Raw genomic sequence first — 127,858 nt, 5'->3', positions numbered from 1 at the left:
GTCCAAAGATGTGCAGGTTAGGTGGATTGGCCATGCTAAATTGTCCCTTAATTGTCCAAAGGTTAGATGGGATTACAGGGTTACGGGGATTGGTGGGGCAGGGGGCCTAAGGTTGGGCGCTCTTTTGGAGGTTTGGTTGACTGGTTCAGATGGTCTGAATGGTCTCCTTCTGCATGGTAGGGATTCTGTGAATTCTATGGAATGGGTAGATTATCTCCACTCTCCTGGCCAGTATTAATCTCCCAATCCACATCACACACAAATGAAACAAGTTCTCTCATCGTTATTCAGCGCCGTCCCATTTGCGGGAGTTTAATGTGTGCCATTTGGCTGCTTTGTTTCCAACAACAGTGACTACAGTTCAAAAGTATTTGATTGGCTGTTAAAGAGCTTTGCAATGTCTTGTGGTTGTGAAAAGTGCTCTTTACACGGCCAAGTTTTTCCTTTTGTTAACATAAGGCCTTCCGGCTCTAAAATCACGTAGCTCCTTATTAGATTAATTTGCTGATGCATCAGTGTTCAAGGTTATAGAACCAGGGCAACAGGGATCACTGCTGCAAATGTTTCTGGAAGGCCCACTGGAATTACTCAAAAAAAATGCCTTAAGTAAATTTTCCTCACTTGTCGTACATTATGGATTTGATTGATCAATGGCGCCATCTGCTGGTAAATCAACATTTAAAAATATTCAGCTGTGGCATCAGCAGTAATTTTGATACCTCTTTGCTCCAAGAAGATTTTCTTGGTGCGGAGAGTTTTGATGCTGGGCTATGGTATAATAGGCATCCTGAAACCTGACTGGACCAGATCCAGAGTTGAACAGAGCACTGCTGTTGCTGGTTGACTTCCAACGCAGAGAGAGCTATCCCGGTAGTAACGTGACTTCTCACCTTTTTTAAAATAAATTTTTAGTGGGATGTTGGCTTCACTGGCACGGCTAGCATTTGTTGCCCATCCCTAATTGCCGTTGAGAAGGTGGTGGTGAGCTGCCTTCTTTAACTGCTGCAGTCTAAAGTGAACTTTATTGTCACAAGTAGGCTTACATTAACATTGCAATTAAGTTCCTGTGAAAAGCCCCTAGTCGCCACATTCCGACACCTGTTCAGGTACACAGAGGGAGAATTCAGAATGTCCAAATTACCTAACAGTACATCTTACGGGATTTGTGGGAGGAAACCAGAGCACCTGTGAGGAAACACACGCAGACACGGGGAGAACGTGCAGACTCCACACAGACATGACCCAAGCCAGGAATTGAACCTGGGACCCTAAGCTGTGAAGCAACAGTGCTACCCACTGTGCTACCGTGCTGCCCTTATGTGATATAGGTGCACCACAGTACTGTCAGGGAGGGAGCCCAGGATTTTGCCCCAACGACAATGAAGGAATGGGAAATATTTCCAAGCCAGGGTTGCTGAGTGACTTGGAGGGCAACTCCCAGGTATCCACTGCTCTTGCTTTCTGGATGGTAGTGGTTGGGGGTTGGAAGGTGCTGCCTTAGGAGCCTTGGTGAGTTCCTGCAGTACATCTTGTAGATGGTACACACGGCTGCAACTGGTCATCGGGAGTGGAGGGATTGAATGTTTGTGAAGGGGGAGCAATCAAACGGGCTGCATTGTCCTGGATGGCGTCGAGCTTATTGAGTGTTGCTGGAGCTGCACTAATCCAGGCAAGTGGGGAGTATTCCATTACACTCCTGACTTGTGCCTTGTAGATTGGTGGACAGGCTTTGGGGAGTGAGGTGGTGAGTTACTCTCCGCACGATTCCTAGCCTCTGACCTATGGGCTGATTTAGCTCAGTGGGCTAGACAGCTGGTTTGTGATGTAAGGCCAGCAGTGCGGGTTCAATTCCCATACCTGCGGAGAATTCTGAATTCTTCCCTCTGTGTAACCGAACAGGTGCTGGAATGTAGTGACAAGGGACTTTTCACAGTAACTTCACTGCAGTGTTTTTTTTTTAATTTAGAGTACCCAATTCATTTTTATTTTTTTCCAATTAAGGGCAATTTTGCATGGTCAATCCACCTAGCTTGCACATCTTTGGGCTGTGGGAGCAAAACCCATGCAGACACAGGGAGAATGTGCAAACTCCACACAGACAGTGACCCAGAATCGAACCTGGGACCTCGGTGCCATGAGGCCACAGTGCTAACCCATTGCGCCCCCATATTGCAATGTAAGTCTACTTGTGACAATAAAATATTTATTTATTGATTTATTGTTGTAGTCACATTATTTATATGCCTAGTCTAGTTCACTTTCTGGCTAATAACCCCCTGGATGTTGATTTTGGGGGATTCAGTGATAGTAATGCCATTGAATGTCAAGGGGCGATGGTTTTGAATGTCAAGGGGCAATGACCATCTCTCTTATTGGAGATGGTCATTGCCTGGCACTTGTCTGGTGCAAATGTTACTTGCCACTTGTTAAGCCCAAGCCTGGATATTGTCCAGGTCTTGCTGCATTGGATATGCTTCAGTGTCTAATGAGTCGCGAATGGTACTAAACATTGTGTAGTCATCAGGGAACAGCACCACATCGGACCTTATGTTGGAAAGAAGGTCATTGATGAAGCAGTTGAAGATGATTGAGCCTCGGATACTACCCTGAGGAACTCCTGATGTGGAGATGCCGGTGCTGAACTGGACTGGGTACATTAAGAAGTTTGACAGTACAGGTTAAAGTCCAACAGGTTTATTTGGAATCATGAGCTTTTGTGACAGGAGGGAAATCTTGCTCATGCAGCAAGTGATTAGGTCTGGAGTGCTCTGCCTGAGAGTGTGGTGGAGGCAGGCTCAACTGAACCAATTAAAAGGGAATTAAACAGTTTTTTGAAAAGGAAGAATGTGTGGGGTGATGGGATAAGGCATGGAGAATGAAACTCGGTGAGTTGCTCAGAGAGATGGTGCAGCCACGATGGACCAAATGGCCTCCTTTTGTGCAATTGAATTATCTGATACTTACAAGGGTTTTTAACCATGAAGAAAATCTGGACAGGTCTTGCACAGCAAATGTTTTATCTAAGTGGGACTTTTCATTGAAGAACAGTGGCACAGTGGTTAGCACTGCTGCCTCACAGTGCCAGGGACCTGGGTTAAATTTTGGCCTTGTGTGTCTGTCTGTGTGGAGTTTGCAAGTCCTCCGTGTCTGCGTGGGTTTCCTCTGGGTGCTCCGGTTTCCTCCCACAGTCCAAAGATATGCAGGTTACGTCGATTGGCCATGCTAAATTGTCCCTTCGTGCCCAGGGATATGCAGATTAGGTTGCGGGAATAGGGCGGAATGGATGGGGGAGTGAGCCAAGGTAGGGTGCTCTTTCGGAGGGTCGGTGCACTCGAAGGACCGAATGGGCCTCCTTCTGCACCGCCGGGCTTCTATGGGTTGACATGAAGGGTTATTTGCCCCTTCTCAACATGTTTCTAGAATACGGTGCCAGCACTGAAGGTGTAATTTGTAAGGTAATGATATGAAGGTAATTACTGAAGGCAAGCATGCAATATGTGGGTACAACAGGCGGTAAAGAAGGCAAATGGTATGTTGGCCTTCATAGCGAGAGGATTAGAGTACAGGAGCAGGGATGTCTTGCTGCAATTATGCAGGGCCTTGGTGAGGTAATACCTGGAATCCTACGTGCAGTTTTGGTTTCCTTATCTGAGGAAGGATGTTCTTGCTCTAGAGGTAGTGGAGCAAAGGTTTACCAGACTGATTCCTGGGACTAATATACGAGGAGAGATTGAATCGGTTAGGATTGTATTCGCTGGTGTTCGGAAAAATGAGGGGGGATCTCATAGAAACCTATAAAATTCCAACAGAGTAGACAGGATAGATTCAGGAAGGGTGTTTCCGATGGTGGGTGTGTCCAGAAGCAGGGGTCACAGTCTGAGGATACGCGGTGGACAATTTAGGACAGAGATGAGGAGAAATGTCTTCACCCAGAAAATGTTGGCCTGTGGAACTTGTTACCACAGGAAGTAGTTGAGTCCAAAACATTGCATGTTTTCAAGAAGCAGTTAGACACAGCACTTAAGGTGAGGGGGGGAAATTATGTGGGGGGGAAAGAGAGATTAGGCTGTTGAGTTGGAAGATCAGCCATGATCATAATGAATGGTGGAGCAGGTTCGAGAGGCCAAATGGCCTCCTCCTGTTCCTATTTTCTATGAAGCAGCAATTGAGAAAATTCCCATGTTTGCAAAGCCAAAATGCTACACGGGGGGCAGGTAAAAATCACCATAGTCCCACATGACCATCAGGGGCAAGGTTGAGAAGCCAGCGACTTCATGATTAACCTCAGTTGGTACGGAAATTGAGCCCACATTTCTGTCTTTGCTCTGCATCACAAACTAGCTATCTAGCAAGCTAAACCAGCCCCCATCAGGGGCAATCACCAATTAGACTAGTGCTCAAGATGGTGAGTGTTGAACATTAAATCCACCAGAGAATCCTTCCTTTTTAACAATACCACTCGCATAAAGGATCATTACAATTCTTTCACAAATACCTGAACCGTGCCATTCACATTTCTCAACCCCAAATGCATTCTCCCAACAACCTTATTTCTGTAAGTGATGGCTAACTTGTTCTGTGAGAATTTGGACTGAAGTGGAAAATAAGTTCCAGCCAACAACATATTTTAAAAGAGACCTTAAATGGTGCAGGACACAGTGAGCATATATTTGCATATTGGGGCACAGCTGCAATGGAATAAATATGTCGCTGAAATTATAGCAAATCCTCCAGGTTTCTGGCGACACTGGAGCAGAAACCCTGGAGACTGGGATGGCACTCATGAATTTAGGTTCTGAAAAATTGTTCTTGATTTTCAGTGGTAAATGCTGCAGACAACAGATAAAATGGAGGACAGATTCAAAGTCTAGCAAATACAAACTTTATTGAGCTTGGAGACCATTCTTGAAGTGAACGCATCCATTTTTAAATGGCGATCATTGATGTGCGGTTCAAAATTCACCTAGAAAGCAATAGACTCTGAAATCAAATTCTGTTTGTGCTCACCATTAAACATTACATCTTCAGTATCCTGTTTTGTTTGCTGTGAGATGCTAACAGGAAAGTCAGGTGTTGGAAAAGTTCTGGCCAGCAAACGTTTGAACCGTTTAAAGTGAAAGTTTTGACAAGATATTGAAATTCTGGGAGATTTGCTCCATTATTGACCTGTCAATGAAACCAATTTAGTTGCAGGTGCTAAATCTAGAACAAAGAAAAGTACAGCACAGGATCTGGCCCTTTGGCCCTCCAAACCTGTGCCGATCATGACGCCCTAACTAAAAACAACCTTCTGCCCTTACTCGGTCCGTATCCCTCTATTTCCTCCCTATTCATGTACCCATCCAGATGTCTCTTAAATGTTGCTAATGCGCCTGCTTCCACCACATCCTCTGGCAGCGCATTCCAGGCACCCACAACTCTCAGCCTGAAAAACTTACCTCGCACATCTCCCTTAAATTTGCCCCATCTCACCTTGACCTGTGTCCACTTGTAATTGACACTTACACTCTTGTAAAAAGCCTCTGACTGTCCACTCTCTCTATACCTCTCATAATTCTGTAGACCTCTATCAAGTCTCCCCTCAGCCTCCGTCCTTCCACTTAAATCCTAGTTTATTCAACCTCTCCTCATAGCCAACACCCTGGAGACCAGGCAACATCCTGATGAACCTTCTTTGCACTCTCTCCAAAGCTTCCACGTCCTTCTGATAATGTGGTGACCAGAACTGCACGCAATACTCCAAATGCGGCCTAACCTAGGTTTTATACAGCTGCAACATGATTTCCCCACTCCTGTATTCAATGCCCCAGCTAATGAAGGTAAGCATGCCATATGCCTTCTTAATCATCTTGATGCTGTTGGTGTTGCCACTTTTAGGGAACTGTGGACCTACACACCGAGATCCTTCTGTATGCTAATGTTCCAAAGGATTCTGCCATTTACTATATAATTTGTACCTAGATGTGATCCTCCAAAATGCATCAACTCCCATTTGTCCGGATTAAGCTCAATCTGCCATTTCTGTGCCCAAGTCTCCAATCTATCTAAATCCTGTTGTATCCTCTGACAATTCTCGGCAGTATCAACTCCGCCAATCTTCATGTCATCCGCAAACTTATTAATCAGACCACCCACATTTACCTCCAGATCATTTATATATACTACAAACAACAGAGGTCTCAGCACTGATCTCTGTGTAGCGCCACCAGCTACAGTTTTCCATTCTGACAAAACACCCTTCCACTGCTACCCTGTCTTCTCTAACCAAGCCAGTTCTGTATCTATCTAGCCAGCTCGCCCCAAATCCCATGTGATTTTAGTTTTTGTACCAGTCTGCCTTGACAAACGCCTTACTAAAGTCTATACAAACTATATCCACAGCCCTTCCTTCATCAATTTTTTTGTCACCTCTTCAAAAAACACAATCATGTTGGTGAGACATGACCTACCCAATACAAAACCATGCTGCCTGTCACTAACTAGTCTATTGTCTTCCAAATGTGCATACATCCTGTCCCTCAGTATCTTTTCCAAAAGCTTCCCGCCACTGATGTCAGCTCACTGGCCTATAATTTGCTGGATTATCCCTGCTTCCTTTCTTAAACAAGGGAACAACATTGGCTAGTCACCAGTCCTCTGGAACTTTGCCCGTGGTCAGAGGATGTGAAGATATCTGTTAAGGCCCCACCTATTTCTCCCCTTGCCTCCCGCAGTAATCTAGGATAGATCCCATATGGCCCCGGAGACTTGCCTACCTTAATGCAATTTAGGGTACTCAACACTTCCTCCTTTGATATATTGATGTTTTCAAGCGCGTTCACACACCTATTCCAGACCTCAACATCCATCATGTCCTTCTCCCTGGTGAATACCAATATAAAGTACTCATTAAGGATTTCACCCACTCCCTGTGGTTCCACATATAACTTCCCTCCATTGTCCTTGAGTGGGCCTACTCTTTCTCTTGTTCCCTCTTGCTCCTAATATATGCATAAAAAGCCTTGGGATTCTCCTTGACCATGTTTGCTAAAGCTATTTCATGGCCCCTTTTAACAGTCCTAATTCCACCTTTAAGTTCATTCCTACGTTCACTGTATTCCTCAAGAAATTCATCAGTTTTTAGATGCTAAGATGCTTCCTTTTTCCTTTTGACTAAATTACAATTTCCATTGCCATCCATTGTTCCCGAAGCATGCCATTTCTATCCTTCATTTTTGCAGGAAGATGCCTGTCCTGAACTTCAACCAACTGGCCTTTAAAAGCCTCCCACATGTCAGATGTGGATTTGCCCTCAAATAGCTGCTCACAATCCACATTCCCCAGTTCCTGTCTCATTTGATTGTAATTGGCCCTCACCCAATTCAGCACCCTCACCACTTGTCCTTTTCCATGACTATCCAAAGTCTTATGGTATTATGGTCGCTAAATTCAAAATGCTCCCCCATTGAAACATCAATCACCTGCCCTGGCTCATGCCCCAAAACCAAGTCTAATATGACCCCCTCCCTGATTGGATTATCAACATACTGTATCAAAAACCCTCCTGGACGCATCTAACAAATTGCTCTCCATCCGAGCCCCTGGCTGTAAGGGATTCCCAGTCAATATGGGGGAAGTTTAAAAAATTTTTTTTTTTAGTGTACTCAATTCATTTTTTTCCAATTAAGGGGCAATTTAGTGTGTTCAATCCACCTAATTTGCACATCTTTTGGATTGTGGGGGCGAAACCCATACAAACACGGGGAGAATGTGCAAACTCCACATGGACAATGACCCAGAGCCGATATCGAACCTGGGACCTTGGCGCCGTGAGGCAGCAGGGCTAACCCACTGCACCACCGTGCTGCCCTAATATGGGGTAAGTTAAAATCACCCATCACAACTACCCTGTTTTTTTTTGCACCTTTTCAGACCCTGACTACACAACTGCTCCTCTGTCTCCTGCGGGCTGTTGGGAGGTCTGTAGTACACTCCCAACATTGTGATTTCACCCTTCCTATTCCTGAGCTCCACCCATAATGCCTCACTACAAGATCCCTCCAATGTGTCCTCCCTCAACACAGCTGTGATCTGCTCCTTAGTCAGCAATGCAACTCCCCCACCTCTATTGATCCCCTTCTGTTCCGTCTAAAACAACGATATCCCGGATTGTTCAGCTGCCAGTCCTATCCCTCCTTTAACAATGTCTCTGTGATTACAATTACATCATAGTTCCATGCGGTGATCCAGGCTCTCAGTTCATCTGTTTTACCTGTTACACTTCTTGCATTGATGCATACGCACTGCAGACCTGCAGTCCCACTCAGCTCTGCGGCTTCCCTCTGCCTGCTCTTACTCTGTGCTATGTTTATCTCAGTCTCCTTTCTTTCCCCAGTCTCTACACTTACTGGTCTGCTGTTCTGGTTCCCACCCTGACATGCTGGTTTAAACCCACCCGAACAGCACTGGCAAAACTCCCACCCAAGAGATCTAATTCACCAATCCTCAATTATCTGACTCGTGACTGCTGATAACAGGGAAATCCAATATGTACTGTAGTTTCTTCTTTAAAATGCATAATTGTTAAGAGCAATCACCTGCCCAACTAAGTGACAATTAAGGAACTAATTCCACTGTCATCATTCTGGGCAGATAAGTGAGAAGCCCATTTTTATCACCATCTCAGGAACATAGGAGTAGGCCATTTGGTCTGTGGAGCCTGCTCCACCATTCAACTAATCATGCCTGATCACCTACCTCCATGCCATCCCCCCTCTCCCCCTCCCACACACACACACTATCTTCATAACCTCTGATGTCATTAGTATCCAGAAATCTATCCATTTCCGTCTTGAATATGTTGTGACTGAGCTTCCACAGCCCTCTGGGGTGGAGAATTCCAAAGATTCACTACTCTCTGAGTGAAGAAATACCATCTCATCTCCGTCCTAAACGGCCTGAACTTTACTCTGAGACTGGGCACTCTGGTTCTAGACTCACCGGCCAGAGGATACATCCTTCCTACATCGACCCTGTAAGAATTGTATAAGTTTCAGTGAGATCACGCCTCTCATTCTCCTTATCTCTAGAGAATGCAGACCCAGTTTCAACCTCTCTTCATAGGACAGTCCCTCCGTCCCAGTGATTAACTGGTGAACTTTAATTACACTCCCTCTATGGCAAGTTTATCCTTTCTTAGACAAGGAGACCAAAGCTGTAAGCAATACTTCACTTATTCACATTATATTCCAACTGCCATGTTACTGCCCATTCACTTAGCCTATCCAGATCCCCTTGAAGCCTCCTTGTATCCTCCTCACAACTTACATTCCCACCTATTGCTTTTTCTCAGGTGAAAAAGCAGGAAGGGTTTATCCTCTTTCTGTGCGCACCCCCATCGATGATGGTACTCCCTTTTTGTGCATCCCCCACCCAACCCTCCCAAGGGCGCCACTCCCACCTGCCCCAAAAGTCAGAAACTCACCTCACTCCAGTGCAAATGCTGTCTTCTTCACGGGACAACTGAGTACTGGTGCCTCTGGGCTTCAAGAGATGCTAGCTAATCTGAGGGCTGGACTTCCTTCCACTGAGGAACAGAAGTCCAAATCTCAGCTTGTTGCGGCCACCGGCTGATATGGTTTAGCTCATTTGGCTCGGCAGCTGGCTCGTCCTGCAGGGCAAGGCCTGCAGCATGGGCTCAATTCCTGCACTGGCTGAGGTTATTTATGAAGATCCCGCCTTCTCAACCTTGCCCCTCAGGTTAAATCACCACCAGTCAACTCTCCCCACAAAGGAGAAAGCAGCCTATGTTCATCTGGGAGTATGGTGACTTTACCTATATCTAATATGAATATAGGGTGCCTTCTCGCTCCACAGATGCTGCCAGACCTGCTGAGATAGTCCAGTATTTTCTGTTTTTGGATCACTATAGGGTGACCTTTTTCGACCAATATAGGGTGACCTTTATTTTTTAAAGTCAGTTGGCTTGTGACTGAAAATTCATCCCAAATTAACAGTTTCCGATAGAAGTCCACTGTTGGTAATCTAGCCCACCTATTTACTGTATTCCCCTAATATATTTCTTGCTGTTTTAAATTGAGAGTACCCAATTCATTTTTTCCAATTAAGGGACAATTTAGCATGGCCAATCCAACTAGCTTGCACATCTTTGGGTTGTGGGGGTGAAACCCACGCAAACACGGGGAGAAGTGCAAACTCCTCACGGACAGTGACCCAGAGCCAGGATCGAACCTGGGACCTCGGCGCCATGAGGCAGCAGCGCTAACCACTGTGCCATCGAGCTGCCCTCCCTTGTGCATTTCTAAATAACGTTGAATTTGGTGACCAGAATCTGTCTACTTCTTAAAACTCAACTACGTTTATTGGTCTGCCACTCAGGCCAGTAATGTTGCTGCACTTGGCAACAATTTCAACAAAAAATAATGTGCTCCTGCCTTTCCCGCTGCTGTCCTTGTTATGTACAAATACATCCACTTGTGGATAATTCTGTACATGACAGAGAGAAACTTCTTAGGATCCAATTTGTACAACCCTTTCATAATGCAATAATGGTGGCATTTTATTCAAGGAGCACATTTTCACCCCCAAAGGTTGATTACAGTGTGACTTACATCAAAACATGCATATATAAACTGAGTCATCAAGTTTTAAATAATGGAAACGTGATTATCGTGTACTGACAAAATTAAGTCAAATTCAGCAGGTGACAGGGAAGTGGCGGATAGGATTAGAAGAAATATTGAATTAAAATTAACATTATTCCAAACCAATACTACATTCGTACAGTACAGGCACTGAATATATATAGATTTCATGATTTAAGTACTTAATTGAGAATCTGAAGCATGTAACGAGTAAGACGACATTGACATGTTTCGGTCGAACACATACACAGGGTTGAACTTAGTCGAATCTCCGAGCTGTCTTGATTACTCTGGACGTGCCGGTGGTAACTGGTTCCGAAACTAGGTGGATTGCAGAAGGGATTTTCCAAACTCAGTACAACCATTAACCCTTCTTGCTTGTAGCGTTTCAATCTTGGTGACATGAAGGGCATTGACAAACAATTGGTACTTGCGGCCCAAGGTCGATCGCAGTGCACGTTTCCAAGTTCTTTTTCTCTGAGCATTGCGTGCTATGTCTGAGGCCAGACTGCCACAGAGGCACAGCACGTTCAACCAAGGGACAGACGTGGTTAGTGCAAATCAACAGCAGATCATGGACAGGGAGCCTGAAAGGGTGGAGGGATCTGAGAATTAACATCCGTCTTCATGCTTTTTTTCTTGGCTATCCCATTTAAGTCAGCTCTAACGTGTACAGCCAAGATTTAAGGCTTTTACCTGTGTCAGGATGGAATTGGCCAACTTTATGTCAAGGAGCATCATGCTCAGGTTTACCAAAGTCTACGCACATGGCATTCCGTTTAGTAGCATTTAGCTGTATACCGTATTTATCATCCTTCATTGAGAGCATTGAGTTTCCTAAACCTCACTGACTGCACCCTTTGATCTCAACACTCACACCATGCATGTATTTCTAATACTTCAGGCCAGAGAGACAGCACCACTAACAAGGATTAGGAAAATAATTGACCCAGCTGAGTGCCCCAAGGCAAACCTGCTCATTGACTACTTTCAGATAGAAAGACAAGAGTGTCTGACAGAGAACGATCACTGTGAAGTCAGCAATCCACTGGACAAGAATCTCAGATCCACTTAACTTCATCAGCTTGGCTGCATGACTAACCGTATCAAACATCTTTTAAAACAACTGCCGTAATAATGGTGGAGATTGTTCCCTGCTTATCGGCGATTTTACAAAGGAAGTTCACAACATCTACCAGACAGTGGGTTGGATTGGAATTGTTTATTGTCACGTGTACCAAGATACAGTGAAAAGTATTTTTCTGCGAGCAGCTCAAACAGATCATTTAGTACATGAAAAGAAAAGAAAATGAAAATCCATAAAAGGGCAACACAAGATCCACAATGTAAATACTTAGACACCGGCATTGGGTGAAGCATACAGGAGTGTAGTATTAATCAGGTATAAGAGGGTCATTTAGGAGTCTGGTAACAGCGGGGAAGCTGTTTTGGAATCTGTTTGTGCGTGTTCTCAGACTTTTGTATCTCCTGCCTGATGGAAGAAGTTGGAAGAGTGAGTCAGTCGGATGGGAGGGGTCGTTGATTATGCTGCCCGCTTTCCCCAGGCAGCGGGAGGTGTAGATAGAGTCAGTGGATGGGAGGCAGGTTTGTGTGATGGACTAGACGGTGTTCACGCCTCTCTGAAGTTTCTTGTGGTCTTGGGCCGAGCAGTTGCCATACCAGGCTGTGATGCAGCCCGATAGGATGCTTTCTATGGTGCATCTGTAAAAGTTGGTAAGAGTTAATGTGGTCATGCCGAATCTCCTTAGTTTCCTGAGGAAGTATAGGCACTGTTGTGCTTTCTTGGTGGTCGCGTCAACATGGGTGGACCAGGACAGAATTTTGGTGATGGACACTCCTAGGAATTTGAAGCTGCTAACCATCTCCACCTCGGCCCCGTTGATGCTGACAGGGGTGTGTACAGTACTTTGCTTCCTGAAGTCACTGACCAGCTCTTTAGTTTTGCTGGCATTGAGAGAGATTGTTGTCGCTGCACCACTCCACTAGGTTCTCTATCTCCTTCCTGTATTCTGACTCGTCGTTATTCGAGATCCAACCCACTATGGTCGTATCATCAGCAAACTTGTAGATGGAGTTGGAACCAAATTTTGCCACGCAATCATGTGTGTATAGGCAGTGCAGTATGCAGCCTTGTGGGACCCCGTTACTGAGGACTTGTAGAGGAGAGGAGGTGCTGCTGTTTATTCTTACTGATTATGGTCTGTGGGTCAGAAAGTCAAGGTTCCAGTTGTAGAGTGAGGAGCCAAGTCCTAGGTTTTGGAGCTTTACTGTGTCCATCTTCCACTGCGGTTACCGAACTGATGACAGTCAGATAGAGGAATGGTGTCAGATTGTAACCACAGTCAAGAACTGCTGCGCAATCTTAGAAAGGTAGCATAGTGGTTAGCACTGTGGCTTCAGAGCCAGGGTCCCAGGTTCGATTCCCTGCTGGGTCACTGTCTGTGCGGAGTCTGCACATCCTCCCTGTGTGTGCGTGGGTTTCCTCCGGGTGCTCCGGTTTCCTCCCAGTCAAAAGACGTGCAGGTTAGGTGGATTTGCAATGATAAATTGCCCTTAGTGCCCAAAAAAAAAGATTAGATGGGATTATTGGATTAGGGGGATAGGTTGGAAGTGAGGGTTTAAGTGGGTTGGTGCAGACTCAATGGGCCAAATGGCCTCCTTCTGCACTGTATGTTCTAGGTGGTACAATATCACGGATTGCCGTTTCAGCACTGAACAATTGCTTGCTTCCACTGACATTGAACTATACCCTTGGCAAAGGAAGCATTTGAGACATTGCATAACGGCACATTAAACTGATAGGCGAAGACGTGGAGATATATGGCTGGAACTGCGGCTGGACTAGCTAACTTCTCAGGTTAACTCAAGAGTTTTCAGAAGACTTCCCACAGTTAGATAACAGGACGATTTCTCATTGGTGAAATTGTCAGTAGTTGGGAAAAGTCCAGTCTCTATCTGTGCAGGATTTATGAATGATGTTGGCAGTGGAGAGCGGTTTCGACTTAAGGCAGGTTTGACCTTCTTCAACTGCATAACCTGGTCAAGACAGCAGATTTTGAATTTGAAATGGCGTGTTGGATATTCTTACGGTTCTCCTTCCACTCCTGGCAATCCCTGGTGTGAAAAAGACTTTGGTGTTTATGGCTGAAAGACTTCATTTCGGGGTAATCCAAGCTTGGCTGCTTTAGTGAATTTGAACACACGAGTATGAGATCAATATTTACAGCAGAGGTGTAAAATGCAACATGCTCGGAGTTCTTCTAGTGACGTTTAAGGGGCATCTTGACAAATACATGAATAGGATGGGAAGAGAGGGATACTGACCCCGGAAGTGTAGAAGATTTTAGTTTAGATGGCCAGCATGGTTGGTGCAGGCTTGGAGGGCTGAAGGGCCTGTTCCTGTGCTGTACTTTTCTTTGTTATTTGGGCCGAGAGTCTCCCTTGATCAGGCACTAAGTACCTTTGACAGGGTGTGCCTGGCGGCATGGGAAAGCTATGCCTCCTGCATGTTATCCTGAACCACCACTAAACTCCACTCGGCTCAGAGATAATTGGTGTCAATTGGCTCAATAATGAGCCTAATTGACAGCCCACCGTGAGGAGGCAAATTACTCTCAAATGGGCTCATTCCCACCTTCAATTTAGTTGTAAGTGGTTTTCCACTGGAGGAAGACTGGCGTAGGCATCTCCCAAAATTAAATTTTTTTTTTCATCTAATACACAACAAAGATAACAAGTACAATATAAATCCCCCAACCAGCAGTCCCTTCAACATAGAAACCCAAACATCATGCCCACATTCCAAATACAACACAACAAAAAAAAGTCTGTGGCAATTCCATACACAATAAACAATATACTCCCCCCCCCCCCCCCCCCCCCCCTCAGTGTTCGATGGCATCCAATTCTTGAAAGTGTAAGATAAACAATGCCCATGAATTGTAGAACCCTTCCATCCTTTCCCTCAGCTCAAACCTCACCTTCACGAGTGTTAAAAATTCCAGCAGATCCAGCCAGGGCACAGGGCAGAGAAGCTGACCTCCACCCCAGCAGGACCTGCCTTCGGGCAATCAGCGAGGCGAAGGCAAAGACATCTTTCCCCACACCCGCCTGCAGCCCGGGCTGGTCACACACCCAAAAAATGACTTCTTGGGGCCCTGGTTCGAAACCCGCATGCACCCCCCCTCCTCCCCCCCCGAGATGATCTCACAAAACCTCCCTCCATTACCCCTCCAGCTTCGGGCAGGACCAAAACATGTGAAGATGGTTTGCGGGGCTCCTCACACAGCGCTCACATACACCCTCCACCCCCTCAAAGAGTCGGCTCATCCTCGCCCTTGTGAGGTGCGCCCTATACACCCCTTCAACTGTATCAGCCCCAACCTTGCGCACGAGGAGGCGTTTACCCTCACACCACAGACCGTCTTCAATAACCTCCCCCAACTCTTCCTCCCGCTTAGCTTTAAATCGCTCCAAGGATACCTTGTCCTGCCCCAGAATTCAGGCCTCTCCCAAAATTAAGTGGGCCTGACCAGCATGTTTCCAGTCACAATAAGCTGTATGAAATCAAGCCTATGTCTCATCAGGGCCAAAAAAGAGATTTCAAATGATTTTTCTGGATTCATACATCAACCTATGCTATGCATCCTAACAATCCAGGTTTGCTTTAACAAACAGCCAGGGGAATTTGTGCAAATAGCTTTTAATGTCCAAAATCTGTCTTTATATCTGTCCTTATAATCCACATCAATTTTGCCTCTGCTAAATTTCAACCGTACAACTGAATGCATGGATTGTATCTGTTTCACTGCCCATTGATCAACCTGTAAGGATCCTTTTGAAAATGTGTGCATTGATTATTATTATATTCATCATTTGTTATTACTGCCATTTCAAGACGGTTTTAAAAATTTGACACTAATTCCTTTCTAAAATAATTTAGAAGATCCCATACTGAACCTTGTGGAACTCCACCAGTAACTAGCTGGCACCTAAACAACTGGGCATGCACCACTATTTATTGTTGCCTGCCAACCACTTGCCAATCTATTTTAACAATCCTATAATCTAAATTATGGGCTTAGACTATTATGTCTATGTCAAATATGATGCTAAAATCTATGTAGGTACCATCCAATGTCTCTCCCTTACTGCATAGATGATGTATGCACATTTGGGAAATATTTCCTGCTTTTTTTAATAAGAGTCCATGCGATAACAAATATTAAAAGCTTTATTAAAATCCTAAATATTTCTGGTTGATTTCCTCATGATGATATGACAGGATATCAAAAGGAGCAAGTGAGGGAGAGGGGTACAGTCAGTAATACCCTTGTTAAGATAACAAAAACAGTTAGCATGATTGCAGATAGGTCATCATCTTACCCATGCTGCTCAGGAAAATGTTGAGTCTTATAATTGAAAACATCACTTTGACAGGAGTATACTCCACAAGAAATATGTGCAATAAAGCAGTCTGTTACCATGTGTCCAACTTAGGAGGAGCTCAAGTTATTCTATATTTTTATTTTGATTTGTAAGTGGACAGATCCGATTGAGTGTCATTTTAGTGCATCAATTGCCATTGTGCAGCTAGACTGCAGAGTAAAAACAAAGCTCACAATGATTTCATACCAAACAGATGCTGTAATTTTTCCAAAGAGGTTTTCCACATAAACACGGAAAAATGAATGTGCTCCAGCAAAATAAATCTGAAATTCTTGGTTCACACCGCTCCATAAACGGGTTACTCATCATCCTTGCTGCCAGTTTTACTCAACTGGGGGAGGAAAGAAAGAATAAAATAAATGTCATATTATTCTAATCCTAAATTAGGAAATGAAGCTAGAATATTATACGGCTTAATGCATCCGCTTCCAAAACTGCTTATAATATGTAACTCGATCTCCAGATGATAAGAATCTGAATTCACTTCACTTATATCTTTCTTACAAATATAACAGAACGATTCAAGAAAGCAGCTGACAGGAAATATAGGCTAGTTCGGCTAACATCTGTCATTGGGAAAGTTCTAAACTCCATAACTCAGGAGGTAGAGACAGGATGTTTAGAAATTCAAAATATAATTAGGCGTTAATGATGCTTTAAATTTATCAGAGTTCTTTGAGGGTGTAACAAATAGGCTAGATAAAGGGGAACCTGTAGATGTGGTGTCCTTGATATCCAAAAGGCATTTGATAAGGTGCCACATCAAAGGTTACTGCACAAGTTAAGAGCTCGTGGTGTCGGGGAGATATATTAGCAAGCTCAGAGGATTGGCTAACGAACAGGAAACAGAGTCGAGATTTTAAAAAAAATATTTCATGCGTCTTTGACTTCGCTGGCTAGGCCAGCATTGATTGTACATCCCTAGCTGCCCTCAAGAAGGTTATGGTGAGTCGCCTTCTTGAACCATTGCAGTACGTGCGATGTAGGTTCACACACGGTGCAATTAGGGAGGGAGTTCCAGGACTGTGACTCCGCGACAGTGAAGGAAGAAATAGTGATATCGTCCCAAGTCAGGATGGTGTGTGATTTGGAAGTGAACTTGGAGGTGATGGTGTTCGCATGCATCTGCTGTCCTTGTTCATTTAGGTGGTAGAGGTCACTTGTTTGGCAGGTGCTGTCGAAGGGATCAATGAGTCATTTTGTGGTTAGCAAACTATAGCTAGTGGAGTGCCCCATGGATCAGTACTGGGGCTTATTATGCTCCACATTAATGACTTGGATGAAGGAAAGACTTGTAGCCAAATTTGCTGACAGTACAAGAAAGGTACAAGATAGGTAAGAAAGCAAGCTGCTTTCCAAGAATCTGCAGAGATAGGTTAAGTGAATGGGCAAAGAAAATGGCAGATGGAGTATAATACAGGAATATGAGCTTAACCACTTGACCGGAAGAGTAGAATGGCAGAATATTATTTAAATGGAGAAAGACTGCAAAAATGTTATGGGGGATAGAAATTGAATTAAGGCCACAAGCAGATGGCGGCAAGGTGGTGTAGTGGTTAGCACTGTTGTTTCACGGCACTGAGGACCTGTGTTCGATTCCAACCCCGGGTCACTGTCCGTGTGGAGTTTGCACATTCTCCCCGTGTCTGCGTGGGTATCACCCCCACAACCCAAAGATGTGCAGGGTAGGTGGATTGGCCACGTTAAATTGCCCCTTAATTGTAAAATAAAAGGAATTGGGTACTCCAAAATTATATAGTAAAAATGTAGAAAAGAAAAACAGCTATGACTTTTTTCACATGGCGGGGCTGAATGGGCCACTCATGCTCACATTTCCTATCAGTGATACAATAAGCCATTGGACTTGCTATAAACAACCTTCTTTTCATAAACCTTTCAATTTGTAATTATTGTTGACCCTGAACTTCCTTCTTGCAGTTTCAGACTGCCATTTAAAAAAGAAAATCAGCAATGCCTTATTTTGCATTCCCCAAAATCAGTGGCTCTAATTCGAATACATAAAATGAAGCTCCATGGAATGAGTTAAGATAAAAGTAGAGAGAAGTTGGAGCATGGTACTAGACATTATTGTGAAAGGTGAAGTTACTGAGAATAAGGAGTCACTCGTCAAAAGTTATTAGTTGGGGGGGGGAATTTTGTTTTGAAAAAAAGGTCATTGCGGGACTTGGGAACAATATAGAAAAGAAATTTGGGGAGGGTGTAATTGAAAATGTGGAAAGATGTGTCATTTGAAACATGGAAATCTGGCAATATCTGGTCTGAGAGAAACATGAGAGGATACAGGGAATGATCCCATGAAGGGTTAATAGCAGCTGCAAAGAGCAGGATTATAAAATGCAGATTCCTTCTCCCAAACAGGTTTAGCAAACAAACAGGATTTTTGTATGAAGCTAAAAACAATGGCTCACACCTTCACTGAAATTAACTATCTTTGTAAGCATCTGGAAAAGCATGGATGAGGGTTTCAGTTGAGTTAGGTGATAAATGTAAACCTTTCAAGTTGTAACCAAGTGGAGTTTTAGCATACAGCTAAAAGCAATGATTCACACCTTCATTGAAGTAAAATCAGCAGAAAGAAAAGAATGACTAGGGGGGCAAATATATAGATGTGAGATTCTGCTAACACCAGGTAAATTAAAGAAAACTGGAGACAACCTGTCTACAAGAACACAAATTAGACCCAAATCAAAGTCAAAATTATGAGCTGGGGACACAATTCGATAATAAAACTATAGAAATGACAGGAACCAAACCAAAATTCACACCCCTATTGAAATCAAAGCATTTTGAACATCACAAAGGAAACAACGTAATCAGAGATCTATGAGCTGAGGTCATGTCAAAATGAATACTTAGTCGTGTTAGAAAAATTTAGATTAAAGGTACCTTTTACAATCCAAGTGAAATAAAAGTTACTTTACAATAAAGTCATAAAACTTAATAACTGTTAGAAAGATATATAAACCCTGAGAAGGAGAGAAGCAGAGAAGGAATCAGAGTCCGCTCACAGTCAGCTCGGTCATGGGAAAGGGACAGAGCAAAGCAGCCGAGCTAAAACAGCTAATATATCCAAGGAAGACCAGAATTTAAAGAGGAGGCAGAGTCAGCTCAGAGATAGCTCTCACTGCTCGGTACATGGGAAAGATAGAGCATAGCAACCGAGCAGAACAGTGAATACATCTAAAGAAGACCAGATTTTAAAAAAAAAGATTGATTGTCAAGGTGGGCCTGAAGGTCCCTTCAACCAACCAGGAGGGTCAAGAAGCAAGATCTTTTAACGTTTCTGTAAAGACAGTGATTGCATCTTTTAAAACAAAAAATATAATAATAAAATAACTTAAAAGTTTTAACCTGAAACAGTGGTTATTCCAAAGTCTACTTTACTTACTTAGCAATGCGGGACCCAGGATCAATGCTACTAAGTGGTAAGTAGATGAAATCTTCTGTGAAGGTATGGGTTATACCGGGGGATAACTTGAAAATATAGTTTGACCTGAATAGCACCCATAGAAGCCTGCATCAGACGGTCAGGAAGTGAGAATCCCTGTTCACCATTTAGATTGTTGGTCCTTTTTGGTATGGGGGGGCTTCTAAGAATAGTGGTGAGTTTTCAACAACAAGAGGCAAGTGACCAAAAGTGAAATTATGGTGAGGCGAGAAGGAATTAGCACGTTGATGGGGTGAGGTGCACATCTGATGGATTCCATTCCAAATAATATACAAACTGACAACTTAGCCAGCCTTCACTGCAAGTCAAATTTTAATGGATAGAACATCACTCATTCAGAGTCAACTGAGTACATCGAACGGTTAGCTCAATTGGCGAAATCTGCCCTGCACTCTGCGGGTGCGGGAAAACGTTTTGGAATTTTTAAAAGATTACTTACATGCTGTATGCGCCAGAACAAAGTCATCCATCGAGCATCGGCAGATTGTATTTGAGAGAAGGTGAAAATAACTTGTTAGCAACCAAAATGCTTCAAATCAATTTACAAATCCAACACTTTAGCTTTTTAGGGCAAGATGGCTTCCTTTAAATCTTTCAAAAATAATTACAACTGCGATCAGATCTGATGACGTTTCTGTGCACTAAAATACAGTCAGGCTCTTACCAGGTATTATGCACCTCAAATCTTTGAGCTTCACAAAAACAATATCTAAGTTTTACCTTGATGACATCCACCCAATTCCATCCCCGTGGCAATTCGCCTCGATTATCTGGTGGAGAAATCAAAAAAGTCTTTAGCACAAGATTCAAAGAGAGTATTTGCTTCTTTCACACCACTCTCTCCAAGGGTTATTGACCCTGGATTCCATTCAACTCTTGGCTCTGATTCATGTGTGAACCTTCAGCAGTGAGCGCCAGTTCAGCTACTTGACTTTGGAAGCATCAATACCAAGGCCAACTGTGGCTTCACCCAACATCTCTCGTCAGCAGGGATTAACAATGAGTGAAGACCAGGGCCCAGTTCGCCTTCCCAAACACAGCCGGGCCAATTTAATACTGCAATGGATAAGAAGTATTTCCCAGAGATCCAAATCTTTAAGCCATGTCAAGCTATTGACAAGGATGTTTCATACCTTGGTATAGTGAACCTTTTCTGTCTCTGTGGGAACTGTGAGAGAGGTTATTTAAAAGGAAACTAGAGCAAGAGGGAAATTAAGTAGCAACAAGCTGCTCAAGAAGATATGACGGCTTTGCTACTGAACCAATCATCCGAAGACATGAGTTAAATCTAACCATGGCAGGTGAGGAATTCAAATACCATTATTAAAATAAATCAAGAACTAAAACAAACGTGACCACGAAGCTACAGAAATATGGTTAAACCCATCTGCTCCATACTGCCCTTGTCACAAGATAATGATTGTGAGGAGAAAAACTACATTAGATAACCAGAATACCATATACCAATACATCTTCGCCACACATGTTTGCATTGCCAAGGAAGCGGAAAAGGATACACAGCCCAAAGCTTCATACATTTGGATGCACACAACAGTTACTAAGTCTTCAAAGCAATATTCCAAACCTGTCTTATCAGCCAATTTCTTCTTTTGGGATTTTGACAGCTGTTCTTTTTTCTCCTTTTTCTTAGCCACAGAAGATATTACAGTATTTTCAGTCAGTGATACGGTCTGTAAGAAACCCCCCCAAAAAAATACATTGGCATAAATTCAATATTACACTCATCACTTTTAACCTCTTCTATAACAAGAACATATAGCTACAAGATTAGTTCCTTCACACTAGAAACAAAGAATTATTTTATCTCTGGAAACAGCTGACTGAACACCAATCATTCAATTAAATGATCCATGCAAGGTCCTGTGGAGTAAAATGAGCAGAGGCATTCTTTTCCTGCTCAACATTCATCCCTCAACCAACACACCTTCAAACTTCTCATAATTTGCATCAATGCTGTTTATGGGACTTTGCTGCATTCAAATTGGGCGCTGTTTCCTAAATTACAACAGTGACCCTCCACCTCAAAAGGATGTCACTGGCAAGGAAGCGATTTGGGACATTCCCAGGTCACGAATGGCAGTCTCTGAATGTTTTTCATGTTAAAATGGGAGCTATCGCTTCTTGGCGTTTTGGCTGAGATCAAGTGTAGTGAGGTCAGGTGTAGTGCCTGGATCTGGTGCATCTCTCTTGTGGGGACCATGAATTGGATTCAATTTGAATTGGATTTTGGAGCAGGCAAGGAACTGGATTAGGGGTTTGACCCTGTCCACACTCTGAGCTCTGGCTTTGTAACTGTGGTAAAGTAATAAAAAAATAAAATGGGAGCTAACTTGGTTTCAATCTGCACCTAGAAGAGGAGACCAACAAAAGATGACATTCAAGATCCAAAAAGGTTTAAAACCCATGGAGGTATTTCAAAACAAATTAAATTTCAATATCTATTCAACCATGAACATGGGTGCAAAGTTACCTTGTATTGCAGTTGCATTGTCACAATTTAAATGATTCGATCCAAAATGCAGCATTTCAGGCAAAATAGAACACTGCTAGCAATTAGGCATCTCTTTAAAGTTAAAGCATTCTTTGATATCAGACTTACCATTGTACTAACTACTGGCTGGTGGTTTTCCATGAGCTGCTCGTGATTCTCTTTAGCCCATTCAAACAGTGTGTACACCATGGCAGTCCCCAGGTTTACTTCAACCTGTTCTTGCAGCTTGGCGATTATATTCTGCTTGATTGATGAAGAACTGAAGAGCACACAAAACGTACACCAAAAAATATATCATCAGATGGTTTAGCAAACTGAGGAACTGGGAATGGTTAAAATTTAAGTTGTCAGCTTTACTGAAAAATACATGATACCCGTTCTTTACCAGCTAATTTGAACGTTCCAACCTAAAGTATTAGGTGGAACATGGATCATTAACAATAGAATCATTAAAGACAAAGCAGTCTTTAAGTCTGGATTGGGGAGGGGAAAAACAGATTTTAAATCAAAACTTCATGGCTACGCCACAACGGACATGAGGTAAAAGTGTGGGAATTATGTTATTTTCAAAATTATTTATTTGTTAGCTGTCCTAACTTAGTTTGCATCAGCTTCTTTGTTTCGGCTTTCTTTCATAGGTCGGCTCTGAGACACTTTTCTGGGATAGCCATCAAAAATATCTCCACAAAGTCTGGCGTTACAGAATAGTTACAGCACAGGAGATGGCCCTTCAGTCCATCTTGTCTGTGCCAGCTCTCCATAGGAGCACCTTACCCATCGCCACTCCTCTGTCCTCTCCTCATAGCCATGCACATTCTTTCTGATCAGATCACAAATCAGTTCCCTCTCAACTGGTCCTGACACTTCCCATGATTTAGGCACCTTCACACCCAGGTCACTCTGATCTTGCACGCCCTTAGGGGGCATAGCCTCAAAATAAGGGGAAGTAGATTTAGGACTGAGCTTAGGAGGAATTTCTTCACCCAACCGGTTGTGCATCTATGAATTTCCCTGTCCAGTGAAGCAGTTGAAGCTCCTTCATTAAATGTTTTCAAGATAAAGATAGATCGTTTTTTGATGAATAAAGGGTGGGAAAGTGGAGCTGAGTCCACAAAAGATCAGCCATGATCTCATTGAATGGCGGAGCATGCTCGAAGGGCCAGATGGCCTACTCCTTGTTCTTAGAATTACCCATGATTTTATATTGCCCCTCTGCATTATTCCTACCAAAATGAATCGCTTCAAAGTTCTCTGCATTAAATTTAATCTGCCACCTGGCTGTCCATTCCAGCAACATGTCTATGTCCTCTTGAAGTTTTACACTATCCACCGCACAGCTCACCATTACTTCTAAGTTTGTATCAGGTGCAAATTATGAAATTGTTCCCTTTACACCAAGGTCTAGGACTAGGTCATTAATATATATATATCAGGATGAGTAAGGGTCCCAACACTGATCTCTGGGGGAAACTCCATGACAAACATTCCTCCAGCCCAAAAAATATTAATTAACCAAGACTGTATTGTCAATTTCATATCCTGTTCTTATCCAGGTAGCTCCTGTCCTTTTTATTCAACGAGCTACAATTTTGACCACACGTCTATTGTGCGAATACCTTCTGGATGTTCATGTACACCACACCAACAGCATTACCCTCATCAGCCACCTCTGTTGCCTTAGTAAAAAACTTCCAAAAGTTAGTTAAACATGATTTGCCTTACTAATGTGAATTTAGACAGAACCAAACTGAAGTTCTCTTATCAAAAGATGTGCTTAATGCAATTTTTCCAAGTACAGAGCACTTGTGTACAAAGATTACAGTTTGAATTTAATTTACAAATCAATTAGCGATCTATTTAAAATTGCAAGGAGGACAAAAAATAATCTGACATTTTCTGCCAAATAGGATTGGAACTCTTACATGCTATTGTTGAAGAATGCGTTCAACGATATGTTTGGGGGCAATTCTGGATACATTTCAGGCCATGAAATTTCTAGCAGGAAGGCTTTTGGGTTGCCAAGGTTACCTACCTAAAATAAAGTAGAAAAGCAACAAAAATGGAAAGAACGTCAAAAGCGGTACTGGCAGAGAAGGGAAGACATTTGAAATACAACATTTAGAAATTCGAAGACAGCATACTGCCGACTATTGAATACATTGTTGAATGTTTGAAGGCGGTATATCGAATCCTCTCTCTGGTCATTTATTTTGCAACTGTGATTACGCCAAGTCAAAAGAAGCTTCCCCCTTTAAGGAAACAATGGCAGGGGGAGGGTGGACTTTCAACTTTGTCGCCCAAATGGCAACGCGGTGGAGCAGATTGACCCCAGTATATGAGTATAATTGCTTCACCAGGTTTGCTGCTCTGGTGACAATTTTCAAATTTATCCCCAGTGTGTTTCAAACAGTTGTGCAAACTTCCCGTGGCAAGTTTTGAAAAAACAAATGCATGTTTTGAGAAGCAATCAAAACTGCAATAAACCTGCACTCAAAAATATCCAGGAGGAAGATAATGCCGCTGCCCCCAACAATCACAACCTGGCATCAAGATCACACCGATGACAAGTACATTGTGCCTTTTGGTTTTCTATAATTCGGATCACATGTGGATGCTACAGGGAAACGCTGTTGCTGAAGTGAGTTAATCCCGAATGCACCTGCATCTCTCACATACAATCCAAAGGTATAATACCCTGAAGTGCAAAAATGTTAACATCCTCATCACTGTAATGTTCCATGTTCTAATGCAAACTTCCACTAACCAATTGCATTTGTACCAAATGTACTGTAACTCACCCTATATTGAAAAGATGCTGGGCAAAGTTCCTTAAAACATTCATCTCCTTCATAAATGGAGCGAAGAGCTTCAAGCTCCATCTGAGAAACAAACCAGAACCAGTTGTAATGTGATTAAGGTAGAGAGGAAAGCCCGTTATTTTTTAAATGTAATCTCTTGGCACACATGATTACATACACACATTAGATGATGCAGATTAAGTTAGATTTGTGTTGAAAGAATGCCAGCACAAGCAAGATTACAAGTTTTGATGAAAGGTCAATGACCTGGAACATTAATTGTTCCTCCCGAAACAGTTACTGCCCAGCCCGATGGGTATTTCTAGCATTTTTCTGTTTTTATTACTGATTGTCAGCAAGTATCGTATTTTGTTTGTATCACAAAGTTTCCTGCATATGCAGGAACAATATCATCAAAAAGCAGCTGAAGGCACTGGATACTTTAAAAAAAGGTTTGGGCCCCGACAACCTTCCGGCAATAGTATTGAAGATTTGTGCTCCAGAACAGGTTTCACCCCTAGCCAAGCTGTTCCAGTACAGCTACAATACTGGTGTCAACCCAATGTGGAAAGATTGCTCAGGAATGTCCTCTACACAAAGGCAAGCTAAATCCAACCCAGCCAATTACCGCCCCATCAATCTACTCTCAACCATCAAAGTGATGGCAGGTATCATTGACAGCGCTATCAAGCAGCACTTGTTTAGCAATATCCTGCTCACTGATGCTCAGTTTGGCTTCCACCAGGATCACTCAGCTCCTAACCATATTACAGCCTTGGTCCAAACATAGATAAAAGAGGTGAACTCCGGAGGCGAGGTGAGAGTGACTGCCCTTGACATCAAGGCAGTATTTAACTGAGTGTAGCATCAAGAAGTGCTAGCAAACCTGAAGTCAATGGGAATCATGGAAGATTTCTCACTGGTTGGAGGGATATCTAACAACAAAAGGAAGATGGTTGTGGTTGGAAGTCAATCATTTCAGCCCTGGGACATCGTTACAGGAGTTCCTCAGGGTAGTGTCCTAGACACAACCATCTTCAGCTGCTTCATCAATGACTTTCCGTCCACCATGAGGACTGAAGTGGGGATGGTCGCTGATGACTGCACAATGTTCAGCACCATTCCTGGCTCCTCAGGTACTGAAGCAAGAACTGGATAACATTCTGGCTTGGACGGAGAAGTGATGAGTTACATTCATGCCACAAAACTGCTAGGTAATGACCATCTCCATCAAGAGAGATTCCAACCTCCTCGGCTTAATATTCCATGGCATTACCATCGCTGAATCCCCACTATGAACACCCTGGGTTACCACTGGCCAGAACTGAATCGGACCAGCCATATAAATACCATGGCTAATACAGCAGGTCAGAGGCTGTGAATTCTGTAACTCACCTCCTGACTGCACAAAACCTGTCAACCACACACAAGGCACAAGTCAGGAGTGTGATGGAAAACTTTCCACTTGCCTGGATGAGTGCAGCACCAACACTCAACAGGTTCAACACCATCCAGGACAAAGCAGCCCACTTTATTGCCACCCCATCCACCACCATAAACATTCACTCCCTCCACCTCTGAAACACAATTACAGCATTGTGTACCACTACAAGATGCACTGCAGCAGTATCAGCAATCTATTTCCATTCAAAGGATTATATTCACAGATTTACTCTGGGAATTCAATGGGGCAAATTCATTGCATTACCCCAACTCCAGAGCAGCGCTTGTACTGAGACCACGGTAAGAGTTATCAGGACAAATCCCAGCCTGAAAACCCTCCCAGCCCAATCCTCCCCCCTATCCCACACTGTCAGATTGGTCAATACTACTCCTGCTCTTCATGGTGAGGAATAAGAAAGTCTCAGTGTTCACGCTCCTGGCTGATGCCCAGCAGCAGCTTCATCAGTTCCAGGAGATGTTTGCCCAGGTGTGGAATGCTGCCTCCGTTAGGAGCCCCCTATAAGAGCCGCGGGGGGGGCAGAGTCGTCCCCGCCCCCCAGGAGGAGCAGCCCCGCTGGCCGTCCTCGACCCACAGGTTCCTGCCTCCGGCCCGGCTCACCGTCTGCTCCTCGTTGGCCGTCATCGCAGCTACCCCCCGGACGGTCGGGTGAGGGGGGGGATAATTCACGCTGCCAGCCTTAACACCGAGCGACCTCCATCCAAGCCCCGCACTCCAATCCCGGGGCACAGAGCAACCTCCCCGCTGCCGTTAAACCTTGCCTGCCCACGCCGGCACCTCCCCGCCCCCCGCTCAACTCCGACCCTTCACTCAATGACCTCCCACGCCATTGGTCAGGACGCTCAGCCAATCAAAGTATCTTCAGTTACGTGTAGGCGTGCGCAGGGGAGCTGATGATGTCACTAGGACCGCCCTTTGCCTGGGACCTGCAAGCGCGCGCCGTGACGCCATCACCCACCAAAGAACTGCGCGTTGACATCCCAACACCCACATCATGCGTGGTGATGTCATTTCCCCGCCCACCTCAGCAGCGCGGGAAGTTTGAAAGCTCCGGGTTTTGAGTTTCTGCTCTCTTCTCAGTTACAGGCTTTATATTTGAAAATGTTTCAGAGGTCATTATTTTTGTTACGGGTTGCTGTTGCGAATTTATCATCAGAACGTTTATTTTAATGTTATCAATGAGAGCTTTCTCCCTCCCCCACCCCCCGCAATAGATACTTTACTCATAAAATTTGTAAAAGTACATAACAAAACATTTCGACTTGGAAATTACATAAAGTGCAATAAATTTATCTTGTCTCCAGGCACCATGTTTAACTCTGAAATAAAAACAAATTTCTGGGAGAACTCAGCAGGCCTGGCAGCACCTGTGGGAGAAAAACAAGAATTAACGTTTTGAGTCCATATGACTTCTCCAAGAGCTATGTCTCACCCTTCAGGTGCTTAAAGGCATTTTCATTACACTTGATGTCCACGATGCACATTGCCTGTCAGGCACACAGCCGATGAATTTCCATGGCTCTGGGTCTCCTTTATTGTGGCTCTGAATCTATCTCCATCCACCTCTGCTTCACCCAATTACCTCTTCTGCAATTGTATAATAATCTTTATTATTGTCACAAGTAGGCTTACATTAACACGGCAATGAAGTTACTGTGAAAAGCCCCTAGTCACGACATTCCAGCGCCTGTTCGGGTACACAGAGGGAGAATTCAGAACGTACAAATTACCTAACAACACATCTTTCTGAATTTATGGGAGGAAACCAGAGAAGCCAGAAGAAACCCACGCAGACACAGGGAGAACTTTTGATTTGATTTATTATTGTCACATGTATTACTATACAGTGAAAAGTATTGTTTCTTGCATGCTGTACAAACAATGCATACCATACTTAGGAAAGGAAGGAGAGACTGCAGACTCCAAGCCAGGAATTGAACCTGGGACCCTGGAGCTGTGAAGCAACAGTGCTAATCACTGTGCTACCGTGCCGTCCAGTATCTGTTCCTCTGCCTCGAGTAATAGGTGTATTTTAGCCATGTTCTGTATATACTTTCACCAAATATACACAGATGAGGTTTGCTGCTATCTAATCGCAGACTATGTACTGTTGGATTCCAGGCTTCACCTGCTGCAATGTACAGGGAAATGATCAGGTGGTGGGGTGAGCTGGGATGCTCTTACAGAGAGCCAGCACAGGCAGCATACCGAATTCCGTTTCTGTGCTGTAACCATTCTGTTATTTACAAACGGAGCTCCATATCTGATTGCAATTCATTTTTCAGATACCTCGGTGTGGGCTGCACCATTTTCAAGCAGGTTGAAGAGTCACATGGAGGCCTACATAATTTTATGCAAATTTCACCAATAAGGCTGTGAACAAGATACAAAAAGAAGTCATGGTAATCTGCATGCAGCGAATGTCAAGCAGCAAGAAGCAGATGCGATCACTGCAATCTCTGATAGCAAGGGCTACTCTCCAGCCGTCATTGATTATATAATGGCCAAGCCAGCTGTTATTTCTGTCTGCAGCACCGGTTATCCTCTGGTCACGTTGGTGTTACGCAGAAGCATTTGTATGTCTTTGGAGATACCTGTCCCTGACAGCCCTTCGTGATCTTGCCAGCCACGTGTTAAACCAGACATGGCTGCTGGGTTGTGATTACCAAAGCTCAGCCACAGGCTCTCGGCTGCCATGAGATGGAGTGTAGTTTTGCTGGAAGTCAAACATCAGCTAATTTCTGTCATGGTGAAGAGTAAAACAGATTTCCTTGCAAGACTTAAACTGTCTCCGTCAAAGAATAGATGGCTGGTGAGAAGCAGATTTGGAACTTCTTGTTGAAGCTGCTGGGTGAAGTGATGCAGACTCTGGGTGAATCAGGCTCCACCATCCCTACAGTCTTTGGCGGTTTCATGCACAGCATTGTGGGGTCATGAGGACATGACGCCGCTATCGATTGTAATAGCACAGAAGGAGGCCATTTTGCATGTCCATTTTATTGTAGTCGACCGCAGGGCTAAGTTCTAGTTTATTAAAGCCTAACTTTTGTATAGCAACTCGTCTCTCGTGCAATTGATGGCTCATCAATTTAATAAGCTAGATTTTTGAAGTTGGAGTTCCGGATCAAGCCTGAATGCCTCCGCATCAGCCCGCAAACTCCGAACTCTGCAGAACTTTTTCAACATTGGCTGGCATGTCTCGAAGGATACCTGGAGTCTGCAACCAGCCCCCCCATCATGGCACAGAAGCATCACATCCTCCACTCCAGCGTGGGTATAGCAGCCTACGCGATAATCAAGGAGGAGAAAGATCACGATGCCGCCATGCTAAAGCTGAATGGACAATTCCTTAAACCAGTCAACAGAGTATTCGCCCGACATCTGCTGGCCACCAGACAACAGCTCCCCGGTGAGTCATTGTAGCCACCTAAGATGGACACTGGGCTAACAAAATGGAGAAAACAGTTTAGCCAGGACAAGCAGTCTGCAAAGGCTAATTAGCATTCTGCACGTAGCAAAACTAGTTTATGGCCAGGTGGAAGATCTCAACCAAAGGTGTAAATAGCAAAACGCTTTGCATAGTAATGAGGCAATCCAGATCTGGGCACACACAATAGCAACATTTGGTTTTGAATGGATACTTTAAGTGGACGCCCAGACGAAACGGCACCAGAAGTATCCATCACAAAAGACCCTAGAGACCGCCCCACCCATCGAGAAGAGACCCTCAGATTGGGGGATTTGTGAGACATCGATTGGGAAATGATCCAATCGATACATGGCAGGTAAAGACCGCCCCGAAAAGGCACGGACATTGGGGGCCCCTATAAAGATAGACCCCGCACATGGTTCTGTCTGTTTTGCTCCGGCTCTGCTTTGACTTCGACCCCGATCTGCTGTTGTATCCTGACTCCGACTCCAGCCGTTGATCCTGTCTTCCATCACCAGCCGTTGAGCACCAGCCATCGTTCAGTAAGTCCCAAAACGACGCTCGCTACGTGAACCCAGCATTACTTATACAGTATTCGACTAGTAAAGAACAGAAGGTGCAGCCCAGAAAGGAACAAAGGCCTTGTCCCCTGACCTTGCTGGTTCCCACTTAGATAAGTATTTAGTCATTTAATAGTAGAAATAGGTATTAGTCTTTAGCGTGTGCATGCGTATTTATTATATTTGTATAATAAATATTGATCGTTGGAACTTACTAATCGATGTATAGTTTTATTACTTTGAACCTGACCTTGAGATACTTGTGAGGTGTCTATATACGGCACCTGGCGACTCCGAGCTGAAATTACACACACAGAGCTGTAGCAGTGTTAAGCACACGGCCTTTAAACGGAGGTGTGTTAATACACTCCAATAAACGCGTAATACACTCAAGTAAAACGTGCAACAGTCATTAAACCAATTTTACCAGGCCCTCGCCATCCTGGGGAGGAACTGCTCCTGCCTCGCAGTTTCAGCTACGGAGCACATGGAACTGCTGATCAGAGACGCTTACGTTGCTGGGATGCAGTCCCCCGCTATCCGCCAGCGGATGCTGGAGAAAGACGACCTCAGCTTAACTGAGGCACGGACTCTCTCCACCTCCCTGGAGGTCGCCGATCTAAACGCCCGCGCCTATGTCCCCAGCCGCGCTGCACCATCCTGGGCCTCCTGGCAAGCTTCCACACCGCCATCCGCCGCTCCCGACCTCCCTCAGGCCTGCGCTGGGGGACGCCCCGACAAGTCCACTGGGCCCCGCTGCTACTTTTGCGGGTTCGCGAAACACCCTCGCCCGCGCTGCCCAGCCCGCTCCGCCCTCTGTAAGAGCTGTGGGAAGAAGGGCCACTTCTCCACTGTCTGCCAGGCCATAACGGTCGCTGCGGTTCCGCGCAGCGACCAGGGATCCCCACCTCTGGGCCCTTGCTGGCCCCTCCTGGACGCCGCGGAACAATCTCCCCCCCGCCCCTGTGCGCCCGGCCTGCGCGCCTCTCTCTCTCCTCTGGGCCCTTCCGGGCCCCTCCAGCGCACCGCGCTACTCTCCACTTGCCACCCCCGGGCCCCCGCGCCTGGCCTGAGCGCCTCTGCCCCCGCTCCCAGCCGCTCCGATCGGCCTGCCGGCACCGCTAACCCCTCCCCCAGCAACCATGAGCGCCCCACGGGCGCCGCCATCTTGGGGAGGCAGGAGGTTTACCCTCCTCACAGACCAACGGTCAGTAGCCTTCATGTTTGATAATGCACAAAGGGGCAAGATTAAGAATGACAAGATCTTACGGTGGCGGATCGAGTTGTCCACGTACAACTATGAGATCTTGTATCGTCCTGGGAAGCTCAATGAGCCTCCTGATGCCCTGTCCCGCGGTACCTGCGCCAGCGCGCAGATAGACCGCCTCCGCTCCCTCCACGCGGACCTCTGCCATCCAGGGGTGACCCATCTCTACCATTTCATTAAGGCCCGCAACCTGCCTTTCTCCATCGCGGAAGTCAGGACAGTAACCCGTGACTGCCACATCTGCGCAGAGTGCAAACCGCACTTCTACCGCCCCAAGCGCGCACACCTGATCAAAGCATCCCGCCCCTTCGAACGTCTCAGCATTGACTTCAAGGGGCCCCTTCCCTCTAACAACCGCAACATTTACTTCCTGGCGGTAATTGACGAATTCACCCGCTTCCCCTTTGCCATTCCCTGCCCCGACATGACCACATCGACCGTCATTAAGGCCCTCCTCTCCATCTTCTCCCTGTTCGGCTACCCCGCGCACATTCACAGCGATCGGGGATCCTCCTTTATGAGCGACGAGCTGCGTCAATTCCTGCTCAACAAGGGCATTGCCTCTAGCAGGACGACCAGCTATAACCCCCGGGGTAACGGACAGGTCGAGCAGGAGAATGGTACCATCTGGAAGACCATACTACTGGCCCTCCGGTCCAGAGATCTCCCTATTTCCCGATGGCAAGAGGTTATCCCCGATGCCCTACATTCTATCCGCTCACTCCTCTGTCTCGCAACAAATCAGGCACCTAATGAACGTCTTCTTGTCTTCCCAAGGAAGTCGTCCTCCGGATCCCCTCACCCGACGTGGCTGGCCGCCCCCGGACCCATCTTGCTCCGGAAGCATGTGCGGCTGCACAAGTCCGACCCGTTGGTGGAACAAGTCCAGTTACTCCACGCTAACCCGCAGTATGCGTATGTGGAGTACCCCGAAGGTCGGCAGGACGCGGTCTCCCTCTGGGACCTGGCACCCGCCGGCGTGCGGCCTTCCCCCCCTTCACCACAGACCTCCCCCCCTGTTTTTTTCCCCCCAGCGCCCCACCCAGGTCACCCCTTCCCCATCCATGGCGTCTCCACAGCCAGCTCGGGTGACGGAGACTATTCAAGGACCATTGCTCCCGGACTCCAGGACATCAGTGCAACCACCACCATCGGCTGAACCGACGTCACCTACTCCACTGCGGCGGTCTGCCAGAATGTCACGGGCCACGAAAAGACTGATCGAATCGATTTAAATTTCAACAGCTCCATGGACTTTGTTGGGACTTTGTGTAATATTGCTAATTGTCTGGGCCAGTGGGAAGCCAAAAATGTAATAAAAGGAAGAGAAAATGTTTGTTCTCCCGGCTGCTACTCATACCACAAGTTCTCGCCCCCCCCCCCCCCCCGGCTCTCGTTGATACCCCCCCCCCCGGCTTCTTTCTCCGCAAGGGGTGAATGTGGTGGTATGATTTGCATAGCTGTCTGCAATTGGTGCAGAACACCGGCTTACCATTGGCCCTGGTCGGTCATGTGCCTCTCGACCGATTGGTTGAGACCAGTCATGTGACAGCTCTCCGATTGGTCGAGAGGCTGAGTTAACCACGCCTCCATACCGAGGTATAAATAGTCAGAACGCCCGTCGGTCATCCATTTTATTGTAGTCGACCGTAGGGCTAAGTTCTAGCTTATTAAAGCCTAACTTTTGTATAGCAACTCGTCTCTCGTGCAATTGATGTCTCATCAATGAGGCTACAGGGATGGATGAGAAGGAGGGAGAAGTGGACTGTGCTGAGTACGCAGACTGTGGTTGGAGGCTGTGGAGAACTTTATTTATGTTTATCTACTGAAATTGATTATTTTTCAAATATATTTTAAGTAGCATTTGTAATTGATTTGAATTGAATGAAAACCTTTTATTGGCGCCCCTGCCTCCTTTCCTGCATAGAACATAAATATCTACAACACTTTTTGAGTTTAGTATGCTTGCACATGAAAGGCATAAATGTTGAGTAGTTTGTGTTTCCTCAGTTATTGTTCAGCATTTGTAAAATCACCTTTTCATAGGTAGTTCAAATCTGCATTAATAGAGTTGCCAATTTTTGACAAATCTAAAACCAAATGGGTTGAATGTGTTTCTTGAAGTTTGGCAAAGATGGAAGGAATGCTACTTTAACAGGTGCTGGAATGTGGCGACTAGGGGCTTTTCACAGTAACTTCATTTGAAGCCTACTTGTGACAATAAGCAATTTTCATTTCATTCCATGTTGCAATTTCTGTAGCTTTACCACATTCCGTTCTAACAGAGACAAAGGACTCAAAACATTAACTGTTTCTCTCCTAATAGAAACTGCTGGACTCGCTGAGTTCTTCCAGCATCCTCTGTTCTTGTTTCAGATTCCAGCATCTGCAGTATTTAGGTTATTTCCATGGAAGGAATGTTTGGCAGCTGTGTACAATAGACTTGTTCTCTGAAGGGGGGGTTCAGCAATGATACCTCATAAAACTGAATAGTTAGCATGCCGCCAGAGTAGTTTTACATAAGTTACTTTATTAAGGATTGAGATTATAGGACTGAGTAATCATTATTAACCATTAAACATGTATTTTTAGGACATTGCAGTAATAAGTAATCAAAAGGGATTTAGGATAGCTAACTTGTCTGGAAGGACATCACTTCTGATATCTTGTCTTTGTGAAACAATGCAGGATGCGGGTTTTGCTGGTCCTGCTTATCTCACACAATGAATGCACAGCTGTCAGGATGAGGTTCTATCATGCACTACTTGCAATTCCATTGGGTGAAGTTTAAACATTGCTGGCAATTCTATTGGATAAGTTTAAACGTAGCAGCTTCAGGGATTGGATCGCGTCCAGCTGGGGAGGGCTACTGATTTTTGAAAATTGTACAAGTACTATATTCTGGCCTTTGTTCAACAGAACAGATCTTAGCCAGATATCCAGGTCTGTTCTCTGTGTATACGTAACAAGCTTGATTAAATAGCCATCTTGTCCAGGTTGTCGATGTGTTTCTTCCTCTCTGTACTGAGTTGAGCCACAGGGAATAACCCCACGTGAATCTGACTCAATACTCAAGTCTCGAAACCGCTCCGACAAGAATTAACAATGATGTACAATATGATATAAGACTTCCCGAATACATGGTGGGCTACGAAAGGAAGAAGTATTGTTTAATCGGAATACTTGTTCCTCTTTGGCTTTAATGTTTTGACTTTATCAGTTCTGTTCATTCATTTTACACTTACGAAGAGGAGAATCTGTGCTGAGCAAAATAATTTTTTTTCACCTGTTTTCACCACTTGTGACTGTTGAGTACTCATTGATTCCATGCAGGGTCCAGAGGAGGTTCACAAGATTGATCCCAGAATGAACGACTTGTCATCTGAGGAGTGGTTGAGGACTCATTGGAGTTTAGAAGGGAGGGGGGGTGGGGGGGAATCTCATCGAAACTTACAGAATACTGACAGGCCTAGACAGAGTGAACATGGAGAGGATGTTTCCACTATTTGGTGAAACTAGAGCCCGACAGACAATCCTTTAAGACAGATATGAGGCATTTCTTCAGCCATAGGGTGGTGAATATGTGGAACTCATTGCTGCAGATGCCTGTGGATTCCAAGTCACGGAGTGTCTTTAAGACAGAGATAGATACATTCTTGATTAATAAGGGTATTGGGAGATGACAGGAGAATGGGGATGAGAAACATATCAGCCATGATTAAATGGCAGAGCAGACATGATGGGCCAAATGGCCTAAGTCTGCTCCTATGTCTTATCAACAATCAAACAAATCCAATCCAATCCAATGAATCACAGATCACTTTGACACTATGAAATTATGGTCAATAGAAAACTGATCAAGACTATCCAAGTTCTGTTTTTTTAGGATTTGCAGGCCTCACTTAATTTTTAAAAAACTCTTCCCTTTAGTCTTGAGAATAAATAATTAGGATTCTTTGAAGCAGACAAGATATTAGTTGGTATTGTTAATGTAAATGACAACCTACACCACATGGTCTGCAGTGGTTCACCGGACTCACCCCCATCTCTTGGGCATAGTATCCAAGATCACCATTGCAGACGTCAGAGCAGCCTTCTCAAAAGGTCAACCCACGGAAAGCCACTGGCCCAGATGGGGTACCTGGACAGGCACTCAGGTCTTGCGCGGATCAGCTGGCAGGGGTATTCGCAGACATCTTCAACCTCTCTTTACAAAATCTGATGTCCCTATCTGCTTCAAGAAGACGACCATCATCCCTGTACCAAAAAAAAGCCAAGCAACTTGCCTTAACGACTATCATCCAGTGGTTCTGACATCCATCGTCATGAAGTGCTTCAAAAGGTTAGTCATGGCACAAATGAACTTCAGCCTCCCGGATGGCCTTGATCCACTACAGTTCGCCTACCGCTGCAACAGGTCCATAGCAGACGCCATCTCCATGGCCCTGCACTCTACCCTGGAACACCTAGATAACAAAGCCACCTGTGTCAGACTCCTATTTATCGACTACAGCTCAACCTTCAACACCATCATTCCTACGAAACTCATCTCCAAACTCCGTGGCCTTGGCCTCAGCTCCTCCCTCTGTGACTGGATCCTGAACTTTCTAACCCACAGGCCACAATCAGTAAGGATAGGCAACAAAACCTCCTCCATGATCATCCTCAACACCGGTCCCCACAAGGCTGTGTCCTCAGCCTCCTACTATACTCCTTACACACCTATGATTGTGTGGCTAAATTGCTATCCAACTCGATTTTCAAATTTGCTGATGACACCACCCTAGTGGGTCAGATCTCAAACAATGACGAGACAGAGTACAGGAATGAGATAGAGAATCTGGTGAACTGGTACAACGACAATAATCTCTCCATCAAATGTCAACAAAACGAAGGAGATTGTCATCGACTTCAGGAAGCATTTGGAGAACATGCCCCTGTCTACATCAATGAGAACAAAGTAGAAAGGGTCAAGAGCTTCAAGTTTTTAGGTGTCCAGATCACCAACATCCTGTCCTGATACCCCCATGCCTACACTATAGTTAAGAAAGCCCAACGACTTTACTTTCTCAGGAGGCTAAGGAAATTTGGCATGTCAGCTACAACTCTCACCAACTTCTACAGATGCACCATAGAAAGCATTCTTTCTGGTTGTGTCACAGCTTGGTATGGATCCTGTTCTGCCCAAGATCGCAGGAAACTACAAAAGGTCGTGAATGTAGCTCAATCCATCACGCAAAGCAGCCTCCCATCCATTGACTGTCTACAATTCCAGCTATCTCGAAAAGGTAGCCAGCACAATTAAGGACCCCAAGCACCCCAGACATACTCTCTTCCACCTTCTTCCGTCAGGAAAAAGATGCCAAAGTTTGAGGTCACGTACCAACCGACTCAAGAACAGTTTCTTCCCTACTGCCATCAGACGTTTGAATGGACCTACCTCGTATTAAGTTGATCTTTGCTCTACACCTTGCTATAACTGTAACATTATATTCTGCAGCCTTCCTTCCCTATGTACGGTATTCATTGTTTGTACAGCATGCAAGAAACAATACTTTTCACTGTGACAATAATAAATCAAATCAAATAATGGTAATGTCACTGGGTTAGTAATCCAGAGGGCCAGGCTAATACCCTAGGTCAGGGGTGGGCAAACTTTTCCGTGCAAGGGCCACATTCAGAAATTCACAATTCACAAAGGGCCACATAGTATATTAAGTAAAATAATTACTTCACCCGGTTATGATTCTGGGCGCCTCATATAGAACATAGAACAGTACAGCACAGAACAGGCCCTTCGGCCCTCGATGTTGTGCCAAGCAATGATCACCCTACTCAAGTCAACGTATCCACCCTATACCAGTAAGTAACCCAACAGCTCCACCCATTAAGTTTTTAAAAAAAATTTTTAAAAAATTTTTAAAAAAAAAAAATTTTTTTTTTTTTTTTAATGACTTGGTGGGCCGCAGAAATACCTTTGGCGGGCCGCATGCGGCCCGCGGGCCGTAGTTTGCCCACCCCTGCCCTAGGTACATGGATTCAAATCCCACCATAGCAGCGGATAGAATTAAATTCAATTGACAAATCTGGAATGTATAAAACCATCTTCAATCATTGCAAAAATGCATCAGGTTCACCAATGTCCTTGAGGAAATGAAATCTGCCATCCTTGCAAGGTCAGGCCTACATGTGACTCCAGACCCACAGCAAGGTGGTTGACTCAACTGCCCTCTGAATCGCCCAGCAAGCCACTCAGTTCAAGGTAAAGTGTCTATATCCCATGTAAGAACTTAAAAAAGTTGAATAGTCTCACACAAACGGCAAACGATGATGGGAAAGGTTCTCGGACGTGTGTTCGAATTTTTAATCCCTTTACATTTTATATAAGGGAACAACAAACTCTGACAATTCATTAGGACTCTTCACTCATGAAAAGTCTCTTGGCTTCTCAACACATCTTGATCACGTCAACCACAATTTCTTGCTACTACACATTCTGTTTGAGACAGAAGAAAATGCTGAGCCACGAAAAAGGCCTTCTTGCACAATGGCGCCATCCACAGCTTCATCCGTCTTTCCTGACACTGCGCTGCCGATGGCCTCCCACCGCCAGATGGCGAAGAAGAGAGAGGATTGTCAGCGGCTGATTTTCATGATTTGCGACGTCACAAGATTTTGAGCCGCCTGATCCCCGGCACGCGCGCGCGCACAGAGCGCCAGAGATCGGCCCTCTGGCTGCTGATTGGACCAATGGGCCGAAGGGCGGTCGCGGAGGACTACTCCGTGATTGGATTGTTCTGCCGTCAATCAAAGCGGAACCCTCGTGCGTATTGCGTCACGACGCAGTGTTTTGAAGGGGCCGCAGTTCCAGCCCGGGGGAAGTGAGAAGCGGTAACTTGGTCCGTCCAGGTAAAGTGTCCGGGCTGTAGGGTGGGCTGTGGGCTGGGTTGGGCCTTAGTGACTGTTCCGGTGGGGCGGGGGAGTTAGACTGCTGCCTACCCAGGTCGTGACACTTGCTCCTTGCCTGAGGTGTGGTGATCCTTAGGTTAAATCGGCAGCAGTCAGCTCACCCCTTCAAAGGGGAAAGCTGTGGTCATCTGGGACTATGGCGACTTTACTGAACAGTAGGAACTCTGGTAATGCCTCTGATCAGCATCTTCCTCTAAAGCCCGTCCTAACTCAACACTTTCTCCTTATTCCCAGTAAACTACGATCTGTCCAACTTCCCTTCTTGATCCCCATGTTGGCCACCATCGTCCACTCTGTTGTTATCACCTCTTCCCCAGCCAATTAGAAACCCATGTCCAACTCTCTATCCTCTCAAATCCTTGGAACATCTTGCCTCCAACTCCATGTTTGAATGCCTTCAATCAGGTAAATTCCCCACCCTGCTACCAATCTGCAGTGGCCCTCATTGCAGTCACACATCCTCCTTGTTCTTAACCTGTCTACAATGTTCAACACAGATGATTGACCACACCATTTTCTACTAGTGCCTCCCCACTAGTGTCAAGATCGATGGAGGCTTCCCTCACCTTGTTCCTTTCATATCTATCAAATTGTAGCCAGAGAATTGCCTGAAATGGCTTCTCTTTCTGTTTCCATACTCACATCAGATGTCCACTAAGAATCTACCCTTGGTCGCCTCTTATTTTTTGATGTTGTCTTTGGAGACATCATCAGAAAATTCATCAGATTCTACATTTATGCTGATTACACCAGTCCTACTTCAGCACCATCTCTCTCTTCTCCCTGGTCTGATTTGTTGCATTGTTGCTCGGATATCAAGTACGGATGAAATGTTGGAAAGACTAAAGTCATTGTCTTTTTTCCCCTGCCACAAGCTCTATTACCTAACCACCAACTCCAGAACTAGCTTGCTTCCAACCTTGGTGTCATAAGCAGGTTAGGGCTAAACAGTGGGCTAAACAGCTGGCTTGCAATGCAGAACTGCAGCAGCGTGGGTTCAATTCCCGTACCGGCCTCCCCGAACAGGCAGCCGGAATGTGGCAACTAGGGACTTTTCACAGTAACTTCATTGAAGCCTACTTGTGACAATAAGTGATTATTATTATAAGAATGGTAGATATAGAAGCAGGAATAGGTCATTTAGCCCTTTGAGCCTGGCCCACCATTCAGTATGATCATGGCTGATCTTCTACCTAACTCATGCTTCCACCTCTGGAATTCAGCTCTGCCCCTCTACTCCTTTAAGACACTGCTTAAAACCTATCCACCTCTGGAATTCAGCTCTGCCCCTCTACTCCTTTAAGACACTGCTAAGACACTGCTTAAAACCTATCAGTCAGCTGGCCTAATATTTCCATAAAGCAAAATACTCTGGATGCTAGTAATCTGAAATAAAAACAGGAAATGCTGGAAAAACTCAGCAGGTCTAGCAGAATCTGCTGAGAGTGAAACAGAATTAACATTTCAAGTCTGTATGACTCAAGAGTCATTAGAAGCAATTCAGAAAATTTCACTCAACCCGTTCCTGTTTTGAAGGGCTTATATCATGAAGAAAGGGTGAGCAGGTTGGGCCTAAACTTATTGGAGTTCGGAAGAATGAGAGTTTATCTTATTGAAAAATATAAGATCCTGAGGGGACTTAATAGGTAGATACTAAGAGGAGCAGGGGAAATTAGAACAAGTGGACACAGTTTCAGAAGAAGTAGACATTTTTTAAAAGATGGAGATGAGGCTAATTCTTTTCTCAGAGGACTGTGAGTCTGTGAAATTCTCTCCTCCCCCCCCCCCCCCCCCCCCCCCCCAAAAACCTGTGGAAGCTGGGACATTGTATTCAAATGGATGGATTACATTTTTGACAGAGAAGGGAGTCCAGGGTTATGGGACAGACAAAAAACTGGAGTTGAAACCACAACCAGATCAACCATGATCAACCATTGAATGGCTTGAAGAGCTGAACAGCCTCATGCTGCTCCTAAATCCAATGTTTAAACTCAGAGATTTATTCAAAGCTATACTTTCAGTTCCCTCCATGTCTCTGGCCCTCAGTTTCAATTGGTGGCTTTTATTGGAAGGCATTTTTTCTTGAATCTTTCACAGAACTGCCTCAAGGAAGCATTGGGTTTGACACCAGGTTGAATTGGGGTCTTCTTCAGTCCCCCATAAACTCCATTCTCACTGAAAATAAATATTTAAAAAAAAGTTCTCCTATGCCATTAAGGATGATATCCAACCAATAACTCAATGTCTATGTGGCGATTAGACTCCTCTGAAGGGTTATCACAATAATACCAATATCTAGAGCATTGGCTTTCCGGTCTTGCAACCTGAACGCCACCTCTGGGCTTCTGAGGACTCCGCCGAAGAAAAAAAAAACATATGACAAAATGTGGGAGCAGCATCAAATATGAAAACAAGATGGGGTTGGGGGGGGGGGGTGGGGGAGAGAGAGAGAGAGAGAGAGAGAGAGAGAAACATCAAAGGCAGAGGATTCTGACAGCCAGAGAGAAATGTCTACACAGCCATGGAGTTAAAGAAAGGAGGAATCTCATTACTTTTATCCCCATGTATTGACACAGGAAATTAACATATAAAAAAGGAAGAGTTCCAAGACTGTTGTTATGCTTGCCAGCAAATAACAGCATTATTGTTGCATTCACACCTGACGTCTGAATGCATGATCTTTCCAGCAAGCATCACTGGACAGCAATCAGGAGTGACCCCTTTGCACCAAAACTCGAGTCTTGTTCCCCTATCACCTCTGTGCTCACAAGCCTACATAGGCTCAAGCAATGTCTTAATTTTAAAACTCTCATCCTTGTTTTCATTTCTCCATGGTCTTATCCTTCCCTATCTCTTTAATCTCCACAGCCCTCAGATATCTGCACTCCTCTAATTCTGGCATTGTGCATCACCAATTATGCTACCTCTCATCATTTGTGGCCATTCCTTCGCTAGCTCAGGAATTCCCTTCCTACACATCTCCCCTCTCTACCTCGCTTCCCTCCTTAAAACCTTGACCAAGCTTTTGTTTATCTGACCTAATATCTCCTTTTGTGGCTCGGTATCATACTTTGTTTTGTAATGCTCCTGTGAAATGACACACCTTCGGGTATCCCGTTATGTTAAAGGTGCTATATAAATATAAGTTGCTGTTGTTGATGAGATGTGTTGCCGCATGGATTGCATAGTGCAACAAATGAACCATACATAGCAAAGGGGAATTAGGTGGGAGGTGGGGGGAGTTGATAATTATATACTTTAAGCTACCCTGATTACGAGTAACTGTCAGGTTCAGTGGCACGAGCAGCTAATTTGCTCAGAATTAGGTTGCAGTTCGAGAAAGATTCCTTCTCACTTCCTGAAAGTGTGCGGATGAACCTTGAGCTCCCAGTTAAAAGTGCCTCTTCACTGGTATATTATTCAGGCTTTGATTCAGATACATGCTGACATCTCAATGCTTAACTAAGTAAGCTTCGAGCAGCATCCAAACCTGCTCATCAAAGCCTGGTTAGATTTTAAGTAAGGCACCTTAATCGTTTGACCATCGCAGCTGTTGAATTCAGGAATGGCTTGAATAGAACCAGAGACATTACTTGTGTTTTTCATTTGCATGCTTTCTTCACCAACTGAGTCATGGGGCATGAATATCAGAAAATGTATATTTCCCTGGATATAAAATGCATTAACTGCCTGTTTAGCTGCCCTAATCCAGAAATGATCAAATCTGAAAATGTACATTTTTAAGACCCTCACAATGTAGAAAAAGCATTATGGCTGATTAGAACTGATCAGTGACTCTGCCTAGCCTCCACTCTGCTAACAGTGTGTTGCTTTGTCTTTTATTTCAGCTTATGCATCATTAATCTGTACAATGAGCTCAATGCAATGGGATTTTCCGTTGGAGCTTTGTTGCCGGCCTATGGCCTTTGTAGCCCTCACGGGCCTTGATGTGACTTATAATGCCATACATCGAGCTATTTGGGATGCCTTTTGTGCTAACAGACGGGCTGACCGAGTCCCTATTTCATTTAAAGTACTTGCTGGAGATCATGAATACCCTAAATGCAGACAAAAGGTAAGCAACTTTAGTAGTCAGAGTACTAGTTTGTACGTTGCAAGATGGGAAGTTTGAGTATTATGAAGTGAGGTTAAATCTGTACACCACAAATGCCGTAATTTGCTGAAAAAGTGCACTATAAAAGACAAGTGAGTCATAATGAAAATGTTTATTTTTCAGACATTAAAATAAGGGAACAGTGCATTTAAGTTTAACATACTTTTGTTTGTTTTACTGTAAAGCCTAATGTACTCCATTTTCCCAAGCTTGAAAGTGGAGAATTCCTACTCCTGATTATAGTGTCCATGTTCAAAGGGCCAAGCTTTTACTGTGATGGGTGTCCATCGTTTGATAGATGTTGCCGAGATTGGCCAATATGAGATGGCACGAATATGTGGTTAGAAGCTTGTTTTGGGGTCAAATTGGACACCAAGGTTGTGAATGGTGAACGGTAACTAGGGAATAGCTTGGAATGGGGTTTCCACCTTCTCAATATTTAATTGGAGGAAATTTCTGCTGATGCATTACTGAATGTTGAATAGGCTTGCAACAGTGGAGGGATTGACAGAGGTGGTGGTGAGATAGAGCTGGATGTCATCAACTTGCAGATCGATTAAAGTTGGACATGGAGAGGATGTTTATCGTTATCACAATCACAGTGGATGTACTGCACTGTTACGGTGCACTTTATCTCCCAATCTGAATACCACGTTGCACTGCACTTGTATAAATTAGTTATTTCCTAAACCGCACCTCGATATATACAAATTCATGGAACCTAAATTATGTGTAATTTCTGAATATGTATCGATGCAGACTACAAAATGAAACAAAAAGTAATATTCTTGTCACAGTTTTGTTTCCTCGTTATTTACTGATTTTTCTTTTTCTTTCCAGAGGACTTCTTATGAGTGGTACATTCCAAAAGGAATCCTCAAAACTGGTTGGCTGAACAAACATCTCAACCTTGTTCCTGCACTGGTGGTGGTCTTCTATGAACTGGACTGGGATGAGGCTCAGTGGAAGGAGAAACAGTCTGAGTGCGCCACCAGAGTAGAAATTGTCAGGTTTGTAATTGAATATTCTTTTGAGAATCTTTTTAAAAATCAATAAACGAATGCGCCAACATTAATAACTTCTCTGGGTGTTTAACATTTCTTGGGATAATTTGAAGATAATCTGTAACCTATGAACTGTAATTTCTTGGTCAGGCAATGCTGCACATCTGCTTCTTAGTATCCAAGTGCTGCCAAATTGCCATAATCAATATGTTCCAAAGTGTCATAGAAATTTAGCTCAATCGGCTTTTATCAACCAACACGGTTGAATAGTATTATTCAACTGAATATGTAATTCATGCAAAGATAATCCTTTTTCCATGATATCCTGCAGTGTTATATGTTAACATACTTAATCTAATGTTAATACAGGGTATTCTTAGAACATAGAACGTACTGTGCAGAAGGAGGCCATTCGGCCTATCGAGTCTGCATTGACCCACTTAAGTTATCACTTCCATCCTATCCCTGTAACCCAATAACCCCTCCGAACCTTTTTATGGAGGAAACCCACGCAGACACGAGGAGAACGTGCAGACTCTGCACAGACGGGGAATCGAACCTGGGACCCTGTCGCTGTGAAGCCACAGTTCTAGCCACTGCTACCACGTTGCCCATTTATTCGCAAGCTCTTTATTGTAACACGTTGTGAAATTTAAAACTTCCTTGAAAATATTACAATCTATCCCTCTATTCCCATCCTATTCATGTATTTATCAAGATGCCCCTTAAATGTCACTATCGTCCCTGCTTCCACCACCTCCTCCGGCAGCGAGTTCCAGGCACCCACTACTCTGTGTTAAAAAGACTTGCCTCGTACATCTACTCTAAACCTTGCCCCTCGCACCTTAAACCTATGCCCCCTAGTAATTGACCCCTCTACCCTGGGGAAAAGCCTCTGACGATCCACTCTGTCTATGCCCTTCATAATTTTGTAGACCTCCATCAGGTCGCCCCTCAACCTCCGTCGTTCCAGTGAGAACAAACCGAGTTTATTTAACCGCTCCTCATAGCTAATGCCCTCCATACCAGGCAACATCCTGGTAAATCTCTTCTGCACCCTCTCTAAAGCTACCACATCCTTCTGGTAGTATGGCGACCAGAATTGAACACTATACTCCCAAGTGTGGCCCAACTAAGGTTCTATACAGCTGCAGCATGACATGCCAATTCTTATACTCAGTGCCCCAGCCAATGAAGGCAAGCATGCCGTATGCCTTCTTGACTACCTTTTCTACCTGTGTTGCCCATTTCAGTAACCTGTGGACCTCATGGAGGTAATACTTTTAACATCTTCCCTTTGCTCCCAAACTGGTGCCTTTACATAATGCCGCCTCCATCTGCTCCCATGCTGATCCCTCCCCCACTACCCACTTCCTAATCATGGCTATATTAGCCGCCCAGTAGTAATTGCAGAAGTTCAGCAGTGCCAACCCACCCTCCCCCGACTGCGCTCCAGCACCACTTTCTTCACTCACGGGGTTTTACTCACCCACACAAAGTCCAAAATAATCTTATTCACCCGCTTGAAAAAGGCCTCGTGGATGAATATGGGGAGGCACTGAAAGACAAACAGAAATCTGGGGAGGACTGTCATTTTCACGGTCTGTACCCTCCCCGTCAGTGATAGTGGGAGCATGTCCCATCACTTAAAGTCCCCTTCCATTTGTTCTACCAACTGGGATAGGTTTAACCTGTGTAGTACCTCCCAATTCCAGGCCACCTGGATTCCCAGGTATTGAGAGCTCTTCCCTACCATTCTAAGCGGCAGCTCTCCCAGTCTCTTCTCCTGCCCTCTTGCCTGGATCGCAAACATCCCCGTGTTCAATTTATACCTTGAAAAATTGCCAAATTCCCCCAAGATTCTCATTACCTCCCCCAACCAACGGGTCCGAAATGTACAGGAGCAGGCCATCTGCGTAGAGCAAAACCCGTTGCTCACCCAAACCAGCCCTTTCCAGTTCCTAGAGGCTCTTAACACCATGGCCAATGGCTCTATGGCCAGAGCAAACAGTAACAGGGAGAGGGGGCACCCTTGCCTCTTCCCTCGATGTAGTTCAAAATACCCCGACTTCAGTCGGTTCGTATGCACACTCGCTACTGGTGCCTGATAGAGCAACCACACCCAGTCAGTAAAGCCCTCACCAAACCCAAACCTTCCCAGCGCCTCCCACAGGTAATTCCACTCCACCTGATCAAAACCCTTCTCCGCATGCGTCGCTACCACCACCTCTGCCTCCTCTCCTTCTGAGGGCATCGTAATAACATTTAGAAGCCTTCAAACATTGGCCTTGAGTTGCCTGCCCTTAATAAATCCCATCTGGTCTTCCCCATCACCCCTGGGACACGATCCTCTCTCCTTGTGGCCAGTATCTTAGCAAGCAGTTTGGAATCCACATTCAGTAGAGAAATTGCCCTGTATGACACGCATTGCTCCGGATCCTTCTCCCGTTTCATGAAAATGAAATTGAGGCCTGCAACATTGTTAGGGGGAGGATTCCCTTCTCTCTTGCTTCCTTCAATGTTCTCACCAGCAGTGGGCTCAATATGTCTGAAAAAATCTTATAGAATTCCACTGGGTAGCCGCCAGGCCCTGAGGCCTCGCCGACTGCCTGCCCTCCAGCCCCTTGATTACTTCCTCAATCTCAATTGGGGCTTCCAGCCCCTCCTCCACCCTCGGGAACCTCAACATCCAGAAATTGCCTCATCCCCTCCACCCCAGCCAGGGGTTCAGACTCGTATAGTTTACTGTAAAGGTCCTTAAACACCTTGTTCACCCCCGCTGGGTCCAGGACAGTATTACCATCTCTACTCTTTACTTTACCTAGCTCCCTGGCCGCCTCTCTTTTCCTGAGCTGGTTCGCCAACGTTCTGCTTGCCTTTTCCCCGTACTCATAGATCGCCCCCCCACCCTCTTGCCTTCCTCAACTGTTCCACTGCTTTCCCTGTGGTCAAAAGCCCAAACTCCGCCTGTAACCTCCGCCGCTCCCTCAGTAGCCCCGCATTCGGGGCCTCCGAGTATCTCCTGGAGCATCTCTTCCACTAATCTATCTTCTCAGACTTTGTCATCTCACACGGCCACTTCTGGTCCATTTCTCCATGCACCGGAGGGTGATTTCTCCTTACTGTCTCACTCTCACTGCTTTATCCCATAAAATCCGGGGAAAAAAGGGGAAAAAGGTCCAAACGTCTGTTACAGGCAGGAGCTATCAAATGTGCGACTTATCCCTCCATGGCCGCCACCGGAAGTCCCGTGTTTACACATTTGTATTGTGTGTAATCAGTGTTTTTTCTTTATGTGCCATTTTTTAAAGTACTTTTTTTTAGTTAAATGGGGTATCTGACGCTTGCAGAAACCAGATTTAAGCTTCCATACCAAAATGCTGGCAGGTTAGAGCTTTGTTTGGAATTGTGGAATGCACCTCGCTTGTCCAACTGTAAGGCGCATTCAAGTACAGAGTTAATTGTGACCAGCCAGGGATTTAACAGAAAGGCTGCGGTACACAGATACCCTAAATTTGCAGCTGCTTGTTCAGAAGATTAGCTTGCAAGATTATATGGAGCCAAATGGGAATGGTCTCACTCGAGTTATTGCCTTGTCTGTTACCTGTTTTGATTCATTTCAAGCAGAAAACTAGCTGCTCAAATAGTTCCCTGTCCACCAAATGCAGGACCAAATCAGATTTGCTTTACCTTGTGCGCATAATTCTGAGGTTGCTTGATTGCTTTATTTTATATTTTTATTTCCATGTTGCTCTATGAATTGTTTTGTGGTTGCAGACAAAGTTTGCAAGGAAGAAACACAAAGGTTGCTGTTGTGTTGATACAGAAGAAAACTCCCTTACCTCCAGGTACTTTCATTGCAAGGTCTTTTGAAAAGGGCGGGGGATGGGAATGTATCAAAAAATGCTGGGAGCAATCAAGAAGTCTGTTGACATCGAAAGAAAACAGAAATTAATGTTAAGGGGGCAGACTATTCTTCAGAACTGTTCTAAAGAAGTGTGCACATTCAATATGTTAACTTGTCTGTTTTTGCTGCAGATGCAGATTGACTTGTTGAACATTTCTAGTATTTCTGTTTTTCGATTCTTTTAACTTTGTTTCCAAAAGTAGGTTGTAAATATTTAAAATTGCTTTGAAGTAAATATTTACTCAAGACTTATTCTATGATTTCAATATTTTAAATGAAACTTTAATTGTAAGAAGCCGAATCAGACAAGTTTATGACTTTGGATACATTGCTTTGAAGTAATTGCATTTTTTGTTCAGGGTTTTGTTTTGAAATAAAGATGCTTAACTTCTGTGTTGTTTTTTGTGTGATGTCTAACAAAACTAGTGCTTCTGTTTTATTGAAGGAAGTCCAACTTTTATCACTACTTGTACAGATGTGAAAATGGTCCATTTGAAATTATTTTTTTTCCTTTTTAAATCGATTCAACAACACTGAAGAGGAAGCCACCACTCCCCACAAACCCCAATTGTTTGAAAGTATATGGTTGTAACACATTTCAGAAATCTAAAGCGCAAAGCTTTAATCATGGAGCCTGACTATATCCTAGTTTTCATGGTGAGGAATTGGGGGAATGCAAATTCAGTGTACACTTATTTTTTGCTTTAAATTCCACCCTTCCAACACAATCAGTTTTCACTTTTGGAAGTACTAGCTCTTGCTGTAACCATTCTTCATGGACCAAGTGATAGGTTTTGCAAAAATATTTTATCATGACTCGTGTTGCAGCCGGACCCCGTCCAGACTCACCTGATTTCTGCAAGAACATGTTTCCCTGTGGGAGGTCCTAAATAGTTATCTGAAGTGGGATCTTAACTTACTTTATTAGTTACTTTATTTTGCCTTGCCATTTCTTAGTAGCTGGGGTTTCTATTACTAGTTTTTGCCCTGACATAAATCACTGATCAAAATTGACCGGTTTGAGGGAAGCTGCCGTTGACCACTAAATCATCAAACAATTAAACCATACGTATATTGAGATGTCCATACTAGGTTAAAACAATGAGGCATCCAGATTTCTTACCACTGCAATTTGTTGCCGGCCTTCCCTGTTTGCCTGTAACACAAGGCAGTTTTTTTGCCTTACTGCCACAATGGTCCAGAAGGTCTTCCCAGTCAAAGTCACCTGATCTGCATCGTTTATTTTGTTACATATTGTGTTCAGGAGAAGTTGTAAAGACTGTCGTGAGTAGGTGTGAAGGCAAAATGGTCTGTATACATCTTTAATTATTCTCTGTCAGGCTTTGTGATCAGGTTTTTCTACTGATTGGAGAGTTACTAGTTTGCTTTAGTATCCGGTGCGTGAAGAGTTTATTCCCAGTGGTTGTTCCATTCTATTGGTGACTGGACTCTAGACATGATCACTTTTATAACAGAACACAAAATGAAAAACACTCAGCAGTTGGCCAGTATCTATAGCAAGAGAAACACATCAAACTGTCTCTGGGTTAAAGTTTCTGTTTCTGCAACTAAGTGGGCGAATTCTTCTGTTTGAACTGGCTGGCCAGTGAGATGCTTTTTTTTTTATTCGTTCATGGGACGTGGGAGTCGCAGGCTGCCAGCATTTATTACCCATCCCTAATTGCTCTTGAGGGGGCAGTTAAGAGTCAACCACAGTGCTGTGAGTCTGGAGTCACATGTAGGCCAGAACAGGTAAGGATGGTATGTTTACTTCCCTAAAATACATTAGTGAATCAGATGGAACCGTTGTCGATAGTGAACAATCGACAACGGTTTCATGGTCAGTTCCAGATTTTTTTTCAATATAAATTTAGAGTACCCAATTCATTTTGTCCAATTAAGGGGCAATTTAGCGTGGCCAATACACCTAGCCTGCACATCTTTGGATTGTGGAGGTGAAACCCACGCAAACACAGGGAGAATGTGCAAACTCCACACGGACAGTGACCCAGAGCCGGGATCGAACCTGGGACCTCGGCGCCATGAGGCAGCAGGGCTAACCCACTGCGCCACCGTGCTGCCCAGTTCCAGATTTTTACTGAGTTCAAATCTCACCATCTGCAGTGGTGGAATTTGAACCTGGATCCCCAGTGCATTACTCTGGGTCTCTGGTTTATTAGTCCAGTGACAATACCACAACGCCACTGCCTCCCCATGGTGAGGTGAACTACAAAAATATAAATTATTAAAAGTGTGACCTGCCAAAACTCCAAGATTCAAACGTATGGTATGCTTTTTTCATTCGGGCATGAATATGTAATTGTTGAGATTGAAAGGAAAATAAACATTTAGTAGCATGCCAGCAGTTAGCAGGCCAGTTAGACTAAACTGGCAGCATGGTAGCATTGTGGATAGCACAATCGCTTCACAGCTCCAGAGTCCCAGGTTCGATTCCGGCTTGGGTCACTGTCTGTGCGGAGTCTGCACATCCTCCCCGTGTGTGCGTGGGTTTCCTCCGGGTGCTCTGGTTTCCTCCCACAGTCACAAAGATGTGCAGGTTAGGTGGATTGGCCATGATAAATTGCCCTTAGTGTCCAAAATTTCCCTTAGTGTTGGGTGGGGTTACTGGGTTATGGGGATAGGGTGGAGGTGTTGACCTTGGGTAGGGTGCTCTTTCCAAGAGCCGGTGCAGACTCGATGGGCCGAAAGGCCTCCTTCTGCACTGTAAATTCTATGATTCTAAACAATAAGTCTCTAAGAAGTACATAAGAGAAACCTGGAGTGACTGTAATGGCATACACACTGAAAAGGCTTTTGGTGTTTACATTGTGTACCTTGTGTTGCCCTATTATGTGTTTTCTTTTCTTTTTGTGTACTAAATGATCTGTTTGAGCTGCTCATAGAAAAATACTTTTCACTGTGCCTCTGTACATGTGACAATAAACAAATCCAATCCAATTGCTGCCACTGTGCGGTGGTGGAGGAAGTGAATGTTTAAGATGGTGGACTTCTTTGTCACGGACAGTGTCAGCTTTCATTAGTGTTGTTGGAGCTGTTATAAAAAGTTTGTCACCTCATCGCCACCTCATTTAGATTAAATATTTTTTCCATTTAATGCTTCTCAGGTGAGGACTTAATTGCTTCAGAGAGAGCAGCAGCACTGTGCAATGCCTGTGACTTGTCAGGAAAGTCTTTGTTTGTGCTACCACACACTGATCATCTCGTAGGTTACATTATCAGGTAGGTGCTTCACATTTTTGGCTAGTTCACTCTTGCCATAATCTAAATTTTAATATGTTTTTAGAAAGCTTTTCTTGTAACCTTGGGCGAAACTCTCCGACCCCCCGCAGGGTCGGAAAATCGCCTCGGGCCGCCGAAAATCCCGCCTCCGCCGTGGCAGAAATTCTCCGCCACCCGGAAATTGGCGGGGGCGGGGAACACCACCCGCTGATCGGTGAGCCCCCGCGGCGATTCTCCGGCCCGCGATGGGCCGAAGTCCCGCCGCTGGGAGGCCTCTCCCGCCGCCGTGGTTTGAACCACCTCTGGTGGCGGCGGGATCGGCGGCGCGAGCGGGTCCTGGGGGGGCGCGGGGTGATCGGACCCCGGGGGCTGCCCCCACGGTGGCCAGGCCCGTGATCGGGGCCCACCGATCGGCGGGTGGGCCAGTGCTGTGGGGGCACTCTTTTTCCTCCGCCACCGCCACGGCCTCCACCATGGCGGAGGCGGAAGAGAATTCCCCCAGCGCGCATGCGCCGGTGGTGACATCAGCGGCAGATGACGCACCGGCGCATGCGCGAACCGGCGAAGGCCTTTCGGCCAGCCCGGGTGGCGGGCGTTAAAGGCAGCTGGAGCTGGTTTGGGCCCCAGTCGGTGTGGTGCCAACTACTCCGGCACCTTTGGGGAGGCCCGACGCCGGAGTGGTTGGCGCCACTCCGCTACACCGGGACCCCCAGCCCCGCCGGGTAGGGGAGAATCCCACCCCTTGTTTTGTACGCTAGTTTAAAATAATTGTCCTCCTATAAACAGTTATATTTGTTCAAAGTGCTGCTAGGGCCAAGTCTGATTCAAATGTTCCACATGGGATTAACAGGTCTTCTGTTTTAACAATACTGTATGCAACACGTGAAGAGCAGCTTGGCTATGCAAATACACAGAGGCTACTAGGCAGCTCGCTACTGAATGTTAATGGAACAAAAAAGCAAAAGTCATGTTCTGAACTGAATGAAGATTATTGTAGTTCTGTGCTTTTAACCTGGTCGGAGCCCCTCTCGCGATGCTGGACTGCTGCTCGGTGCTACTTTAACTTGTTTGGAGTTCCTCCTTGTTTGGAATGTTGACACAGCCGTTTGATTTTTTAAAAAAGTTAATAGCATTCTTGGTTTCATCTATGTTTCATCTAGAGGTATTGAATATAAAAGTGAAGAGGTAATAATAAACCTATATAAAGAGTTAGGATGTTGTATGCAGTATTGGGACTTGCAACATCAGAAGGATATGGTGGTGTTTTTTAGTGAGGTTGCCCTAAAGGTTATTTAGGATGCTGCCTACTGTGGGAAATGCCAATATGAATAAAACTTGAATTTTTAATCAGAAGAACACATTAGCAGCTGATTTGTTATTGTTTGTAAATAAGAAAGGATGGAGCAGAGCAGTAGTTGAGGGACAATTGGCATAATAGGTGACTAGGATAGAGAGATTAGGTGGATTGACCATGGGTACAGGGATAGGGTGGGGAATTGAACCTTGATAGGATACTCTTTCGGAGGGTGCCGATTCGATGGGCCAAATGGCCCCCTTCTGCACTGTGGGGATTCGATCGAGATGCTGCTTTAACAGACTCTTGAGGTTGGAATAGATTTTCATGGTTCGTGCTTGAGGCATAACAAAATTAACATTCAACCTTCGATTGAATCAATGGATGGAGGAAAAGAGGGATGATGGGATATGGTAACAAGGTAAGTAAATGTGATGAGGATTATTTGTTGACATGAATGGTAAATGCTGAACATCTGTTTCAATGTTGTAGCCTCTATGTATTTTTATCTGTAGAACAGAGGTTTAAGGAGAATGCCAATACAGTTCAAGTGGCTAAGTATCCTATCAATGTGGCTTTGTCATTATCACCTGTCCTGAGATATAATAGCAAATCAATTCCGTTCATATTCTCACAGGTTCTTTAATTTAGAATACCAAAATTTGGGAATTATGCTTTTTTAATGGAAAGTTTAACAGACTTGTCTCTTTTTTTATTTAAACAGCTTGTTTGGTATTTCTAAACCTGTGTTAACTCTGTTATAGTCTTAAACTGTACCCTAGACAAACTAAGTCCAAAGGGAACTAGAGTTGAAAAAAATTAAAGTCTCTCGCCTGTTTGTTTGTGTCACAATTTTATGTACTGCTTCTTTGCTGAGGGGCTTCCCTTGCTGCGATGTTGATGTTTAATTATAATAAGTATTTAACTTTTATTTCAATTAGAGTTCAGGTAGCATTTTTTCCATACTAAAAATGTATATTTTTGTTTTGTCACCTTGTAGGTTAGAGAATGCTTTTTATGAGCATGCTCAGACATATTATTACACCGAGATCCGAAGAGTTAAATCACATAAAGAATTCTTGAACAAAACAACTCATCAGGTAAATATGGTTGAGAGCATTGCGCAAGGAGGGACGGGGGAGGGGGGGGGGCAGGCATGATGGGCCGAATGGCTGCCTTCTACACTAACTATTCTGTGGGTGACGTGTCCTGTTATCTAGCCTCCTCCAGTTTAGGCTGGTGACTGTTATTAATGTAGAGAACTAGGTGCCTGAGAGTGTTTCATAAAGCTGTAGTTATAATCCCAACCACAGCTCAGCATCAATAACTTAACTTTGGACTATGGAGAATTTTCACAGAATGATTGTAGTTACTACATAAGAAAAAAACATTTGGTGAGTCTGCACCAATTCCATCCCCAGCCTTTTTAAATTCCTCCTGTTCAAGTGCTTATCCCATTTCCTTTCAAATGATCTGGTCTCTGTCTTGATCGCCATTGTGATGAAATATCCTGTGGCCTAATGGCCCTCAGTGGCATAACCTTTCTTCTCTGTTGCCCTTTGTTCTTGCAGCTTATATCCTTGGTCTCTCACCACCATCCCCATTTGTCCACCAGTGGTTGGAATCTTTCACTAATTTCCTGCATCAAAGTTCCCAGGTTTCACTTGCTCCTTTGCCGCATGCTTCTCTCTTGAAGTTGTTTCCATTCACCAATGTTGCTGTCCACTTGTCTCTGCTGGAAATGCTTGGCCCCACACATACCACATCCCAGTCTCCCTCCCTCTTCTCACCTGTTCAGGCCCCCTTGTGACCTAACTTTACTTTCACCCCCACTTCCCAAAATCCACTCATTCCTCTGGCGCCCAAAGAGCTGTCAGTCTTTCCCTACTCCCTCTAAACAGCCAGGGTTGCTTCCAGTCGCCATTAAGTTTGAGTTGGCTCTCTGCTGTGAGCTGACATTACCATTTCTATGGCAGCAGCATGCGATCCATTCACATATGCTGAGAGGCAAATTGGTAGGGGTGGCGACCATAATTATGATTGGGAAAGTAGTCCAGGGTTGTTTTGCTTTGTTAATTGCATTACATAATTTGATTTTTGGAAATCTTCAACAATTGACTATTTATAATAAAAGGGTTCAGTTACTGCTCGGGGATCTCCCATGTCCAAGGTGGTTTTCAGTGTGCATCCTGGGGTCTGAAGCACAGAGGCCTAGCATGTCTTCAAGACTAGTGATGTAAACGTTTGCTACTTGAATTCAGATAATTGTAATTTAAGTAAATTAGAGGCAAGTTAATGGATTGCAAACTTCTTCAGATCCAGATCCAGTGCTTTACTTTGTAAAAATATTATTTTACATCTATAATGAAATGGGGCAGTGTGGGGAACAATAATAAATTATTTATTTGGGTTTATTGTTTAGGTAATACATGTTCATTTGCAAGCTGCATGTCAAAGTAATTTTGGAATTATTACACTTCATATAACCAATGAAAACTCTTTGGAAATAATTAATACATTAACAGCAAGCATCTGGATCTGAAAAGTTTCTCCATTGTGGAATCTGTTCACAACTGGCAGTTCAGTTTGCAGTGTGTTGCAAAGCACAATCTGTCTATGTTAAACTTATCTGATTTAAGGAATGCCAAGATTCTTTCTTTGTAGTTTAAAATCTGCGTCTTTTGTTTTGACAGCTCTTATTTGTGAGACATCAGTTCAAAACTGCTTTCTTCAGTGAATTGAAGCAGGATACACAAAATGCATTAAAGTAAGGCTTTTGTTAATTATTAATGTTCTTCATCTTTGTCAACTTTGTTATTATAATTGGTTTCTAACTGTCTAGATCAGGGGTGGGCAAACTACGGCCCGCGGGCCGCATGCGGCCCGCCAAAGGTATTTCTGCGGCCCACCAAGTCATTAAAAAAAAAAAAAAAAAAAATTTTTTTTTAAAATTTTTTTTTTCTTTTTTAAATTTTTTTTTAAGGTTAATGGGGGGGGGGCTGTTGGGTTACTTACTGGTATAGGGTGGATACGTTGACTTGAGTAGGGTGATCATTGCTCGGCACAACGTCGAGGGCCAAAGGGCCTGTTCTGTGCTGTACTGTTCTATGTTCTATATGAGGCGCCCAGAATCATAACCGGGTGAAGTAATTATTTTACTTAATATACTATGCGGCCCTTTGTGAATTGTGAATTTCTGAATGTGGCCCTTGCACGGAAAAGTTTGCCCACCCCTGGTCTAGATTACAACTGACCCAAAAAAAAACTTGGCTGGGAGAGGAAAGATTCTTCTCATTTTTCAATCATTTCTATCACTTCACCGTAAGCTAAAACATTTTCATGTTTTGGAATATGTGGGGATTGTTGCAGAGAAAATAAACAGGAGCAACTAAGTTCCCACCACTGCTCCGTAAATAGTATGTCTTCATCCGCAGAGTTTGAAGTGGAAATAGCTTTCAGCTTTCCACCTTTTCAGTTGCCAATCTGACCAATTACTTGCATCTTCCCTCCACTCTTTCCAGAAGAATGCAGAATTGAATTAGTACGATTAAATGTTAATGCATTTTGTCAGCATCGCCTGATGTAAAAACTTGACACTTGTAATGCTGCTTTCTAACAAAATACTTGTTAAATGTTCATTCTGCACCTTGGGGATCTTTATTTTCAGAAACTACAGAACAGCTTATAACCTTGTACATGAACTGAGAGCCCATGAGACCAACATGCTTGAAATCAAGACCATGGCTGGATTCATCAACTATAAGGTGATTACGCAACTTATTAATTATAGTATTATTTTGTCAACTGATTATTGAGTTAACTACATCACCACAGATGAATATAATCGCTAGAAGTAACTATCATAGAATCCCTATAGTGCAGAAGGAGGCCATTCTGCCCATCGAGTCTACACTGACCCTCTGAACGAGCACCCTAACGTGGCCCAATTCCCCACCCCCCCCACTCTAACCCTGTAACCCCACCCAACCTTTTAGACACTACAGGCAATTTAGCATGGCCAATCCACCTAACATGCACATTTTTGGACTGTGAGAGGAAACCAGAGCACCCGGAGGAAACCCATGTAGATGCAGGGAAAACTTACAAACTCCAACACAGTCACCAGAAGCTGGAATTGAACCAGGGTCCCTGGCGCTGTGAGGCAGCAATGCTAATCACTGCCACTGCACTGCCCTAACTAGTGTTTGTGTATTACAGCAGTCCTGAAACTGTCTATCTGCTTTTCAAAAGAAAGCCCTACTAATCTTGAAAGCTTTGAAAAGCAACAAAACATCACTCTTGTAAGTTAACAGGCAGAGAATCTGCAATCTAATGACATTTTGGCTTTTTACGGTTTGAGATGTCTGTTTTGGAAATCTAGCATCTACGACATAATTTCCATTGTTGCTTGCCAGTTCATTTTCATATTATATCTTGCATAGAGCAGTACCAAATTCTATAGTCTGTCTGCTATTTGATGCTAGCATGCATTCTATCATGAACTAGATGCTGCTTAGGAATGTGTTCAATTGGAAATTAGTATAATTGTTTTATTGAAAACAGAAGAATTCAGAATGTTATATAAAGTTAGGAAGAATTGGGAATAAAATACGGTTGATTCATTAATATATTTGGTAGGATTCTCCAGTCTCCCAGCCGCGTGTTTTCTGCAGCACCGGGCGCTGGCGGCGGGATTCTCTTCCTGCCGCTTGTCAATGGGATTTCCTGTTGAAGCCACCTCATGCCAATGGAAAACCCTTGGGCAGGCATGCGCTGCCAGCGGGAAAAGAGAATCCCAACGGCAGGAGAATTCCAGCCATTATCTTCCCAATAAGCTCAACAAAGTTCCATCCTATGAAGCTTTGGCCGTGTATCTGATTTTGCAAGTGTTGTGTTTTAAGCAGTAAATTGGGAGCTCGGGTACATCTTTTCCGAGCATGAGTCAGGATTGGTTTATTTGCCATCCAGCTTTAATGCTGTACCTGACCTAGAACAGACATGAAAGTTAGGATCACAAAACAATTCATAAATGCTGTAGATGCCATATATACGGTGGGATACACTTGACCAGGGCATGCAATTTTCATTTTTCTTTCTGCTTCTATTCCCCCAGATTTGTCGTTTATGCTTCCAACACAATGCTCCATTGGATGCCATCGCTCAGTTCCGTAAGCATGTGGATTTGTGCAAAAAGAAGATAGGAAGTGCAGAACTGGCATTTGAACACACAGCTTGGATGTCTAAACAGTAAGGTCCCACTGACGTTTTAAACTTGTAATCGCTCTCTTGTCCCATGTATGTTATGTGCATAGATGGTGGTGTGTGATCTCTTTGCCCATGCGTTCCTCATCTACCGCTGTTTATACTAATCGATTTAAACTGGATGCCCACAAGGAATTTATTTGTAATGCTTCCCTTTTTTTCTCTTTATAAGATTTCAAGCATTCGGCGATTTGTTTGACGAAGCTATTAAACTTGGCCTCACAGCAATTCAGACCCAGAATCCTGGCTTCTATTACCAACAGGCAGCATATTACGCACAAGAACGCAAACAACTAGCGAATCAACTCTGCAGCCACGATGTACGTAAAGTTTCCAAGATATATGGAGTTAAGCTATACCTGGTAGTTTGCGACTATTCATAAAATATATTCATGTTCTATTATTTCATGGCATCTGTTTTACCCTGCCATTGTGAGCCATTTTCTGAATGTGAAATGTGAGGCTGGTTCGAATGCAAGATCGAAAAGTTTTTTTTTTTCCTTGGGCTGTTGGTAATGTTACAATTCCATTTGATATAACTGGACAGGAAGATCCCAGAATGAAACACTAGCTCTGAAGACCGTAACTTTTACTTTTTATATCTTCAAACATGGAGGAACAGCGTCACAGGACCGCTAATTAGTTTTAACACGAAGAAAAAGACATTTGTTAAACATGAAGAAATTAGACTATATATTACAATACTCTTTTACTCTTTCCACTCCCCAGCCACCCCCAATTTCAAACTTAACAAATACACACAGGTTTTAAGATTAACGTGGATGGAAAAAGTCAATTTGAAATTCCAGTAGTCTCATTTAACACACACCGTCCCTTTTTTAAGGTACACCAATTGGCTGTAATCATATACACACCCCGCTCTGAAACCCCAAATGAATGTCTGGCTATCTCAGAATGTCCCCCGATTATTGTGATGTAAGAGTTTCCACACTCTAATCCCAAAAACACGTTTAAAAATCTTCTCTCATAATTATGCTTTCCATTAGCGGTTTGCATTCTGAAATCCAGTCCACGTTTTCCAATAGAATCTTGTGAACGCATCTTCCGCTCCACCTTTATCCGTAAATCCACTTCAGGACTTTACACCAATCCTTCAGGATTCCTTTGTCTAGACTGACTTTCACTGTTACACAAACTCTGATATTCTGGCGATACTGTCTTCTCAATGTATTTTTTTTTCACAACTGAAATAAGTCCCAAAAGATGTGCTGTTGGATAATTTGGACATTCTGAAATCCTCCCTCCGTGTACCCGAACATGCGCCGGATTGTGGCGACTAGGGGCTTTTCACAGTTACTTCATTGCAGTGTTAATGTAAGCCTATTTGTGACAATAAAGATTATAATACATTCCAAACTTTATGGTTACTTTGGAAATCTATCTTCTCACCAGACGATTCTTTCTGGACTTTGTGGTGCCCAAGAACCGTATCCTGTTCTATTTCCAGGTTCCTAGAACCAACCGTCCTTCAGTTTCTCTCGAGCTTGCTCTCTTTCATATTACTCCTTTGGGTAGACCCATGCACGTTGGGGTACTTTAATGTTACTTCCGTCACTTTCTCTAGCTGACCATGTCAGATGGCACTGGCGCAATCGGTCATATTAGCCACAGCCACCAGAGGTGACCAAAAACTATTCCAGAAGGGAAGCTATAGACCTCCCCACCATCTTAACATGCCTTAGCACTGAAGGAAGCATGCACTCCCCTTAACTGCGCTCTTGCAACTTCCAGAGCGCTGATCTCAAAGACCACTGATGTAGCCATTTAAATGAACACCAGCGCTAGCAGAATATGTTCAGATACAAACTTATTCCACTAAATTGGTTAAATATGAAAGTTACCTATTGAATTTAAAATCCATTCAACTGAGATCACTGAGGAGACTGCAAAATAGATCATTGGGGTTGAGGAATAACGGTTAGCAATTAAAACGGCATTTTTGTCCAACTGGAACTGCAGGATTAATTGTTCCTTCAGCAGTTCCAGCCACATTTGATCTTGCAGGAAGAGCAGGACAACCGAGGAGTTTGATGACTGGAAACACCCAATGACAAGTGAGAGAGAGACTGGATATTCAAACCTTGGCAGCAATTGTTCATATGGTTTGGGTAGGGCAACTTGCCTCCTGGTGGATAATCGAGGCTCCACTCTATGCACATGTTTGCACCTCTGCCATTTGCTTATTAACCTATGTAAAGCATATCCTGGGCAAGGTGCCATGTGTGTGTGTGTGTGTGTGTGTGACTGAGAAATGCATATTGAAAACTACACACTGATTGGAGTGCTTCAGCCCAATGTCCATCAATTGTTCTATTTACGTTGCATGTTTTTGTTAAGAGTTCATAATCTTTTGTAGGCTGACTGTGACATATCTAAGATTGAAGGGGTGAAATTAACTTCTCCTGTTTGACAGCATCACATTTTGTTTTAGTGGATGGTTTCTTAAATATTTATTCTGCCATATTATGTTTATTCTTTGTAGCCCTCTACCACCTATCCTAGTCCTGACCCGTTGGAGACGCCTTCTGGAGTATTGGACTTTTTTGGCCAAAGACCTTGGAGGCAAAGTCACCAAAGTAAGGCAAGAATTACCATCAAAACAAGGCTTTTGATGGATGCCAACTATGATCTAGGAAAGGTCTTTTAAAAATGTTGTGGTCAAAACATGAATTCCCCTCACTGCATTTAATTGCCCAATTTTAAATGTATGTTCTGGACAGCAATGAGGCAAGCTTAGCATGTTTGTGAGGCTGTCCCAACATGCTCAAGCTTTTCTGTTGCAATTGGTTATTGCGGTATTTAATTATGTGCTACCGCAGGCAAAGATCAGTTCTAGTGCTGCTCATTGTTTAGATTTCAACGATTAAATTTGTTAACAAGTCAAATTTCTAAGTTCTGAGAAGCGCAAGTTTTAGTGAGGAGCTGAAGGAAATTAGTATTAATTTAAAAAATGGTTTTGTGGCAATTATTGGGATTGAAGATGGACAAATCTCCAGGGCCTGATAATCTTCATCCCAGAGTACTTAAGGAAGTGGCCCTACAAATAATAGATCTATTGGTGGTCATTTCCAAATTCTTTGGACTCTGGAAGGGTTCCTACAGATTTGAGGGTAGTGAATGTAACCCCGCTATTCAAAAAGAGAGGTAGAGAGAAAATGGGAACTACAGACTTGTGAGTCTAATGTTGGTACAGTAGTAGGGAAGTTTCTGGAGTCAATTATCAAGCATTTCATAGCACAGCATTTGGAAAGCAGTGGTGTAATCAGACAAAGTCAGTATAGATTTATGAAAAGAAAATCATTCTTGACAAATCTGTTAGAATTCTTTTGAAGATGTAACTAGTAGAGTTGACCAGGGAGAACGGTTGGATGTGGTTTCTTTAGGCATTCAGAAAGGTTTAGCAGATTAATATGTAAAGTTAAAGCGCCTGGGATTACACCCTGTATGCTTTAACCGATGCCAATGCTTATGTAGTTACATTGTATATCTTGTGTTGCCCTATTATGTATTCTCATGTATTTTCTTGAATTTTGTTTAATTCTCTTTTCTTCCATGTACTGAATGATCTGTTAAGCTGCTTGCAGAAAAATACTTTTCACTGTACCTCGGTACACGTGACAATAAACTAATCAAATCCAATCCAATTAGGTGTAGTGTCTTGAAATGGATAGAAAGCTGGTTAGCCGACAGGAAGCAAAAGGTTGGAATAAATAGGTCTTTTTCTGATTGGCAGGTAGTGACTAGTGGGGTACCACAGGGAGCTGTGCTAGGACTCCAAATGTTCTCAGTATATATTAATGATTTGGACAAGGGAACTAAATGTGTTATCTCCAAATTTGCAGATGGTGCAAAATTGAGGGTGAGCTGTGAGGAGGATGCAGACATGCTTCAGCAGGATTTGGACAGGCTGAGTGCGGCCCGCCAAAGGTCTTTATGCGGCCCACCAAGTCATTAAAAAAAAATTTTTTTTTTAAATTTAAAAAAAAAAATTTTTTTTTAATTTTAAATTTTTTTTTAAGGTTAATGGGGGGGGGCGCTGTTGGGTTACTTACTGGTATAGGGTGGATACATTGACTTGAGTAGGGTGATCATTGCTCGGCACAACGTCGAGGGCCGAAGGGCCTGTTCTGTGCTGTACTGTTCTATGTTCTATATGAGGCGCCCAGAATCATAACCGGGTGAAGTAATTATTTTACTTAATATACTATGCGGCCCTTTAAAATTGTGAACTTCTGAATGTGGCCCTTGCACGGAAAAGTTTGCCCACCCCTGGGTTATTTGCTTCAGTAGCAAAAATAAGAAAGCAGATTATTATTTGAATGGGTGTAAATTGAGAAAGGTGGATACTCGGTGAGTATTTGGTGTCTTTGTGTATCAGTCGTTGAAAGTGAGGGCGCAGGGTACAGCAGGCAATAAAGAAGGCAAATGGCATGTTGGCCTTCATAGCAAGTCGATTTGAGTATAGGAATAGAGATGTTTTACGGCAATTGTATAGAGCATTGGTGAGGCCACATGTTTCAAAGCTATTATAGGTCTCTTCATTTAGTTAAAGCTTTTCACTCGAGACCAATAACCTTTCTTTGAATCCGAAAACCCAGGTATTTACTGAAAAGAAGCCACAAGGTTCACAGTTCAAAATAAAAGAAGTTTAAGTCAAAGAACATTGAACGATCAGATATGTTAAAAATACAATTAACTCAGTTACTTGTACTCTAAACTGAATTCTTAAATCGGATTTCCTTTTAGCCCTAATGAATTCAAGTCAGAACTTATCAAAACTTGGAAAGTTAGCCGCTTGGTCTGAGTACTGCTTCGAAGATTCACATAAGGACGGAGATTTCTTGGGCCTTTTTGTTTATTCTCAGCAAGGTTGTCCCTTCAAACCTTTTCTGATCTTAATATGGTTGCAAATTCCCCGTTCAACTTGGCTGTCTTGAGCATAATCTCCTCGGGTCAGAACTGTCCTTTAATACTCTTTAAGAACATAAGAACTAGGAGCAGGAGTAGACTATCTGGCCCTTCGAGCCTGCTTTGCCATTCAATGAAGTCATGGCTGATCTTTTGTTGCCTCAGCTCCACTTTCCCGCCTGAACACCATAACCCTTTATTCCTATGTTCTTCAATAAACTATCTATCTTTATCTTGAAAACATTTAATGAAGGAGCCTCAACTGCTTCACGGGGCAGGGAATTCCGTAGATTCACAATCCTTTGGGTGAAAAAGTTCCTCCTAAACTCAGTCCTAAATCTACTTCCCCTTATTTTAAGGCTATGCCCCCAGTTCTGCTTTCACCCGCCAGTGGAAACAACCTGCCGGCATCTATCCTATCTGTTCCTTCATAATTTTATATGTTTCTATAAGATCCCCCCTCATCCTTCTAAATTCCAACGAGTACAGTCCCAGTCTACTCAACCTCTCCTCGTAATCCAACCCCTTCAGCTCTGGGATTAATCTAGTGAATCTCCTCTGCACACCCTCCAGCGCCAGTATGTCCTTTCTCAGGTAAGGAGACCAAAACTGAACACAATACTCCATGTGTGGCCTCACTAACACCTTATACAATTGCAGCATAACCTCCCTAGTCTTAAACTCCATCCCTCTAGTAATGAAGGACAAAATTCCATTTGCCTTCTTAATCACCTGTTGCATCTGTAAACCAACTTTTTGCAACTCATGCACTAGCACACCCAGGTCTCTCTGTAGAGCAGCATGTTTTAATATTTTATCATTTAAATAATAATCCTTTTGCTTTATTCCTACCAAAATGGATAACCTCACATTTGTCAACATTGTATTCCATCTGCCAGACCCTAGCCCATTCACTTAACCTATCCAAAACCCTCTGCAGTGTCCTCTGCACTTATTGCTTTACCACTCATCCTAGTGTTGTCTGCAAGCTTGGACACATTGCACTTGGTCCCCAACTCCAAATCATCTATGTAAATTGTGATTGCCCTGATCCCTGACACGACAGATTACCAACCAGAGAAATCCCCATTAATCACCATTCTTTGCTTTCTATTAATTAACCAATCCTCTATCCATGCTACTACTTTACCCTTAATGCCATGCATCTTTATCTTATGCAGCAACCTTTTGTATGGAGTTTGCATCTAAAACTCATTCTGTCCTCAGCTTGGCTATGCCAAAAAAGTCCAACTCATTGTTAGGAGTCCTTCAGTTCATAAGAATTGTGACACAGTGGTTAGCACTGCTGCCTCAGTGCCAGTGACCCGTGTTCGATTCCAACCTTGGGTGTGGAGTTTGAAGATTCTTCCCGAGTCTGTGTGGGTGTCCTCCAGGTGCACCAGTTTCCTCCCACAGTCCAATGATGTGCAGCTCATGCTAAATTGCCCCTAGGTGGGATTACAGGGGTAGGGTGGGGGGATTGGATTGGGCCCAGGTACTGTGCTCCTTCAGAGGGTCGTGCAGACTCAATGGGCTGAATGGCCTCTTGCAATGTTGTAATTTTATGATGTGAGTTTTAAATTCCTGTAACCGATGCACACAATTTCAACTAAACCCTTTTGAGAGAGATGTTTTCTGCAGCCTGGTTATTCTAACACCTAATACTAAACTGCATGAACACAGAACTACCCACAGGACTATTTGCTCTATAATTAACTTGTTGACCCCCTTTTTTCTTATTGGTCATCTCCAGGCAATTTGGTTACATGATCACTTGCTGGAAGCCAGCTGCTTTTTTAAAAATCCAGAAATCAGATCCGATAGAAATCTAGTTTTAAAGGGGTCAGATGTATTCTCCTGTTGCTTCAATGCATGAGTGTTCTGCAAACTATTGTGTAGGTTGATATTGTCTCATGTGATGTCAAGCCAAGTCTTAATTTGCATAACTGATGGGAAATACTGCATATGAAGTCAGTGTTCAGGGATCGACGGTGGCCTTGACTATGCCACACTCTCTTGTTCCTGAGACACTTGACTGTTCTCCCAAATGTCAATTACTTGATGAGAGACTTCTCCATTTGAGTCTGTACAAGGTTCTTTCTTTTATCCTATGTGCTGGGATCCAGCTTGCAAGCTCTGAAGTTGGCTTTCAGATTGTCTTGTATCTTATGGTGCAGGTGTCCGTGCTCAGCGAATTGTAGAGTAATGCCTTTTGGTATGCTGTAATCCTCCATGTGAATCACATGACTGACCCAGTGAGACTGAGCACCTTTGTTTTGGGAATTTATCCTGCCACCTGTGCTGCAAATAGATCTCAGACAGCAAAGATGGAATGCTTCTAATCGCTTTATGCGAACTAGTAGGTTGTCCTTGTCTCGCACCCATAAGACGTGATGCGAGAGCAGCTGCCTGGTAGACTTTGATCTGTGTTCTGGGTGAGGGCAAAGCAGTCGAAAGGTAACTGACTATCCTCAAGCACACGTATGCCATGACAGTGCAGTTGACCACGGACAAGAGTTCACTCAGTAGATGTTCAGTAACCTTTGTGCAAACCTGGAGTCTACAAGTTGAAGAGGTTGCCGCCTGTGCATTCCAGTGTCAAAATGTTTTTTGAGGACTGGAGCATGGCCGAGAAGTATATGGTAAACAGAACTAGAGCCAATACACAGCCTTGCTTGGCGGGTATTGATGACCAGAAAGGCATCTGATAACATACCGCATGGCATCACGCTGGCTATCATGCTATTGTGGAATGAGCGAATGACACTGCTCATCTTTTCAGAGCAGCCATATTTGTAAGGAACCTTCCACGACGCTGTTGATCTGGAGCCCCCACATGTGAAGACCGATCACTAGTTGCCTGGACAGGACATTCTCACCAACAGAGCTTCGGCGTAGACGAGAGTACAGTCCGATCAGTGCTCCTTGTCTCAGCCTCTCGGGTTTCCAAGTACAAATGAGTTTAAGGATTCCTGGCTGAATACTGATAACCATTCATTCTTGGTTTATACACAACAAAGATTCACCTGAGGAAGGAGCAGTGCTCCAAAAGCTAGTGTTTGAAACAAACCTGTTGGACTTTAACCTGGTGTTGTAAGACTTCTTACTGTGCTCACCCCAGTCCAACGCCAGCATCTCCACATCATGTTCAAATGAGCTAATAGCTCTGCTACTCCAGTGCTATGCTGGTCAAGTGATATCTTTGAAAAAGCTCACAGTAGATGGGCTTTAGATTGGTTTCACAGGGTGGTGCAACATCAAGGGCCGAAGGGCCTGTACTGCGCCGTAATGTTCTATTGTTCAAGGTGAACCTATGATCTTTTTACAAAATAAAATCCCAAGGGACATTGAACAAAGATCAGAATATAGAAACTTCAACAACCTGCAAATAAGACTAGTAGATTTTTTTATTAAAAATTTTTTTTTTTAAGAGTACCCAATTATTTTTTCCAATTAAGGGGCAATTTAGAGTGGCCAATCTACCTACCCTGCACATCTTTGGGTTGTGGGGGTGAAACCCACGCAGACACGGGGAGAATGTGCAAACTCCACACGGGCAGTGACCCAAGGCCGGGATTCGAACCCGGGTCCTCAGCGCCGTAGGCAGCAATGCTAACCACTGTGCCACCGTGCTGCCCATATATTTATTTTTTAAATGAATCACAAGAATTGTTATAGCACAAAAGGAAGCCATTAATCCAAAGTATCTACGGACTCTCCTAACCCAGTTCCATTCTCCTGCCTTCCGCCTATAATCTTGCACATTCTTATTTTTCAAATAAGTCTAATTCTCTTTTGAATTCTTCAATTGAACCTGCCTCCACCCCCATTCAATGGCATTCCAGAACCTAGCCATTTACCTGAGTCAAAAAGCTTTCATCCTATCGCTATTGCTTCTGTTTACTAATTACTTTAAATCTGTACTCTCTCGGTCTCGATCCATTCTTGAGTGGAAACTCGTTCTCCCTATCTACTCAGACCGCTAATGATTTTGAATACCTCTAGAAAATCCCCTCTTAGCCATGTTTTCTCTGAAGGAAAACAGTCCCCACTTCTCCAATCTAACCAAGTTACTGAAGTTCATCCCAGGGACCATCATCCTAAGTATTTTCTTCCTATTGAGGCACCTAGAACTGGGCACAATACTGCAGCTGAGGCCAAAGTAGTGGTTTAGACAAGCTCAAAATGCCCAAAGGGTTTGTGTATTATTGAAAGTACACTATAAAGTTAGATTTATCCAATTTTACATTTGCCTACCGCTTTAAAAGATAATGATGGTATGTTTAATGCATTTTGTTTGTTTAGAATTTCTGAGGTGTTGACAATGGAAATGAGAAATCGTCCTGAATTCCTAAAAAAAACGCATTCCATCCCCATGGCAACGGTGCTGGTCATTGATTTTTGAATGGGTTGCAGTGTAACTGAAGCCCTGCTTTTGCTCATGGTGAAATTGCCCCACTGTGATAGTATGACCCTCCAGTAGATTTCACCCCCCGTTCTGTTTCTTTCCAGTGCCATTGATTCCTCACATTTAATGGATTACAAACTGTCTTATCCAGGTATCGAACCACCAGATCCTGAGAAAGAGAAGGTTGGCATTCTGGCCCTTCAGCTCAAAGAAATTGTTGTTGACCACGCGGTAAGTATGCTTTCCCACCAATGTTACCGACAATGAAAACATTATGATTTAGACATTGGATTTAAATGATTTTGAAGGGGAACAATAACCTGATTGTGAGTATTTGCAATTGTCAGGAATTGATCATCGCCCTCCTGAGTAATGCAGTGGCTCAATTCAAGAAATATAAGTGTCCCCGAATGAAGAGTCGTTTGAGTGAGTAATGCATACCAAATAATCTTGGAACCAGAGCTGGCTTATGCTTGCCTTTTTTTAAAATATATATTTTTTGAACGGGTAACTTGTCTCTCTGAAAACCATGTTTATGTCATTATACTGCTCTGTGTTGACAGTGGTTCAAATGGGTGAGGAGTATTATTATGCAAAGGACTACAGCAAAGCATTGAAGTGAGTATCTTCAGTTATCTATTCTGTAAAATGAATTTGAAAGACCAACATGGTATTTCCAATTCTCACTTGCAGCCGTATTTTTGTGTGCACCTTTGTACTTCCAATGCTGGTGTGGTATTGCAGTGTACAACCAGATACATTAATTGTTTCCAAATTTCCGATACAAAGCATATTCCAATGCAAAGACCAACTTGACTCTAGTCAGTCCAATATCTGAACACACCTCTCACTAAATGGCCGTTATTTGTTTATTTCTAACCACTTCTCTCATAGAACATAGAACGTACACTGCAGAAGGAGGCCATTCGGCCCATCGAGTCTGCACCGACCCACTTAAGCCCTCACTTCCACCCTATCCCCGTAACCCAATAACCCCATCTCACCTTTTTTTGGTCACCTAAGGGCAATTTAGCATGGCCAATCCACCTAACCTGCACGTCTTTGGACTGTGGGAGGAAACCGGAGCACCCGGAGGAAACCCACGCAGACACGGGGAGAACGTGCAGACTCTGCACAGACAGTGACCCAGTGGGGAATCGAACCTGGGACCCTGGCGCTGTGAAGCCACAGTGCTTTTCACTTGTGCTACCGTAATGCCCTCTGGACTATCTGACTGAAATATCAAAGCTCCAAAACTTTGGGAGTTCTTAAGATCATTCCAAATAAACTGCATTGCTTCATTTTACACATGCTTCATAACGGTCATTGTTCTGAAGTAAAATTTTCTTTACTGTTAAAATTATGTTTAAGTTAAAACACCTGTGTGCTAAAAGGCTGGATTCTCCGGTCCCCCGGTGCACCGTTCGCTGGCAGCTGGATTTTCTGTCCTGCCACTTGTCAATGGGATTTCCCATTGAAGACACCCGATGCCGCCGGGAAACCCGCGGGGCAGGGTTGCACTGCCGGTAGGAACAGAGAATCCCAATGGTCGGCGAATTCTGGCCCAAATGTTTAAATGCAGTAAGAACTTTCAAACTAAGTGTAGTTGAAACCATTATGAATAGCTTTTCCATGTTTCGAAGGCGTTTGCAAAAACATTTAGCATAATTTTTTAAAACCAGATTGGACATGCTTATAGAGATATGCTTGGAAAACAAAGGTAATTAATTTTGGTATCAAAAGGACCGGTGAAATAATTATATGTGCACACTGGTGGCTAGATTGAAAGACTGAAATTAATTGTTTGACAAGGTGCCTCTACTGCAAAATTGCAACATTGTGGAGTCAGAGTCGTTACGACACAGAAAGAGAGTATTCTGCCCATCGCATCCATACCTGTAGAGCAATTCAGTCCGTCTCATTCCCCCCATTCGATTCCTATAGCCCTGCAACTTTCCTTCCCTTAAGTATCCATGCTATTTTCTTTTGAAATCATTGGTCTCTGCTTCCACCATCCGAGTCAGCGGTGAGTTCCAGGTCATTACCACTTACTGTGTTTGTTTTTTTTAAGTCTTCCTCACATATGCTCTGCATCTTTTGCATAAAACATTTAATCCATTGTTCCCTCCTCGTACGATCAGCTAATGGGAAAACATTTTCTTTGTCTTCCTTGTCAAAACCCATCGTAGCCTGCTACACCTCTAACAAATGGAATATAAAAGTAGGGAAGACTTGCTATAACTGCACTGGGCATTAGTAAGAATGCACCTAAAGGACCACATACGGATGTGCTTACATAGGTAGTTTAGTGAAGATTCATTAAGCTTTTTCAGGGCTGAAAGGATTATGATTAGAATTTACAACAGTTGAATTCTTTGAGGATGTGACAAGACACATTGATGAAGGTCGGACAGTGGATGTGGTATATATGGATTTCAGTAAGTCATTTGATAAGGTTCCCCATGGTAGACATTCAGAAAGTTAGTGGGCATGGGATACAGGGAAATTTGGTTGTCTGGATACAGAATTGGCTGGCCGAAAGAAGACAGCGAGTGGTAGTGGATGGAAAGTATTCCGTCTGGAGGTCGGTAACTAATGGTGGCCCGCAGGGATCTGTTCTGGGACCTCTGCTCTTTGTGGTTTTTATAAATGACTTGGAATAGGAAGCAGAAGGGTGGGTTAGTAAGTTTGCCGATGACACCAAGGTTGGGGGAGTTGTAGATCGTGTTGAGGGCTGTTGCAGGTTACAACAAGACATTGACAGGGTGCAGAGCTGGGCTGAGAAGTGGCAGATGGAGTTCAACCTGGATAAAAGTGAAGTGATTCATTTTGGAAGGTCGAATTTGAATGCTGACTACAGGGTTAAAGGCAGGATTCTTGGAAGTGTGGAAGAACAGGTTGCTAGAACATAAGAACTAGGAGCAGGAGTAGGCCATCTGGCCCCTCGAGCCTGCTCCGCCATTCAATGAGATTATGGCTGATCTTTTGTGGACTCAGCTCCACTTTCCGGACGGATCACCATAAGCCTTAATCCCTTTATTCTTTAAAAAAACTTTCTATCTTTATCTTAAAAACATTTAATGAAGGAGCCTCAACTGCTTCACTGGGCAAGGAATTCGATAGATTCACAACCCTTTGGTTGAAGTTCCTCTTAAACTCAGTCCTAAATCTACTTCCCCTTATTTTGAGGCAATGCCCTCTAGTTCTGCTTTCACCCGCCAGTGGAAACAACCTGACCGCATCTATCCTATCTATTCCCTTCATAATTTTATATGTTTCTATAAGATCCCCCCCCCCCCCCATCCTTCCAAATTCCAACGAGTACAGTCCCAGTCTACTGAACCTCTCCTCGTAATCCAACCCCTTTAGCTCTGGGATTAACCGAGTTAATATCCTCTGCACACCCTCCAGTGCCAGTACATCCTTTCTCGGGTAAGGAGACCAAAACTGAACACAATACTCCATGTGTGGCCTCACTAACACCTTATACAATTGCAGCATAACCTCCTTAGTCTTAAACTCCATCCCTCTAGCAATGAAGGACAAAATTCCATTTACCTTCTTAATCAACTGTTGCACCTGTAAACCAACTTTTTGCGACTCGTACACTATCACACCCAGGTCACTCTGCACAGCAGCATTTTTTAATATTTTGTCATTTAAATAATAATCCCTTTTGCTGTTATTCCTACCAAAATGGATAACCTCACATTTGTCAACATTGTATTCCATCTGCCAGACCCTAGCCCATTTACTTAACCTATCCAAATCCCTCTGCAGACTTCCAGTATCCTCTGCACTTTTTGCTTTACCACTCATCTTAGTATCATCTGCAAACTTGGACACATTGCCCTTGGTCCCCGACTTGTCATCTGTGTAAAGTGTGAACAATTTTGGGCCCAACACTGATCCCTGAGGGACACCACTAGCTACTGATTGCCAACCAGAGAAACACTCATTAATCCCCACTCTTTGCATTCTATTAATTAACCAATCCTATATCCATGTTACTACCCTTAATGCCATGCATCTTTATCTTATGCAGCAACCTTTTGTGTGGAACCTTGTCAAAGGCTTTCTGGAAATCCAGATATACCATATCCATTGGCTCTCTGTTATCTACCGCACTGGTAATGTCCTCAAAAAATTCCACTAAATTAGTTAAATTAGACACCACTTTTTTAAACAGTGGTGTCACGTTTGCTAATTTCCAATCCGCTGGGACCACCCCAGAGTCTTGTGAATTTTGGTAAATTATCACTAGTGCATTTGCAATTTCCCTAGCCATCTCTTTTAGCACTCTGGGATGCAAGGGCCAGGAGACTTGTCTACCTTTAGCCCCATTAGCTTGCCCATCACTACCTCCTTAGTGGTAACAATCATCTCAAGGTCCTCATCTGTCATAGCCTCATTTCTATCAGTCACTGGTATGTTATTTGTGTCTTCCACTGTGAAGACCGACCCAAAAAACGTGTTCAGTTCCTCAGCCATTTCCTCATCTCCCATTATTAAATCTCCCTTGTCATCCTCTAAAGGACCAGTACAATGCCCTCGGGGGGGGGGGGGGGGGGGGGGGGGGGGGGGGGGGGGGTTTGCTAGAGCTGTTGGGGAGGGTTTAAACTAATGTGGCAGGGGGATGGGAACCGATACAGGAAGTTGGAAGGTAGTAAAACAGGGACAGAAGCAAAAGGAAGTAAGGGGAAAAGTGCAAGGCAGAGAAGACATAGTCAAAAATCAAAAAGGGCGACAGTACAAGGTACAGTGACTGAGGGGAGCTCAGTGAATAGGCCCAGTAATACTAAAAGGAGTAAAACTGGAAGTAAAAACATTAACGGTAAGCAACGCGGCAGGTTGTTACATGAAGATATGGGTTCAACGACAAGGAAAATGAGGAGAAACGTTAAGAGATAATATAACGTAGGAGAGGTTACTAATCGAGATGTTAATATTCAAAACAGAGGTAAAAAAGCCAACATAAGTGTACTTTACCTGAATGCTCGTAGTATTCGGAATAAAGTAAATGAGTTGATGGCGCAAATCATCGTGAATGACTATGATTTAGTGGCCATTACTGAAACATGGTAACGGATGGTCACGACTGGGAGTTAAATATCAGAGGGTATCAAACTATTCGGAAGGACAGAGTGGATGGTAAGGGAGGTGGTGTAGCTCTGTTATTTAAGGATGACATCCGGGCAATAGTAAGGGATGACATCGGTGCTATGGAGAATAAGGTTGAATCCATTTGGGTGGAAATCAGGAATAGTAAAAAAGTCACTGATGGAGTAGTCTATAGACCACCAAATAGTAAGATTATGGTGGGGCAGGCAATAAACAAAGAAATAACTGATGCATGTAGAAATGGTACAGCAGTTATCATGGGGGATTTTAATCTACATGTCAATTGGTTTAACCAGGTTAGTCAAGGCAGCCTTGAGGAGGAGTTTATAGAATGTATCCGCGATAGTTTCCTAGAACAGTATGTAATGGAACCTACGAGGGAACAAGCGGTCCTAGATCTTGTCCTGTGTAATGAGACAGGATTGATTCATGATCTCATAGTTAGGGATCCTCTCGGAAGGAGTGATCACAATATGGTGGTATTTAAAAAACAGATGGAGGGTGAGAAGGTAAAATCAACACTAGTGTTTTGTGCTTAAACAAAGGAGATTACAATGGGATGAGAGAAGAATTAGCTAAGGTAGACTGGGAGCAAAGACTTTATGGTGGAACAGTTGAGGAACAATGGAGAACCTTCCAAGCGATTTTTCACAGTGCTCAGCAAAGGTTTATACCAACAAAAAGGAAGGACGGTGGTAGAAAGAGGGAAAATCGACCATGGATATCTAAGGAAATAAGAGAGAGTATCAAATTGAAGGAAAAAGCATACAAAGTGGCAAAGATTGGTGGGAGACTAGAGGACTGGGAAATCTTTAGGGAGCAACAGAAAGCTACTAAAAAAAGCTATAAAGAGTAAGATAGATTATGAGAGTAAACTTGCTCAGAATATAAAAACAGATGCATAAAAACTATGAGCATTCAGGTAAAGTACACTTATGTTGGCTTTTATATCTTTGTTTTGAATCTTAACACCTCGATCAGTAACCTCTCCTAAGTTATATTTCCTTTAAACTTTTCTCCTAATTTTCCTTGTTGTTGAACCCATATCTTCATATAACAACCTGCTGCGTTGCTTATCATTTATGTTTTTACTTCCCGTTTTATTCCTTTCAGTGTTACTGGGCCTATTCACTGAGCTCCCCTCAGTCACTGTACCTTGTACTGTCGCCCTTTTTGATTTTTGACGATGGCTTTTCTGCCTTACACTTTCCCCCTTACTGCCTTTTGTTTCTGTCACTGTTTTACTACCTTCCGACTTCCAGTCCTGCCCAGGTGCAGACCGTCCGGGTTGTTAAGAAGGGTTGTTAAGAAGGTGTATGGTGTGTTGGCTTTCATGAACAGGGGGATTGAGTTTAAGAGCCGTGAGGTATTGCTGCAGCTTTATAAAACCCTAGTTAGACCACATTTGAATATTGTGTCCAGTTCTGGTCACCTCATTATAGGAAGGATGTGGATGCTTTGGAGAGGGTTCAGAGGAGATTTACCAGGATGCTGCCTGGAATGGAGGGCATGTCTTATGAAGAAAGATTGAGGGAGCTAGGGCTTTTCTCACTAGAGCGAAGAAGAAAGAGGTGACTTGAGCATGGATAGAGTGGATAGCCAGAGACTTTTCCCCAGGGCGGAAATGGCTGTCACGAGGGGAGATAATTTTCAGGTGATTGGAGGAAGGTATGGGGAGATGTCAGAGGTCGGTTCTTTACACAGAGAGTGCATGGAATGCGCTGCTAGCAGAGATGGTGGAGTCTGAGTCATTAGGGACATTTAAGCAACTCTTGGACAGGCACATAGACAGCAGTAAATTGAAGGGGTGTAGGTTATGTTGACCTTAGATTAGGATAAATGGCCGGCACAACATCATGGGCCTGAGAGCCTGTACTGTGCTGTACTGTTCTATGTTCTAATTGTAAGGTGATTTTATTGAAACACAAGATATTGAGGGGGCTTGAACATTTTAGATGCCATGGGGATGTTTCCCCACATGATGGAATCTAAAACTAGGGGGCACAGTTTCAAAATGAGGGGTCTCCCATTTGTTGCCGCCTTTACTTTGGGGTGAACCACGAGCTGTTTCTTATATCGACCAAATGACTGCACAACCAATATGTTAGCTGAAAAACACAGTTTATTAATAACACAAGACTTGTATTTCTGTGCAATAACACACGCGGCTCTGTACTAAACTACAACTAACGACTCAGGTGACCTTTACTTAACTTCGAGTGACCGGCTATGTGCGAGATAAGGCCTTTATCCGGGTCCACATGGTCAGTTTGGAAGCTGTTGGGTTCGTCTCAGCTGGGCTCGTCCTTCAGGAATGGTTGCGGGTCCTTGAACTTGGTTGTTCTGCTGCAGTTGGTCGCACACAGGCTGGTCCCAAAAGAGGCAGATCTCTAGTGCGGAGGGCTTTTTATCCTTCGTCTCTTTCTCGCCCTTTTGTACGGTCCTTACTCCAGGTCCAATGGATCGATAGGGTTCTCTATCATCCTCATCGATCTCAGCCAATTAGGGGGTGGATACCTCGATAGCTGGGCGGGTCCCATAGCTGTCATTGTCCCAGGCATGTAGGCCTTTCCAAATAAGGGCGGGGGTGACACCGGTTGGTCTGTTACTGTTGTAACTCCTTGATTCAAACTCTATTGTCCTGGGGGAAATGGTGATCGACTCTTAATGGATACAACTTTAAGCCAAGCTTGGCTTCTTTGCACAATACACAGAGGCTGTCAATTGTGTCCCAAATTGACCACAATTCCCATGGTCCTTCGCAGGTGGCCATTTTACATGGCTACACATTTAAGATCAATTTGATGACTCTGAGATTAACTAATCTTTGGAATTCTGCTCCCCAGAGACCAGTTGTGTGTGTGTGTGTGTGTGTGTGTGTGTGTGTGTGTGTGTGTGTGTGTGCCGTTTCCTTAGTGAACAACAAGGCTCAGTGCTCATGAAATATCCTAACCTTGCTCTAACGTTATTTTATCCTCTTTGTCCCTTGTACACCCACCCTGCCTCCTACTACTCACTTACGATTTACATGCTCCTAGAAGATTTTGGCTTGCGTTTTGTATTAACTGCTATACTATTCTCCTTTCTTTACCACTCTTAATTTCCTCTTTCTTTCCTCTCCTACTCATTGTTGAATATTTACCCCCTCCACAGGTTGCTGGATTACGTGATGTGCGATTACCGCAGTGAACGCTGGTGGAAGCTGCTTACCTTTATTCTGACCACTGCACTCAAATGCGCTTACCTGATGGGTCAAATCAAAGATTACATTACCTACTCCCTGGAGCTACTTGGGAGGTGTATCCTTGCTTCGTTAAAGCTATTGTTGCTTTGTTCCCAATATTTTCATGTTATTGGATATTTATATACTGGACCACTCTTAATAACAACTTGATTGGGTTGTAAGTGTCATGTATTGAGATGTTTGATCTCTGTGGGAATCGAGCGTTATGAGGAGTAGGTAGGAACATGAAGTTGAAACCCACAATCAGCCATGATCATACTGACTGGCGGAGCAGACTCAAGGAGCCATAAGGTCTACCCTATTTCTTATGTTCTTATGGTCGACTCTGAACCACCCATTCAACTGTCTCAAATAACTAGCACAATAGGCGACTCACCACCACCACCTTCTCGAGCTCAATCAGGAATTGACAACAAATGTTAATTTTGCTTGCGTGAATGGATTTTAAAAGTGTTGAATACTTGCAGACATGCAGACTTTCCAGTAGAGGTCACTGGATAGCAATCGGAAACTAAATCTTAGGTAGAATTTAACAAATCACAGGGTTTCCCACCCTCGACCCGAACGAGTCAGCAGGGAAAGCGTCCCCGTTGATGTCGGCTGTCCCTCAGCTGTCTTGCTCCAAGAGGCGTTAATTGGTTGAAGGTGAGACAGCCGCTCTCAATTGAGAGGAAGTGCTGTCTCAGAGAATTGCCTGCCAATCACGTTGGGGGGGATTCTCCAGTCTCGTCCGTGGTGAGACCCATTGCAAGCGAGAATGGAAAATTTGGCATTCCAGCCAAAACCATTCACTTTCAGCAGCGCTGGAAAATCCCAGCTGCAAACAAAGTCAGAAACTTTTGTCCATTGTGAGAGCGCTCCCACGTCAGCCCAAGAGCCAAGATGCATGTATTTGCCGGAAGGGCTTCATGATGGGATTGGGAGGGAAGGCTGGGCGGGAAGTAGCCCTCAAGTGACCATTAATTGGCCTCAATGTGGGGCGGGTGGTAGGGTGAACCTGTTGAATTTTATGCCCGCAATGGTGTCATCGACAATTGTAAGGCCTCAGAAGATGCCCTGGATAATTTCCGCTAACTTTGCCCATATCATAAAATGACTGTTCTTTCCTTGCTTGAAAAATGGTGCCAATTTTAGACAATGCTCGATACTGTTTCGAGGTTATTCCTTTACTGAAATGACAGCTTCCACACTGAGTAACGAACAGAAATCTCGTATAGAAAAGAATTTGATAAAAGTGTTGATGGTTAGTACTGCAGTAACCATTTAAAAAAAAAAAAAATGTTATTGAAAAATTTTGAATTTATACAACAACGAACCATAATAAAATACCAAAAATAACAATACTAATAGCAATCATAAACATTCGCCCCACCTCCATGAGCAACACAGCATATTAACAACAACGTAAATTAACACAATATTAAGTTACATAATAGAAACTACAATAAGGAACCCCCCCAACCCCAGGTTGCTGCTGCCATTAACCAAGATACCTATCTTTGAGCCAGGAAGTCCAGAAAAGGCTGCCACCGTTTATAGAACCCTTGTATTGATCCTCTCAGGGCAAATTTGACCCTTTCCAATTTTATAAATCCCGCCATGTCACTGAACCAGGTCTCCACACTTGGGGGCCTCGCATCCTTCCACTGCAGCAAGATCCTTCGTCGGGCTACTAGGGACGCAAAGGCCAGGACACCGGCCTCTTTTGCCTCCTGCACTCCCGGCTCTACTGCAACACCAAAAATCGCGAGTCCCCACCCTGGTTTGACCCTGGATCCAACCACCCTCGACACCGTCCCCGCCACCCCCTTCCAGAATTCTTGCAGTGCTGGGCATGCCCAGAACATATGGGCGTGGTTCGCTGGACTCCCCGAACATCTGGTGCACCTGTCCTCACCCCCAAAGAACCTACTCGTCCTAGTCCCGGACATGTGGGCCCAGTGCAGCACCTTAAATTGGATGAGACTAAGCCTCGCACATGAGGAGGAAGAGTTGACTCTCTCCAGGGCATCCGCCCAAGTCCCATCCTCTATCTGCTCCCAGAGTTCCTCCTCCCATTTAGCCTTCAGCTCCTCCACTGACGACTCTTCCACCTCCTGCATTACCTTATAGATGTCAGACACCTTCCCCTCACCGACCCACAACCCCGAAAGCACTCTGTCCATCGTCCCCTGCGAGGGCAGCAAAGGGAATCCCTCTACCTGTCGCCTAGCAAACACCTTTACCTGCAAGTATCTGAACATGTTCCCTTGGGAAAGCCCAAATTTATCTTCCAGTTCCCCCAGGCCCGCAAACCTCCCGCCAATAAACAGGTCCCTCAATTTACTGATGCCCACACTTTGCCACCCCCTAAATCCCCCATCCCTGTTCCCTGGGATGAACCGATGATTGCCACCCAATGGAGCCTCCATCGAGCCACCTGTTTCCCCCCTATGCCGTCTCCACTGTCCCCAGATTCTTAGGGACGCCGCCACCACCGGGCTCGTGGTAAACCTCTTGGGGGAGAGCGGCAACGGCACCGTTACCATGGCACCCAGGCTCGTACCTCTACATAACGCCATCTCCATTCTTTTCCACGCCACCCCTCCCCCCTCCATCACCCATTTACGCACCATTGACACATTGGCCGCCCAATAGTACCCCAAAAGGTTGGGCAGCGCCAGCCCGCCTCTATCCCTCCCTCACTCCAGGAACACCCTCTTCACTCTCGGAGTCCCATGTGCCCACACAAAGCTCAAGATACTGCTAGTCACTCTCCTAAAGAAGGCCCTGGGGATAAAGATGGGCAGGCATTGAAAGAGGAACAAGAACCTCGGAAGCACCTTCATTTTGACGGACTACACCCTCCCCGCCAACGACAATGGCAGCATGTCCCACCTCTTGAACTCCTCTTCCATCTGATCTACAAGTCTGGTGAAATTATGTTTGTGAAGAGTCCCCCAGTCCCTGGCCACCTGCACCCCCAGGTACCTAAAGCTCTCCCCTGCCCGCCTAAGCGGGAGCCTCCCAATTCCTTCCTCCTGGTCTCCAAGGTGCACCACAAACACCTCACTTGCCAAAATTTAATTTATATCCTGAAAAGGTCCCAAACTCAGCTAGCAGCTCCATCACCCCCGGCATCCCTCCCACCGGGTCCGCCACATACAGTAACAGGTCATCGGCATACAACAACACCCTATGTTCCTCCCCACCTCGCACCAAACCTCTCCACTTCTCTGAGTCCCTCAACGCCATCGCCAGCGGCTCAATTGCCAGTGCAAACAACAAGGGGGACAGGGGGCAACCTTGCCTGGTCCCTCGGTAAAGCCGGAAGTACTCTGACCTCCTCCCATTCGTGGCCACGCACGCCATCAGGGCCTCATATAGCAGCCTCACCCATCTAATAACCCCTTCACCAAATCAAAACCTCCCCAACACCTCCCCTAAGTACCCCCACTCCACTCTATCGAAGGCCTTCTCCGCATCCAGCGCCACCACTATCTCTGCCTCCCCCTCAATCGCCGGCATCATGATGACATTCAACAATCTCCGCACATTTGTGTTCAGCTGCCTTCCCTTCACAAAACCTGTCTGGTCCTTGTGTACAAACCCTGGCACACAGTCCTATATCCTGGTGGCCAGGATTTTTGCCAGCACCTTGTCATCTACGTTGAGGAGAGATATGGGCCTGTATGAACCACACTACCGGGGGTCCTTGTCCCTCTTTGAAATTAACGGGATCAGTGCCCGCGACATCGTCCCCCCTTCCCACGCCTCATTAAGTGTCCGCACCAGCAAGGGGCCCACTAGGTCCACAAACTTTTTATAAAATTCCACCGGGAACCCATCCAGCCCCGGTGCCTTCCCTGACTGCAACTGCCCGATCCCCTTAACTAGCTCCTCCAGCTCAATCGGCGCACCCAACTCCTCCACCTGCTCCTGCTGCACCTTCGGGAAAGAAAGCCCGTCAAGGAACCTCTCCATTCCCCTCCTCTCCCCCGTTGGCTCCGACCGGCACAGTTCCCCGTAAAAGTCCTTGAAGACCTCATTCGCCTCTACCCCCTTCCGCACCACATTCCCACTCTTATCTCTCACTCCAGCAATTTCCCTAGCCGCATCCCGCTTGCGGAGCTGATGAGCCAGCATCCTACTCGCCTTTTCACCATGTTCGTACACTGCCCCTTGTGCCTTCCTCCACTGTGCCTTCGCCTTTCTAGTGGTCAGCAAATCAAATTTAGCCTGCAGGCTGCGCCTCTCCCCCAACAGTCCCTCCTCTGGTGCCTCTGCGTACCTCCTGTCTACCTCCAACATCTTTCCCACCAGTATATCCCTCTCACTCCTCTCGCTCCTCTCCCTGTGTGCCCGGATGGATATCAGCTCCCCACGAATCACTGCCTTCAGGGCTTCCCAGACCACCCCCACCTGAACCTCCCCCGTAACATTCACCTCGAGGTACCCCTCAATACTTGCCCAGACCCTCCTACACACCTCCTCCTCCGCCAAGAACCCCACATCCAACCGCCACAATGGGCGCTGTTCCCGCACCTCCCCCATCTCCAACTCTATCCAATGCGGAGCGAGGTCGGAGATTGCAATGGCCGAATACGCGGCCTCCTCCACTCGTGGAATCAGTCCCCTACTCACCACGAAGAATTCTATCCGAGAGTAGACCCTATGTACGTGGGAGAAGAAAGAGTACTCCCGTGCTCCCGCCTCCAGATCTTGGACCCGTCCCAACATACGCCTCATAAAGTCGATCAGCACACCGAGACGTCGAAAAATTTCCGTTTTGTGCTCTGAAAAGAGCCGAAAAGTCCGTTTAAAACGGGAGCTCCGAAATGTGCGGCTTCCTACGTCATCACCGCCACCGTAAGTCCCGCAGTAACCAGTTTAAAAATCTTTTGAAGGAAGTAAATTGAAATTACATTTCCTCTACTTCCGTCACATAAATGTAGAATGAAAGCCCTGCACCAGAACCTGATTGTGACTCCAAGGCCATCAAGACGGCTCAGAAATTGTGGACAGATCGTATTTCTTTGGCTGGAAGTAACACATTTACTATTGAGATGCAAGATTATGTGCCATTTGGTAAGTTACCTTTTTTTTTTTAAACAAAGTGTTTAATCAAAATTAAAAATGTGGTAATTTACCTTGAAGATGCAAAACCTTTATGGTTTGATTCATTGCCTCTGCCTTATTATTTCCTTTGAAGCAAAATTGATGTGCAGCCTGGAATATTTTTCTACTGCTTCTCTGACCTATAATTAACTTGTTAACTTTAATTACTGATGGATCTGTACTTTGTTAATATATTTATGTGTCTCCGCACTGTATATTAATCTTGCAGAACTCGAGACTGAGCTTCTTGGGTGAAGTCAAATATAGCTTTATTTATGTCAGTTTCAAAATCTACTGACCAAGTCACATTTTATGTGAATACAGAATCTAGAAAATTGTTTGTCCAATGCAAATACAGATGGTTGAGTTGAATTCAAAATACAATTCAGTTTGTGGTAATTTCTTCAGATCAAAATGCACAATACAAAAATGAAGTGAAAGAAAATGAAAGTTGTTTGCAAAGCAAAGTAAAAATAGATTTCAAAGGTTAGGTTAAAGATGAATTCAGAGAGAGAGAGAGAGAGAAAGCTTAAAGATGATTTTGGAGAGAACAAAAAAGGTTCTCTGTCTCATAAGGAAATCATAATCTTTTTAGGTTCTGTTCCCTTTCTGACTGTGATTGGGTTAAAATAATTCTAATTCATCTAAATGACCGAAATGTCTGTCTATCAAGTTTTAAGAGATAATGCGGCATGGGGAAACTTTGATATGTTTCAAACCACCTGTTTCCCACCATGTTTTCCAGAACTGGGATGTTTGCCCAGTAATACATTGATACATACATAGAAGATAGGAGCAGGAGGAGGCCTTTTGGCCCTTCGAGCCTTCACCGCCATTCATTCAGTGTGGGTCAGCGAAATGAGACAGGGATTTTAAGCTCTCTTGAGGAGAAAAAAACACCAGGCTAAGTGGAACAGTAAAATAATCAATTTGGCAGAGGTCGAACAGCAGAGTGAGTTTAGGGAACTCCTTTATTTACGTACGAACATATGAAATATGAGCAGAAGTAGGTCATTCTCCGCCAAAGATGTGCTGGGGAAACCTCTCCTCCTCTCCGCATCCCAGACGTTCCCAGGTATGGATTGCCTGACAATTGCTTTGGAACTTCAAACTTTCATCGGGCATCCGGAATTATGATTCGGGTCGCAAACTTCAGATTGTTCAAACTGTCTTATGGTAATAGTTACAGGAATAGTTGGACTTTAAACCTCTTCCCTGGCTTGAAAGTGGCTGGACCTTTTAAAATTGCCTGATTTACGGTTGCTAGAGCCTTTTATAAAAAAAAAAGGTGTGGCTTCTGACTTTCCCTGGCCTAAAGGCCTCAGGAGCTCAGTGCCCTACACAATTCTCACCTGCTTGAGTTTGGGCGAGCAAGGGTCGCGTGGACTTCAAGGCAGGAAACAAAGGGCAGAATGGCAATCCAACTCTGATTGCCTCTCCGCGCAAGATCGGATCCACTGATTGTTAAGCATGGAACATTTTTCAAATTTGTGCTTGCTCACCTGAGCAAAGTCACTGCTTGTTTCTTCTGTTCTTACATCTATTTTTGCCTCTATGCAGTTGAATGTAAAGCCTGCTTCCTGGCTCCTAGTTTCCACGTTGACGTCCCGGTGCAACTCCATGTGTACCTCCGAGCTGACTGCCCTCATCCATTTAGATTTTCAAAACTCTGTGTCTGTTTTAACAACCAGGTGAGAAAACATTAGACCCATTCTGAAGTAAGGCTTATCTGCCTGTAAGTACAAGATTTTCACCCAATTCTGTGTTTGGGGTCAGTAGTAAGATTCTTGCTTCCTAATCTGAAAATTGTCAGTTTACACCCTGTGCTATACTTTAGTGGTTAAATGTGGGGTGTCATTGGGATATACAGCTCACTTTCATCAGGATTGTGCTAATGGTTCTATAGTTACTTTTCCTATCCTTGTGATAGGAAGAACAAAAGTGGGGCAAGCATTGACTGCTACCTGCCAATGCAAAATCGGTAGTCTTAAATGAAGAATACTGGAGCTGCTTAGTCATAGATTATCATAGAATTTACAGTGCCGAAAGAGGCCATTCGGCCCCTCGAATCTTCACCGGCTCTTGGAAAGAGCACCCTACCCAAGGTCAACACCTCCACCCTATCCCCATAACCAAGTAACCCCACCCAACACTAAGGGCAATTTTGGACACTCAGGGCAATTTATCATGGCCAATCCACCCAACCTGCACATCTTTGGACTATGGGAGGAAACCCACGCACACACGGGGAGGATGTGCAGGCTCCGCACTTACAGTGACCCAAGCCGGAATCGAACCTGGGACCCTGGAGCTGTGAAGCAATTGTGCTATCCACAATGCTACTGTGCTGTTCCTCTGGAACCGTATGCCAAAGGGAGGTGGATAAAGTTTAACTGGTAAAATACTGACATCAAACCCTAATTGTTGGCAGTTGCTATCTGGAGGGATAGTATGCTCCAGGATTTCTCCCACTCTGCTGCTGATAACCCTGAAAGCCCTCAATGAGTAGGGTGGTCCTAGCTAGTTAAGAGCGCGGAGTCCTATTGGTAAGCTGCATTGTTTTTACCTTGATAAGCTTCTAAATACCTCCATGTGCATTTTTCAGGGGTGGGGGTGGGTGGAATAGTGCTCCTAGGCTTTGACTCTGATTATCTGTGCCTCAGGTCTCTGGAACAGAAATGGAAATTGCTGGAACTGTAATAAAAGGTTATGCACCCAAAATATTAATCGGTCTTGTTGCTTCATTGCAAATATTGACTGTCTGGTATATTTCTGTTTATTTTGGATTTTCCTCGCGTATCTGCTCTCTGAACGTAGCGTGGTGCTATGTATCCCTTTCTGTGCACTCTCTATTGGGCAAACATAAATTCTACATAGAATAGAATTTACAGCCCAGAAAGTGACAAAAGATTATTTATTTAACAGGCCATTCGGCCCAGCCGGTTCACACCCGTGTTTATGCTCCACATGAACTTCCTGTTCATCTTAACCCATCAATATAATCCTTTTATTCCGTCTCCCTTGCGGTTATCTAGATTTCCCTTAAAAACACCAATGCTCGGCACATCAGTTACTCCTTGGAGAAGTGGGTTCTACGTTCTAATCACTCTGTAGTGTATGTTTCTGTGTTCTTAGTAGGTAAGTGGACCTGATTGCAATCGCCATTTCTTTTATTAACTTACTTTTCCTTAAGGAGTACAACCAGCACTGTGTGGTAGAAGAAACCTATCAAACGTCTGACATCTTAGAAGCTTCATCACAGGGGACCATGTGTTTAGTTCCTGGAAAAACCAGGCAGTATGTATTCAAGTTTGTTGCCAGGACTGAAGATGTTGGAAAGAAAGTGGAGGTAATTTATTTATTTATTTATTTACCAGTTTAAAATATTCCTGCTTCCTGAAAAAAGGTAGTGTAAATGGATTAGATGTTGGCTAAGAGGTAGGAAACAGGGTGTAGGTATAGATGGGCATTTCGCAGACTGGAGATGAGTTGAAAGTGGTGTTCCTCAGCGCTCAGTGTTGAGACCCTTGCTTTTTCTGAATTATATAAATGATTTAGAGATGGGTATTGAGGGCAAAATCTCTAAATTTGTAGATGATACTAAGCTAGGGAGAATAGTGAATTGTGAGGATGATGCTGAGCGACTTGAGGGACATTGACAAGTTGGCCAAATGGGCAGACATCTGGCAGATGAACTTCAATGCAGAGAAAATTGAGGAATGCATTTTGGTGGAAGAAAAATGGGGAGACAATGCAGGCTCAATGAGGGCAGTACAGAAGTGGAGGGACCTTGGGCTTCAAGTGCATAATTCTCTGAAGGTGGCACGGCAAGTTGTTCAGAAGGCTTGTAGTTCATAAATCGAGGCACGGAGTTGAAAAGCAAGAAAGTGATGCTATACCTCTACAAATGATTGGCTCGACCACATTTGGAATATTGTGTTCAGTTCTGGGCATCTTATTCAAGGAAGTATGTTAAAGCCACAGAGAGAGCACAGAGGAGATTTCCTAGAATAATACCAGGAATGAGTAATTTTAGATGCAAGGAAAGATTGGAGAAATTGGGCTCGCTCTCCTTGGAGATGATTAACGGGTGACCTTATTGAGGTTTTCAAAATTTTGACAGGGTAAAGAAGGATATTCTGTTTCCACTAGTTGGTATGTTAGTGACTACGGGGGTCACAATTTCAAAATGGTCAGCAAGAGAGCTAGGAGTGAGATAAGGAGAAACGTCTTTGCTCAGAGAGTTGGGATTTGGAATGTGCTGTCTGGGAGAGTGATGGAGGCTAATTCCATAGGAGGTTTCAAAAGAGAGCTGGATATATATTTGAAAGTGATTAATTTAGAAGGCTGTGGAGATAGGGCTGGAGAATGGGATGAGCTAGGGACTCTTTCAGGAGTTGGTGCAGACACAATGGGCCGAATGGCCTCCTGTGCTGTAAAAATCTGTGATCCTATTCCAAATAAAAAGGACTATATACTGGCACAATGACACCTACATCCCAAAATATTTTCTCGCATCTATGGGGAAATGTTCTCGTTTTCTGTGTTTAGTTTATTAAAGACATTTACAGACTGTTAAAAACCCTGTATATTTTGACAGCAATTGGTCACCGGTATATCTGAAAATTAATAAGATTGATCGGATTGACTTTTGATGAAAAGCATCCCAAAAATCTTCATGGGCAACGTTTGCTGAACAGGTTTCTCCCATCAGAATTTGGCACTGTTTCTTCTGTTTGTACTATTAGATTACTTCGGTAGACCTGGTCCTCGGTAGTGATATTGGCAGATGTGTGATTTTGAACTGGAGGGGTGGAGGAGGAGATGCTGCATCGTGCCAGGAGGCCTTGCAGGCCACTCGATCCTTTAAGCGACGACCAAAGTTGCCTGACAATGAAGTATGTTGGGACAGTGTTACAATACAGGCGAGCACCATGTGAGTACAAGAAAGAATTAATTTGTATAATACGGTTACTCCAGTGAAAGTCCACTATTCACAGTTTGATAATAACAATTGCTATATCAGAGGCAAAGAGCAGTAGTGCTAATCTACAGTTGCACCCCTAGAGTTGGTCACTCAAGGAGATAGTTAGCACGGTCCTTATCCTGAATACATTTGGAATAAAATAAATTGTAAGTTTAATGCTTACATCAGTGTGCGTGTTTTAAACTTACAGATCCATAGAGGTTTACAGCATGGAAACAAACCCAACTTGTCCATGCCGCCAATTTTTACCACTAAGCTAGACCAAATTGCCCGCATTTGACCCTTATCCCTCTATACCCATCTTGCCTTCAACATGAAACTGCATTAGTGTTTCCAAATATTTTACATCTTCTTCTCTTCTCCATTCGTATAAATTTTTAATGGAACAGTGAGGAGATCAACCGGATTTAAATGTATTTCATATTTTCTTTAGAGTGCATGCAGCCAGTTAGAGGCAAAACTCTAATTTCTACTCTTGTACAAAAAATGTTTCTGATGGGAAGGTTTACTCCTACAATGAGGATCGGGTGACCGTGAAATGTTACCGAGCCTTTCACTCATCAAGAAAATCCGTCTGGTTTGAGCACTGGAAGGAATGTTTATCTTTTTAGAAAGCTGCCTTGGCAACTTTGTAGGCAAAGCAATCTTGTCTCTGCAAATGTTTTTACCTAGAAAGAAAGAGTGAAGAACCAGTAATTGACCCTCTAATAATACCTATGCAGAAAGGCTGCTGGAATGATGGATCTGCCTTTAATGTAAGGGCCTATTGTGGTACAGAGGCGACCAGTCAACCATTTTAGCAGCTTTGACAAAGAGTTAACCAGATTCGAAACGTTAGCTCCCTTCTCTCTCCACAGATGCGGTCAGACTTGCTGATATTGTCCAGTATTTTCTGTTTTTGTTTCAGATTCCAGCATTCAAAGTAATTAACCAAAGTGTTGGACAGCTCTCCTCTGATCTTTCATCATAATAAGTTTGATGATTTCCCTTCCCTGACCACCTGTTTATATACTTGGAGACTGGTGGGCATCGCGTGTTGATCACTTGTTCGATTCCATTTATCCAATCACTGGGGTTACCCTTTCTCTGTACATCGCTCAGCTCTGAAGTCACCTTCCCGTTTATCTCCTGCTTGGTACCATTCGTTAAATTCTACCAGACCCTTGTCTGGACAAATGGGTGTGAACCCCATCTTTTCAACTCCTAAGTGGTCTTGTTTCAGAGCCTGTGCTAGATAATAATTGCTTATTGTCACAATTCGGTTTCAATGAATTTACTGTGAAAAGCCCCTAGTCGCCACATTCCGGCGCCTGTTCGGGGAGGCCAGTATGGGAATTGAACCCGTGCTGCTGGTCTTGTTCTGCATTAAAAGCCAGCTGTTTAGTCCACTGTGCTAAACCAGCCCCTAGAAGCGTGTGTTTGGCAAAGATGTAGAATGTTGGTAATGTAGAACAAGGCAGCAGCGCCGGTTCAATTCCCGTATCAGCCTCCCTGAACAGGCGGCGGAATGTGGCGAACTAGAGGCTTTTCACAGTAACTTCATTGAAGCCTACTTGTGACAATAAGCTATTATTATTATTATTATTATTTTGTATATTCCTATCCAGTAACGTTCTCTGCATATGTTAATATGCTTCCTGCAAGATGTTAATGGTTTTGGCTTTTGAGAGTTCTATTCAAGCAGCATGCATTGTCCAAGAGCTGAACATAGGCCAGTGATGTTATTAGGACCCATGTTGCACGGAACTCTTGAGTCCATAGTTCAACAGATATCTGGTGAAATCAGGGACTTTGCCCTTTGTCCCACAAACATCATGCAAACCAGAATATGGAACATGCTAAAATGCTCATTTTATTATGTTATTTGACGCAAATAAATCTCCAAATGCTCTCTCAAACATTATTCATCTGATTGTCAGTGACTTTATTAGATCAGCAAGGTTTAACAATGGATCAGTGAATCGAGCTTCTAAGAACTTAGTCAGCAAAACATTGTTAATACTGTGAGGCTGATGGCATTTTAATGTAAAGTTTGCCAATTTTATTAGAATTCACATGGAAGGTATTGTGGCTGTAGCTAGGAGAATCCCATCTAAGACTGTCACATGAGGAGAGACTCAATCGGTTAGGATTATATTCATTGGGGTTTAAAAGAGTGAGGGCTATCTCATAGAAACTTAAACTCTAACAGGATTAGATAGGGTAGATATAGAAAGAATGTTCCCGATGGTGGGAGAGTCCAGAACTAGGGGTCATAGTTTGAGAATAAGGGGTAAACCTTTTAGGACTGCGGTGAGGAGAAATTTCTTCACCCAGAGAGTGGGGAATCTGTGGGATTCACTACCACAAAAAGTAGTTGAGGCAAAAACATTGTAATTTCAAGAAGGAATTAGGTTTGGCTCTTGGGGCAAAAGGGATTAAGGGTCACTTTAGGAGCAAGACTATTTTATAAATGGGAAAAATGCTTCGGAAATCAAAAGCACAAGTGGACTTGGGGTCCTAGTTCACGATTCTCTTAAGGTTAACATGCCGGTTCAGTCGGCAGTTAGGAAGACAAATGCAATGTCAGCATTCATGTCAAGAGGGCTAGAATACAAGAGCAGGGATGTACTTCTGAGGCTGTATAAGGCTCTGGTCAGGCCCCATTTTGAGTGTTGTGAGCAGTTTTGTGCCTCTTATCTAAGGAAGGCCTTGGAGAGGGTCCAGAGGTGATCACAAAAAATGATCTCAGGAATGAAGGAATTATCATATGAGGAGCAGTTGATGAGTATGGAGTTTAGAAGGATGAGGGGGGAATCTTATTGAAACTTGCATAATACCAAGGGACCTAGGTAGAGTGAACGTGGAGAGGATGTTTCCACCAGTAGAAGAAACAAGAACTCAAGGGCACAGCCTCAGACTGAAGGGGCAATCCTTTAAAACTGAGATGGAGAGGAATTTCTTCAGCCAGAAAGTGGTGAATCTGTAAAACTCATTGCCGCAGAAGGCTGTGGGGGCCAAGTCACAAGAGTGTCTTTAAAACTGAGATAGATAGATTCTTGATTAATCAGAGGTTATAGGAAGAAGGCAGGAGAATAGGGATAAGAAACCTATTAGACATGATTGAATGCCGGAGCAGATTCAATGGGGCAAATGGCCTAATTCTGCCCCTATGTCTTATCTAGAGATTGGCGTAGCCTGTGTTCTGTTTTGGACTGGGTACTTTCAGCTTAAAATGTGTCAGTGATTGACTCCTTTTTTGTAATTTTTCTTTTTGCAATTGAAGGGTGATTTCACGAGTTCCAAGAATATTGTTGCATCTGCGACATGAACCCCCTGCATTGACCAATGAAATGTACTGCTTAACAGTTACTGTTCAGTCACGAGAGGCGACCATTGCAAGAGATGTCAAGCTCACAGCAGGTTTGAAACCAGGTAAGCACATGTGATATGTCGCCGCTTCTTTTGTAGGATTTATATTTGTAATGTTGACCCATCATCCTGGAAACCAAATTGGGTCAAAGTCTTTTCCTCTTATGGAGAATTGCTTCTCTAGTCCAACCTCTCTGTGGGCTGTTTCAGCCTTGTCTCCTGCACTCTTGTGTTGGGCATCCCCATCATTGAGGATGGAGGTATTTGTGGAGCTTTCTCCTCCAGTGATAGATTTTCTTTGATGCCCTGTATGATTAGAAGTGTTGAGGCAGTCAACCTTTTGCCACATCCTTGATTCCACTGCTCTTCCTAGTTTGGTATCATTTGCAAATTTGACTGGTGTGTGAATTGAGCTTCTGAATCCAAGTCATTGTGATGTATTTTCAGAGTTGTGGTCCCAATACCATGGCCTGGGCACTCCACTCAGTTCTGTGTCGCACCACTCGCCCTCTTCTAACAAACAAATCTAATTTTGTTACCCGTAGCCAGTTTCTTATCCATTCTGACTATTTATCTTGGATTTGAGCCTTACTCGAATTTTATCAAACGCCATTGGAAAGCTAGGTACGGTCCACTTGGGTTACCACAACCTCAAATCCAAAGGTGTTGGTCAAGCAAGATTTCACCCCATCTCTCCGCGCCCCCCCCCCCCCCCCCCCCCCCCCCCCCCCCCCAATCCCTTTTGATTGTCTGTGGTTGGGCATATTACTCGGCATCCCTGGTTTGTAAGAGAAGGTAATCAAGAAGTGTATTTGATTAATTTAAATTTGATGCTCATCCGTTTCAGTTGAAATCATGCACACAAAAATACCTCTCTGCTGTTTCTATTTTTTTTTTATATTGCTACTGAAACATAAGAGGAGCAGTAGGCTATTCAGCTCCAGAGCCTGATCTTCGCTCTATTTCCCTTCATTTGCTCCATCTTCTTTGGTACCATTGCCGAATATATATTTTAGCACTGGGCTAAACAGCTGGTTTGTAAAGCAGAACAAGACCAGCAGCACAGGTTCAATTCCTGTACTAGCGTCCCTGAACAGGCGCCGGAATGTTGCGACCAGGGGCTTTTCACAGTAACTTCATTTGAAGGCTACTTGTGACAATAAGTGATTTTCATTTCATTTATGCCCTTGGAGTGTCAATTGATTCAACAATTATGGCACAGTAGCTGTAGTGATCAAGTGATTGGACTAGTAATCCAGAGGACATTCAAATATCACTTCATTTTCATTTGAGAATTTGGAGGTAATTTTTTTAAACATCTGGAAATTTACAACCTCTGCTCTCTCGGTGACCATGAAGTTGTCTAATTGTCATTGAAAGCCTAACTTGTATCCTCGAGGAAAGGACACACCGCCTGGTCTGACCAATATTCGCACTAACAGGTTGACACACGACTTTTAAGCGATCCATCAATAAGGCCCACTAAAACCTTGGGGCAACTAGAGATGGGAAATAAATGCCAGCCTTGCCAGTGACATCCCGCAGATAACTTTTTTTTTTAGAAAATCACAGCCTTTTGGTCAAGAGAATTCCATTTTCCCACTTTGGGAAAATGTGCTTCCTAACTACATGTGTAATAACTATAGGCAAGTTTCTTCTGAATTGAAACAAGATTAATGCAACCCACGTCTTGTCCTCCTTTTCTTGTCTTTTCATTTGCATGGTAAGTAGCACAAACATATATTCTACACTAATGCAATAGAACCTCCTGAAGCTTGTGTGTTTGTCTTGCCCAAATTAGTAATTCAAGTCTTGAATCTAAAAGGCTGCTAAACTCATTTGCTTTCCATAACGTGCTTCAACCACATTTCTGTGAACCAACATTGACATTTATGCTTTCTGTACCATTTTCAGGCCAAGATGCCAACCTCACGCAGACAACACACGTCACCCTTGATGGTACCGAGATGTGTGATGATTCTCATCCTGCTTTGCTTCCTGACATACCCATTGGAGACTTACACCCAGGGGAAATGGTAACCTTCTTTGATGGGCATATAGATGAAGTTTCGGTAGTACTGTACTTGGAGAGAGGAGGACCGATTTTACAATGCATGCTGCAGATGAGGAGCCTATCCTCTCTGTGCTTGGGAAATCTAGCTTCTAACCATTCCCCGCACCTAAATTTTAATTAAAGACCTGTGATTTCTGTGTATCCTGGCAAGTGAGGCTTCCTGCTTGGTTCAATCTTTCCGAACATGAGCCTCGACTGTAACTGCTTTTGATGTCAGAAATGTTCTTTTTAAGAATACATTTTTGAGAAAATAATAGTGAGCATTTTATACCCATGGACACGGGATACATGTTGTTTCCTCTTTTCCAATAACCAGGCTTTGCTTTGATATTTAATATCTCCAGCAATGTCCAGCATAGGGCAAAAGAGCAACATTTAAGGGCTTTGACAAAGAGTCATCGGACCCTAAACGTTGGCTCTGTTCTCTCCCTACAGATGCTGTCAGACCTGCTGAGATTTTCCAGCATTTTCTCTTTTGGTTTCAGATTCCAGCATCCGCAGTAATTTGCCTTTATTTAAGGGCAACTCGCCTGTTTCAGTCACACAGCAGCACAGACACACCGACCAGAATTGCTATGATGAGCCATTATCTTTAATGCTTCTTCAACGTTTTTCTCATGTTCACTATTGTCTGTAATTTTTCCAGCTCCTTTCAAAATGCTATCTCTACCGATACTTATGTAAGATTTGTTTCCTGCAGTGCTCAGTATGCAAAAGTAAAGCATTCACATCTAAAAGTCATTGTGTTGCAATTTGAATGTTTCATACTAAGTGTCTTGTTTTGCCACCTGTTTCAGTGACTATATATATGGCAGCCTCTTTCTGTGATTTTTGTTCCAAGGTCATTTTCGCTTCTGACTTTGACATTTTTATGTGAGACCTTTTATCTCCTATCCTTTCTGCTTCTGCAGATCCCTGTGTTCACAACCAGATTATTGCCTTCATGCATACCATACTTTAATACTTTGTTTATTAGTGCTTTACTCTTTCACACCATTCCCAAAATGGTCAAACGTGATCTGCAAACCTTGGTCAGCAAGTCATATAGTTTTCAATTTTGGTGCTATTCCTTTATCTTGCTATACACTCCACAGCTGCCTTAACCCAATGAGTGCTTGAAGTTAGACAATTAGGTTGCATTATTTGTGATGCTTTCTGTTTAATCCCATTCAGTTGTGTGTTACTTTTAGTAGAAATTAATACACCTGGGATTCTGGGAAGCCCATTGCAAACTTGTGTCTCAGTGCTTTTTAAAAAATATTTGAGCTCATTGCTTGCCCTGCCTGTATCTTGCATTTGATGTTGGGTATTGCTGCAAAGCTTCTATATCTATTTATGAACAGCAATATGCTTGTTTTTTGCGATGATGGATGTTGATCATTTAAAAGCTGCTTCTGATCTTTGATGAAAATTGAAAGAATCTAACTTTGTAAAAATAAAAAAGGGACGTGAGAGGCATATGACACGATTTTCTTCGCTTACATATGGATATTTTACACTAAGGTTGGGTTGATGGATGTCTGCCATGGTAGATTGTATGAGCTGTTTCCAAAGATTTCTTAAATTGTGGCAGACAGAAGTTCGTGTTTAGATAGTTGCTTCATAAATTATTTTACTTTGGATGATGTTTAATGGGGTACAATTGATATTTTTATCAAATATTTTTATTTCAGCCATGATCAAATTGAATGATGGAGTAGGTTTGATGGGCCGAGTGGTCTACACCTGTTTCTGTTTTCCTAGATATTTAATCTTAAACTAATTGTTTGAACCTTGTGTAGGTGGAGAAACCGCTGCACATCCGATGTGGACAGGTTGGATCGAGAATTTTTTTGGTTCATGTTTCTTATGCTGTTACTACTGTCGTTGAAGGCAAAGAAATAATTTGCAAATGCCATAAGGTTGGTGATGGTTTCCTGAGCCTTGCAGACATTGTAGATTGTTTGGTATTTTTTTTCCCCCAATGTTGACCTTCCAGTATCTTAGTGTAGTTAAGTGGAAGGGTAAGCAATACATTTTTAATATATCCATCATCGTAGCTTTGAGAGCTAACTCTAACTTCCGAGTCAGAAGATCTTGCATTCAAGTTTCATTCCAAAGACCTGAGCACAAAATCCAGTCTGCTGCCTCAAGTGGCCATAAAAGATCCCATGCCACTAGTTTGAAGCAGAACAAGGGAGTTCTCTGCAGTGGCCTTTACAATATCAATACTTTAACCGCTATCACTAATATAAATTATTTGATCACTATCTCATTTCTGTTCACACAAATTTTATGCAAATTGTCTGCCCGATCTGCTTCTTTCATTGGTTGTACAATGCGTTGGGATGTTTGGGGGCTGTGAAAGGCACTATAAATGCAAGTCTTTTTGTCCATTCTTGTAATCTTGCCTGTTACTTCCAACTTTGTTAATAAAAGTACAAGCTTCCCTTTTAACAGTGCAAGCTCCAAGTTGTCTTAGTCCAATGTTTAGAATGCTTATCTGGGGATTTTCTAAGAGATGTAATGGCCCAATTGTCTACACATCGTTTATAAAACTCCTTTTTGAAGAAATACTCACAAGATAGTTTTTCTTGTATTTTGAAAGAAGGTACTTTTATAACCACATGAATGGCAGTGGTTCAATAAGACAGCTCACCACCACCTCAAAGACAATTAAGAATGGGCAATAAATGCTGGCCTAGTCAGTAATGCCCACATCTCATGAATGAATAAAAACTTTACTGCGCATAAAAACCAAAGAGATGCCATGAAACAAATATTCAAATTAGAGAATCCAAAGGTATAGCATATAAATAGTGGTTCTATATTATTGATGTGCTACGGAGTGTGAAAACATGTAAAATTTTAAACTATTGGATGATCCTCGCATGTATTTCTAGATTAATTATGCAATATTTTTTACGCAATTGGCCCAATTGTAGAAATTCTGCCTTCAGTAATAGTAAGGCAATTAGACATGTTCTTCAAAAAACTAATCTACAGGGTTATGGGAAAAAAGTTTGGAGGTGGCACTAAATTGGACAGCTCTGTCAAAGAGCTGGCACATTTTTTGACGGGTCAAATTGCTTTTTTCTGTACCTTAAGGTTCTATGATTCTGGGTCTGATTTGTAAATTTTTGATTCCAGCAATGCAAAGTTGGTGAAGTTTTCTTTGTCTTTTAGGATGAGACCATCACTATTGAAACAGTTGTGCCATTTGATGTTACGGCAAAGTTTGTTTCTACAAAAGTAAGTGCAAGAGTAAATTTAGTTAGCGTCTTTCTTTATTTTAACCGTAGCTTGAAGCTTTAAACCACATCCTTAGGCAAATGTACCCAAACAATGCCTGATGGGCATTATGGGGGTCTGGTTATCCAATCTATAGAGCAGCATTGATTTCTGTGGTATCTCTATTGCTCTCTTGTTGCCGTCTATTTGGTATTTTTTGTTCCAGCAAACTTTTTGCTTCAAGAAAACTTTCACAATATATGCAAAGTAGATAAATTTATGTATTATTCATCTTTACCACATTTTGGCAGCCAGGATTGATTCTGAGAATCTCGTACGGTGGGAGGAAGGGCTACAGGTTAACCCAGCTTTTCCCCTCTCACAAAGCTTGGAAGAAAAATCATCTTAGCTTAGCTTGGTTAGAGTGAAAACAGCCAGTCAATTAAGTTTTTTTTCCATCCTGCACTCTGATGTGGTAATTTAGTCATTATTATTCCCGATCAAATTCTGCCTCGGTCAACACCATCCCTACAGCAAAGAATGATTGATCAGATACACTTACAGTATTTTCCTTTAGTAAAGTACTACAGAGTTTGATTTTTTGGGCCAATTGGCTTATTTTTTCCTTTCACCCCTCTGAATTTGGGCTGGGCCATGTAGAATAAAGTGCTCTATGCCATAAGTCATAATTTCTACTCTGCAACTTTTTGTGGAATTGATGGTAAATTGTTGTCAACTTTCTGTTGCAAAATTGTGTTCACTAGGGAGTGTATATAAAAGGCAATCTCCCATGATTCTGGATACCACAGTATTGGGTTAGGCTGATATAGTCCAGACTCCGACCACCAAACAAGAATTTTTCATCACGTTGGTCTGCAATTGAACCTGAATACCAGGACTGTTAACTGCACCAACTAGTAATCTCGTTCAACTGGCAAACATTGATTGTTATCGGTAACTGAAGTACGCCATTTCAAATTCCTGTCCTCAAACATTTCTTTTTATGTAGAGTACCCAATTAATTTTTTCCAACTAAGGGACAATTTAGCGTGGCCAATCCGCCTAACCTGCACATCTTTGGGTTGTGGGGGTGAAACCCACGCAGACATGGGGAGAAAGTGCAACCTCCACACGGACAGTGATCCTTGGGCCGGGATTCGAACCTGGGTCCTCAGCGTCGTAGTCCCAGTGCTAACCACTGCGTCACATGCTACCCTTCCTGTCCTCAGACATAGGCACAGTGGTTAGCACTGCTCCAGGGACCTGGGTTCTATTCCGACCTCAGACGACTGTCTGTGTGGAGTTTTCACATTCTCCCATGTCTGCGTGGGTTTCCTCCGGTTTCCTCCCAAAATGTGCAGGTTGGGTGGATTGGCCATGCTGAAATGCCCATTAAGTGTTCAACGGTGAGGTTAGGTGGGGTTATAGGGATCGGTGGGAATTGGGTCTAGATAGGAGGGTCGATGCAGACTCCATGGGCCGAATGGCCTCCTTCTGCACTATAGGGATTCTATGATGCACTTTATTGAGTAATTTCTGGGTCCAAAAAGTTTAAGTTATATGGAATAAGGTTATGGATTAAGAAATATTTGTATAAATTGATACAGTAGACTTGAGTATTTCGAGATCTGGATTCAAATTCTACTACAGAATAACTAAAATTGGTTGTTTTGTGCTTGTCAAAGGAGACTTCCAACTCTTTCAGTCTGAACCTCGATGCATCTGGGGGGTTTTTTTAGAGCCTTTATTATGCTTGCTCACTGATTGTGATTCTGCAAGTTTCCAACTATATTAATGATGTATTTTATTTTAATACTCCGCTGTTTGTTAATATGCTTACCTTCTCAAACATCTTTTGCAGTTTGAGCATATGGATCGGGTGTTTGCAGATATTCCATTCCTTTTGATGATGGATATCCTGAGTGCATCTCCATGGTCCCTCACCATAGCAAACAGCAGACTGGAACTTGCACATTCCATGATATTGGTCGATGAGATGGAGTCACAGCTAGCACAAGGTTTATAGATTAGACTTTTTTTTTAACTGTTCATTTTTATTTCTGAATGTAATGCATTCTTCATTTTAACACTGGAGTTGATGTCCTCTATCACGGAGTGGTTTTTTTTTTTTTTGGAGAGTAATTGTTCACCTGAGGCAGCACTCATGGGTTTTACAAGGAGAGCATTGGCTAACGTGCAGAATGTCCAGTGTAATTTTCTTGTAAATCTCCTGGGATTAGCAGGAAAATCTTTGAGCAAACCTTTGTGTGGTACAAAACAGATGACTCCACTGCTGAACTATCATTCCCTCTACTGGAAGAATGTCCCAACAAGATTTGAAATTCTGGTCCGTGCCAACATGCAATGTGTTTCTGATCAGTGGCAATTTTTAGTAATGATTGTTCCCAATCAAACCATGCCCAGGTTATCACCACCCCTAAAGCAAAGGATTGTTGATGTGGTGTTGCTCCACGGTGAAAGAAAGAAAGAAAGACTTGTACGTATAATAATAATTAACACTGCAATGAAATTACTGTGAAAATCCCCTTGTATAGTGCAAAGGACATCCCAAAGTGCATTATCGATGAGCAGGTATCCAGAATCGCTCTTCTGTAAGGAAATACCCCGCCAATTTATGCACAGCAAGCTTCCACAAATAGCGATGTACATAGATACTTAGAAGATAGGAGCAGGAGGAGGCCTTTTGGCCCTTCGAGCCTGCTCTGCCATTCATCACGATCATGGCTGATCATCCAACTCAATGGCCTATTCCTGCTTTCTCCCCATAGCCTTTGATTCCATTCTCCCCAAGTGCTATATCCTGCCGTCTCTTGAATATATTCAACGTTTTAGCATCAACTACTTGCAGTGGTAATGAATTCCACAGGCTCACCACTCTGTGTGAAGAAATGTCATCCCTGGAATCAGTCTGGTAAACCTTCGCTGCACTCACTCGAGAGCAAGAACATCCTTCCTCAGAGAAGGAGACAAAAACTTCACACAATACTCCTAAGTGTGACCTCACCAAGGCACTGTACAATTGCAGCAACACATCCCTGCTTCTATACTCGAAACCTCTTGCAATGAAGGCCAACATATCATTAGCCTTCTTTACCGCCTGCATCACCTGCATGCTTACCTTCAGCGAATGGTGCACAAGGACACCCAGGTCCCGCTGCACACTCCCCTCTCCTAATTTACAACCATTCAGGCAGTAATCTGCCTTCCTGTTTTTGCTTCCAAAATGAATAACCTCACACTTATCCAAATTATACTGCATCTGCCTTGGTTTGCCCACTCGCCCAACCTGTCCAGATCTTGTTGTAGGATCCTTGCATCCTCGTCAGAATTCACCCTCCCACCTAATTTGGTATCATCTGCAAACTTTGAGATGTTACAGTTTGTTCCCTCATCCAAATCATTTATTTTGTGAATAGCTGGAGTCCCAGCATCGTTCCCTGTGGTACCCCACTAGTTACTGCCTGCCAATTTGAAAAGGACCCATTAATCCCTACTCTTTGTTTCCTCTCTGCCAACCAGTTTTCTATCCACCTCAATACATTTCCCCCAATCCCATGCGCTCTAATTTTGCACAATAGTCTCTTATGCAGAACTTTATCAAACGCCTTCTGAAAGTCCAAATATACCACATTAACTGGCTCCCCCTTGTCGACTGTACTGTTTACCTCTTCAAAGAATTCGAACAGATTTGTCAAGCATAATTTTCCCTTCGTAAATCCATGCTGACTTTGACTGATCCTGTCACTGCTTTCTAAATGTTCCGCTATAAAGTCCTTGATAATGGATTCAAGCATTTTCCCCACTACCGATGTTAGGCTTACTGGTCTATAATTCCCTGCTTTCTCTCTGCCTCCCTTTTTGAATATCGGAGTGACGCGAGTTACCCTCCAATCTGCAGGGACAGTTCCAGAGTCCATAGAATCCCGGAAGATGACCACCAATGCATCCACTATTTCCATAGCCACCTCCTTAAGCACTTTGGGATGCAGATTCTCAGGCCCTGGGGATTTATCCGCCTTCAATCCCATCAGTTTTCCCAGCACCATTTCTCTACTAATATTGACCTCCCTCAGTTCTTCCCTCTCGTTAAACCATTCATTCTCGCAACATTTCTGGGATCTGACTTGTTCCTCGTTTGTGAAGACAGAACCAAAGTATGTATTCAATTGCTCAGCCATTTCTTTGTCCCTTTATTATACATTCCCCTGTTTCTGTCTGTAGGGGGCCTACATTTCTCTTTACTAATCTCTTTCTCTTCACATATCTGTAGAATGTCTTAGTGACAGTCTTTATGTTCCATGCAAGCTTCCTTTCGTACTGTACTTTCCCCTTCTTAATCAATCCCTTCGTCCTTTGCTGAATTCTAAACTGCTCCTAATCCTCAGACCTATTATTTTTCTTGGCCAATCTGTATGCTTGTTCCTTTTATCGGATACTATTTCTAATTTCCTTTGTAAGCCATGGATTGGCCCTCTTACCCCCCTTCGCTTTTGTGCCAGAAAGGAATTTATTTTTTTAATAAACATTTTATTGAGGTATTTTTGGTATAGTGACAACAAAATAAGCAATATATATGAAACCATTAACATAGTGCAAAAGCCATTTACCTCTCTAACAGGTCCCACCCTTATTGACCCCCTACTCTAATCTAAACTACAACCCCCCCGTCTTCTGCCGATGAATTTCCCGCAAAGAAGTCGACGAACGGGTGAACCCTTACAGTGACCCTCTGAAGGCGAACTTGACTTTCTCTAAACAAAAAAAGCTAGCCATGTCCGATAGCCAGGTCTCCGACTTCGGGGGCTTTGAGTCCCTCCGAGCTAATAGTATCCGTCTCCGGGCTACCAGGGAAGCAAAGGCCAGAACGTCTGCCTCTTTCTCCTCCTGGATTCCTGGGTCTTCTGACACCCTGAAAATCGCCACCTCTGGACTCGGCGCCACCCTTGTTTTTAACACTGTAAACATGACATCAGCAAACCCCTGCCAAAATCCCCTAAGCTTTGGACATGTCCAAAACATATGGACATGGTTCGCTGGTCCTCCCGCACATTTTGCGCACCTGTCCTCCACCCCAAAGAATCTGCTCATCCGGGCCACTGTCATGTGAGCCCGGTGAACAACCTTAAATTGTATCAGGCTGAGCCTGGCACATGTTGCAGACGCGTTGACTCTACTCAACTCAACGTTGACTCTACTCAACGCGTCTGTCCATATACCATCCTCTATCTCACCTCCCAGCTCCTCCTCCCACTTGCACTTCAGCTCCTTGGTCTGCGTCACCTCCGACCCCATAAGCTCCTTATAAATGTCCGAGACGCTCCCTTCTCCTACCCACCCTCTGGAAACTACTGTGTCCTTAGCGGTAGGAGCGGGAAGGTTGACACCTGTTTACGAAGGACGTCCCGCAGCTGCAGATACCTGAATTTGTTTCCCTTCGCCAACCCAAACTTTTCCTCCAACGCCCTCATACTCGGAATGCTCCCCTCTATGAACATATCCCCCATCCTTTCAATCCCCGCTCTCCGCCATAACCGGAACCCCCCCCCCCCCCCCCCCCCCCCCCGGTCTATACTCCCCGGGGCAAACCGATGGTTATCACAGATTGGGGCCCAAACCGATGGTGCCAGACAGTAATGAACAGTTGCCGTAGCTCCTCCATGCGTTCTTTGAATGTTTGCCACTGTCATCCCTTTAGGTAACTCTCCCCAATCTTTCAAGGCCAACTCACGCTTCATATCCTCATAGTTCCTTTTATTAAGATTCAGCACCCTAGTCTCCGAATCAATTACTTCACTCTCCAACTTGATGGAAAAATTCTATCATGTTATGGTCACTCATTCCCAAGGGGTCTCGTACAGCCAGATTGGCAATGATTCCCTTCTCGTTACACAGTACCCAGTCTAAAATGGCATGCTCTCTAGTTGGTTCCTACACATATTAGTCAAGAAAACCATCCCGTATACACTCCAGGAATTCCTCCTCTACACCATTGTGGCTAATTTAAAATCACCCATGATCACCGACATTCACTTATTACATGCATCTCTAATTTCTTATATAATGCCAGTCCAACCTCACCAGTGCAGTTTGGCGGTCTATATATGACACTCACTAATGTTTTTTGCCCCTTGATATTTCTCATCTCTACCCATACAGATTTCACATTGTCAGAGCTAATATCCTTTCTCACTATTGTGTTAATTTCCTCTTTAACCAGCAGTGCCACGCCACCACCTTTTCTTTTATGCCTGTCCTTCCTAAATACTGAGAACCCTGGGACATTCAGTTCTCATCCATGTTCACCCTGCAGCCATGTCTGCCTAATCCCAATTATATCATACCCATTTATATCTATCTGCGTGATTAGTTCATCCACTTTATTGCAAATACTCCGTGCATTAAGGCACAGAGCCTTTAAGTTTGTCTTTTTCACAATGTTTGTCTTGCTCCTAATATTTTTCTCAACTGCCTTGTTTGATTTTTGTCCTTGGTTTCTCCACCTATCACTTTTCATCTTCACTTTTCTACCTTTTGCTTTTGTCCTTGCTCCCTCTGTCTCTGACTCCTTGCATAGGTTCCCACCCCTCTGGCATATTAGTTTAAACCTCCCCAGCTGCTCTAACAAATAGCCCCTCTAGGACATCAGTTCCAGTCCTGCCCAGGTGTAACCCATCCAGTTTGTACAGGTCCTACCTCCCCCAGAACCGGTCCCAATGCCCCAGGAATCTGAAACCCTCCCCCGACACCATCTCTTCAGCCACATATTCATCCGATATATCCTGTCATTTCTGCTCAGCTCGTGGCACCGGTAGTAATCCTGAGGTCACTACCTTTTGAGGTCCGATTTCTTAACTTCCTTCCTAGCTCCCTGTATACTGCTTTTAGGACCTCATCCCTTTTTTTTTTTAACCTATGCCATTTGTACCGATGTGTACCATGACCACTGGCTGTTCACCCTCCGCCTCCAGAATGTCCTGTACCCGCTCCGAGACATCCTTGACCCGAGCACCAGGGAGGCAACATACCATCCTGGAGTTTGTGGCCACAGAAATGCCTGTCCATTCCCCTTGCAGTTTAATCCCTTAAAACTATTGCACTTATTACCTCTCCCCTCTGCAGCAGAATCAATCGTGGTGCCACGAGTTTGGCTGTTGCTGTTTTCCCCCGAGAGGCCATTCCCCTCAACAGTATCAAAAGTGGTATATCTGTTCTGCAGGGGAATGGCCACAGGAGGCCTGCACTACCTGCCTCGCTCTCTTGCTCTGTCTGGTGGTCACCCATTCCCTTCCTGCCTGCGGATTCTGAGCCTGCGGTGTGGCCACCTCGCTATACGTGCTTTCCACGATACTCTCCGACTCGCGGATGTGATGCTGACTCTTTGATGTTGGTTGAAGGAATAGAATGGTTTATGGTCAGGACACCAGGGAGAGAAGTTGCATGCTTTTCATCAATGTAATAAAAAGAACAATACAGCACAGGAACCGGCCCTTTTGCCATCCAAGCCTGCGCCGACCATGGTCCCTGCCTAAACTAAAACCGTCTGCACATACGGAGTCCATATCCATCTATTCCCACCCTTTTCATATATTTGTCCAGATGCCCCTTAAATGCCGCTATCGTACCTGCTCCCACCACTTTCACAGGCTGCGTGTTCCATATATTTACCATCCTCTGTGGGGCGGGAAAAAAAACTTGCCTCGCAATTCTGCTCTCAACGCACTTTAAACCTATGTCCCTTCGTACTTGACTCTCCTACCCTAGGAAACAGCATCTGACTATCCAATCTGTCCATGCTACTCATAATCTTGTAGACCTCTATCAGATTGCCTCTCGACCTCTCCAGTGAGAACAGACCAAGTTTATCTAACTCTCCTCATAGCTAATGCCCTACATACCAAGCAACATCCTAGTAAACCGCTTCTGAACCCTCTCCAAAGCATCCACATTCTTCTGGTAGTGTGACCAGAATTGTATACAATATTCTAAATGAGGCCAACTAAGGTCCTGTAATATGACTTGCCAATTTTTATATTCAATGCCCGACCAATGAAGGCCAGCATGCCGTATGCCGCCTTGACCACTTTATCCACTTGCGTTGCCGCTTTCAGTGATCGGTGGACATGCATACCCAAATCTCTCTGCCTGTCAGTACTCGCAAGAGTTCTACCATTTATTGTGTAATTCCTACATGCATTGGACTTTCCAAACTGCATTGCCTCACACTTGTCCGGATCAAACTCCATCTGCCATTTCTCCACCCAAGACACAACCAGTTTATATCCTGCTGTGTCCTCCGACAATCCTCTTCACTATCTGCACCTCCACCAATTTGTGTGTTGTCTGCAAACTTACTAATCGGACCAACTACGTTTTCTTCCAAATTTTCTTCCAAATCATTTATATACACCTCGAACAACAAATGCCCCAGAACTGATCCCTGTAGAACACCGCTATTCACAGCCTTCCAATCAGAAAAGCACCCTTCTATTGCTACCCTCTGTCTTCTGTGCCCAAGCCAGTTCTGTATCCAACTTGCTAGGTCTCCTCTGATCCTATGTGACTTAATCATTTTCACTAGTCTACCATGAGGTACCTTGTCAAAGGCTTTACTGAAGTCCACGTATACAACATCTACTGCCTTTCCTTCATCTATCATCTTTGTCACTGCCTCGAAAAACTCGATCAAATTAGTGAGGCACGACCTCCCCTTCACAAAACTATGCTGTCAATTACTAATAAGTACATTTGTTTCCAAATGTGAATAAATCCTATCTCTTAAGAATCTTTTCCAATAATTTCCCTACCACTGACGTAAGGCTCACCAACCTAATGTCATAGAATTTTTTGCACCCACCTTAAGAGAGCGGATGTGATCTCAGTTCAGTGCCTTATCCAAAATGGGGCATCTATAAAGGTGCAGCATGCCTTCAATGTATCACTGGAGCGTTGTCCTGGATTTTGTGCTTATGTCTTTGGTGTTCAACTTGAACTCAGAACCGTCTGCTTCCAAGGCGCGAATGGTACCAGTGGCTATGGCCTTCCACCTTGGTGAAAACATAGGCTTCGGGCCTAGCACAGGGCTAAATCGCTGGCTTTGAAAGCAGACCAAGGCAGGCCAGCAGCACGGTTCAATTCCTATACCAGCCTCCCTGAACAGGCTCCGGAATGTGGTGACTAGGGGCTTTTCACAGTAACTTCATTTGAAGCCTACTTGTGACAATAAGCGATTTTCATTTCATTTCATATTTATCACTGCAACTGCTGGACATGTATCACTATTGAAGGGCCTTGTTTGTGCATGATCTACAAGCTTGTGTCATGTGAGAGTACCTTTAATAAATGGGTGTTTATAAAATAAATGTAGTGGATGTACCTTTAAAAATGGGTGTTTATCAGTGATGTCAGAGTGTGGGTGGAGCTGGGCTGTCTGTCTGCTTTTACTTTAGCTTTGGGCTGTGTCTGCTACAGGGTACATTTTAGTTTTTGTTTTGAGAGCTGGATAGCTGCAGTCACAGAAAGAAGGTGTATTAGTCCCTCTCTCTGCGATCTAAAGACTGTCTCCAGATCCTTTGGTGATTTAAAACTTATACCTGTTTCTGTAGAGAAGTTAAACCTGATGTCTTTCTGTAAAAAGTTTTTTTTTGTCTTATGGATGTTGCAAGGAAAGATTAAGAGTTACGTATAGAGTACTGTATTCTTTGGGGTATTTATTGGTGTTGATAGTTGTTAAGATGTTTATTGTGGGTTTGTACAGTGTTAACTGGTTTAATAAATAAACATCATTTTATTTTAAAAGTACTGTAGATCTCTGTTGCATCACATCTGCAGAGTAAAGCCGTGTGCTCCCCATAACCACAATCTATTAAAAGTTGTGGGTCAGGTGAACTCCATAATATACTTTGGGGTTCTCTCAACCCTGGCCCATAACACTTGTTGACCTGTTCTTGACTCTTTAGGCTTCTGTTTTAATTTCTGACTTAGAACATTGTTCCGTTAAAGTAAGATCTGGTATGCATACGTACCAGTATTCAGATAACTCTAGTCTATCCATGAATCTTCTTCCTCCCTGTGTAAGCATTGGTGTTTGAATAAGGAGATAGAAACAGGTTCCTCCTTAGCATCCTTTTGTCCCTCAATGGCAGCCGTGTTTGTCTTGTCACATGAACGATTTTCATGAGACTCTTGGTATTGAACTTGAATAAAGTATTCTGTCTGTTTTGGACCCAAGTTGATAGTCTCAGGGATAGAATGCTCGAGTAGGGTTTGTACTATAGGCTCCCATTTTCGCCAACTGTAGCGTGATGCCACCACCAAACACATCTTCCCTTCACTCCCTTGGTCAGCATTCCGCAGAGACCGTTCCCCCTGAGATAATCCACTCCTCCACCATACCCAACACCGCTCCCATCACCAATGGGATCTTCCCATGCAATCACAGAAGGTGTAACACCTGCCCCTTACCTGTTCCATGCTTCGCATCCCAGGCTCAAAACACACATTTCAGGTTAAGCAGAGTTCCACTTTGGTCTATTGCAATTTGGTCTATTGCATTCGCTGCACCCAATGTGGTCTCCTCTATATCGGAGAGACCAAACGCAGAGGGTGATCGCTTTGCTGAGCACCTTCGCTCTGTGTGCATTCTGGACCCTGATCTTCCCCTTGCTTGCCATTTTAACACAAGACCCTGCTCCCATGCCCACATGTCTGTCCTTGGCCTGCTACAATGTTCCAGTGAAGCTCAACGCAAACTGGAGGAACAACATCTCATCTTCCAGTTAGACACGCTACAGCCTTCCAGTCTCAACATCGAATTCAACAACTTCAGATGATTAGCTCTACCCACCTCGACCCATTTGTTTTCATCCCATTTCATTTTAATTGTTTTTATACCATCTCTTTCTCTCTCGTCTTTCTTTATATATATTCACCCCCCCCCCCCCCCCCATCTTATCCACTTTCGTTCCCCTTTCTTCCCTTTGCTTCCCCCTTCCCCTCCCCCCACATCTACATCTGTCATAGTTTACCCTCTGATGTTAGTTTCTCAGTTTGGCCTTTCACACCTTTTGTTCTCTCTGGGGACTGCCATGAGCACTCTTTCCCCCTTGGTTTCTGTGGCTATTAGCACCCTGATTCCCTGTGTTTCTGTGGCTATGACTCATCTTTCATTCTCATTCCACAGCATAAATATTTCCCACTTTCTCTGTCCTTAGCTTTGACAAAGCGTCACCTGGACTCGAAACGTTATCTTTTCTCTCCCTACAGATGCCGCCAGACCTGCTGAGATTTTCCAGCATTTTCTTTTTGGTTTCAGATTCCAGCATCCGCAGTAATTTTCTTTTATCCCGTGCTTGAAGTAACTCCATCAAAAGCAGCGGAGTGAATTTTAATTCCCCAAAACTGTGGGGTTGAGTGAGATGCTAAACATTTCAAACCTGCCTCCAACATGGCCACATCTGGGTTTCATGAGGGTAGACAGCCAACCTTGTCCCAGTGGTGGGGTTGAGTTGGCCATTTAAATATTCTAATGAGGCTGACAGCCTCTGATTTAAAAACAAGAAAGTGCTGACAGCGTCTTTGGAGAGAATCAGTGTTAATATATTGGGTTGCTGACTTTGTCATCTGCTCAGAAATGCTAACTGTTTCCCTCTCGAGCATTTGTTCTCCCCCCGAGCACAGCTTTAAGGACAAGATAAATGCCTTTACAGCGCTGTTTGTGGGCCAGGAAGAGCAAGAATGCTGGACCCCACCCCAACCCCATACCCAAACATCAGTGATCCTGCTTCCAAACCACAATCCTAATAGTAGTTGTAGGCACACAACCGGCTGCAAAACTTCAACACTCCCATTTACCATACCCACCACTGTCAATATCATATCTGAGCCATCACCTCACACTTGCTTGTATTAAAAGACATCTGCCAGAGCTGAAATGTATTTTTCTTATCCAAGTTTCTTATACCTACATATCCTTGTTTCGCCAGCAAGGTTGTGGACATATTTCCAATGTCTTCACCCAGATCATTGATAAAAATGGTGAGATCCTACCAGCATGTGGTCCACTATGATGAGCACCCACTTTCTATCTGGGAATGCAAATGTTCCATACCCAATCCAAACTCAACTGCCAATCAGATAGGTTTTGACTTTATTTAGTAGCCTTTTGTGTGGCATCTTGATGCAGCAAGTCCTTTTGGAAGTGCAGATGTGTAGGTGTTGGCAGAGGAGGAATATCAATCTGCTGCAATGACTCCATGACAATACAGTCCCACACCAGAAAGGTTGGGAGGGTGAGGTACAGACATTTGCACAATTAAACAAAAAAGTTAGCCTGCTCCAGCTAAGGCTTATTTTTTGTTTGCTACAAAATTTACTTGCTGTTACTCAGTTTTTTCAATGATCTATATAAAATAGCAAAAATTGTAATTTGATGCTCAGCATTTAAAAAATCTTTTTTATTCAGTGATTTTACAGACAGGAGAAAGTGCCAGTGAGTGCTTCTGCTTACAGTGCCCTCCAGCACCTACAAATCAGAGTGGAGTTGCCTCGGGCCGATATATAATCTCCTGGAAAAGGCAAAGTATATCTTATCAGTTAAAAACAGCAAGCCTGCTTCCTCTGTGAAAACGGCAATATTTTGTTTTGTGGAGCAAAAAATCTATCTTTAATTTGATTTCCACTAAGTTGCAAATCAAACCAGAAAACCCATGTTGCTAAACCACTTACGATTCTATTTTGATTTTTTAATAGGACCTCCGCTGCTAAAAGTATACCTGTTGTCAACACGGTGATTACGTTGCCCCATGTGATTGTGGAGACAATTCCGCTCTATGTTCATGCAGGTGAAATGATCTTTATGTGTACATCAAATTTAGAAGTTTTAAGGGTAGAATGCAACACTAAAACCAGCATGTGTTCATAATTAACTATAAATTTTAAGACCGAATACAAGTCCAAAGGATTGGAAGCAAGGAAGGGTTTATTAAGAAGGAGCTATTATCTAGCAGTACATACCATGCACACTCGAGTAATAGTCGGTTTCATATAAAAGTCAACCCCTGCCGTTTGGCCAAAACAAAAACATAATTTTTCACATACCTCATGTAAAAGTGTTGACCCTTGACTTTCTAAGGACACTTCACTCGACTCGGCTCACTGCCCCACTCTTTGTTCAGAGTAACACAGCAGCGATCAGGATTTGAAGCAGGAGTTTTCTGATCTTTTGGCATCCATGCTAGATCATGAGTACAGTTTTCCACTGAGATATTGGGGAACATTAGTAAAAGTTATCATTGAAATGACAAGAGGTAAGATTGGAACAAACTGCAGTCTGTGCGCACCAACCCAAGAGGTATCTTTGTGGAGAGTAACCTAGTTGATTGTGTGAGCCCCAATTGTTGAACAAATTGACTGAAAACCTTGCACAGTTCTTTGTTGGCTGTGTGAGTTGTCGATAGTTGAATGTATGTCCCTCAAAAACGTTACCCATGTAAAAGTTGACACCTTAAATTTTTGTCTAAATAGTGGGTCTCAGAAATGTGGCTTTTACAAGAGCAAATATGGTACCCAAGTCCAGTGCCTAAGTCATCGCTATTGAAAAGTTGTGAATCTAATTAATTCAAAAAGTGCTTGGCATGCAAATGCCAATGCTTGGCAACAATAATTTTTTTTAAATAAATTTAGAATACCCAATTCATTTTTTGTTTCCATTTAAGGCCAATTTAGTGAAGCCAATTCACCCAGCCTGCACATCTTTGGGTTGTGGGGGCGAAACCGACACAAACACGGGGAGAATGTGCAAACTCCACACGGACAGTGACCCAGAGCCAGGATGGGACCTCGGCGCCCTGAGGCAGCCGTGCTAACCACTGCGCCACCGTGCTGCCCACGCTTGGCAACAATTATGTACAATATTTCAAGTCTAAACATTCTCTAATACTGAACGCGTTTTGGACATTCAAAGCTTATTATTTGCTGATAATTCCAAGTTTCTAATGAAAATTGTTCTTTAATTTTCATCAAATTAGTATTACGTGCATGTTTCTATAATGGTCTACAGTGAATTTAATATACATAAATATACCGCTGTTCTACTTTAACGGAAGCACTTGCAATAGTGTAAACTAAATTTACACTTCTCTTCTTTCTTTGAAAGATCTTCCATCATTCGGTAGGGTCCGCGAGTCTTTGCCAGTCAAATATTGGTTGCAAAATAGGACCAAACTGGTGCAGGATGTGGAGATTTTTGTGGAGCCCAATGATGCATTCATGTTTTCTGGTCTGAAACAGGTATAATATGTAGCTGCTAATACATTTTAAGTGAGTAGGTGGGTCTGAAGATTTTTTTTTTTTGTGTTTGAGGCCGGTTGTGGGTGTGGGGGGATGGAATTATCCAGTAATTATCCGGAGGAGGTAATTGCTTTTTGTCTGGGCTCTCCAAACTGCTTCCATTTTATTTTCTGACTTTTTCCTTTTGCTCTTTTTCCCAAGGTCCATTTGCGAATTCTGCCAGACACCGAACAGGAGTTATTGTACAACTTCTATCCGCTCATGGCTGGGTACCAGCAACTGCCAGGTCTCAACATAAGCTTGTCACGGTTTCCTGCAGTCTCTACCCAGCTGCTGAGCAGATTCCTTCCCACACACGTTTTTGTGAAGGTAGACTGAATCTAGACCCCCTTTTTAACCTGATTTTACTTCAGTCGTGCAAGGGTTATGACCCGTATACATTTGTATGAAATGCATAGGGAAGAATTATTTAGTTTATTTCCAAAAATGGTTCCGACGTTTAATCATTCTTAATATGACTTTTTTATGTTTCTGGTTTCATTTTAGCCACAGGGTCGGCAGGCGGATGAAGTAATTGTTGTAGCTGCTTGACGAACAATCTGTCTTGTGGAAGAAAAATCAAACTATTGCGACGAGAAAGGAATAAAATCATCACCCTTATTCATGGATGTATAAAATTAACTGGCTGTTTGAACTGGAGCTGCAGCATTTTGCAATAGTCGAATGTTTCCTAATTCTCACACATTTGCTGCAATTGTCCGAGAGGCATAAAAGCTTAACATTTTCTAGATGTTGAAATTAGTGTTCTGTAAGCAAAAGTAGGTTGATGAAGAACTAAGAATTATTAAGATTGTTACATGTTTTCATTATGAGCTTTGTATTGTTAAAGTTCAAAGTGATATGGTTGGAATATATGCTATTATAAATGTTCCATTTATAATTATCATGCAGCCTTGATGTTTGAGAGGAGCTGCTGCAAAATCTTTCAGTAAATCATGTATGGGCATGATTTTTGGGTGCAAGTTATTTGATCAAACCGCTGCAGTGTTAAGTGAATTCAGATTTTGACTTAATAATAAAATTTGCACATACGTGCTCTCTGAGGGAAATGTTGTGCAAGCATCGAGAATGTTGGATTCCAAGTCTACAATGATGTGCCTCCACAAAAATGGAGTTGTAAAATTGTAAGAAAACAACGTGATTCCATAATTTAGACAGCACGACCAATATAGTCGAATGTCCAGACTGGAAAAGTGCTAATTTCAACGATGAGAAGGGATCCAGTCAGGGTAGAATGGAACCAAAGAATGGCATGAAAACCTACAATGGAACAATGAATGATTTTTAAGGAAGAAATGTTTTGGATATGTTCCAGCGGTGGGAGAGTGAGCCAAGAACAGGGCTCCTTGGATGATGATGATGTAATAGCAAAAGAGGGTATATAATGTATGTTAGGTGAGTTCTTCAAGTGAGAACAGGTCCAATATAGGATGGAATTATCCCATTTTGAGACTGGGGTGGTGGTGGGCAGCTCCAGCGAACACTGTTCCGCACCAGATTCTACACTTGAAACCTTACTAATCAAGTACCGGTGAGTTCTCCGACTCTCCTGGTGGGTCGGCAACTGTTTTGGCCACCTGCCGTCCGTTGATGAGTTCAAAGTTCCCAGTGTCATATTTAAACACTAGTCCAGCACACTCCTATCACTCTCTCCAGCCCACCTCTCCTTCAGACCATACAGGATGCCAGCAAAGCAGAGGCAAAAGGCTAGCAGTCTGAAGAAGTCTGTCCCTCAATGAAAGCACCTTCTTCCACTCTGCTGCCCACCCTGGGTCCCCAACTCATCACTCGCATGGTATCTATGCCTGGCACGAGCCTCTACCCAGTCCCTCTGGATTCAGTACTGAATCAAGTACTGTGGGTTTGAAGACTTCCGCCCATAGTTTGAGAGGGGAGAAGGACTATGATAGGGAACCCAAAATTTTCTACCCACATGTAAATAGTAAGTGGACAGTAGGAGATGGATTGAATCCTAATAGGGGGGGGAAGAAGGTTATAGATGCTGAGAAACACAGGGAAAGGCTAGAATACATAGTGGGCGGGATTCTCTCAGCCAGGGGCCGGGCCGGAGAAGCCCTGCGACCGGTGCAAATCGCGCCACGCTGCCCTGACGCCGGCACGCGATTCTCCGCAGAACGGAGAATCGGCGCCGGGCGGGGGCTGCTCTACACGGCTCACCCACCAATTCTTGGCCCAGGATGGGCCGAGCGGCCGTCGTAAAAAACCCCGAATCCCACTGCCGCCGTCCATACTTGCTCTCAGATGGCAGAAACCTGGCGTGGAGGGGTCGGAGGATGGCCTGCGGTGGGGGGGAGGGGGGTCCGACCCCTGGGGGGGGGGGGGGGGGGGTGCCTCCCATGTGGCCTGGCCCGCAATTGGGGCCCACCGATCAGTGGGCCGGCCTTTCTTTCGCGCCAGCCCCTGTAGCCCTGCACCATGTTGCGCTGGTACCATAGCGCATGTGCGCATTGCCACCAGTGCCACCACACATGCGCGGATCCCATGGCGCCCAGTTCATGGCAGGATCAGCAACTGGAGCAGCGTGAACCACTCCAGTGCCTTGCTGGCCCCCTGCAGGAGCCAGAATTGCTGATCCTGAGGCCACGTTTCTAGACAGTGTCAACACTTAGCCTCAGCATCACAGAATCCTGCCCAGTGTACTTTGTATTGGTGTTTACAAAGGATAAGGAACCAACAAAATATTGATAGAAGGGAAGATAGTCGAAGCAATGGATAGAGAGAATTGAGAGCGAGGACATAGTAGAAAGGCTTTGCCACGCTTAGGGGAGATCAGCCGGTAGCACAGTAGTTAGCACTGTTGCTTCACAGCATCAGGGTCCCAGGTTCGATTACCGCTTGGGTCATTGTGCGGAGTCTGCACACTCTCCCTGCGTCTACGTGGGTTTCCTCCAGGTGCTCCGGTTTCTTCCCATAAGTCCCAAAAGACGTGCTTATTTGCTTATTTTGAGTCCCTCCACATTAAAAGGATCCGTCTCCGGGCTACTAGGGAGGCAAAAGCCAGAACTTCGGGCTCTTTCACTCCCTGAACTCCGGGTCTTCTGACACTCCAAAGATCGCTATCTCTGCACTCGGCACTACCCGCTTACCTAGCACCTTGGACATTGCCTTGGCAAACCCCTGCCAGACCCCTCCAAGCTTCGGGCATGTCCAAAACATATGGATATGGTTTGCTGGGCTTCCCGCACACCTCGCACATCTGTTTTCTACCCTGAAAAACTTGCTCATCCTCGCCGCCATCATGTATGCCTGGTGTACCACCTTAAACTGTGTTAGACTGGACCTGGCACATGATGAGGAATTAACCCTGCTTAGGGCGTCCGCCCACAGACCCGCCTCTAACTCCCCACCTAGCTCCTCCTCCCACTTGCCCTTCAGTTCCTCCACTGGGGTCTCCTCTGCCTCCAACAACTCCTGATAGATATCCAACACTTTCCCCTCCCGCACCCAGGCACCGGACACTACTCTGTCCTGTATCTCCCGTAGCGGGATCAGCGGGAACCCAACACCTGTTTCCTCAGAAAATCCCGGACTTGTAAATATCTGAAACCATTCCCCGGCGGCAGCTTGAACTTGTCCTCCAGCGCCTTCAGACTGGGAAAACTCCCGTCTATGAATAGATCTCCCATCCATCTAATTCCTGCTCTCTGCCAACTTCGGAACCCGCCATCTATCCTGCCCAGCGCGAACCTGTGGTTATTGCAAATCGGGGTCCAGACTGACGCACACTCCACCGCCATTTTCACAGTCTGCACCCTCCCCGCCAGCGATAGCGGGAGCATATCCCATCTTTTAAAGTCCCCCTCCATTTCCTCCACCAGCCCGGTTAGGTTGAGCCTCTGTAATGCCTTCCATTTCCGAGCCACCTGTATTCCCAGGTAGCGAAAGCTCCTCTCTACTATCCTGAGTGGCAGCTCCTTCAATCTCCTCTCCTGCCCCCTTGCCTGGATCACGAACAATTCACTTTTTCCCATGAGTGGCAGCTCCTTCAGTCTCCTCTCCTGCCCCCTTGCCTGGATCACGAACAATTCACTTTTTCCCATGTTCAATTTATACCCCGAGAACCAGCCAAATTCCCCCAAGATCTGCATAATCTCCCCCATCCCTCCACTCGGTCCGAGATGTACAAGAGTAGATCGTCCGCGTACAGCGAAACCCAGTGCTCCACCCCTCCCCCCTCCCCCCCCCAAACCAGCTCTCAGCGCCATGGCCAACGGCTCTATAGCCAGAGCGAACAGCAACGGGGAGTGCTTAAAGTACCCCGACCTTAGCTGGTTTGTGCACACACTCGCTACCGGCGGCTGGTAGACCAATCGCACCCAGTCGATGTAGCCCCCACCAAACCCAAACCTTCCCAGCGTCTCCCAAAGATACTCCCACTCCACCTGATCAAAAGCCTCCGTGTCCATTGCAACTACCACCTCCGCCTCCTCTCCTTCTGAGGGCATCATAATTACATTCAAAAGCCTCCGAACGTTAGCATTGATAATTGATCCGGTTTGGTCCTCACCTATCACCCCCGGGACACAGTCTTCTATCCTAGTGGCCAAAATCTTAGCCAGCAGCTTGGCATCTACAAAAGCAAGATCGGCCTATATGACCCACATTGCTCCGGGTCCTTTTCCCCGTTTTAGGATGAGCGAAATCGAGGCCTGCGACATCGTTGGGGGGAGGATACCCCTTTCTTTAGCCTCATTAAAGGTTCTCATCAGCAGTGGGCACAACACCTCTGAAAACTTCTTATAGAATTCTACCGGGTAAGTGTCTGGCCCCGGAGCCTTGCCCGACTGCATGCCCTCCAGTCTTCTAACAATTTCCTCTGCCTCAATCGAGTCCTCCAGCCCCTCCACCAGGTCCTCCTACACCCTCGGAAACCTCAACTGATCCAGGAACTGCCTCATCCCTTCTACACCAGGTGGGGGTTCTGACTCATATAATTTACTATACAATGCTTTAAAAACGTCATTCAGCCCCCCCCCCCCCCCCCCCCCCCCCCCCGGGTCCAATACCATGTCGCCCTCTCTATTCCTTACTCCCCCAATCTCCCTGGCTGCTTCTCTCTTCCTAAGCTGGTGCGCCAACATCCTGCTCACCTTTTCCCCATATTTGTAGACCGCCCCCCCCCCCCTGCCCTCCTCAACTGCTCCACCGCCCTCCCCGTGGTCAACAACTCAAACTCTGCGTGTAGTTTCCGATGCTCCCTCAGGAGCCCGACGTCCGGGGCCTCCGCATATCTCCTATCCACTCGAAGTATCTCCTCCACTAATCTCTCCCTCTCTGCTCGTTCCACCTTTTCTCTATGGGACCGAATCAAAATTAGTTCCCCTCTTACAACTGCTTTCAGAGCCTCCCAAACTACCGCTGCTGATATCTCACCCGTATCGTTTGTATCCAGGTAATTCTGAATGGACTTATTCACCCGCCCGCAAACCGCTTCGTCCGCTAACAACCCCACATCCAGCCTCCACAGTGGGCACTGCCCTCTCTCCTCACTCAACTGCAAATCCAGCCAATGCAGGGCATGATCAGAGACTGCACTCGCCGAATATTCCGTCCCTGCCACCTTGGGAATTAGCGCCCTGCTTAGAACAAAAAAATCAATGTGGGAGTAAACTTTATGGACATGAGAAAAAAACAAAAACTCCTTCGCCCTCGGCCACTTGAATCTCCACGGGTCTATCTGTCCCCATCTGCTCCATGAAACCCCTCAACTCTTTCGCCGCAGCTGGCCTTCTTCCAGTCCTGGATTTTGACTGGTCCAGATCGGGATCAATGACTGTGTTAAAGTCCCCCCCCCCATGATCAAGCCATGAAACTCTAGGTCTGGGATCTTGCCTAACACCCGTCTCATAAATCCCACAACGTCCCAGTTCAGAGTGTATACGTTTACAAGCACCCCCGTACACCCTCCAGCTTCCCACTCACCATAATATATCTACCCTCCTTATCTGCCACAGTTCTTCCAGCCTCAAACACCACCTGCTTGCTGATCAATATTGCTACCCCCTATTTTGAGTCCAGCACAGAGTGAACCATCTGACCAACCCACTCCTTTCTCAATCTCGTCTGATCAACAATCTTTAGATGTGTCTCTTGAAGCATTGCTATGTCTTCCTTCAGCCCTGTTAAATGCGCGAAAACGCGAGACCTTTTGACCGTCCCATTCAAACCCCTCACATTCCACGTTGTCAGCCTGGCCAGGGGACTGCCAGCCCCCCCCCCCCCCCCCCCCCCCCACTGCTGATGAGCCATAACCTTTTTTTGGCCAGCCCAGAGCCCGCACCTCCTGCTTGACCGAGCTCCCCCACAAGCAGCAACGACCCTCGACCTCCCTTTTGATCCCCAATAATAGTTCCTCCCCTGTCAGTGAAGCAGCCTCCCCCTCCCCCCCTCCCGCCCCCCACAACAGCCCCCAAAACCTAAATCCCCCAGGTCAAGCACCATCTTAGCACATGTGCAACCCCCACCACGCTTCCGAGAGTCAGCTGACCCATGCTGACCCCAACAGCCTCTGCACTTGGTGCCAAACAGTCTGGCTCCTTTTTGTTCAAACCCCTCTGCCGACATGCATAAACCATTTAAAACATCGCAGTCCCCAGTAAGTAAACAACCTCAAGTAAAAGAAATTCACATAAAACAATGCAGAAACAATTGCTTGAAACCAGACCCAACCACGCAAAGAATAGCACCAACTTCAGGGCTCCCCTCTCCCCTCCGCATCCAATCTCTGCAAAAACAAAACTCCCTCAGACCACCACCCCAGCCCAATACATAACCCAGAACCACATACAGTCTTATTTGAACCAATACAAGAATTACAAAAATTACAAACCGCCGCCACATAACTCCTTCAAGACTTTAGTGTCCTTTAAGACGCTTCCAACTTCTTTTCCTTGAGAAAAGACCATAAATCGTCCGGTGCCTCAAAATAAAAGTGCCGGTCTTCATGCATAACCCACAACCGTGCTGGATACAGCATCCCGAATTTCACCCCCTTCTTGAAGAGGATTGCCTTCACCCGGTTAAACTCAGCAGGTCTCTTGGCCAGCTCTGCTCCCAGGTCCTGGTAGATGCGCACCTCGCTGTTCTCCCATCTGCTACTCCGCTCCCTCTTGGCCCACCGCAAGAGGAGTTCTTTGTCCGATAAACGGTGGAAACACACCACCATGGCCCTCGGCGGGTCATTCACCTTCGGCTTCCTTGCGAGGGTTCGATGCGCTCCGTCCACTTCCAGGGGCCGAGAAAACGCCCCGGGCCCCATCAGCGTCTCCAGCATGCTCGCCACATATGTTCCCGCATTCGACCCCTCAATTCCTTCAGGGAGGCCAATGATCCTCAAGTTCTGCCTCCTGGACCTGTTCTCCAGGTCCTCCAACTTCTCCTGCATTCTCTTGTGGCGCTCATCCAACACATCCACCTTATGTTCCAGCGCGGTTAGATAGTCCTCCTGGCTGGACAACTTCAGCTCAATTTCTTGTATCACTTTCCCTTGGGCGCCTGATTCAAAACCACTTGATCGATCGCAGCCTTGGTCGGCTCCAGCGTTTCCTTTTTCAGCTCAGCGAAACAGTCCTGAAAAAACTTCACCTTCATCGCCGCTCCCTGGTCCTGACCCTCCTCCATGCTGCGCCGTGATACCAGCTCCGACTGCTTCACTCTATCCGGGCTGAGTCTTTTCACACGGCCACTTCTAGTCCAATTAGCCATACATCAGAGAGGGAATCTTTCTTAATATTGTTCACTTCACCGATCTATCCCATAAAGTCTGAGAAAAGTCGGGAAAAAAGGTCCGAAAGTCCGTTTCAGGCGGGAGCTATCGAATGTGCGACCTACTCCTCCATGGTCGCCACCGGAAGTCAGGGAGCATAGGTTTAAGGTGCGAAAGACAAGGCTTAGAGGAGATGTATGAGGCAAGTTTTTTTACACAGAGGGTAGTGGGTGCCTGGAACTCGCTGTCGGAGGAGGTGGTGGAAGCAGGAAGGATAGTGATGTTTAAGGGGCATCTTGACAAATACATGAATAGGATGGGAATAGAGGGATGCGGAAGTGTGGAAGATTTTAGTTTAGACGGGCAACATGGTGCAGGCTTGGAGGGCTGAGGGGCCTGTTCCTATGCTGTACTTTTCTTTGTTCTTTGTTGAATTCTCCTTCTGTGTACCCGAACAGGCACCAGAGTGTGGCGACTAGGGGCTTGTCACAGTAACTTCATTGCAGTGTTAATGTGAACCTACTTGTCACAATAATAAAGATTATTATTATTCAACTACTGTAGGAATTTTGTCCCTACCTTGGGAACATTAGTGGAATCCTTGCAGTGCCAAATTGGGCGGGGTGTGCGGTCTGCTCCCACAGAGCTGACAGAGTGGGAGGAGTAATAGAATCATAGAATCCCTACAATGCAGAAGGAGGCCATTTGGCCCATTAAGTCTGCACGGACCCTACCCAGGCCCACTCTCCCACCCTACCCCAATAATCCCTGAACCTAACGTGCACATTTTTGAACTGTGGGAGGAAACTGGAGCACCCAGAGCAAACCCACGCAGACGTGGGGCGAACGGCAAACAGGCAGGTGAAGTTCAGGGAAGAACACCCACCCACCTAGATTAAACAGGCCATGGCCAGCGCACTACCATTAACACTTCCTTTGTCTTGTGTCCTGAATATTTCTGTCCTATCTACTTTCCCCAGCGCACCAGCCCTCGGGCGACCAGACAGGGACAGGCTGTTTCACCTATATTCTGGCAGAGTGGCAGGCTGAACAGAATCACCCACCCAGATGGCTGCAGTCTGGGATGGACTCACTTGCCCGTAATGCAGCGGCGGCAGCCTGCAGCCTGGGCAGTACGTGTTAGTGAACCCGGAGTAAAGGTGGGAGAGATCATCCCGGCACACACATACACCCGCACACACCCACACACACACCCCCACACACACAGCTAGAATGAGTGAACACAGGCAGATTGCCCTCATAGCCAAAGAACCGCTTGGGAGGCGCTTCTGATTCCCAATCTTTGCAGATAATCCGGGATGTTGGAACAAACCCCGCAGCGAGAATGCGCACAGTTGTGAGACTGAGGAAGGGGAAATGTTGTTAAAGATGTACCCCTGGAGGGAGGGAGGGAGAAATGCAGTTGTTTGTTGATGGGCCGCGGAGATACATGAGATAGGGTGAGGAGTAGTGAAAATGACTGGGCCGTAGTTAAACACAGTGCTTTAGAGGTGGGGTGGCGGGGGTGGGCTACTGGTGGGCCCTGGTGGCCGGATTTGGTGGCTGCAGCGACAGAAGGGTAAACATTTGTACAGACAGGCAGTGCCTGACTCTCTGGCAGTGTGATGTGGAGATGCCACATGATGGCAGTGATCCATATTCCTTCTCCCACCAGTCACCAATTGGAAAACTGAACAACGCAACTTATATTTAAAGTATTATCTTGCATCATTGGCTTTATCTATATATGTGGTTGTGTTACCCACCTCTTCACTCCCCTGATGAAGGAACGACGCTTCGAAAGCTAATGATTCCAAACAAACCTGTTGGACTTTAACCTGGTGTTGCAAGACTTCTTACTCTGGCAGTATGGGCAAGGAGGGGGTACATAACCTCGCAAAGAGGGCGCATTAAAGAGTGGCCCTTCAGAAAGAGAGCAGGGCAGGTCAGAAGACCCCATTCGGTGGGCCAATCAATGGGCCTGAAAATTTACCCTAATTTCCACACCAAAGCTGGCAGTGCCATCGATCCAGAGGGGGTTAAGGTCAGGGAGTTGTATGAGAATCTCCCCCTCCCCCCTTGAAGAAGTGCAGCACGGTAGTATAGTGGTTAGCACAATTGCTTCACAGCTCCAGGTTTTCTGGTTCGATTCCCAGCTTGGGTCACTGTCTGTGCGGAGTCTGCTCGTTCTCCTCGTGTCTGTGTGGGTTTCCTCTGAGTGCTCCGGTTTCCTCTCACAGTCCAAAGATGTGCAGGTTAGGTGGATTGGCCATACTAAATTCAAAATTATCCTTAGTGTTGGGTGGGCTTACTGGGTGCTGGGGATAGGGTGGAGGTGAGTGCTTGGGTAGGGTGCTCTTTCCAAAAGCCGGTGCAGACTCGATGGGCCGAATGGCTTCCTTCTGCACTGTAAATTCTATGATTCTATGGAAGATTGGGAAAAGACTGGGTTTTTTTTATCGCTAATTGTCACGAGTAGGCTTCAATTAAGTTACTGTGAAAAGCCCCTAGTCGCCACATTCCGGTGCCTGGTACGGGAATCGAACCGTGCTGCTGGCCTGCTTGGTCTGCTTTAAAAGCCAGCGATTTAGCTGAGTGAGCTAAACCAGCCTTGCAGGTTTGTGAGGGTAAGGAGCGCATTTGGCGAAAGAAGGGGAGAGCTCCACCGTGAATTAGACAGAACTTACGAGGAATGCACCATGGAACAGCGCACCAGGGAAGGAACACCAGGTTGCGACTGCTGGAGCGCTGCTGGTGTTGGCCAGGCAAGGGAAGGGGAAGAGGCCAAGTTCTGTCACAAATGACTAATCTGCACCAAGAACTCAGGGAAAGCTGTCAAGGTGAAGATGGCTAATCAGCCCAGACTGAAGGGCCCCTGTGAGAATTTCCAAATTGACTTTCCGGCTCTCCTTGCCTAATAGTAGGGGGGGAAAGCATCCTGTTCAGTGATCATAGATCACTTCACTCGGTGGGTGGAGACATTCCCGACTCGGGACAGTTTGGCCTTGACAGCAGCTAAAATCCTGGCAGAAGAGGTAAGACCAAGGTAGGGAATGCCTCTCAAAATAGATTCAGATCAGGGGACTCATTGAACAGGAAGGGTAATGAGGAAAGTGTGTCAGTTACTCGGAATAAAGCAAAGATTTCACATCCCATATCATCCCCAAAGCCCAAGCATTGTAAAACGGATGAATTGGACTGTAAAAACTGCTATTGCCAAGGCCGCAGAACAGACAGGACATGCGTGGGTGGATTGGGTAAACTTAATACAACAGCAAGCTGCCCCAACCCAACCCACCGTACTGACCACATTGGAATTAATGACAGGAAGGGCTATGCAACTACCAGAGCGAACCACCACAGCCAGTGAAGATGCTGAGCCATTACGAGATAAACCCAGATGGTATGTGCATTGTGTGAACAATTAATGGAGTTGGGGGGTGGCAAGGTGACACAGTGGTTAGCACTGCTGCCTCACAGCTCCGGTTCAATTCCGGCCCTGGGTCACTGTCGTGTGTGGAGTTTCAGGTTCTCCCCGTGACTGGCTGTGTGGGTTTCTCCGGGGGCCCTAGTTTCCTCCCACAGCCCAAAGACGTGCAGGTTAGGTGGATTGGCCTTGCTAAATTGCCCTTAGTGTCCAAAAAGTTTAGATGGGGTTACTAGGTGATAGGGTGGAGGCGTGGGCTTAAGTAGGGTGCTCTTTCCAAGAGTCGGCGCAGACTCGATGGGCCGAATGGCCTTCTTCGGCACTGTAAATTCTATGATTCAAGGTGCGATAGCAACAGGAGACAGGAATGTAACAGTTACTGAAGCTTTATGAGAAGTCGATGGTAAAGAGGCCCCCTGACCGACCTGGATTCCCCCCAAGGTGGCAGGCAGGGACCATACAAGGTAATAATGACAAGGTGTGTGCCTCGATATGGCAGGGAGAGGAAGGTGGAAGCACTGGTCACAGTAAAAGCCTACATCTCACAACCTGTTTCTCCCAGCAGCAACGCCACCAACCCCTCGTTTAATTAATTTGTTTCATAAGAACATAAGAACTAGGGGCAGGAGTAGGCCATCTGGCCCCTCGAGCCTGCTCCGCCATTCAATTAGATCATGGCTGATCTTTTGTGGACTCAGCTCCACTTTCTGGCCCGAACACCATAACCCTTAATCCCTTTACTCTTCAAAAAACTATCTATCTTTACCTTAAAAACATGTAATGAAGAAGCCTCAACTGCTTCACTGGGCAAGGAATTCCATAGATTCACAACCCTTTGGGTGAAGAAGTTCCTCCTAAACTCAGTCCTAAATCTACTTCCCCTTATTTTGAGGCAATGCCCTCTAGTTCTGCTTTCACCCGCCAGTGGAAACAACCTGCCCGCATCTATCCTATCTATTCCCTTCATAATTTTAAATGTTTCTATAAGATCCCCCCTCACCCTTCTAAATTCCAATGAGTGCAGTCCCAGTCTACTCAACCTCTCCTCATAATCCAACCCCTTCAGCTCTGGGATTAACCTAGTAAATCTCCTCTGCACACCCTCCAGCACCAGTACGTCCTTTCTCAAGTAAGGAGACCAAAACTGAACACAATACTCCAGGTGTGGCCGCACTAACACCTTATACAATTGCGACATAACCTCCCTAGTCTTAAACTCCATCCCTCTAGCAATGAAGGACAAAATTCCATTTGCCTTCTTAATCACCTGTTGCACTTGTAAACCAACCTTCTGTGACTCATGACCTAGCACACCCAAGTCTCTCTGAACAGCGGCATGCTTTAATATTTTATCGTTTAAATAATAATCCCTTTTGCTGTTATTCCTACCAAAATGGATAACCTCACATTTGTCAACATTGTATTCCATCTGCCAGACCCTAGCCCATTCACTTAACCTATCCAAATCCCTCTGCAGACTTCCAGTATCCTCTGCACCTTTCGCTTTACCACTCATCTTAGTGTCATCTGCAAACTTGGACACATTGCCCTTGGTCCCCAACTCCAAATCATCTATGTAAATTGTGAACAATTGTGGGCCCAACACTGATCCCTGAGGGACACCACTAGCTACTGATTGCCAACCAGAGAAACACCCATTTATCCCAACTCTTTGTTTTCTATTAATTAACCAATCCTCTATCCATGCTACTACTTTACCCTTAATGCCACGCATCTTTATCTTATGCAGCAACCTTTTGTGTGGCACCTTGTCAAAGGCTTTCTGGAAATCCAGATATACCACATCCATCGGCTCCCCTTTATCTACTGCACTGGTAATGTCCTCAAATAATTCCACTAAATTAGTTAAGCATGACCTGTCCTTTACGAACCCATGCTGCGTCTGCCCAATGGGACAATTTCTATCCAGATGCCTTGCAATTTCTTCCTTGATGATAGATTCCAGCATCTTCCCTACTACCGAAGTTAAGCTCACTGGCCTATAATTTCCTGCTTTCTGCCTACCTCCTTTTTTAAACAGTGGCGTCACGTTTGCTAATTTCCAATCCACCGAGACCACCCCAGAGTCTAGTGAATTTCGGTAAATTATCACTAGTGCATCTGCAATTTCCCTAGCCATCTCTTTTAGCACTCTGGGATGCATTCCATCAGGGCCAGGAGACTTGTCTACCTTTAGCCCCATTAGCTTGCCCATCACTCCCTCCTTAGTGATAACAATCCTCTCAAGGTCCTCGCCTGTCATAGCCTCATTTCTATCAGTCGCTGGCATGTTATTTGTGTCTTCCACTGTGAAGACCGACCCAAAAAACCTGTTTAGTTCCTCAGCCATTTCCGCATTTCCCATTATTAAAACTCCCTTCTCATCCTCTAAAGGACCAATATTTACCTTAGCCACTCTTTTTTGACTTATATATTTGTAAAAACTTTTACTGTCTGTTTTTATATTCTGAGCAAGTTTACTCTCATACTCTATCTTACTCTTCTTTATAGCTTTTTTAGTAGCTTTCTGTTGCCCCATAAAGATTTCCCAGTCCTCTAATCTCCCAGCAATCTTTGCCACTTTATATGCTTTTTCCTTCAATTTGATACTCTCCCTTATTTCCTTAGATATCCACGGTCGATTTTCCCTCTTTCTTCCGTCCTTCCTTTTTGTTGGTATAAACCTTTGCTGAGCACTGTGAAAAATCGCTTGGAAGGTTCTCCACTGTTCCTCAACTGTTCCACCATAAAGTCTTAGCTCCCAGTCTACCTTAGCTAGTTCTTCTCTCATCCCCTTGTAATCTCCTTTGTTTAAACACAAAACACTAGTATTTGATTTTACTTTCTCATCCTCCATCTGTATTTTAAATTCCACCATATTGTGATCGCTCCTTCCGAGAGGATCCCTAACTATGAGATCATGAATCAATCCTGTCTCATTACACAGGACAAGATCTAGGACCGCTTGTTCCCTCGTAGGTTCCATTACATACTGTTCTAGGAAACTATCGCGGATACATTCTATAAACTCCTCCTCAAGGTTGCCTTGACTGACCTGGTTAAACCAATCGACATGTAGATTAAAATCCCCCATGATAACTGCTGTACCATTTCTACATGCATCAGTTATTTCTTTGTTTATTGCCTGCCCCACCATATCGTTACTATTTGGTGGCCGATAGACTACTCCTATCAGTGACTTTTTCGCCTTACTATTCCTGATTTCCACCCAAATGGATTCAACCTTATCCTCCATAGCACCGATGTCATCCCTTACTATTGTCTGGATGTCATCCTTAAATAACAGAGCAACAGCACCTCCCTTACCATCCACTCTGTCTTTCCGAATAGTTTGATACCCTCTGATATTTAACTCCCAGTCGTGACCATCCTTTAACCATGTTTCAGTAATGGCCACTAAATCATAGTCATTTACGATGATTTGTGCCATCAACTCATTTACTTTATTCCGAATACTACGAGCATTCAGGTAAAGTACACTTATGTTGGTTTTTTTACCTCTGTTTTGAATCTTAACATCTCCAGTTTTATTCCTTTTGTTATTACTGGGCCTATTCACTGAGCTCCCCTCAGTCACTGTACCTTGTACTGTCGCCCTTTTAGATTTTTGACTATGTCTTCTCTGCCTTGCACTTTTGCCCTTACTTCCTTTTGCTTCTGTCCCTGTTTTACTACCTTCCAACTTCCTGCATCGGTTCCCATCCCCCTGCCACATTAGTTTAAACCCTCCCCAACAGCTCTAGGACATCAGTTCCAGTCCTGCCCAGGTGCAGACCGTCCAGTTTGTACTGGTCCCACCTCCCCCAGAACCGGTCCCAATGCCCCAGGAATTTGAATCCCTCCCTCTTGCACCATCTCTCGAGCCACGCATTCATCCTATCTATCCTGACATTCCTACTCTGACTAGCTCGTGGCACTGGTAGCAATCCTGAGATTACTACCTTTGAGGTCCTACTTTTTAGTTTAACTCCTAACTCCCTGAATTCCGCTTGTAGGACCTCATCCCGTTTTTTACCTATATCGTTGGTGTCTATGTGCACCACGACAGCTGGCTGTTCACCCTCCCCCCCAGAATGTCCTGCAGCCGCTCCGAGACATCCTTGACCCTTGCACCAGGGAGGCAACATACCATCCTGGAGTCTCGATTGCGTCCACAGAACCGCCTGTCTATTCCCCTTACGATCGAGTCCCCTATCACTATAGCCCTGCCATTTTTCTTCCTGCCCTGCTGTGCAGCAGAGCCAGCCACGGTGCCATGAACCTGGCTGCTGCTGCCTTCCCCTGGTGAGCCATCTCCCTCAACAGTATCCAAAGCGGTATATCTGTTTTGCAGGGAGATGACCGCAGGGGACACCTGCACTGCCTTCCTACTCTTGCTCTTTCTTTTGGTCACCCATTTTCTATCTCCCTCAGTAACCTTCACCTGCGGTGTGACCAACTCGCTAAACGTGCTATCCACAACCTCCTCAGCGTCGCGGATGCTCCAAAGTGAGTCCATCCGCAGCACCAGAGCCATCAAGCGGTCTAACAAGAGCTGCAACTGAACACACTTCTTGCACGTGAAGGAGCCAGGGACAGTGGACGTGTCCCTGAGCTCCCACATCGCACACGAGAAGCATGACACGGGTCTGGGATCTCCTGCCATGTCTTAAACCCTTGGTAAACTTAAACAACTAGAATTTCAAAATAAAAATAAATAAATTAGACAATGAAAAGAAAAAGAGAGACTACTTACCAGTCACTTACCAGGGTTAAAAAGCACATCCTCACATTCTGCACCGATTTACCTCACTGCACCAAATTACCAAATTTCAATCCCCACTCTGGATGAGTCTCACTCCGGATGTGTCTCCTGGAAAAGTGCTAGCTTCCAGGCAAATCCTCAGATAAATGGCAACTTGGAGGCTGCAACTGTACTCACCCTCGCTACAGGATTAGCAGCATGGGAGCCACCGTGAACATGGAGAGGACTGTTGCCTGCATTCATGGCAGTAGGTGTAATCCCAAAAGGAGGGGGTAGGAATGGATCAGGAAACCAAGTGTGTGAACCCTTTGAGCCTGCTCCGCCATACATTATGATCATGACTGATCATCCAACTTAATAGCCTAATCCTGCTTTCTCCCCGTAACCTTTGATCCCCTTCGCCCTAAGTGTTATATCTAACTGCTTCTTGAAAAACATACAGGGCGTGATTCTCCGCTCCCCATGCCGGGTTGGAGAATCGCGGGAGGGCCGGGCGACTAACGACACGCTGCCCTGGCACCCCCAGCGATTCTCCCACTCCCCGCTCGGAGATGGGCCGAGCGGCCTGACGTTCCCGACCGGTTCACGACGGCGGCAACCACGCCTGGTCGCTGCCGTCGTGAACATGGCGCCAAAGTTTTGTTTGTGGCTTGTGGGGGGCGGAGAGGGGAGTGAGCACCACGGCCGTGCTCAGAAGGGGTCTGGGGCCCGCGATCGGTGCCCACCGATTGTCGGGCCGGCGTCTCCAAGAGACGCACTCTTTCCCCTCCGCCGCCCCGCAAGATCAAGCCGCCACGTCTTGCGGGGCAGCGGAGGGGAAGACAGCAACCGCGCATGCGTGGCTTGGAGCCGGCAGCCGTCGTGACGTCAGCCGCGCATGCGCAGGTTGGAGCCAGCCAACCTGCGCATGCGCGGCTGACGTCACTTAGGCACCGCCGTCACATTATTCTCGGCGCGCCGCCTTGACGCAAGCATCAAGGCACGGCGGCCGTGATTTACAGAGCGTTGCTCCTAGCCCCCTGGGGGGGGGGGGGGTTGTGAATAGGGTGCGAGGAGCGGCCTCCGAGGCCGTCGTGAAACTTGGCCAAGTTCACGACGGCCTTCCTGATGCCGCTCGGGAGCGGAGAATTCCATCCACAATGCTTTGGCCTCAACTATTTCCCGTGGTAACGTATTTCACAGACCGCGCTCTCTGAGTGAAGGACTGTCTCCTCATCTCTGTTCTAAATGGTCCACCAGACCCCTGGTTCTGAACACCCCCACAATTGGGAACAATCTTCCAGCATTACCCTGTCTAGTCCTGTTAGAATATTGGGACAGTGCGGCACCAGCTCGGATATGGCACAATTCTGGTACATGTACTCACGTCAGTAAGTGGTAAGTAGTGGTGTCCAATGTAGGAGTGAATGTCACGGCAGGATGGATGAATGTGCCCACATTTGGATGGGAACCAGGATTGGAGAGACAATATTGTCAAGAATGTTGCATAGATGGGATTTAACTTGGTTGTAGCGATACGCAGTGTTTTAATTTGTTAGGTGGATTGGCCATACTAAATTGCCCCTTTGTGTCCAAAGGTTAGGTGAGGGGACGGGGATAGGGTGGGGCTGTGGGTCTGGGTAGGATACTCTTTCAGGCGGTTGGTGCAAACTCGATAGGCCGAATGTCCTTCATGGACACTGTAGGGATTCTATGATTCATGGATCGCCAAAGAGACTGTGGAAGGGCTGGTGAAAGGAACTGAACACGGAACACGCACTTATAGCTTTACAGATCCAGGCTGAAGACATAATGGAAAAGGTAAGATTACCATCCCAGGTCATTATTAATATAACAGATACACAGTGTAAAGGGAAGGACATGTGACATGATGGCTCGGGGCTGATAGATAATATTAAATCTGATATTGAACATACAAGATTTGTCATCGCACTAGGGCATATAAACCAGACTGTGGAGAAATTGGACCTTATCAATTTATATTGGAAGCACAACATGACTGAGTAGTTCCGCAGCCCGTGACTGGGGGCAAGGGGGACACATTAGGATTTCTGCTGAGTATACTGCTGGAACTTGGGAATGGAAAATATGGAGGAGGGAGGGGGGAGTTAGATTTGAATGCCTGGGGATGGGGAAAGGTGGATGCAGATAGGATCCCGTGGGTATACGGTTCCGAGGTGGCATAATGGTGCCAGCATGAGAATGTTGTACCACATCGCATCACATGATTTGCTCCTGCAATACTCTGAAACCCATCAGCAATTGTTCTGCCATCGTGCTGTCAGTTAAACCCCTTGCAGGAGACTTCAAGGCAGTCCCAACCTCTCCCAGACAGTGGTTCATACCTTGTATGAACAAGGTACATACGGAGGATTACAGTGTGATAATGACCACACTTTCTGCTTACAGATAGTTGACTCCTTCACTGTGGGCAAGGCCCTCACTGGATATTGTTATCAATGATTTCTCTGGAGCTAATCACAGGAGGCTCAGAGCAGGTTACAGTCGTTTACTCAAGAATATTCAGGGAGAGATGGTTCAACCAGCAGCTGATCCGAACTCTGGTGTTCACAGTGAAATTGCGCAGATATTGTTTAAATTAAAGTCTGACATGACATACAGATTTTACCAAAAACAAACCCATCTTGCACTAGCCACACACTTCCCTGCAGAGGCTCCTAGCTCACCATGGTGTGACTACCGCCCCATCTCTGTCTGGTACCAAGACAACTGTTCTTGCTGCCTGACTCCAGGACTTTGTTATCGCTGAAGAGTTCCAGGTAATGCCGTCCTGAAGGTGCTAGGCTCAGCTGGAGATTCTGCTTTAAGTTTTACAAAGACCAACTGCTGTTAGAGTGTGCTCGATGCTGAATTTTGCAACAAACAGATATGTTGACTCTTTGTAACGAAGAGATCTGTAACTCTTTTAAAAATTATTTTCTTATTAATTCTTAAGCCTAACTACATCATGGTATTAAAACCTCAACCGTTATTATTTATTTCCCCCTGACACTATGTATTCAGTCCATGGTGTGACGGTACGTTAAATATCAATGGGATCCCAGGTCGAAAAGCCCGGGTGGCCGTGAATAAGGCATCACTACCAAGGCGTCTGTGGAAAAACAAGTCGTCAAGCAATCATTAGGGGAAGGGTGCAGGCTAATCTGGTCATTGGAAAGTCCAGGAGATCATAGAATTTACAGTGCAGAAGGAGGCCGTTTGGCACATCAAGTCTGCACCGGCCCTTGGAAAGATCACCCTACTTAAGCCCACACCTTCCCATAACCCAGTAATCCTAACTAACCTTTGGGACACTAAGGGCAATTTAGCATGGCCAATCCACCTAACCTGCACATCTTTGGACTGCGGGAGGAAACCCGAAGGAAACGTACGCAGACACCGGGAGAACATGCAGACTCCGCATAGACAGTGGCCCAAGCTGGGAATTGAACCTGGGACCCTGAGCTGTGAAGCAACAGGGCCAACCACTGTGCTACCATGCCGCCTGAGATTGGAGGACTCAGCCAGTCATTGAGCCAAGATGGCAAGAATGCAATCTAACTTCCCAGTTCGGGTGTAATGGCAGCTGTTGCATTAGTTGCAGTCCTACTTTTAGGTTGTGTATCTGTTGCTATCAGAGACTAACGGTATTCCAAGCAGCATGAATGGTAATGCAGCCAATAAGGTGTATGCCTCAGTTCCCACTACGACCGAGACTCCACTACCAGGGAACACGAACATAGGGAATATCC

General features: G+C 44.6%; 2 protein-coding genes across 3 annotated transcripts; one reads left to right on the top strand and one right to left on the bottom strand.

Moving 5' to 3' along the window:
• Window positions 1-15,879: 15,879 nt before the first annotated feature.
• On the bottom strand, window positions 15,880-27,167 carry rwdd (RWD domain containing 4). Of its 2 annotated transcripts, XM_038805711.1 has the most exons (8): window positions 26,954-27,165; window positions 24,892-24,972; window positions 24,016-24,125; window positions 22,202-22,352; window positions 21,167-21,272; window positions 20,302-20,351; window positions 20,021-20,023; window positions 15,880-16,443 (listed from the first exon to the last, which is right to left on the bottom strand). In XM_038805711.1, the coding sequence occupies exons 1-8, from the start codon at window positions 26,975-26,977 to the stop codon at window positions 16,411-16,413; spliced, it is 558 nt and encodes a 185-aa protein (XP_038661639.1). In that variant the 5' UTR covers window positions 26,978-27,165; the 3' UTR covers window positions 15,880-16,410. The 2 variants fall into 2 exon arrangements, with proteins under 2 accessions (XP_038661639.1, XP_038661640.1); XM_038805712.1 differs by lacking the exon at window positions 20,021-20,023 and having other exon boundaries at window positions 26,954-27,167.
• Window positions 27,168-38,418: 11,251 nt separating this feature from the next.
• On the top strand, window positions 38,419-109,237 carry trappc11 (trafficking protein particle complex 11). Its single transcript, XM_038805710.1, has 30 exons — window positions 38,419-38,519; window positions 42,428-42,654; window positions 43,534-43,703; window positions 47,475-47,545; window positions 50,730-50,844; window positions 53,139-53,238; window positions 54,832-54,905; window positions 55,806-55,902; window positions 57,252-57,385; window positions 57,573-57,720; window positions 59,904-59,997; window positions 66,889-66,968; window positions 67,085-67,163; window positions 67,301-67,355; window positions 75,012-75,157; window positions 76,284-76,345; window positions 80,037-80,169; window positions 81,760-81,890; window positions 83,393-83,548; window positions 84,948-85,135; window positions 88,452-88,600; window positions 90,452-90,573; window positions 92,393-92,512; window positions 93,777-93,842; window positions 95,683-95,839; window positions 106,303-106,414; window positions 106,590-106,681; window positions 107,995-108,128; window positions 108,330-108,497; window positions 108,675-109,237. The coding sequence occupies exons 2-30, from the start codon at window positions 42,451-42,453 to the stop codon at window positions 108,717-108,719; spliced, it is 3,402 nt and encodes a 1,133-aa protein (XP_038661638.1). The 5' UTR covers window positions 38,419-38,519; window positions 42,428-42,450; the 3' UTR covers window positions 108,720-109,237.
• The last annotated feature ends 18,621 nt before the right edge of the window (window positions 109,238-127,858 follow it).

Source organism: Scyliorhinus canicula, chromosome 8 (assembly GCF_902713615.1).
Source record: "Scyliorhinus canicula chromosome 8, sScyCan1.1, whole genome shotgun sequence".
NCBI classification, from domain to species: domain Eukaryota; kingdom Metazoa; phylum Chordata; class Chondrichthyes; order Carcharhiniformes; family Scyliorhinidae; genus Scyliorhinus; species Scyliorhinus canicula.
Note: the sequence above shows the minus strand (reverse complement) of the source record. Positions and strands in the feature narration are given on the sequence as shown.

Bases quoted from the DNA above. Each gene is read 5' to 3' on its own strand.
- rwdd (XM_038805711.1), bottom strand. From the start codon at position 26,977: ATGACGGCCAACGAGGAGCAGACG. The intron at 24,973-26,953 runs GTGAGCCGGGCC...TTTGTTTCTCAG, and splicing joins CGGCCAACGAGGAGCAGACG to ATGGAGCTTGAAGCTCTTCG. The intron at 21,273-22,201 runs GTAAGTCTGATA...GGTTTCTTACAG, and splicing joins AGCCAGTAGTTAGTACAATG to ACCGTATCACTGACTGAAAA.
- trappc11 (XM_038805710.1), top strand. From the start codon at position 42,451: ATGAGCTCAATGCAATGGGATTTTCCGTTGGAGCTTTGTTGCCGGCCT. The intron at 75,158-76,283 runs GTATCCTTGCTT...CTGAAATGACAG, and splicing joins CCTGGAGCTACTTGGGAGGT to CTTCCACACTGAGTAACGAA. The intron at 83,549-84,947 runs GTAATTTATTTA...TTGTACTATTAG, and splicing joins ATGTTGGAAAGAAAGTGGAG to ATTACTTCGGTAGACCTGGT.